The following is a 144179-nucleotide window of genomic DNA, read 5'->3' on the forward strand; positions in this document are numbered from 1 at the left end:
GATTACAGCTATGTTACATTCAAAATATTTAAAAACCAACACGACACCAGAGATGAGCTAAGAGAGAAAACTACAGCCTTTCTGAGTAAGGCATCAGTTTCTCAAGGCCCTTTCTGTGGCAGCAATGGCTTAGCTGCTGATTGTAGAAGGGCCTGGTGAATTCTGAGAATGCCGGCAGCTGTGGCAGAGAAATAGCAGGTTTGCTGTTACTCTGCTACTTTGAAGTAGAAAATGTTTCCATGAGGACCGTGCCGTGGAGGTGTGTTGCGTACACACCTGGGCGCTGTCGTGAGCTTACAGTAGCTGAAGGAGAAAAGGATGGGACAGGCATACAGGGGCATTTCCTCTAGAACACTTTACCCGTCCACTTCTCTGCCTTCAGTGATGCCACTCATCTTTTCGAGTTCAAAACTCAAATGTCACTTAAAAGGATAAGTTACTCCCTACACGAATGTCATACCTGTTTTCATCCCTCCCATCAGGAACACTAAACGCCTCTGCGCAGCAATTGATTCTGCCTGTATCTTGAACAAGACTATGGCCTTGAACGCAGGGATTTCACCATTTTACTCACCAGTGTATTTAGGGGGCACAGTAAACATCTTTAGATAAACAAATGGAGAGATTGCTTTGACTTTAAGGTTTTTCATGCCACATAAGGCAAAACCGAGGACAGTTTGTCTACTGTAAGGGGAAGAAACACTGCAACTAGAAAAAAAAAGTAATTGCAAAAATACTCAGCACTTATTGAATTTTTACTGTGTAGTTGCCACTGTCCTCAGTATTTCAAATACTGTTTGTCCCACCAGAGCATGAGCATCATTAAAAATATTTAACTCGCAGGGTGGTGGTGGCGCATGCATTTAATCCCAGCACTTGGGAGGCAGAGGCAGGTGGATCGCTGTGAGTTCAAGCCCAGCCTGGTCTACAAAGTAAGTCCAGGACAGTCAAGGCTACACAGAGAAACCCTGTTTCAAAAAATTTTTTTAAAAATTAACTCATGTTAACTGTACATATGAGGTTCAGTGTGCATTTTCCATACATGCACATCGTGTGTACTGACCTAACCCATTGCCCCTGTCCACTCCACACACTCTACCCTTCCCAATCTCTTCCAGTCAATATTCTACTTGTAATTCAGTTTTTCTAGCTCCTGTATAAAAGAACATGTATGCTTGCCTTCCGGCACTTGATCAGAAGCTCTCGACTCGTATGTCCTTTCCTCGTGTTTAATCAATCTAGTTAACATACATCGCCTTCCTTTGGAGTGATGAGATGGTCAGCGTTTCATCCTCCTGTTCAAAATCTGATTATGTATGTATAAGAACAAAGATAATTCATTACAAGAGATAAGAAAAACTACCGAAGATATTTTCTGGTTGTCTATTCTAAGAACAGATGGTGTGCTTCTGAGAAATATCAAGATATATGAAAGAAAACATTTAGGCAACTGATGTTCACGTGGGTGCTGATTTCTGGCTGCAGAACATGCCTGTTGCTTCCTGACATCTGCGATATTCTTCTCCAAATACAGGGGGGAGGGAGGGTGTGTGCCAGAAAAATACATCTGACAAAGCTACATGGATTGGGTGGTTTGCACGTCGGTGAGTTATTCTAGCTGGCCTTATAAGGAATCAACTAACCAGGAGCTCAAAAGCACGGCTTCAGATACGGTTGAATAACAGGCACAGTTGCTGGAACCCAGCAGACCTGAGTTCAGTATTTGGAGCATGCAACTTACACACTGGGCAATTTACTTATTTACATAATTGTTTTATTCTTGTCCTGCAGCCTTCAGCAGTCGAGGCATTTCTATGTGATTTAACTGATAAAGAAATTTTAAGCTTCTGTGATGCTCAGGCAAATTGTTAACAGAATCTAGGATTATATAAAAGACAAGGCTTCAGGCAGGCTCAGGAGAGAATGTTTAGCCTCTGGCCATGCCTGTAAGTGATTGTGTTGATTGGGTTAGTTGAAGGGCAGGAAGACCCACACTCAGGACCATTTTGGGAGCTGGGACACTAGATCTTACACAAAGGGGAAGACAGCTGAGCATCACCTTTCACCGTTCTCTGCTTCTTGACTAAACACTCACGGGCACTCCAAATAGTGATCAACTAAATTTCCAAAATGTACCAAAGCTCAGCTTTGTCTGACAAAGCAGAACAAGACAACTTTCCCAGCTGGAAATTTAAATGGGGAGAAATGGGCCTGTCCAAGAGCAAGTTCCAAATGGAAAGAGTAGATAGGTTTGGCACTGTTAGGCTGGGCTTCGATAGCATAATGGCAATCCCACTTTAGAACACTCACCGTTGGAAGAGGACTCAGAGGAAGACAGAATGAGGCTCGCACTTGCTGAGACACAGGCTGTGGGACCAGTCACTGGCTCTTTCTTCTGTTTCTGTGAAGCTTCAATCCTCAGTCCGCCACTCTAATAGAAGCTCAGAGCAGACATGGTTGCAGCAAGTCAAGGGCCACAGAGAGGCAAGACAATGAGGAATGAAGATCACCCTTCCTAGTCAGAAAAGACTTGAGGTCCTTTCAGATGTCAGCTTTCAGAGAAAGTACAGGGCCTCAGAGATTGCCAACAACCATCCCAGGCTCACATGGACAGTCGCCGGAGTACTGGAAACATCATCGTAAGAAGGCAACAGGACTCCAAGTCTGCTAGAAAAATAGGGTCTGAGATTAGGCCGCCTGAAGTTTCACGTCTGTTTCCAGCTTACCTCTTCATTATCAGGTAGGACACTGAGAAAATTCAAGTAGCTGAGATAAGGCCTCGATTGAAATCTCTTCTTGATTTCAAATTGCCTTTATTTGGGCCCCGAAGCAGCCCAAAGCTTCCCCTGCCCTATCTGGAGCTGCAATGGGCCTCCCAATAGGGTCTGGTTCAGAATCATGGGCCCTTTATTTAGCTGTTTTGAATTGACTTTATGACATGAAATGCTATGTACCTATTTGTGGGTCTGTCTAGTGACCTATCACTAGACAGAGGTCGAATACGTTCCCTTCCAGAGAAGACAGTCTATCGGCTCTCAGAAAAGGGCAGCGACTCTCAAAAGACCATTTGGCAAAAAGGTGTCACCAACCTGGTTCTGTGTTGATAAGACACTTCAAAGCTGCCTCTGAATCAGCAAGGATCCCAGTTCCTCAGACAGGCTCTCAGGAAAGTTATTGTAAACAGAAGCGATACCCTGGGACTGTCCTTACATTTCTCAACCCAGGGTTTTAAAAACCAGGGGTCCAGGTTGGGGAAGCCTTTCATCTTTTCTTTCATCCTCTTGGCCTTTTCCCCTTGTCTCTCTTGTTAGGATTCTGCCCCAGTTTGCCTCATTTTTCAAAATTTTTTATTAATTTATTCTTGTTACATCTCAATGGTTATCCCATCCCTTGTATCCTCCCATTCTTCCCTCCCTCCCATTTTCCCCTTATTCCCCTCCCCTATGACTGTGCCTGAGGGGGATTTCCTCCCCCTGTGTATGCTCATAGGGTATCAAGTCTCTTCTTGGTAACCTGCTATCCTTCCTCTGAGTGCCACCAGGTCTCCCCCTCCAGGGGACATGGTCAAAGATGAGGCACCAGAGTACGTGATAAAGTCATACCCCACTCTCCACTCAACTGTGGAGAATGTTCTGATCATTGGCTAGATCTGGGTAGGGGTTTACAGTTTACTGCCTGTATTGTCCTTGGCTGGTGCCTTAGTTTGAGCGGGACCCCTGAGCGCAAATCTGCCTATCATAATGTTCTACTTGTAGGTTTCTAGGACCCTCTGTATCCTTCTACTTTGCTATTCTCCCATGCTTCTCTCATCTAGAGTTCCAATAGGATGTCCTCCCCTCTGTCCCAGTTTCCTGGTAAGTGAAGGCTTTCATGGGACATGCCCCTTGGGCTAGTATGCAGATATAAGTGAGTATATACCATTTGAGTCTTTCTGCTTCTGGGTTAACTCACTCATTATGATCATTTCTAGCTCAATCCATTTGTCCACAAATTTCAGGAATTCCTTGTTTTTAATAGCTGAGTAGTATTCCATACTATATATGTACCACAGTTTCTTTATCCATTCTTCTACTGATGGACACGTAGGCTGTTTCCATGTTCTGGCTACTATGAATTAGGCTGCTATGAACATGGTTGAGCAAATTTTCTTGTTGTGTGCTGGAGCATCTTCTGGGTATATTCCAAGGAGTGGAATAGCTGGGTCATGAGGAAGCCCTATTCCCATTTTTCTGAGATAGCACCAGATAGATTTCCAAAGTGGCTGTACTAGTTTGCATTCCCACCAGCAATGAAGGAGTGTTCCTCTCTCCCCACATCCTCGCCAGCATGTGGTGTCACTTGAATTTTTGATCTTAGCCATTCTGATGGGTGTAATATGGAATCTCTTGCCTCATTTTTTTAACTATAGGAAAACGGAGGAATGTTTTATGGAGTTGAGCAGGCTCTCTGTAGGTCCACAGCCATCCATACCAAGCAATTGTCAGTTGGTCATGAGTGACTAAGAAAAAATTAAACATGAAACATGAACAAGGGTCCAACACAGCACGAAAAGATCCTGTTACTTGTATCATTTGTTTTTCAAATGAACTATGTTGGTTAAAGTAGCATGGATGAACTTTCACATCCTGAAACACTGGTATGGCACCACCTTGCATTTCTTTGTCCTCTACTGGGCTCAACCTAGCCAGCTTGTAAACTCATCAGCTTAGCCCAAGACCTATGGGGAGCAAGGCCGTGTGCTCACCTACGCTCTAGGCTAGTGTTGTAGCATCAGCTATACCTGGCTGCTGAAGAAGCCCTGGGCTGGACAAACAATCTCAACCCCCAGGAGAGATCTGTATACAGAATAGCCCAAGGAAACAATTGCCCAAACTTGGGAGATGCTTTCTTACCTCTCCCTCATGCACTCCTTTTACCCTACTAATGAACTATAGTCCTCAGGCTTTGAAGTCTTTCAGAGGCTTAAATGCATTGAATTTGTCTTGCTGTCAACTTTTCCCAGGAACTTTAGCTCCACTAAAATCTTGCCACATTTGCTTCTAAGTGACCTAAACATGTCCCATAATCTGCTCTGACTTTTCCCCCATCTCCTCCTGAATGTTTTAGTACATTATGTATTTTATTTACACTGTCATACAAATCAATTAAACCACCCAGAGTACCTCCTCCACACAAAGACCCTGTCCAACCATGAAGCCCAGCAAAGCCACTAAAATTCTATCCCAGTTGCAACAGGGCCTGTGGAACCAATCTCTTCCGCTACTCGTCTACGGGTAACATCCTAACTGGTTGGGTAAACTAAGAATAGAATGCCGCTTCCATGACTTCCAGTTCCCTCAGTGATGCCTGTCCTTTCTCATCCTCTAATCCTTGCAACTCACGTGGAACTCAGCCAGTGACAGCCAAGTGTCCGTCATGGCCTGTAGGAGCCAGCCCATCAGAGCTTTCTTGATAGAGACTGATTATGAAACCTTTGTCTCAGGAAGGATAGGAAGTTATGTGACTCAGTCTCTCTGCTTCCATTGGCACTCTGGCTGATCCATCTGCCCCATGTCACACAGCCTCACAAGATAGGCTATGAGAGACTCTCTCATTTATTGGTTAAAAGTCTCCCCAGTTTGAGCAGTTCAGAAGCAGAATAGTCCCAGTTGCCATGTTGTACTTTAGTGGAGCATTAATAAGGGCCCCGTGCTCATGCTGAGTCATAGACATTTTTTCTACTCCGTATCAAGGTTCAGACTCGAGGTGTGTCTTCTTTTGGCTGGGCTTTGCTCTCTCCCTCGTCACTGTTCCACTTTGTGTCTGGGTTCTAAGTCTTTCGGATGTCAGGAGAAGGGCCCTCAGCACAGATCTAACACACTCATTTTCCCCTGAGGCCTTCCAGCTTTAAGAAATATCCAACCAGCCAGGCGTGGTGGCACATGCTTTTAATCCCAGCACTCAGGGAGGCAGAGACAGGTGGATCACTGTGAGTTCGAAGGCAGCCTGGTCTACAAAGCGAGCCCAGGACAGCCAGGGCTACAGAGAAACTCTGTCTCAAAACAACAACAACAACAAAAAGTCAAACCAACATCTTTATCCATTCTTCCTTTTCCTGTTTCTCCTGACAAGTCAGAAGTAATACAGAGCATAGCAGGAACATTAGCACGTCTTTTTACGATTGTAATTGCTCATCTACATGCTAAGTTATTTCCAGGCACGTAGCTGAGCCTCAGTTGCATATCCTATTGCCCACACAAATGTCACCCATCTCCTGCCATTTCCTGCCATCTCCTGCTCCTGATTCTCCCATAAGTCCTGCTGTCATGGACTGCAGTGTATCCCCTTGACCTTCAGCCATTTGGGATGACATCCTCACCCATTAAAAGGCATGCTACATTCCTCTCTAGCTACCTCCCACCACCATAAATGACTCAGCTTCAGTTGTGAACACTATCACCCACAGAAGCTAGTTATAGCAAGGGGCACAAGACAAAGCACATGGGATAAGGTAGCCACACCAGGTTGTCCCTGTGGACACTCTACCCTCAAACTTCAGCTTCGGCTCCAGTCTCAAGCCCTCGGCTCCAGTTGCTTGTCTTGTCATCTATTGCAGGAGCCATTTACCTGATCTTATCCCAACCTTTTTTCTGTTGTGTTCCTATTCGGGTGTCAAATCCTATGTGACTTATTCTGGAGAGGTGTGAATAATAGATGTCTAGTCACAGGTCACTGAGAACAGATCAAAGAAGCTATTCGACCCAAGTCTAATTGAAGGCGGTGTATCATCAAAAAAAGTCCTCCCTGGAATGAACAACTTCATGAAAGGTACATCCCTGGCGTTGTCTGAAAACCCTGTAGGCAGCTCCACCAAAGAGTCTCTTTTCCACAATTGCTTATCAGTTATATAACTAACCTCCAGGAATAATTCTGTGCATTGGGAACTTTTTGTAAGTCCTGTAACTTTCTTGTGAGTTTTGTGAGTTTCCCAAGGCTAATGAGCCCTTCTTCCTGCTGCAAGAAGAAATAACTATGAGGAAATATCCATTAGTATAATTACTTTCTTAAAGCCTGTGTTTTCAGACTATCTGGTTTTTCCTTTCTATGAACCCAATTCATAGGATGCCTTACATGTGGCATAAGTATGGGAATTGCTGGATGCCTGAATGAACGGCTTCTATAGTTGACCGTTGCAATCTTGGTTTTTAGTTACATAGAATGTTCGTTTAAGTTCATTAGCAGTCTAGCTTATTGATAGCTTTTTGATTCCTATATTATGTGTAATGATGACTGTTTCAGCAGTTCCGAGTATATAATTCTGAATGGGTCTTTACAAAAAGCATGGAATGCGATTCTAACACAGAATTTTTTTTAACACAGAATCTGTTTTTCTACTGTTAAAATGGCAGCATAATATCTCCACTGAGTTGTGAGGTATTACTGGGAAGCAACTAAAATGGAGTTCGTATGACGCTGGGACACAGTCCAGAGACTTGCAAGTAATGGTGTCCCAAAGACCAGTCCTTATTGCTGCTGCTGTTTCATAGTATTGGTGTTAAACCCAGGGCCTTGCGCATGCTACCTCATGTTTGACCACAGAGCTGCATCCTAGCCTTTTGTATTCTTTTATTGTTATTTATTTCAATAGTAAGTTACCCAAGCTAGGCTAGAACTTGGAATGCTCCTGCCAGCCTCCCAAGTAGCTAAGAGTACTAACCTGCATCACCCAGCCTGAGTGGACTGTGCAAACAATTTCTTGGTTCCAGGAGCCCATCTCACTCAGCTAACATCTTTGAGCTGGGGTTATGAGTGTTTCACTTTTAGATATTTCTGTGGCCTTTCCGGGACACATCTGCTAAGCCTTATCTTACTCACTTGAGGTGACACTTTACTAGCTACTTGGAAAGGAGTCTTCCCATTCCGAGTAAGGCTCCCCTGGAAAACTTAGGGGCAATAGGTCTGTACACAAACCCTTCATATGCCACACTGCATCAGTCAACCTCAGTACTTCTAGCACTTAGTCAAGAAAGAACTTTCTGATTTCTGAAACTCTTCTTTTAAACTGTTTCACTAAGAGCAGTAGTAAGGTCAGTTAGGTAAAAACAAAATTTAAATAAAACAAGGAAAGGAACTGTTAATTACCTCAGGGAAATGTGTGGACTCCTCTTCACTGCGTGCTCAGTGGCTATGTGTTCCAGCTGCTCCTTAGTGAATATCTGCTTGCACATTATGCAAACTGCTCTGTAAAGCTGCTGGTTCAGAGACAGGGGAAAGCTGCGAGACTGCAACAGATTCGTCAAGTGAGGAGAGTCTGGGAAGTCTTCACCCTCCCAGTTCCTCTAGCAACCTTTGAGGAAAGTTATCAATAAATGTAACGGCCCAGTTCTGTTAAACCCCAGCCCACCTCTATAATATGTGCTCAAAACACAGAGCCTACTGCTACTGCCCTTGGTTGCCCCCTAGAGGCAGAAGGTTAAGTCCCTGTTGCTAAAAACACCATGAATTTCTAAAATCGGGCTCAAAGACCCCTGAACTAGGATTGACCTAGCTCCCACCTCCTTGAAGACTAGCTTTCATGGTACTGGAACGTGCCATAAAAGCTTCCAAAGGAGGGAAATCTCCAACAGTCTGACTCAGCAATGACATCTATAAACCACATAAGTGACCAACATGACATGATAATCCTAAGAGTGCAGTAGTGGCATACATATCCGGGCAGCAAGCAACAAGTCTCTGGTTGGACTTTAGGTGCGCTCAACAAGAGGAGCACTATGCCTAGGACTGGAAACCTAGCTAACTACTCAGGCTTAGTGAAGTCATGGTTGTTGGAGGAGACCAACAGCTACAACTTTACTGAAGCATTCTAAACCTTCACAACAATCTAAGCATTTGTCCTTGTACCAACAAATAAGTGAAGTCTTCACCCTTCATAAAGCAAACCTCTATTTGCAACAGATGGAGATCACCACTATAGAAACATAGCCAGTGAATGTGCAGAATTGCCCTGCTCAATGCCCGTAGATACATCTACAAAACACTCCTTTACCTAAGGCTCGTGAAACACTGGAGAAGAGGGGCAGAAACACTGTAGGAGCCAGAAGATCAGGAACTTTGCTGTGAGGTACGCCTCCTAATATGTCAGAGGCTACACTCACTAACATGACTGCCCAAACAATAGCAACAATAAACATGCCAACATGAATGGGGAAAACCCCAGGAGGCCTCATCCATACACAAATAAATTCACTGAAAGCAGGAGAAAAATACTCCCCCAGGAAAGAGCCCACCAACTGATTCTCCAATATCTAGTGGTCATCCCTGAAAACATAGATACAAGTAACATTATATGGACTCCAGAACTTTCAGGTATGCATATAAATGTGTGTGTGTGTGTGTGTGTGTGTGTGTGTGTGTGTGTGTGTGTGTATGCAATAAGAACTAATGAAAAAAGAGATCATGAATTTGAAAGGAAGCAAGGAGAGGTATATGGGAGGGTCTAGAGGGAAGAAAGGAAAGGGGGAAATATAATTGTATTATAATCTCAAAAATAAAATAATAAAAGAAAATGGGTCTGGAGAGATGGCTTGGTCATGAAAAGCACAAACTGCTCTTCCAAAGGATCTGAGTTCAAGTCCCAGCACCCAAGCAGCAGCTCACAACTGTCTGCAACTCCAGTCACAGGGGGATTTAATCTGGTCTCCATCTGGCCTCCATGGGCATAGCATACATATGGTACACAATGCATGCAGGCAAAACCCTCATACATTAAAGAAAAAAAAAGTAATGTAGCCCACAAGTCTTATACAGGTTGACTCAGTATTGAGACAGGTAACTAAATTGTTCCTAACGTTGCTAACAGGTTCTTAAAAGGAGATAGGCTTGTCAAGATGATGCCAGGGGGAAAAAAAAAACCTTAGAGAAGCTTTGTGTTCGTTTAAGTGAGAGTGTACTTGTAAAGGCAGCTTGGATTAAACTCCTGGGAGAGAGGGTGAATTTTTTTTTCTTTTCTTTCTTTTTTTTAAAGAAAAGCATTCTATTTTTGCACACACACAAACACACACACACAGTCAATGTTTTCCTTCTGCCTTTGGCCTAACGTCTACAAATTAATCTCTTTTGAGGAGACTCATTTCCTTTCGATCTCCCTGGACCCTACCTATTCTCCTATTAGCTGTGAAGTAAGGCAGGCACCTTTAGGGGTGGGCCTCTGTGTTAACATGCCTTCACAGCATCTTTTCCTTCATTTCCCGCTAGAACTTCTTGGTGTAAGCTAAACACACCCCTGGGGCATTTTTGCCCATGACTTTAATCTTAGACATATATGCTCCAAGGCTTTGAGCCAAACACATCAAAAGTGTGTCTACTGTCTTTTCCTTTTAAATTGTGACCTTAACCTGAGTGTGTCCAGGAGTGTATGCTTTAACTGAGCAGGATCAGGAATGGATGAGCCTCCAACGAATACATGAATAGATAAAGGCCAACTAGATAAAGCTTCTTCTTTTGCCTTAGAAACAACTCTCCTCTCTCTCTCTCTCTCTCTCTCTCTCTCTCTCTCTCTGTCTCTCTGTCTGTCTCTCTCCTGTCTCTGTCTCTGTTTCTGTCTCTCTCTCTCTGTCTGTCTGTCTGTGTGTGTGTGTCTCTCTCTCTCTCTCTCTCCCCTTCTCTCCCTGTGCCTGCACAGGAAATAAGTCTTTCATGTCTTGATTGTGCTTGTCTCACATCTCCAAAGTGCATCTCACTTTGGTTGGCTACACATCCAGCCCCAGACTTGCCCTCTGCAAACTTCTCCCATAGGAACTTCTAAATGTATTCTTCCATTTCAGTTCCTTCTTTCTCTAAAGCAGCTTTTTGCAAGCCACTTATTTCATCTTTCATTTTTCAGTGTCTGCTGTTAGTAAACTGATATGCATCTCTGAACTCAGAGCGCAGACTCCAGGAGGACGAGGAGATCACTTGCAGTCCTGTCAGACCAGGCCAGAGATGTTTGCAGGAGACACTGGCAGGATGCTACACACGCACTGACACAAGTCCTGAGAGGTAGAAAACCATCCCAGAAGAGACGCCCAGAGTGACCTCCTCTCACAGCTATCTAGCTCTCTGTCTAGTTCATTGATCCAGTGCAGGCTCTGGCTTTCTCTGCCTACACTTTCCTCTCTTTTTGAAAACACATCCACCTGCCACATAATCCTTTAAGTTCTGCAGAAATGATTTAAAAAAAAAACTTTTCTTTCCTGCAAGGGCAAAAAGAACTGAGCCAGAAAAAGTCTGTTACAGGCATAATAGGATTCCTGATGTAATTTTATTTTCCATACCTCTGTATTATGTCTGTGGTGTTGCTGTGTATGAATTGGTTCCAGGTCACTGGCTGGCAGACATGTACTCCAGTTCTGGAACAGTATCTCACTTGCAGACTGCACTGTCTGTTGAGCAGCCGCATTGTTTGCATCAGAGCAGATGAATAAGTAATACAGAAGGAACAGCGCCAGGGAGCTGGCGTTCCTCATGCAAGCAGGAGCATTACACTCACCGAAGTGGTGGCTGCGGACAGGAAACTCCATGTGTCTAAAACCACTAGCATTCTTTTCTAAATTAGAAAGCAGGTCTTCTTACTTAAACTGATTCTGTACACCCATGTTCACAGTACCATTTTGCACAAACATCCATAGGTAGATGTAGCCTATATCCCTTAGTTATGAATGGATGAACAAATTTGGGTTATATGTTAACAATGGAATATTAGTCAGGAAGGGAATCCTAACACATGTTAGAGCACAGATGAACCTGGAAGACTCTTTACCAAGTAAAACAAGCCAACCACAAAACTATAAATACAGTATGATTTCATTTATGTATAATACCTAAAGTAATTACATTCAGAGAAACAAAATATGGAATAGTGATATACAGTGTGGTCCAGGGACCACAAGGAGAAAGGAATGGGGAGTTAGTGTTGAAAAGATCAAAAAGCATTAGAGAAAGTGGTGACTTTGGCTGCCTGGTTTGGATCATTTGATGCTATAGAGAGCTGCACATTTAAGATGGGTAAGGTGGTTTATGTTACTTATATTTTATGGCAATTAAAGGTATATGAAGGTACTGATAAAAATCACAATAACTTTTCCTTCCTCTTCAAAAGATGACTTGACAATTGAATCCTAACCATTTCTTCCCTTGGCTAAATCTAGCCTAGATGTTACACTGTCCGGGCATATTAAGACAGGCCACTGGTCTCAATATGAGGAATCTTCCTCCTTAGGAAGACAGAGGCAATATGTCTCAACAGTTAAGATCACACACAGCCTTACAGATGTTCAAGTGACAGCACTCACAGCGGGAGGTTCATGACTGCCAATGTCTCCAGCTCCAGGTGACTGGCAACCTTGTCTGGCCTCCATGGGCACTATGCTCATGTGTACAGACCTAAACACAGACACATATACATATACACATGGCTAAAATAAATATTTTAAAATAGTCTTTGAAAAGAAAAGCAGTAAGAGCACCCTATCCCTGGAGGCCTGTGGTGGCCACCTGAGGAAGACAGGTGAGATCTCCAGGCATCAGGCCCCTGCTTGCCCCAACACAATAGGCAAGCATAGCAGTGGTGAGGTATGCCCAGGCCCCTGCACCCTCCACCTACTAGACTTCACCCCATACTTATTCCTAGAAACCAGTGGGTCCTGGGAACCACCAGCACCTCGGTCTCTGGAGGCCCCTGGAGGCCACCGGGGCAAGACAGGCCTACAGCTACCAAGGACTACCAGGTAAGACCCAGTGGACCACGTTACCAGCCTGCCCTATCTCCCAGCAAATCTAGCAGAGGAGAGACCCACCCTGTCCCCAGAAAACCCCATTCCCAGTCCAGTGCCTCATCTTCGGAGGCCTTTTTCCAGCCACTGGGAAAAGACAAAGGCCCCCAGGGACCATCAAGCTGCAGGGCAAACACAGCAGAGGTGAACTATGCCTGGTCCTCTGCACACTCCGACAACTGGACCTCACATCTACGTGCATTCCTGGAAGGGGGCAGCTCCCAGGAACCACTAGCCAATACCAGAGACAACTAGATGGCTAAAGGCCAATGCAAGAACACAAATAATAAGATCCTGGGCAATATGTCAACACCAGAACTACAGCAAGCCCAGGATAGCTCAACACAGCTGAGGAACAAGAAAATTACCTTAAAACCAGTCTCATAAGGATGATAGGGGCCTTTAAAGAAGAAATAAATAAATCCTTAAAGAAATATAGGGAAACAAAATTAAACAGGTGAAGGAAATGAATAAAACTGTCCAAGACCTGAAAAAGGTAGTAGAAGCAATAAAGAAAGCACAATCTGGAGATGGAGAACCTAGGGAAGAGAACGGGAATAACAAGTGCAAGCATCTCCAACAGAATCCAAGAGCTGGAGGAGAGAATCTCAGGAAGTGAAGATACATCAGTAAAAGAAAATGTTAAAGCTAAAAAAAAACAAAAAGCAAAACAAAATTCCTGACACAAAACATCTAGGAAATCTGGAATACTGTGAAAAGACCTAACTTCCAAATAATAGGAATAGAAGAAGGTGAAGAGACTCAGCTCCACAGACCAGAAAGTATTTTCAACAAAAATCATAGAAGAAAAAATTCCCAACCTAAAGGAAGAGATGCTTAGAAAAACACAAGAAGCATACACAACACCAATTAGACTGGACCAAAAAAGAAATCCTCCTACCACATAATAATCAAAATACTAAATCTACAGAACAAAAAAGAATATTAAAAGCTGAAAAGGGGAAGAGCCAAGTAACATATAAAGGCAGACCTATCAGAATTACACCTGACTTCTCACCAGAAAGTCTAAAAGCCAGAAGGGCCTGGACAGATGTCTTGCAAACCCTAAGAGACCACATATGTCAGCCTAGACTACTATGCCCAGCAAAACTCTCAATTTCCATATATAGTGAAAACAAGATATTCTAAGACAAAAGCAAATTTAACAATATCTATTTATAATTCCAGCCCTACAGAAAATATAAGAAGTAAAAACCCACCCCAGTGAGGGTAACTACATCCAAGAAAACAGAGAAAGTAAATAATTCCACACCAGAAAAAGAAAAAGATGGGAAGCACATGCGCGTGCGCACACATGCACACACACACACACACACACACACACACACACACAACCACCAACATCAAAATAACAGGAATTAACAATCTTTGATCATTAATTTCTCTAAACATCAAATGGTCTCAATTCATCATTGAAAAGACATATGCTAACAGAATGGTTGCAAAAACAGGGTTCATCATCCTGTTGTATACAAGAAACACACCTCAGCAACAAATATAAACACTACCTCAGAGTAAAGGGCTGGAAAAATATTTTCCAAGCAAAGAGACACAAGAAACAAACTGAAGTAGCTATTCTAGTATCTAATAAAATAGACTTTCAACCAAAATTAATTGAAAGAGATGGGAAACTTTATACTCATAAAAATAAAAATCCACCAAGATGACATCTCAATTCTGAACACATATCTCCAAATGCAAGGGCACTTGCATTCATAAAAGAAATTTAAGCATAAGTCACACATCAAATCCTACACATTAGTAGTAAGAGACTTCAACACACTTCTCTCACCAATGGACAGATCATTGAGACAGAAACTAAACAGAGAAATAATGAAACTAACCAACATTATGAGTCAATTGGACCTAACAGATATCTACAGAACATTCCATCCTAACATAAAAGAATATACCTTCTTCTCATCAACTCACAGAACCTTCTCCAAAATTGACCACATACTTGGCCACAAAGCAAATTTCAACAGATAAAAGAAAATTGAAATAACACCTTGTATTCTATTAGACCACGAGAGATTAAAGCTGAACTTCTATAACAACAGAAACAATAGAATGCCTACAAACTCATGGAAACTGAACAACTCTCTACTCACTGACCACTGGGTCAGGGAGTAATTTAAAAAAGAAATTAAAGACTTTCTAGATTCAGTGAAAATGGAGGCACAACATACCCAAACTTATGGGACACAATGAAAGCACTAAGTACTAAGGCACTAAGTGCCTTCATAAAGAGATCTCATACAAACAATTTAAATCACATCTGAAAGTTCTATAACAAAAGAAGTAAACACACCCAAAAGGAATAGATGGCAGGAAATCATCCAACTCAGGACTGAAATCAGTAAAGTTGAAGCAAAGAGAGAAATACAAAGAATTAATGAAAACAAGAGCTGGTTCTTTGAGAAAACCAACAAGAAGACAAACCCTTAGCCAACTAACTAAATAGCAGAAGGAAAGTATCCAAAGTAACAAAATTAGAAACAAAAAGGAAGACATAATAACAGATACCAAGGAAATCTAAATAATCATTGGGTCTTACCTCAAAAGCCTGTATGCCACAATGTGGAAAATCTAAATAAAATTCATTATTTTCTTGATAGATAGCACTTACCAACATTAAATCAAGATCAGGTAAACATTTAAATAGACCTATAACTCCTGATGAAATATAAGCTGTCATTAAAAGTCAGCCAACCAAAAACAGGCCCAGGGTCAGAAGGTTTCAGTGCAGAATTCCACCAGACTTTCAAAGAAGCGTTAGTACCACTACTCCTCAAACTATTCCATAAAATAGAAACAGAAGGAACATTACCAAAGTCATTCTATGAGGCCACAGTTACCCTGATAACTAAACCACACAGACCCAACAAAGAAATAGAATTTCAGACCAATTTTCCTTATAAACATTGCAAACTGAATCCAGGAACGATCAAATATATCATCCCTGATCAAGTAGGCTTCATCCCAGGCATGCAGGGATGGTTCAACATAGGAAAATCCATCAATATAATCCACCATATAAGCAAACTGAAAGAAAAAAAAACACATGATAATGTCATTGGGTGCTGAAAAGGCTTTTGAGAAGCTCCAACACCAACAAGGTGCATACATAAACACAATAAAGGCAACATACAGCAAGCCCATGCCAACATCAAATTAAATGGAGAGAAACTTAAATCAACTTTATATAATCAGGGACAAGATAAGGCTGTCCACTCTCTCCATATCTCTCCAATATACTGCTTGAAGTCCCAGCTAGAGCAATACGACAACTAAAGGAAACCAAGGGGGTAGATAGGAATTGGAATTTAAAAAGAAGAAGTCAAAGTATGGCTACTCAAAAATTATATGATAGTATATGTAAGTGACCCAAAAATTCCACCAGGGAACTCCTATAACTGATAAACATTTTCAACAAAGTGGCTGGATACAAAATTAACTTTAAAAAATCAGTAACCCTCCTGTGTACAAGTGACAAACAGGCTGAGAAAGAAATTAGGGAAACAACACCCTTCATATCTACATGCTATCAGGCCACCACAGATGAAAGCTGGATGTACAACAAAAGAAAGATTACAAATTCATGTAAACTGAACAGTACTCTACTTAATGAAAAATGTGTCGAGACAGAAATGAAGAAAGAAATTAAAGACTTTCTGGGATTCAATAAAAACAAATATACAGCTGGAGAGATGGCTCAGAGGTTAAGAGCACCATCTGTTCTTCCAGAGGTCCTGAGTTCAATTCCCAGGAACCACATGGTGGCTCACAACCATCTACAATGAGATCTGGTGCCATCTTCTGGTGTGCAGGCACTCATGCAGGCAGAATACAGTATATATAATCAATTAATCAATCTTTAACAAAATTTATAAACAGACTTCAAACAAGTTGAAAAGTTGATACAGGATGACTCCAAAAAAAAACAAACAAACAAACAAACAAATATACAACATACCAAATTTATGGAACACAATGAAAGTGGTGCTAAGAGGAAAGTGCATAGTCTTAAGTGACTACATTTTTTTAATGGAGAGATCTCATACTGGCAACTTATAAGCACACCTGAAATCTCTACAACAAAAAGAAGAAAGCATACCCAAGAAGAATAAACAGCAAGAAATAATCAAACTCGGGGCTGAAATTAATAAAATAAGAACAAACAGAATTATACAAAGAACCAATGAAACAAAGAACTGGTTCTTTGGGGAAATCAACAAGATAGATAAACCTTAGCCAAACTAACCAAAAAGCAAAGATCTCATAATTAACTGAATCAGTAAAAAAGAGGGGCCATAACAAAAGACACCCAGGAAATCCAAAGAATCATTGAGTCATACTTTAAAAACCTATACTCCACCAAATTGGAAAATCTAAAAGAAATGTATAATTTTTCAATGCATATCATTTACCAAAGTTAAATCAAGATTGGAAAAACAATTTATTTTTTTTTTTATTAATTTATTCTTGTTACATCTCAATGTTTATCCCATCCCTTGTATCCTCCCATTCCTCCCCCCCCCATTTTCCCATTATTCCCCTCCCCTATGACTGTTCCTGAGGAGGATTACGTCCCCCTATATATTCTCATAGGGTATCAAGTCTCTTCTTGGCTACTTGCTGTCCTTCCTCTGAGTGCCACCAGGTCTCCCCCTCCAGGGGACATGGTCAAATGTGAGGCACCAGAGTATGTGAGAAAGTCGTATCACACTCTCCACTCAACTGTGGAGAATATTCTGACCATTGGCTAGATCTGGGAAGGGGTTTAAAGTTTACCTCCTGTATTGTCCTTGGCTGGTGCCTTAGTTTGAGCGGGACCCCTGGGCCCAAATCTGCCTATCATATTGTTCTACTTGTAGATTTCTAGGACCCTCTGGATCCTTTTATTTTGCTGTTCTCCCATGCGTCTCTCATTTAGAGTCCCAATAGGATGCCTTCCCCTCTGTCCCAGTTTCCTGGTAAGTGAAGGCTTTCGTGGGACATGCCCCTTGGGCTAGTATGCAGATATAAGTGAGTATATACCATTTGATTCTTTCTGCTTCTGGGTTAACTCACTCATTATGATCATTTCTAGCTCAATCCATTTATCCACAAATTTCGGGAATTCCTTGTTTTTAATAGCTGAGTAGTATTCCATAGTGTATATGTACCACAGTTTCTTTATCCACTCTTCTACTGAGGGACACTTAGGCTGTTTCCATGTTCTGGCTATTATGAATAAGGCTGCTATGAACATGGTTGAGCAAATTTTCTTGTTGTGTGCTGGAGCATCTTCTGGGTATATTCCAAGGAGTGGAATAGCTGGGTCTTGAGGAAGCCCTATTCCCATTTTTCTGAGATAGCACCAGATAGATTTCCAAAGTGGCTGTACTAGTTTGCATTCCCACCAGCAATGAAGGAGTGTTCCTCTCTCCCCACATCCTCGCCAGCATGTGGTGTCGCTTGAATTTTTGATCTTAGCCATTCTGATGGGTGTAAGATGGAATCTCAGAGTTGTTTTGATTTGCATTTCCCTGATGACTAAGGAGGTTGAGCATTTCTTTAAGTGTTTCTCAGCCATTTGATACTCCTCTGTTGAGAATTCTCTGTTTAGTTCCAAGCCCCATTTCTCAATTGGGTTATTCGGTTTGGTGGTGTTTAATTTCTTGAGTTCTTTATATATTTTGGATATTAGACCTTTGTCAGATGTAGGGTTGGTGAAGATTTTTTCCCAGTCTGTAGGCTGTCGCTTTGTTCTCTTGACAGTGTCTCCTGCCTTACAGAAGCTTCTCAGCCTCATGAGGTCCCATTTATTAATGGTTGACATTAAGGCCTGGGCCGTTGGTGTTCTGTTCAGGAAGTTGTCTCCTGTGCCAATATGTTCCAGGCTCTTTCCCACTTTTTCTTCTAAGTGAGTTAGTGTCTCTGGTTTTATGTTGAGGTCTTTAATCCACTTGGATTTGAGTTTTGTGCAAGGTGACAAATATGGGTCCAGTTTCATTTTTTTACACATAGACCTCCAGTTAGACCAGCACCATTTGTTGAAGATGCTATCCTTTTTCCATTGAATGGATTTGGCTTCTTTGTCAAAAATCAAGTGACCATATGTGTGTGGATTCATATCTGGGTCTTCGATTCGATTCCACTGATCAACCAGCCTGTTGCTGTGCCAGTACCATGCTGTTTTAAGTACTATTGCTTTATAGTACAGTTTGAGATCAGGTATGGAGATTCCTCCGGAGCATCTTTTATTGTACAAGATTGTTTTAGCTATTCTGGGTTTTTTGGGAAAAACAATTTAAATAGACATATAAGCCCTAAGGAAATAGAAGCTGTCATTAAAAGTCTCCCAATCAAAAAAAAAAAAAAAAAAAAGCACAGGGCCAAATGGTTTTAGCACAGAATTCTATCAGACTTTCAAAGAGCTAACATCAATGCTCCTCAAATTATTCCACAAAAAAAGAAACAGAAGAAACACTGCACAGTTCATTTTTCAAAGCCACAGACACTCTGATACCCAACCCACACAAAGAGTCAACAAAGAAAATTACAGAGCAACTTCCTTTATGAACATAGATGCAAAAATACTCAATAAAATACTTGCAAACCAAACTAAGAACACATCAAAAAGATTATCCACTATGAATGTGGTGGTTTTAATGAAAATGCCCATAGGCTCATAGGGAGTAGCGCTATTCCAAGGTGTGTTCTTGTTGCAGTGTGTGTGGCTTTGTTGGAGGAAGTCTGTCACTGGGGATGGGCTTTGAGGTTTCAGATGTTCAAGCCAAGCCCAGCCTCATTCTCTTCCTGCTGCCTACCAGACCTCTCAGCTACCTCTCCAGCATCATGTCTGCCTACTTGCTGCCATGGTTCCCACTATGATGATAATAGACTGCCTCTGACCTGGAATCCAACACAAATTGAATGCTTTCCTTTATAAGAATTGCTGTTGTCATGATGTCTATTCACAGCAGTAGACATCCTTAACTAAGACAATAACCAAGGGGGCTGCATCCCAGAGATGCAGGGATGGATCAACATAAAATATTAGCTAATGTAATCCACTGTATAAAAAACTGGGAAAAAACACATCATCATCTCATTGGATGCTAAAAATACCTTTGACAAAATTCAACACCTGTCATGATAAGTCTTGGAGAGATTAGGGACACAAGGAATAAACCTAAACATACTGAAGGCAATTTATACCAAGCCTATAGTCAATATCAAATTAAATGGAGAGAAATTCGAAGCAATTACCCTAAAATCAGGAACAAGACACGGCTGACTACTCTCTCCATATCTATTTAATACAGTACTTACAGTTATAGCTAGAGCAATGGGACAACCAAAGGAAATCAAAAGGTTACAAATTGGAAAGAAAGAAGTCAAAGTACTGATATTTTCAGATTATATAGTAATTCATATAAGCAACCACAAAAATTCTACTGGAGAACTCCTACAGCTAATAAACAGTTTCAGCAAAGTGGCTGGATACAAGATTAACTTAAAAAAAAAAGATAAGAAAAGAAAAATCAGTAGGTCTACTGCATAATATGACAAACAGACGTGGAAATAAATCAGAAAAACAACACCCTTCACAATAGCCACAAATAATATAAAATATCTGGGGGTAACTCTAACAAAGCAAATGAAAAACTTATATAGCAAAAACTTCAAGCCTCTGAAGAAAGAAATTCAAGAAGATATAAGAAGTTGGAAAGATCTCCTATGCTCATGGATCAGTAGTATTAACATAGTAAAAATGACCACCTTACCAAAAGCAATCTACAAATTCAATGCAATCCCCATCAAAAGTCCAACATAATTCTTTACAGACATTGAAAGAGCAATTTTCAACTTCATATAGGAAAAAAAAAAGGACAAAAGCCAAAAACAAAACCAGGATAGATAAAAACAATTCTGAACAACAAATGAACTGCTGGATGTGCCACCCTGCCTGATATCATGTTGTGCTACAGAGTTATAGTAATAAAAACCACATGGTATTGGCATAAAAACAGACACACTGATCAATAGAATTGAGCCAGACACGGATATAAATCCACACACCCATGGACAGCTGATATTTTTCTATAGAAGACAAAATTATATAATAGGAAAAAGACAGTATCTTCAACAAATGGTGCTGGTCTAACTGGATGACTACATGTAGCCGAATACAAAGAGATCCATATTTATCACCCTGCACAAAAATCAAGTCTAAATGGATCAAAGACCTCAGCATAAAACAAGATACACCGAATCTGATAAAACAGAAAGTGAGGAAGAGCCTCTAACTCATTGGCACAGGAGACGACTTCTTGAACAGAACACCAATACCACAGGCTCTAAGATCAGCAATTAATAAATGGGACTTCATCACATTGACAAGCTTCTGCAAGGCAAAAGACAGCATCAGTAGGACAAAACAGCAATCTACAGAATGGGAAAAGATTTTCACCAACTCCATAACCAATAGAGGGCTAATATCCAAAAATACATAAAGAACTCAAGAAACTAGACAGCAAAACAAATAATCCAATTTTAAAATTGGATACAGATCTAAAGAGAATCTTAATAGAGGAATCTCAAATGGCTGAGATGCACTTAAAGAAATCTTCAACATCTTATCCAATAGGGAAATGCAAATTAAAACTAGTTTGAGATCTCATCTTACACCTGTCATAATAGCTAAGATTAATAATACAAGTGACAGCACATGTTTGCCCAGATGTAGATCCACTGTGGAAATCAATACAGTGGTTTCTTAGAATACCAGGAATCACCTACTTCTTGGGCATATACACAAAGGACATTCTATCCTATCACAAAGACACTTGCTCAGCTATGTTTACTGTGGCTTTATTCATAGTAGACAGAAATTGGAAACAACTTAAATGTCCTTCAGCTAAAAATAAAAGGAAAAAGGAAATGTGGTACATTTACACAACGGAGTATTACTCTGCTGTTCAAAAGAGAGAATATTAACTTTTCAGACAAATGGATGGAACTAGAAAAAAATCATCCTGAGAAGATAACCAAGAAATAAAAACATGGTATGTCCATATAAATGGATATGTACTGTTAAATAAATTGTAATCATGCCACCACCCACAGACCCAGAGAGGCTAAATGATGAGGAGGGCTCTAACAGGAAACATGGGTCTCCCCAGGAAGGGGAAAGCGAATAGATTTTGAGTGGACTGGGGGCAGGTAAGGAGTGGAACATGAGGGATCAGGTGGAGGGGTGGAGGGGTGGAGGAAGAGAGTACAGTACAGACATAGATGGCTGAATTAGAGGGATTTGTGGGCGGGGGGAGTGGGCGGGGGGGAACATGATGTAGAAACCTAGTGTAGTGGCAACTTCCTGGAGTCTATAAGGGTGACCCTAGTGAGGTCACCTAGTAAAGCAGGATATGAAGCCTGAACCAGCCATCTATGAGCAGCCAAGGTTTCCGGTGATGGAACTGAAATACCAAGCCAGCCACAAAATCTTTGATCCACAATCTGCCATATCTACAAAATGTAATGGGGCAACGGGGACACAGAACTTGTGAGAGTATCCAACCATGACTGGTCTAATTTGAGGTCCAAGCCAAAGCAGGGAGCCTATGCCAGACACTACCTGGATGACCAGAACTGGAGGCAGAAAAAAAAAATCAATGAAACGATTCCTAATGATATTCTGCTATACTCACGGATCAATGCCTGGCCTACTTGTCATTAGAGACAAAGGGAGAGCCCAAATTAGAGCTCTCTATTGGGAACCTCCCCTTCGTGCTCTAGCAATCCCACACAAGAGGAGGAGGAAAAAATTATAGGATGTAAAGAGAGCATAGCCCAAAGAATCCACTAAGAAAGGGTTATGGGTACTCAGAGAGGCAGAAATGACAATCATGGAGCCTGCATAGCTCTGTGCTAGGTCCTCTAAATATTTGTTATGGCTGTTAAGTTGGTGTTTTGTGGGACTCAGAACGTGGAAGTAGGGGTGTCTCTGACTCTTTTGCCTTTCCTTGGGACCCTTTTCTGCCTACTGGGTCAGGTGACCCAGCCTTGAGCCAGGGTTTGTATCTTGCTTTGCCATGTTTGGTTGATGTCCCTGGGAGGTCTACTCTTTTATGAAAGGAAGTGGAGGAGAAGTGGATCTGCAGCAGGAGAACTGGGAAGGGTGCAAGGGAGAAACTATGGTCAGGATGTATCATGAGAGAGAAGAATAAATTAAAAAAGGAAGCAAAGCAAAAAGAAAAACAAACAAACTTGATTTTTAGATAGAAGTACCAAAAGTGCAATTGCGTGAAAAATAGCCTCTTTAACAACTAATTCTAGGAACACTGGATATCCATACTCAGGCGAGAGAATATCATGAGCTTTTGACGTCTCAAAGCCCACCCTCAGTGACACATCTCCTCCAACAAGGCCACGCCTCCTAATTCTTCTCAAATAGTTCCACCACCTGGGGACCAAGTATCCAAACATATGGTCCTACGGGGACCATTCTCACTCAAACCACTTCAAGTGGAAATGAGAAAGGATAATAAATCTCAAGAACAAAAACAATATTGCACTTTTTTTGTTATATGTTGAATCTATATAGATAAGAGATAGAGAGATAGAAGACAATAAGGCAATAGAGGAAAGAGAGGGTAGGGGAAGTTTGTAGGGGTACAAAAGATGTATGTATGTATGTATGTATGCATGCATGTGTGTATGAAAATGTAATTGAGCCCATTATTTGTGTACTAAGGGAAAATTAAATAAATAAAATTAACAAAAAATTACAATTGGAATGACCCAAATTATATAACAATCTATGAGCTTACAAAGTTCCAATGAACAAAAATTAAATGGAACTTCAAGTCAAATCTTGAAGAAATGAGAGCCTGCTTCCCAGATTAACTGCACTGTGCATTTGTGACAAAAGCATAACACTCTTCACTTCAACCAAAGACAAGACATGAACTGACAGTCCTTGCACAGGAACAGAGTGACAAGGCACAATCAGGGTCGTGCCTGAATATGTGCTTTCCTTTAGATTTAGACAGGAAAGGCTCTAACCAGGTAGGTTTTCAGATTGCATTGACAGGAAGGATGGAGATTTTTATTGCAGCTGTGTATTTGCTGATGGTACAAAGTGAGGTATACAAAGTACTGCATCATCATATTTCCTCCACAATGATAGAGAAGATAATTTATTTTTAGCTGTCTACTGCAGTTCTTTTTTTTTTTTTTCACCCTTCCTCTCAATAACGTACCTACATATTAGATTTCAGAAATCTCAGGCACACAAAGTTTATTAGCTTCACATAGGTTTGCAGGCTGCTTCATGCTTTTTTCTCTGTAGAAATAAGCACATTTCTAAAATTATCAAATAATGAATCTGAAGGTCCATGCTTAGAAAGTGACTGGGGAGCAAGAGACCACTGTGTGCAGCCGGTGTGATGCACCATTGTGAAGATTCAGTATCTAGACTGCTTAGTCTCCTTTCTCTTTGGTGACTGCAGCTTAAACAATTCCAATCATGACAAATCTATGGAAGACCTGCCCACCTTTGCTCTTACGTGGTCTTTCTTGGAAACTTGTATCCATATATATATATATATTTCCCTACTGTGCCAACAGGCTGCAAGATGACAGTATTTTCTTCTCATCATCTGCCATCTTCTTTAGGTTCTTCTCACCCTGGCTGAGAAGAGAACAGAATTAGACATACTTTTCGAGATGTGCTCACAAATTAACCATGGATGAAGCTAGTTGCCCTCTGATCCAATCACCTCTTATCCGTGCCACCATTTGGGGATCAAACTTTCAACACATGGACTTTTGGGGGGACACCTCAATTGCAAACAATAGCATTCCTTCCTTGATCCTTATATATCATTTGTAATGTCTGCTATATAAGTTATCTTATATTTTTGGTTGTGAGCCTAGCCTTTAATGGCTGAGCCATCTCTCCAGTCCTATATACGCTATCTTAATGCCTTATCTGTTAATTCTTTTATCTCGTCTCTTGTTTTTAAGATAGGCTCTATTAGTGGAATTCTTGCCTGCTATAGGGTACACTTTGTGCTTGCTTTTCTTTGGACATTGGGCATGGCAAATTATATACTTTGTGTGACTATATATACTGTGGTGTGGATATATGTAACGTATTTATAATTTGTTTATAATTTATTGTTACAATTTATTTATATATAATTTCTTCTCAGTACATCCCAGTTGTTATCCCCTGGCTCTTACCTTCCAGTTCCCACCCTCCTTCTGTGGTGTGGCTTTTATATGATTCTTTAAAAAGAACTGAGATTCAGGTGTATTGGCACACACCTTTAATGCCAGCACTCTGGGAGGCAGAGGCAGGTAGATCTCTGTGAATTCCAGGCCAGCCTGGTCTACAAAGTGAGTCCAAGGCAGGAAAGGTTACACAAAGAAACCCTGTCTCAGAGAGAGAGAGAGAAAGACAGAGGGGGTGAGACATTTTTATAATTAAATCATTTCAAGTAAGAAAAACTAGCCAAAACACTAAGAATGTAACATTTATATAATTCATGATTATGTCATGGTTCTTCTTGCTGTAAGTAGTTTATTATATATGTGTGTGGTAATATGAATGTATGTGTAAAAAGAATTAATAAAAAAAATAAAACCAAAAGAATTTTAAACCACTGTCAGGAAAAGAAAAAAGTTGCTTTTTTATTGTACAGAATAATAGAGCTTAGTTGAGCAGAACAAAATTCTTTAAATGTAAGTTTAAAAAACAAGTCAAGCTACATGCTTTAGAGCTCCCAGTCGCCATGTTTCCTATACCTGATCGAAAACCACTTTTAGTCCATCATCAATATAGACCTCTTTTCTAAAACAATGCTTTGTCTGTTGCCAATCTTCTTCTCAAACCAAGGGATGATACCGCTGCCCCAAATATTTTGTTTTTAGGCCTCTGTCACTGGACTTGTTCACTGAGCCTTGCTCAAACAATAAAGGGCAGTAAATGTCTCATGCTTTACTCTAAATAAATATAACATACATATGTCATTATTGCATACAGTTATCTATTCATCCAAATATTTATTTCACATGTGATATGTACCAGATATATTCTAAGCTAATTATTGAGCACATATCATGAACAAAACAGAAAGAACAGCATTCACGGTTCTTATATTTTTAGTAGGGAGAATAGATAATAAAAAATTAATTATTGTGAGCATTGCAATGGAAATAACTGAAGTAAGTAAAAGAGAAAGTAAATCCTTTATGCCAAGGTGCAGAGACAAAAAGGAAATAAGGAAGAACATTTTGGAAAATGTACCAACAATACCTATGAAGTACGAGAAACACAAGAGCATTTAAAATCAATAGAAAACCCATGTGACCGCATTTTGATGGTGACTGATAGAAAGGACCAAGAGTTAAGACATATAGACAGAAACCAAACCATAGAGACTTTGTGATGAATTCATTTGCGGGGAAAATTGAGCCCTCTTGAACTTCTAAGGAAGTGGAGCTGGGAAAGATCAAAGCATAATGAGAAAGAATTGCTATTTATGAGGGTCAATGAACACAGCGTAGCGTTTGTCTGTGTGTGGCTAGAGTGTTTGGGAAATGTGCAATTCCAGCATGACTAAAGGGCAGACAGAGCGAATGGCCAGCATATGATCATAACTTAAACAGAAACATAATAACACAGACACCTGCCTGAAGAAGTCATCTGTTAACTAGACAAAGGAGTTCTCTAAAGCTTATAAACCTCTCCAGCCATCACTCCACCTACTAAAGGCCAGGGAAGGAAAAGAATAAAGGAAGAGGCATTATTGGGTTGAACCCGCGATTATCTTCCCCGCCAGTGGTTCTCTCGTTTATTTAATCACTTTAATGCAGTTATGTGTACATCTGTTTTGTATTCTGGGCTTCAATTCTTGAGAAATTCAAAAATATTAAAAAAACTACATTGGAAAGCAGTTTTAAATATGTGCACCAGCAGTTATGCACATCATATGTGTGTATGACATGTGGAAACAGAGTAAGCAGAGCACTTGATTACCTTAGCAGGAGTACCTACATAGAGGAAATGGGTGCATAAACGAAACTGGACTCGTAGCATTTTTCATTATCGTACTATGGCAGATAGCATTTGCTTTCTTTTTCCCATTTGCATTTGTTTCTTTGTTTTTGCTTTTACTCCAGGCTCACTAGCAAACTGCTGTGTAAAGTTGCTTTTCCATGAGAGAATATATTGAAATTTAAAATTATTTTTGATCCCCAGAGCAATTACTATGAATACATTATCAGTGTGCTATCTAGATTGGTGCCCAGTCAGTTGGTTAGTCTGTACCAGGTATGTATGAAATGTTGGCAAAAAAAAACCTTCTTCAATTTTATGCTGATGATATATGAAATTACATTAATTTAAAACTAAGGACCTGTTCCCAGAATGTGCCATATAGATCTCATTGAGATTTCCTTACAGTAACTAGCCAATCTCTGCCTTTAATTCTGTGGCTTATGCCTTTCCTAAACTATACCTAAAGAAACCAGAAAATCTCACTCACCTAAAGAAACCAGCCACAATAAGAACCCACTTGCCAGCAGTACAACACAATAGAAAAATGGCTCCATATTATTTCATAGAAAAAAAAGTGCTATATCTTAAAGAGAGAAGTTAGTATTATATAAGACTTACAAGGTTCATTTCTTAATAGAGTATAGAATATTAAGGTTTAAATATCAAAGTTCATCATGTACAACACCCTGGGTTTTGAGTGATGAGAGAGGCATGGCTGATCCTGTGACTTGTCCAAATAGTTAGGACTCATACACTAAATTTATTCCCATTGTGATAAGTACCTATTTTATAATAATGATTTTTTCAAACTCTTAATCTTTTGGAAACAATCTTTTGAAAACTCCATAGTCTCGTTTTATATAATGACATAAACACTAACGTTTTATTTCCTAATAAATAAGAAGATATATTTAGTCTCCTATGGAATTTGTTATGTATCTTATGAGTAGCAGGTAGGCAACTCCAGATCAAAAATTTTGATAACAAAAGTCATTATGTCCATATACGTAATATTTTAACATTATTCCAACCACTAGCAGTGAAATCCAAGTTCATATATTGACCTATAGAACTCGACTCCTGAGTGGTCATGCTGTTCCTGCCACACTTTGTTCCCTCCATTCCTCACATGTATCAAATGTTTCCTCCATTGGATCCTCTGTTCTGGTTATTTCTTTAGCTTTTTCTCTGAGATAAATTGAGTGATTAATGGCTTGTCTCCCGTGAGACCTTCCAGAACTCTCCTATTGGAAATGACTACACCAGTCCCCTGGCTCTTTCAACACTGTTGCCCCTGATTCAGATAATTTGTTATAGGATGTATCACCAATATAGGGCACAATTCACATATGTTTGTTGGTTACTATGTCTCCCTCCAGAATATAAGGTTCATGAAGGCAGGAATACTGGTGAATCTTTTTCATTATTATGTCCTTAACATTTCAAATAGTATCTAATCCCAAGAAAATTTGTTAAATGAATAGGCTGATGCAGTTCAAAGTTTGAAACTGTATCTACAGATAATCAAAGGTCACATATAAAGGAGTGTTAAACACTCTCCCTGATGTACTGGGTCTTCCAATGGGTCCCACTTAAAAAAGTGATATACAAAACAACAAATGTATTTCTAATTCCTGACAGTCTCTTTTGGTGCTGCCCATCAATAAAGTTCAAAAACTACTATTTGATAATGAAAAGATGATCAACTATTCTGATTTTATAACAATGTATAATTTGAATTTAAAATGGTCCTCAAAACATTCTAGACTGTCCTGACAATTCTACTTTCCATTTCTCTTAGTTAAAAGTATCAAATGTTATTTGATATAGTATTCTAAAATACTATCACAAAATATGAATTTAAGAATCTATTACGTGGGCCAGGTGTGGGGGTGCACGCCTTTAATCCCAGCACTTGGGAGGCAGAGATAGACGGATCACTGTGAGTTCAAGGCCAGACTGGTCTACAAAATGACCAGGTCTACAAAGGATAACCAAGGCTGCACAGAGAAACCCTGTCTCAAAAAAAAAAAAAAATTATGTTATCCTGTGGCCATATGGTGGAGGAGAAGGTCCCTCTTCTGTCAGAGGTGTAGGGGAGGGGAATAGGGCAGAAGAGGGAGGAAGGGTAGGAATGGAAAGATAGAAGTGAGGGGATAGCATTCAGGATGTAATCTGAATAATTATAATAAAATAAATTTAAAAATAAAAATGAATCTAACATGTGTATTTATGTTTATGCACAGTCACAAACAAGTTTATTTTAAAAATGCACAGTAACCCAACCTAACCCATATCAGTAATGAGCACATCTTTCAACTTTTCCCAACAATTATGGTGGAGTTATTTTGAGGTATTTTCATTTTATTTTCTAATCCTTTGCATAAACAAATAAAAGGCCTAAGACTTTAGTCCAGCACTGTGCTTCCCCAAGAGCGCCATATACATCCTACAAGGATTATGTTATAATCCTCTCCTACATGACCAAACACTGTGCCTCCCCAGGAATGAGACATAGATTATCTATAAGTTGTGATATAAATATGCTAATATTCTGACCCCTTGCCCTGGAGCTATGCACATTCTAGAGCTCGTCAGAATTACTCAGCCTAGATTAAAACCAAAATCAGTGGATATTACTCTAGGGGAAAAAAAACCAAAGTCTCAGAAACTCTAAGTGATGAACAATAGAATATGGATTTATTTGCATTAAAATAATATCCTCAAAGCTTTTACCAGTCCCTAAAAGATAGAGACAATGTTGAAGACAGTTGTCCTGAAATAAGTCATAGGTCCCCATCCCCAAATACATATTTAGTTGTGTGCTCTTTTGGGCATGAGCACAGTTTCATACTATGGTAATCTCATAGCACCCTCAAGTGGAATAAACTGACAAAATTTCTTTTCTTGTAAAGAAGTGTTGCTCTGGCAATAGGAAAAAGAGTTGAGAACCCTTTCAAACAAGGACTACTGGAATGAACCTGTACCAACCTTTAACAGATGGCATGTAGTTGAGATTACTCCACTAGCGATGGAAAGAAGTGTTTGAGGCTAATAATAAACAAAGGAATAGGGTAATTATTCTCCACTCTCCCTTAAGTCACTCCAGGGTGGCTTTGAGTTGAGTGCTGAATAGTCCACAGCTATGAACAGTCCTCCCAACTGTTGGACCCGATGTTGGGAGAAATACAAGCTGAGACTAAGACTTCTGGTGGTCACTCCATACCGAGCACGGTACTTCCCCCAAGGGTGTCCTATATATCATACAAGGATTATGTTTTAAAGGCTACAGAGAATCCTTCATACGGCCAAGCACTGCACATCTCCAAGAGTGCCATACGCCGTGCCTCCCCACGAGTGTTACATATATCACCTGCAAGTTATGATATGAATATGCTAATATTTGACATTAGCATATGATGAAACAGGGAAGCAGAATAAGATGCACATATGTATCTGTATGTATGTATATATTCATATATACTATATAAAATGAAGAACTGCCTCACATGATACACAAAATGACAGATTAAAAGGATTGAGAAACCTGTATCATATCTGCAAGCTCTCGACCCAGGAAAGCTAGTCTGGGCCCACAGGCCTGACCTGAGAACGAGCAGTTGACTATTTTAAGTCTACTCTGAGGAGAAGGTGAAATTAGATGCCCCAGTTCAAGCACTGGAGCGAGGGGAAAGCTCCTCTGCCTTGTTTCTTTTTCAAGCTCTTGGTGGGTTGGATGGCACTATCATAGGAGCATACAGGACAGTTTCACAGCCCTAAAATAAAAAAGTTCTGGTCTATCTATTCCTCCTTCCCTCCCCAGAAGTCTTGATAGTCAAAGAATTTTTTTTACTGTCTCTGTAGTTTTTTCTTCTCAATATTATCGTTAGTTGGGACAATTCAGTATGCAGCTTTGCAAGTGTGATTCTTTCCTTCATTAATATGTGGTTAGGTTTCCTCTGGCTATTTTCATGGGTTGGTGACTAATTTCTCCTTAACACTGAACAGTACATATCCTGTTGTCTGAGGATACCATAGTTTATCCATCCAGCCATGGAAAAGCATCTTAGTTTCTAATTTTTGACTCATGTGATTCAAAGTGCTAAATATTCATGTGAGGGGTCTTATGTGTACATTTTCAGCAATCAAGGTAAGCAGAATGAATGTAAGCACTGGGTAACACTGTTTTGGTTTTTGTGAAAGCACTACACTTCCCTCAAGTGGCTGCACCATTTAGCACTCAAACCAACAAGTGAAGAATTCTGTTGCTTCATATAATCACCATTGGTCTTGCCAATGTTCTGGGATCTGGTCTAAGAAGCTTGCACTGCTATCTAATTGTTTTAATTTGCATTACCATGATGCAATGTAATACATGTCTTCATATGTACATTTGCCATCTGTATATCTTCTTGGTGGTAGACACACCAAAGGTCTGTTAATGTTTGGTTAACTTAAAATATCATTTTAATGGTTTTCTTATCATTGTTTCAAAAGTTCTTTGTATATGCTTTTTGTAAATACTTTCTGCAGGATTGTGCATTAATCTTTTTATCCTCTTAATGGAATCTTTTGTAGGTTAGAAATTTTTAATTTTTTCAATTTTTTAGATTTTTTTTTATGTGTACGAATGTTTGTGTGTATATACGTGCCCTGGATGTGTGTCTGGTGACCTTAGAAGTGAGGAAGGGCATTGGATCCCCTAGAACTGGAGTTACAGATGACTGTGAGCCACCATGTGAGTGCTGAGAACAGCACTGGGTTCTCTGCGAGAGCAGTACATGCTCTTAACTGCTGAGGCATCTCTCCAGCCCCAGAGAAGTTTAATTTCAATAAGGTCTAGCTTGTCAGTCGTGCCTTTGTGTGGTGTTTTCTCTTGTGTTCTCTTCTTGGACTTCCACAGTATTGTGAACCGTGACCCAGTTTAATTTATTTGGAAATGGTATCTCTCTCTATAGAAACTATTTTTAAGGCATGCACATGTTGTTGAAAAGATCATCTTTATCCATGGATTATCTCCACTATTGCCGAAGATGAGTAGATGTTATTTATATAGTATTTCTGAGCTTGTTAGTCAGTGACATTGAAATGTCTATTGTTAACTGACTCTTTTAAAGATTTATTTATTTATTTATTACATATACAGTCTTCTGTCTGCAGTATGTATGCCAGAAGAGGGCATTAGATCACATTATACATGGTGGGTGCTGGGAATTAAACTCAGGGCCTCTGGAAGAGCAGTCAGTGCTCTTAACCCCTGAGCCATCTCTCCAGCCCTAGAACACTGTCTTGATTATTATATTTTTATAGTAAATATGAAGTTCTCCAAGTGTCCTCCTCACTTGAAAATATACTTTTTATTAGTTTCTCCAACACAAACAAAATACTGGTTTGGAACTAAAGAATTCGTTTTCTTTGTTTTGAGGTAAGTCTTTCTGTGTAGTCCAGGCTAGGCGGAAGCCAGCATTCCTGCTGCCTTAACTTCAAGTTCTGGGATCTTAGGTATACACCAACCACCATGTCTGGCTTGAAACTAAGAGTTGATTAGTACAATTAGCAGGCTCTGTCTTTTCTTCTGCCATTTGAAAAATGAAGAAAGTAGTATGGAAAGATTAATAAATGCTTGAGTCAAAATATTAACTTTAGAATTGCACTAAGTGTGTACGTAGTTGCAAGCATTTTACTATTCTATGCAATTCAGAGAGCTAGCTGAAACCAAGTTCTTTCAGAACATGAAGAAAAAAAAAAACATGTTATATATCAGTTTGACTGTATTAAGGGATGCCCAAGTCATTGACTAAATATTATTTCTGGGCATGTCTATGAGAATATTTTCAGGTAAAAATGCTGACTCAGTAAAGGACTCAGTAAAGGAGACTAGCTTCCCTAGTCTCCTGTAGGTTGGTGTCGGTATCATAAGACAATTGGATATTTATTATTCAGCATTAAGAAATTAGTCACCAATGTTGAAGATAATTTATATTTGGGGGGTGCTTTCTTAATCACCCACTCTACCTCCCAAATAAATGAGGCAGAGACTTATAAGATTTATTAATAAGCTTTAAGCATCACAACTCAGCAGATATTTATTTATACTAATCGTGTTTGCTAATTTTGGTATTTCCCAGCCATGTGGCCTGATTTACTTGTCATGCTGGTCCTGTCTAGGCTGTTTCTGCTCCTCCAGGCAATTTCCTCTTCCTATCTCTTCTTCCTTCTTCTCTCTCCTCCTTCTCTTCCCACCCTCAACCTCGTTGTCCCTACCTAAGAACCCAAGACCTGAACATAAGTTTCTCCTCCTACTCTCTCACCCAACCATAGGCTGTCCAGTTTTTTTTCTAAGCAATCAGAGATAACTGGGGACACAGTTTGCATAACATTGATCAATGTACATGGCAATGCCCCCCTCGGGACTGCAACCAGATCTAGGGGCCCAAAATTCATCATTTGTATACACAGAGCAGCAGACCAACCCCCAACATACGAACCCATGAAAAGAAACAGAGAAAATTTAAGCATACATTAGAAAGTGAAAGAAACGATTCGCAAAAGCTACATACTAAATTATCCCAATTAATGATAACCTCAAAAAGGAAAAACATAAAGATAGTAAAAAGTTCTTTGGTTGTCAGGACTTCAGGGTAGAGAGGGAGGAATCGAAAGTCCAGGCAATCAAACTGTTCCGGTGACTCGTATGATGTGTAAAATATGTATTTGTCTATATTATAGCATGTGAATTCTTTGGTAAACCATGTAGTATCTGTGATATTTATTCTATGTCAGTATAGGTTCATTAATTGCAACCAATTTCCCATTCTGTTGGAGAGTTTTGATAATGAGGAAGTCGATGAGTATGAAACACTAGGGAGAGGTCTGTATCTTCTGCTCACATTTGCTATGAACCTAAAATTGCTCTAAGATGAAAATCTACTCTTTTATTTTTGATTGTTTTAATGAAAAACATCTTGCAAGCTATGTTGGTAAGTATTTGCTTGAAAAATATTTTAACTCATCTCTAAGCAGTTGAATACATGTTTTCTTCCTCTTTGGCCTCAGTGTGTCTCTGGTGCTCCCTGTGTCTTATCTGTATGGAGTCTGACAGCACTGGCCATCTGCTGCCATGAGCCAGGGCTATAGTTTGCTTCCTGTTTCTCACAGATAGTGTCCACTCTGTTTTTGTTTTCACCTCCCCAGATCCTGTCTGTCTTTTGTTTTCCCTTCTCCAGTGTCTAATGTTACCTACTAAGTACATGGGCAGAGTAGGGATATTATTAGCAAATATGTCACCAATGTTAGTAAACATGCCACCAGGTTCCTAAGTGGTGTTCCCTGTGACCTCACATCTCTGAGAGCTTCTCCTCTGGTGATCTTCCAGGTGATGGCATTCATTAGCTCTATGTTCAGACGACAACTGTGTAGGCATAAGGTTACTGTGTGGTTTAAATTCTGATTTCTGTCTCAAAGTTGTGCAAACACTGTTCCCCAGATGTTCCCTGGTATGCCAATAGAGCAGCTTACAGCCAGTCGCAGAGCAGGGGAGAGAATAGAGCTGGGCTTCCAGCCAGGCGGGGCGGGGGGGGGGGGGGGGGATTAGAAGAAGAAGTAAGGGGTTGAGCTGGGGATTGAGCCATGGGTAAGAGGTCCAAGAAAGGTCAGGAGGAAGGAGCCCAGGAAAGCTATAAAGTGCAAGTATAGCTGGGATGTTTACTGGGAATAAGACAAAAATAACATATAGGGTTACGAATAGACTTTTAACCTGCTCAAGATTGTGTTGGAAAGCATATTTTTAAACAAATATAAAGTCTCACCTATTTGTGCGATAGCTGGGATAAGAAATAAGCTAAGAGAACCAAACATCGTTTCATAAAAATAACACAGCTGATTACAAACGTCCTATTACTAAGGCCATCATGAGAAACTAACAGTGTTGCTATAGATAAACAGGAACAGTGATACATAAACAAAGGAATGATAGTGCACATGTCAGCCTGTCTGGTCAGCTAAAACTCATTAACATTCTTGTTACAGAGTCAGCATCACTTCTCTAAGGCTGAGAGTGTAACTCCGCTGGCAGGGTGCTTGCTAGCATGCTCAAAGTCTTAATTTTGATACTCAGCACCGCATGAACTGTGCATGGTGGCTCACGCCTGAAATCCCTACACCCAGGAGCTGGAAGCAGGAGGATTTAAGTTCAGAGAGTCACTCAGCTCATGACTAGACTGGGCTACATGAGACTGATTCAAGAAACCAAAACAAATATGTAAACAAGTAACGTCTACTTTTGGCGGGGGAACATAAAAAAGAATCTGAAAATAAAAACCAGAGAGAGCTAGAGTATTATTTGGTGTCTGTCTTCCCTAACACATGCCTTCCTTCACCTCAGATGGGAATGAGGCCTTGTTGACAGTTTGCAGTGGGATCAAGAACCAGAATGTGTGTGTGTGTGTGTGTGTGTGTGTGTGTGTGTGTGTGTTATGTTGTTATGAAGTAAAAAAACTACTTTTACATCCTTCAGAAATGGTAACACAGAAGCTGTACATGTTATTTTGGGATACTTTGGAGATAAAGAAAACTATATTAAAATACATTTCTGTTACTGCTCCATGTGGCTACCTTACTTTACCTTAATTTCTATATTCTTTGCTAAATAATGAATGTAATCTTTTTCTGTTTCCCCCTCCTTCCCTCTTTCCCTCTCTTTGTTTGCACAGAGGATGGCGAGGGTCTCTTCTGGCTAACCTATAGCCCTTATGAAGTCATGTGCTTATCTATTTTGTATGTCTGTTAATAAAAATACCCCTCCCTGTTTAATATCATGTTGTGGTCTCCAGAACACATCTTATCTTTTCAAACTTAAGCTTTTTAATTATATTGTCCAGTGTTTAGACTGCACTTACTTATCTCCTTCTCTTCTAAGTACCCCGGCAGCTCTTTTACACTCTGTATCAGAAGAGGGATCTTCATAGACACCTGAGTTAGTGGCCTACATTAACTTACCATAGTGTTACAGCTTTGTGTCTGCCTTCCTGTCTATTCCACTAAGTCGCCCCAAACCAGAAATATTTTCATCTTTAGAATCTACAGTGTTAAAGGGTGTGTGTGTGTGTGTGTGTGTGTGTGTGTGTGTGTGTGTGTGTGTGTTTACTTAGAAGTGAAACTTGAAATCACAATAAAGGTAGACTTAGAAACAAGACATTGAAAATCTACTTGGGTTGCTCTGCATTCTCAATTTGCTTCACCACTTTCGTCCCATACAACCGCCTCCCACCCTGCCTCACCTCCATAGTTCATTAAATTACTCATATTTCTTAAAAGCTTCTGGGAGTTGCTTTTTGGTTTTGGTTTTAGCGATAGGGTTTCTTCTCTGTGTAGTCTTGGCTGGCCTGGACTCGATTTGCAGACCAGGCTGGCCTCGCAGGATGCTGGGATTACAGGCTTGTGCCACCACACCCGGTTCTTGGGAACAGTTTTAAGTTTTATAAAATTGTAGGCTGGGTTGTAGCTCAGTGGTAGAGCCCTTGGCTGTCACGCTGAAAATCCAAGCACTAGCCCTCTACTCCTTCTTTACTCCTTACATTGAGTGCTCTGCCCTTTTCAAAATGAGGTATTTGTCACAAAAGAAAAGGCATTCAAAACGCCTGTAACTTCCTGCCTACCAAGAAGAGACTTGATACCCTATGAGCATATACAGGGGGAGGAAGTCCCCCTCAGTCACAGTCATAGGGGAGGGGAGTAAGGGAGGGAGGGAGGAATGGGAGGATACAAGGGATGGGATAACCATTGAGATGTAATATGAATAAATTGGTAAAATATTTTTAATTAAATTTTTTTTTTAAAAAACCCGCCTGTAACTACAAAAGGCCTGGTCCGCTACGGTGGGTGTGGTTCTCGGGTAAAGAACAAACTTGTCTTTGGTTTCTGGTGTTACACTCAGTGTAAGGCCGACACTAAAGCAGAGGCAACCAACCCTAGCCAGACTTTGAAGAGCCTGAAATTCTTCCCTCGCACTGCACACAACAGGCTTTCCCCACAGACACCACCAGTTACCACAGAACTCCTACAAAGCCCCAACCGGAACAGGGCACGCGTGGCGCCCTTTAAAGCTATCCTGGCTTATGACGACGACGTTAGGCCCCCTGTCTTTCTTCAGCCCATCTGGCACCTTTCCTAGGACAGCCACTTAGAGACAGTTGTGGCACAGAGGAGAGGCATGGACGTCCCAGACCATCCTGAGGGAACTTCCTCCGCGGCCTCTCGGGCACTCGGAGGCGCAGGGTGCATAGATACCCCAGACCCGAGCTCGGGCAGTTCCGACCTAGGAGCCACTTCCCCACGTATACATTAAACGCAAGCGTCCAGACAAACCACACCTCAAGCCCTACTCCACCCTCAGCTCCAGACACGCCGCTTCGCGTTTCCTGCGGCTTTCCGTAGTCCCGCTGGGTCTCGCGAGACCCGGGGCAGCCCGCCGCTGCGAGAACGCTTCCGGGAGGTTACCGTGTCGGGAGCGCTGGCTCGGGGAGCCGGACCCTGGCGGGCTCGCCATGGACCGCGACTTGCTGCGGCAGTCGCTGGGCTGCCACGGCCCGGCGCTGCTGGCGCTGCTGCGGAGCGAGCAGCAGGACAACCCACACTTCCGGAGCCTGCTGGGCACGGCAGCCGAGCCAGCCCGCGGCGCGGCGCCGCCACAGGGAACCGGCAGGTATGGGGGGGCTGTCCCCTGGGCCCGGCCCGGGCACAGGGCGGAGCGGAGAGCGGGAACCCCGCGGGGTGTGTGTGGCCCGGCACTGGGTCCCGGCTTGCTCCTTCTCAACCGCTGGCAAAGCTTTCCCACCTTCCCCGCTCCCGTGTCCCAGTAGGCGACTAAGGGAGAAGGAGATTCAAACTTCTTCCGGAGCTCAGTGGGTCAAGTCACTTGGCCATCAAGCTTCGTGGCCTGAGCTCGGTTTCCGGGACTCGCCTGGTAGGAGAGGATTCCCCTGCGTGGTCCCCCATGAGCCTCAGTTGCACACAGACGCCACTAAATAAATACATATTGAAAAGCCAACATAATGAGACTTAAATAAAACTTTCTCCAGAGACACTGCCTGGGTGAAACCTGGGGGAGGTTGGGTGCTGAAAAGCCACTTTGCACGAGTTTGGATGTACAGGAGGTTTGCTCGTGCGACATTTTCACAGTCACTCGTTTTCTCCTTTTTAAGGAAAGAGAAGAGAGTTGACAACATTGAAATACAAAAATTCATCTCTAAAAAGGCGGATCTGCTCTTTGCCCTGTCTTGGAAATCAGATGCGTCTGCGCCCTCTGAAGTGCATGACGACAATGACAGTAAGTTTAGCCTGGAAAGCTTTTCGGGATTGATTGATTGGTTATTAGCAGTATATTATTAAGGAGTGAAGCATCAAACTTGTTCTGTTGGTTTTAATTTTTCCTCAGATCATTATGCGGTCATGCCACCTTTGGAGCAATTTATGGAGATCCCTAGCCTGGACCGGAGAGAGCTGTTTTTCCGAGACATTGAACGTGGTGACATAGTGATTGGACGGATTAGCTCTATTCGAGAATTTGGTTTTTTTATGGTATTGATCTGTTTAGGAAGTGGCATCATGAGAGACATATCTCACTTAGAAATCACAGTAAGTGACTCCATAGTTATCCCATGCACAATTATGTGCTCACCCAGTTCTGCTTAAATGTGCTGTTGGTATACCTTTGGGGATTAAATATAAGCTGAAGAAAGAAAGTATATAGTTGCTGCTCTTACTAAAAGTGTTAGAGAGCTGGGTATTGGTCGTGCATGCCTTTAGCCGTAGGAGGCAGAGGTGGGCAGATCTCCTGAGGTATGCCAGCCTTACCTCTGTAATGGAACCTTGTCTCGAAAGAACAAGTACTAGACTGTTACATTTCCCTCGTTTTTGTTTTTTTAGGGTTTGGGGGACTCTGGTTGCAGGTCAGTTTCCTTTTTACATCCTAGAGATCTGTTGGTTGATGTGATAATATTCATTGGTATTCGGAATATATATCTTCTAGTTAAATATATGCTTCATAATTGGGCATTGTGTGTTTGCATATGAGTAATTTAGTAAAAATTTCCTATCATATGTTAATAATAAACTATAACATTTTTCCACTGTGATAAGATACTTTGCCTCAATTTGGGATATTTTACTTTTAAAACAGTTGATATTTCCTATCTGTCTCAGCTTATGAAAAGGAAGAATTACAAAACAGGGGAATTTATATTTCATTTAGCAAATGCACATACCTTTATTTTCTCATCTTTGATTCTTAAAATAGAAAACAAGCTTTATTGTGTTTGAACTGAAAACACTAAATTTAAGTAACCGTTATGTCTGTTAGCAGTTGTTTAAAGTCATCAAAAAGAATGAAACTGTGCCATCTGTGGCAAAATGGATGGGAGTAAAAGACCCCATCTTTAATGAAAGTAGCCAAACACAGAAAGGCAATTACCACATGTTCACATTATGTATAAAAGCCAAAAAATTGATTCTAAAAAAGAGAGTAGAGTAGTGGTAACCAAGTCAGGAGGCGGTAGGAGACTAGAAGGAAGGTAGACAACTGACATCAGAATCCAGTTAGAATGAAAGTGTTCTGCAGCATAGTAGTGTGACTGAAGTTTATACCAGAAAAGAATTGGAAACTCCAAATGCAAAGAAAAGTTGTATTTCTGTTACTAACTGCCAATAGAGTAATTGCACATTGTATGTGTATATTGAATTACCACTCTGTAAATGTTGTATAATTGTAACCTATAAATATGTATTTTTATGGGTTGATTAAAAAGTTTTAGACTTTATACTTGTTAATGTTCATATGAAATATTACCCATGAGTAACTAAGGTAAAAAGGGGTACCGTTCTTGCCAAAAAGTGAAATGTGTGCTGTTCTCAAATACTTTTCATTGCAGGCTCTTTGTCCCTTAAGAGATGTGCCTTCTCACAGTAACCATGGAGACCCTTTGTCATACTACCAAACTGGTGACATAATTCGAGGTGATCAGTTTCAACATACTAATTAAAAATTTCAAATTAATGTTGAAAGTACAGTTTAATGCAAGTGGTGTTTGCAGAGCTTATTTTTGTTTTCACTTTTATTGTGTTTGATTCTTTTTTCTTCTTTAAAGCTGGAATCAAGGATATTGACAGATACCATGAAAAGCTTGCAGTCTCTCTATATAGCTCATCTCTTCCACCACACCTGTCTGGCATCAAACTAGGTGTGATTACTTCTGAAGAGCTTCCTTTGTACTACAGGTATTTATCTTTTATTTACTTCTAACAAAATAGAACTATAATTTTTATATTGTAAAATGGATATTCATTTTTATAACCTTTACATCACTTTAGGCTTGATAGGAGGAACTATATCATAATAGTGCAAGACTTTAGTGCACAAAAATGGTATTAGTATTTAAACCTCCTAAAGTAATGTCTTCAGTAGAAATGGGGTATGCTGATTATTGTACTTGTGTGTTTGTGTTTCTGATTGTTTTTGTTTGTTTGTTTGTTTGCTTGTTTTTACAAAGGAGGAGTGTTGAACTAAACAGTAATTCTTTGGAGTCCTATGAAAATATCATGCAGAGTTCTCTGGGATTTGTTAATCCAGGAGTAGTTGAATTCCTTCTAGAGAAACTAGGAATAGATGAATCTCATCCACCATCTTTAATGAGAGGCCTACAAAGGTAAAAGTAGCTCTGCATTTTCACAGATGGTGAGGGGAGTGGATTGGCTCAGAAGATGTGTAGCTGAAGGACATGACTGACCATAGCAACAGGAATGTGCTGAAGGTTGAATGCAGTGAGCAGTCATAGCTCCTGCTCTGAACTCTAAGCAGTGGTAGGGCTACACCATATGGCCAAGTAGAGAAGGGTACAGAAAATGTGTATATGCTTAAGAAAAATACTATTAAGAGTAATACATCTCACTGTTGTAGGACCGTGCTACATAAATGCAGTACAGATTGCCTGCTTAAAATTCACCATTTCAGCTGTATCTACCAAAGACAGAATGAAGTATATTTTTTAAGTATTTACATTTTTTACTCTCATTTTCTTTCATAGCAAAAATTTCTCTGAAGATGACTTTGCTTCGGCATTAAGAAAGAAGCAATCAGCATCTTGGGCTTTAAAATGGTATGGAGCTTGTTCTAACAATGGCAGTTATCTAGTATGAAAGTTTTGGTGAGGCACTTATTTCCTTATCATCATTAAGACCAGAATGTGTTTACAAATGAACAAAAACTTCTTTGACGGTATTTGTATAGGTATTATGTTGTTCTTACAATGGAATCTTAGCAAACAAGCTTTGTTCAGAATTGTTTTCTGCAAAGAATTAGCATCTTGATATCTGAGTTTCATAAATGTTTGCTATGACAACCTATAAGGGCAGGATGCTTTTTAAGGATATTGAGAGTAATTCAAAAACTAAATATTGGTCCAGCTTAAAGGACTTTTAATAATCACCCATACTAACATTTAGATACTTTGTAAAATGTTTGTGATGTTTTACAAATGTGTTTCAGTGTGAAGATTGGGGTCGATTATTTTAAGGTTGGACGACATGTGGATGCTATGAACGAGTACAATAAAGCTCTAGAAATAGACAAACAAAATGTAGAAGCTCTGGTAGCTCGTGGAGCATTGTAAGTGAGTTGTGGATTTTAAGGAAATGTTTTTAAGAATGCAAAAACTGTGTAAGTAGGTCACAAGATTAAATTTCTCTACTTTTGTAATGTCTCTAGATATGCAACAAAGGGAAGTCTGAACAAAGCAATAGAAGATTTTGAGCTAGCATTAGAAAACTGCCCAACTCACAGGAATGCAAGAAAATATCTCTGCCAAACACTTGTGGAAAGGGGAGGGCAGTAAGTATGGGATTTCATTTGATAGTAAAAGCCTGATGTGCAGCCAGTTCTTGGAACACCCTGAGCTTTTTGTAAAGAAATAGCTTCCTAACATGTAATTTCAGAGCACTCTTTGTTTCAGTTTGGGTGGCAGGGTTTTTAAAATACAGTCCTCCCCCCCCCCCCCCCCCCCCGTGTGTGTGTGTGTGTGTGTGTGTGTGTGTGTGTGTGTATGTGTGAACTCAGATTAAATGGTGGAATTGAAAGTAATTAGCAGTGTTGCTGCTCTAGTTGGCAGCATGAATTTAGGAGAGTGGAGCCTAAAAATGAGGCAGACTATAGTCTCCTGCAGTAGCCAGCTTTATTCAGAGCATCAGACATCCATACTCTAAGGGCATTCTGAGAGCTAAGCAGTGTCATGTGAGTTTAGGCTATCTATATACAATCACAAGGGCAATCCGCACTTGGAAACATTTTTGAATAATAAAAGCAAGCAGCAATATAATTTGAAGCAAGCTCACCCCTATTTACTACACCTGGGAGGGGCATGAAAGCACATTCCAAGAATAAATCCATATTATGTAGGAACAGAGATTACAAGATTCTTGAGTTTTCTCACAGCCTCTCAGAAATCTCCTCACACATCTTCATTCATGGACCGTGTTCTGACAGGCAGTGATCGCCTTTAATAATTTAAAGCCACTTGTGCTAGTAACATTGTGCTGTTTCTCTTTTCTTTTTCCAATACTGGGAATGGAACCCAGGGTATTTCAAACATGCTAGGCAGGCTTCTCTACCAATCAGCTACATCCCTAGCCCCCTCTGCTTTTACTGAAGAAAGCGTGGTCTCTTCTGTGTCATGCATCTGCCTGGCCAGGCTTGCTTAGATGAGCATTCCACCTAAGCATTTGTGGGATGGGAATTCCCATAAATTCCAAATTAATGAGATTTTAGTTAGTGACTGGCAAGTCTTTGTCATTGTCACCAAGTGAGTGACTAGCACCACTGCAGTGAGGCTGTCTCGCTCCTGGTGTATGGGCATCTTTTAGCTGCATGAACGGCAACATTAACCAGTTATCCAGACCACAAGCATGAGTCAGGATGCTGCTTGTCCCTCAGCTCCCCACATCTCTTGTCTGACACAAGGATTCTCGTTTGCTTTGCAGTACTCATTGTTCTCCTTCTGTTAACCAGAAAGCAGTACTTGGTGAAGTCCTTTCCCTGCCCTGTAGCCAAGCCTCCTCTTTCTGTGTAGCCCTGGCTGGCCTAGAACTTGCCGTTTCCACCAGAGTAGCCTCAGACTCGCAGTAACTTTCCCCTCCTTTGCCTCCCAAATGCTGGATAGTGGGTATATGCCACCATACCCACCTGAACATTCTCATTTTTATTTTTCACAGCTCATACTTTTGATTATATGATAATTAATGATTGTGGGCTATAATGATATCTACAACTATGTGTGTGCTTTAGTATTTCCAAAGAATTTTAATGGATTTCCAGGGAAATTTTTTCTTTAGAAAAAAAAAACTTCATAAGCTATTTGAAAAAGCAATTTTATATAATTGCATGCTAAGGGGCAAAATCATGCAAAATTTTTATATAGCAGTATGTCTTCCTATATTTCTAAGGAAAAATAACCTCTATTGTTTAGGTGCTAGTAATGATTGTCATTTAAGCTGTCTCTCACTTGGTAAGCACATGAGTAGGTGATTAGAAAATAATTTTCTAAACATTACTTTCCTCTAACAAGTTCTGTCATAAGCTTCTGATGACTTTTGTATTTGGATAAATCTGTTTTTACAAAAGACTCTTCCTAATTTAGGCTAGAAGAAGAAGAAAAGTTTTTAAATGCTGAAAGTTACTATAAGAAAGCTCTGGCTTTGGATGAGACTTTTAAAGATGCAGAGGATGCCTTGCAGAAACTTCATAAATATATGCAGGTGATTCTTTATTTCCTCTCTGAAATGTAATGGTATTTAAAATTGATACTAAATGTCATTTTCTTTTAGGAAAAGCAAGGTTACTTAGGTGAAATATTATGAAAGGGAATAGCTTTTCCTAATTAGGTCTGCATTGCATTATAGTACCACTGCTTTTTTGTTTGTACTCAAAAGTAAAAATAGCTCTATAAGAAAATGCCCACACCTAAATTCAGTGTATGATTTTGATTGTTCGACTTTGTAGAGAGCTTACCTGGTGGTTATAAAATTATGAGAATTGCTGGTGTAATTGAACTAATTATGCAAACCTTTGTAGACTTTTTTTTTTACTTGTCCTTTCCTGTAATACTGATGATGATGTTTTCTCATGCATTTTCTTCTGAATTGGACCATTGCTGCTGTGTCTGTGACATCTGGTGCTGCTCATCCCCATCCACAAACTGGAAAATGATTTCTTATGTAATCATGCATCCAACTGGGCTGTGCTATTTTTAAAATGGTTTGTATTTGTACATGGTGATTTTCCCCTCAATTCACCTCTGTGGAATGTCCGTATTTGAATTTTATTTGTAAAATTTGTGTCCTGTTTATGTTTTTCAATTTAAATCTTTTTTTTTTTTTTTTTTTTTTTTTTTTTTTTTTTATTTACTTGCATTCTGGGTCATTGATGCTACTGCAATGGCTTCCCTGTTTTTCTTGGGACACCAACTGCAATATGGTCCTCAATACCGTTCTGGCCGTTCAAATGATTAATGCCAACGTGTGTTGTTAATTTTTTTATTTGAAAAACTATAACTTGTTTAATAACTGGCCGTATGGTGATTTGGTTATACTACATTGGGTTTGTGGTTGGGGGTGGTTTTTAAATACTGCCTTTTGCATTTTCTGCTACATTTATTTTTAACGTGTGGTTTTTTCCGATATCTGGGTTCTAAAAGAAATCTTTGGAATTAAGAGAAAAACAAGCTGAAAAGGAAGAAAAGCAGAAAACAAAGAAAATAGAAACAAGTGCAGAAAAGTTGCGTAAGCTCTTAAAAGAGGAGAAAAGGTAAACTGTAATATTCAGTATTTTTTTAAACTTAAAAGCAACTACTGAGTTGAACTCAAAGTGCCATATGGAGGTAAAGTAAGTAAAAAAAAAAAAGTATTCTAAGTGGTAATTTTTAGCAAGCATGTGTTCCGCATGTTAAGAAGTTAAGCAAAGTAGATTTTAAGGCTAAAATTATTTTTAAAAATTATTAAAATATAGAATAAGTTACTTTGTTTCTCAGAGATAGGCTTTTAGAAGAAGAGTTGTGGTTCCTAGATACTAGTGGCTTTGTTCTATAGCTATTGTAAGTTGTGGCAAAGCACTAACATATAGTGTTTAGAGGACATAGGCATCCTCCTGTGCACACAGCAGTCCGTTCCTACCTTCACTAAAGAACTGCTTGGCCTCAAGATGTTAATAATGCTGAAGGGGGCATGGTGAAACTAGAGACAAGCCAAGTACCAACCTCAGGCTGCTGCTGACATGTTCGGGCAGCTGTAAGCAGTGCTACAAAAGTCACTGTGTCTTTCAGAAGCCCTGGATTTGCTTAAAATGACACCTGTGTCTGTAGGCATTCTCAGGTCATGGGCCATGGTAAAGTTTGATGCAGTGTCTGAGATTGTTAATATGTTTTGAGTGACAGCTTATCTTCAGGTGACACAAAATAGGGTCAAATCTTGAGGAATATCTGATGTTTTTGTACTTAATATGTCTGATGAGCCAACTACTTTTTTTTTTAAGGCTAAAGAAGAAAAGAAGAAAATCATCATCTTCCTCTTCAAGTGTTTCTTCTGCTGATGAGTCCATTTCTTCCTCATCTTCTTCCTCCTCTAGTCATAAACGGCATAAGAAAAGTAAGAGAAATCGCTCAGAGTCTTCTCGCAGTTCAAAGAGGCAGTGGTCTAGGACATCCTCAGGTCACACAGATCAGAATAGGAAAGATGATTGCTACCCAGTTCCAACGAACACTTCAGCATCTTTCCTTAATCAAAAACAAGAAGTGGAGAAACTGCTGGAAAAGCAGGATAAGTTACAGTGTCCAAACACACAGGTAAAAGAGAGAGAGAGATGTCTTCTCACATCTTCAGTTGAAGTACCAGATGATTTGGGAGGTAGGCCAGATTTTTACAATAGCTATAAAACCCAGGCAGGTAGTAGCAAAACGGAAAAGCCATGTAAATCAGAAAGACAATTCTCCAGTAGGAAAAATTCCTCGGATTCATTCTCTAGAAATCCAGAGGACAAGATGAAAGCATCTAGTTACCGGAGATTTGAAAAGGACACGGAGGGAAGAAAAGAGCACTCTAGGAGGTGGGAGCCAAGTTCTGTGAAGTACTCAGCTTCACCAGCAAGTTCGGACTACTCTTGGAAGTCACTTGAAAAACACAAAAAATACACTTACTCTGGATCACGTGATGTTAGTAGGCACGAGCAAAGATGCCAGTTAAATACAAATGAGGGAGAACGTGCACACGAAAAGGAGGACAGCTATGGGGAGGGCAGCAAAACTGAGGCTCCAGAAGTGACACTAAATAGCAAAGAGCAACCAGAAAGCAGAGTTAAGAAAAATTTACCTCAAAATTTACTCAATATATTTAATCAGATAGCTGAATTTGAGAAAGAAAAGGGAAATAAACCAAAAAAATGATCTGCTAAGGAAATTGTCACTAAATTTTCAGAAGTTTGGGGATGCTTTTGTCCTAAAACAGTTCTGAAGCTAGAAGTACTTACAGCCGATTACAAGACGCTCAGTTTTGTTTCCGTTATCAGCCCCTTTGTCAGTCAGGGTTGCAGGTATGTGTGGCTATAGCTCTTAGCCCTGGCAAGGCAAACTTTCATCGACAGATATTTTCTAAGCACTTTGTTTCTTCTTTGTTTGTGGTGTGAGAATCCTGGACCTATCATATCTCACTGTTAGAGAAAAATTTGTTTGCATTGAACAGTTGGGTTGTTATCAAAAAATATTTTGTTTTTTGTTAAAAGCCCTTAGGGTTTTTTTTTGGGGGGGGGGGGATAAGGGGGTAGTATATGGTTTGAATGTTCCTTAGGTACTATTTTAAATCATTAGGTTTTGGTATTAAAATTTTTAAACCATTTCATTTTTAAGTGATAAGTTATGACTTGAGTTACTTCTAAAGCTTGATGTAAATGCTTTGTGAACATTATTTCTTACCAGCTTAACAAAATACCTTAAGAATAAGACCATGAAAGCTGCTTGGTTAATCAGAGCCCGCTTTGTTATTTCTCCTTCATTATTTTTACTTAATGGTTATAGTCATAAGAAAATTTTTAACTTTAAATATTAACAAAACCCTTCAAGAATTTTAGACAAGACTAGATGAGAATAGAATATCACTATTAATAAAAATAGCACCAGAGAAGCACCCTATAAATCTGGTTTTCCTCTGTCTTAATATTGCAAGTTCTTGGGCGGTCAGTAGGCATGTTCCTAAGTATCAGAGGGTTGGCTTGTAGTTTTACTTTTCTCCTCATCTATCACTTTCCTCCTTTACTGATGCCCTTCTCTGAGTCCTAGTGAATAACCCAGAATAAATCCTAGGCCTCTGAGGTGGCACAGTAGGTAAAAGTACCATCCATTGATGACCTGAGTTTTAATCCCAAGCCTCATAGTGTATTGAGAGAACTGGCCCCCAAAGCTTGTCCTCTGACAGCCACACACACAAGCACAGTACCCTGTGTGTACCTACATGCCAATACCTGAAGAAGAAAGCATCTTAGACTTCGAAAGAACCTCTCTGATTTACTAAGAATTAAATAGTAGACTCTTAGAGATATTAGTAGGAATCATAACTGTCGCACTTATGATGTTCTTAAATTAGGATTTTAGAAAGTGTAAAAGACAATTTTTAATCTCTCATTGGTCGTTAGATGGGATCCACCACAGACATGCATGAAGGAGTGGCAGAAACAGAAAAGACTCATTGCATGGTTGGTTCTATCATAAATACTAAAAGCTTTAATGCTGATATGTACTATTTGTACCAAATTTATACTGATGGAAAACTACTACAGAATTTGAAATTTACTTTACAGTATAATAGAGAAAAGAAGCCTTGATTAAGAACAATAAATAATGACAGCAGAAATTGCATAATCACTTCAACATTAGTTTTTTGTACCAAGAAACTCTTTTATTTTTATTTACTTATTTATTTATTTATTGCGGGGGCCAGGACATTGAGCATGTGTGCCATATACATAGAGGTTGGAGTGAAGCAAGTACTTCTGTTCACTGAGCCATTTTGCTAACCCAGTACCAAGACATTCTTAAGAGTGCTCTTTGTATTAATCATTCCAGTCTTATTCCCACATAGCTGGGGGCCGGGGAGTGAAGCCCCCTCTACACACCCCTTTATCTTTTTCCCTAGTACTCTTAATAATTTTGCACATATCATTTTATGTAATCCTTAGGGTAGTGCCTTGTGGGGTAGACTACCAGAATTTGGAGATGACACCCTTCCTAGGACATGCTAACTTAGGCAGACGGCACTGGTCCAAGCATCTCATTCCTTGGGACATTGAAGGACTAAATTGATGCTGCATGAGTATGTCCGCAGTTTGTGCCTGCGCTGCTTAGCTTTGTCTTGGTTCACATGCGAAGAGCTGTGACTTTGGGGTGATAAGATAGCTCCAGATCTGCAAACAGAGGTTGGTCCTTTGTCTTACCATTTAGATTATTGCATGCAGTTAGTATAGTGGTTAAATGTACACTTGGATGCTGGCCATTCCAGACTAGGGACTAGTAGTGACTCCATAGGTATAAGCTACCTATTTTATAGATCAGTTACCATGTTTCAAGGCCAATGTGTTTTGCTTATGTATTACTTTAAAATGCCTGTGATAGTTAATCATCTCTGTATTACAAAAAGAAATGCATAGAAAAGTAATCTCCCTAGTAAGAAACAAAATTGCCTTTGTAGAATACAAAGTTTAATGTTTTAAGTTGCAAGTAACTTACAAACATGACAAACAAACTTAGATGACTTAGAATCAAAACATTGTTAAACAAATATTACTAATCAGCTTTAGATCTTAAACATGTCATGCATTTAGGCAATGTTTCAACCAAAAAGTGCCCATTTTTTAAGACATTTTAATTATTAGAATTGATTATATCTTCTTATTTCTAAATTAAAAATGATCATCAATAGTAACATTTACTACCACTACTGCGTTTTCAGAAGTAACTGAGTAGTGGTTCTAAGACAATCACTCTTGTAATGAATACTTTTCCAAGGTTTAAAGGAGATGCTGATTTGTATTGGAAATGGAGCTTTATGGTATTATTTCTCACTCTAGTCCAAAAAAAATCAAAGTGCTGGAAATAAAGTATTAGCTGAAAAACAATATTAAATACAGTATGCAATACCTACTTCCAGTGTAAATTTAACATGTTCAGTTCTTTCAAGGTCAGAGTAGAAGCAATCTCAGCAGCATAAGTTACAGTTTATGTATGCATATATAGAAATAAAGTATGTGTTTTTTTTTTCTAAATGTTTTCTTGAGGGAGTGGTAATGATGCTATTTTTTGGTTACAAATTATGACCAAATCAAACAAACAACAGCCTGTAGCAGGTCCAACCTGCCTTTAAAAAAAAAAAAATTCTGAGAATCGGGTTGTTTGCTTTTTTGTTTTTTACTTTAATTTTGTAATCTAGAATAACTGAAAGTTTCCTTATGGAGATATAAAATAAATCTTTAGAAGTGTATTTGTGAAGAATCATGTAAGTGTGTTACTTCATAAAACATCTAACGCTATAGAGATCAATGCTTTATCACTTGCGGCCTGCCGAAGGTTCTGCAATTTTCCTTCTCTATAAACTGCCTTTGTTCTTTTCTCGGACAGCTTTTATAGCCACTGTGCAGAACTTTGTCTGGCCTGTACTTTTGGTACTATTTTAGTAGGCCTGTATCTTTAATCAATGGAACCCCAGAAAAAGAGGGAGACTTAACTGCTAATGAGATTTTCATTTGTGTTCACATTTGTACAAGATATTTAAAAACATGCTTTATTTGTTGGGCTTCCTTCCTTTACGACTGCTGGAACTACTGCCATTGCTCGATGGCCTGGAACTGCTGCTCCCTGAGGGAGATTCCGGGAAGCTGAGCTGCACCACTCTAGCCGTAGGTGTAGGTGGAGAGGTGCGGGAGCGTGGGCCCTCAAGTGGCCTAGAACAAGAAAGGATTTACTATAAACTTAATGCAAAATGTAATTTAAATATACCTTTTTACTGGCAAAAATATTTTTTAATTCTATAAGTAATTAAAGAACTAGAAAAGCCATTAGTTTTAATAAAATTTAAAAGTATAACCAAATCTTTCGAAAGAAGAAATAAGCATAATTTAAGTAAATAGTACAGTTTTTTTCTGTGAGAAAAATATTTTCAGTTGTAATCAGTTTCTTAGAATTAGAAGCAATAGTTTGTAAGATGGCACCAAAAGGAGGAGTGGGTGCTTAAAAAGTGATCAGAATGATAGGCTCAAGTAGTTTAAGCTGAAGTGAAAAATAGGGTGTTTTGGCAAGGAAAATGATGAGGCCATCTGGAAAATAGCCATCTGGCTCTCAAATAATATGTTTTATAAAAAGTACAGAAAATTTAATACATAATAAATACATTGAGTAGTTTAATACATTTATGTAGAAGGTTTTGGGTTTTTTTGTTTTGTTTGTTTGTTTGTTTGTTTGTTTGCTTTTTGGTTTTTCAAGACAAGGTTTCTCTTGTAGTCTTGTCTGTCCTGGACGCAATCTGTAGACCAGGCTGTCCTCGAAGTCAGAGATCCACCTGACTCTGCCTCCTGGGATTAAAGGTGTACACCACCATGCCCAGCTAAACTTAAAACTCTGTCTGTTTCTCTCTCTCTCTCTTCTCTTCTCTTTTTTCCTTCATGAGACAGTTACACAGGCTAGTAAAAAGCTGTCAACTACAGGACATTAGAAATACTGAAATTGGCATCTTTGTCCTTAATAAACCTGTCCACAAAGACTTAGTGTCCATGACTTACCCTACAACATTGTAAAGTTGGGTCCATAGACATTCACAGAAGTAGCTATAATTACAAAATTAATTGTTTGTGCATCTTACTTGCCTTTTTACAGTTCAAAAAAATTTAAATTTCCCCAGAGTTGGAGTTTGCCCAAAATGTCAACTCTATCACCCCAATTTTCACACAACCTTGTTCCCTAAAAGAGCTTATTAGTCATAGTAACTGTGCTATAATAGGATTGTTGGCAGCTGCAGGAATCCTGGTACAGGGAGGTTGCTAAGGTGAGCAGTAGCTGTGAGAGTTGAGAACCCGCTTCCCCTTACCTGACTGATGCAACTGAAGACTGTGAAGAAGCTCTAGAGCTCAGGCCTTTACCTGTAGGTAGTTCTAAGCCACTCTGAAAGAATATTTTAATCATTAGTCCTACACATTTTAAAAGAAAAGTAATAAAATGCACAGACAATATGTTGTATTCTATTACCTGCTCAAAATATGTTTTAAGAATGATGTGGATTTCATCATTTTCCATGACATTAACTAACATTTGGTCAATGTCCTTGTGAAACTGTTTAATCTCACGGAGTTTAATGTCTTGTTCTTCTAGTGTTTCATCGTTTGTTCCTTTCAAAATGCGAATTTCTCTTCTGAGTCTTCCACACTGTTAAGAAATAGCAGTCAAATATTACATAAGCCTGTTTCCTACAAAGTGAAGGGGGAGTCCATTTGGTACTCGAGAGGTGTGAATTCTAGGGTCAGCTTTAAGAGGCAGTCAGGACCTGCTTAGTTATTCGTTCTATTTTTGGCTTCTGCTCCTCAATCTCCTTATGAAGTTGAAGTGAATAGGTTTGTTTCTCTGATAATTTCTCTTTGGCATTATTTGCTAAGTGTTCTATAACTTCAAAAGTATTTTCCATGCTCTGTAGAAAATAAAAAGTATCAACATATGGTCAGAATAAAAAATTGACTTAACTGCTCACCATTTTCCAGCTCTTCCCTCAATTTGAATTATTCTGTTTTCTTATGTACTGTATTTATACGTGGATAAGAAGTATAATGGTCCTGTGAATTATTTTTGAATATAATTCTACTGGGAACTATTTAAAGCACTTGGGAAAAAATAGGAACGATTGCTTGAAATTACCCAATTCTCAAAGATTCACAATTTGTGTCATCCATCAGTTTAGCTAGGGCCTACTTAACAAAGCACAGTCTTCTGTCCTGAGTTGTTTGCTTTCACTAGAGTGTCTGTTTACACTTTGTGTTTACAGTCTAAATGCGACCTTGGAGAGTCAGTGGGGGTCACTAAGTAATGGCTAGTGGATAATTCATAATTGTCTAGTTGTGGTTGAGAACTAATGAAGTTATTGCCTCCCAACAATAGAATTTTAACTGATTTCCTTTATATTTCCTTCACTTGCTTTTCTTCTTTAAATGAGGTTTAAGTTTCTCAAGGCCTACTTCCCTAAAGATGCTCTTTATATAAGATTAAGTACTAATAATGGTAGTTGACCTTTATTTAGGGCTTATTACTAAAAGACTTATAGAATTCACCTGAATGTCTTCTTGAAGTTCTCTGATTTGCCTTTGTTTGTATCTGTATTTCTCATCTGCAGCCCTTTTTTGTTCTTCTAGTTGAATTTTTAATCCATACTCATCACCTACGAAAGAATTTTAATTTCCAGTGTAATATGCAGAAAGCTACCTTAAAGTAGCTACCTAAATACACCTCTAACTTTCTTGTTATGAAAGGTTACATGGCTTAGATCCATATAAAAACACAGTATAGGCATGCAGTAGCCATTTCTTATTTAGTCAGCTATAGTAGCAATACATTTTTTCCAGATTCAATTCCCTAAAGGGGGGGTGGCGGGGGACCAGCTAATAATGTAAATAACATCTGGTACTGGTTCAAACAAGCAGGAAGGAGCATAATTGGGTAGTTTTTGTTTTTAGGCCCAATCATGACACACTTGTATTCTCCATGAATCATAATGTCCCTCCCCTATATATATATTTAACTGTAGTCTTCACCACATTTGTTGTAGTGGCTGCTACATACTTGACGGGGTCACTTTTTTGAAAGATTGCTTATAATTGTTGTTGCAGCTGTTCAGTACTTGCAAGGTGTTTTGCAGAGCATAGATTTCTTTTTCAGCTTTGTTGATCTTAGCATCCAAGCTGTCACCTTCCCTTTGAAGTTCTTCTTTTTCTTGAGCAGCCTATAAAGTACAGAACAGAGCTTTGAAGCAGAAAATAGTTAATTCACAGCAATCTCTGCTTATCTTGGGACCTGCACATGCTTGCCAGGCATTTACTTCCTACACTCAGTTTCATACATAAGACTAAATGCTTAGGCTTTAAAATACAGCATATATATAGGATAAAAAAATCATGGTGGAAATAGAGCCAACCTAAAACACACCAGGAGGAAGGGGGATGGGGAGCTAAGCAACTACCAGATCTCTGGAATGACTCAAAAAAGTGACTTTTAGCTCTGGTGACCCTAAAGGTCTTGAAACTATAAATAAGAATGTTTCATCTGAGAGAGATTTGGGGACCTGATTTTTATTTGATTCAAACTAAGGGTAAAAAGTGACCAGAGTATATCCAGGAAAATCATGTTGGTGTATTTTCTAACATATTTTATCACAATTTAAAAGATAACTTTGGGACCAGAAAGATGGCTCAACTGTTAAGATCACTTGCTGCTTTTTCAGAGGACCCAAGTCTGGTTCCCCATACCCACATCAGAGAGATCACAACCACCTGTAACTCCAGTTCCAAGAGATCTGACTTCTCTGGTCTCACATGTACAGAAAAAAAATTTTATTTTAAAGCCACCTGTACAAATGATGATAGTACTTGTAATAAGTGTAGCTAAAAACATAAAGTCCTGTAAATTGCTTAAATATCAAAACTTTTTACATGATGGGCTTACCAAAGTAACTTTCTGTGATGGCCTTCTCAGAGTTCTCTACAATTCCAAAGAACTCTAAGGCTGGCAGAATAGCAAGAAATTAAAGTCTACTTGCTATAAAGCCTCCTTTTTTTAGTCAAGTCTTATTCAACCAGCTTTAAGCATATTTAAACCAAGTCAATGAGAAAGCTGTTTTCATTCTTAACATTTTATTGGCATTTTTATTATGTTTCAAAACGTGATTACACATTTAAAATAAATAGTACTTTATTGGTGGCAAAATACTTGACATAAAGAAGTAAACCTGCATTTTGCTCAGTATCAGAGGCTTTTATCTCTTCACTTGTTCCTGTTTCTGGGCTGTAGTAAAGCAGGGCAGAGTATATGTGGTTAAACCCTAGCTGCTTGCTTCCTGGTAGCCAGAAAGCAGAGAAGAGGCAAGATAACCCTTCCTAAGGAATGCCTCCAACTTCCTCTTACCTAGGCTCCACCACCTCTAGAATGCCAACAGTTAAATATTGGTGAATTAATCCACTGATGAGATTAGTATCCTTGGGAGCCAGTTATTTCCCAAAAGCCTATCAACTTGCAGCAACATTTATATTATAAACCCACAAAGAAATGATACATAATATGTGATTACCCCTAATTTAAATGTATACATGTAATTGAGGGAATAACAGATGTGATCTGAATAAATTATTTTTAAAAATAAAAAATAATTAGAAATTTGAGTCCTTTAAAAATAAAAATAAATGTATACATGTTTGGAAACATAAAGTTAACCTAGAAATACATGTAATTTGTACATGTGAAGTATAGCCAAAACAATAAAAGTCAGATCTATTGCTGTTTCAGTTAAATAGGGAATGAGTGAGACAGATTGTAACAGTGGAATACTTTAATAAATGCCACTTACCTAAACTCAGTTCATTCTTAAATTAGTTTAATTTGTTCATCTATATAAATTTCTGACTTAATTCTGAGTGTGCCTTTACATTCTAAAGTGATTGTTCCCTCTGTTGGTAAATCAGAGAGAGAGAGAGAATGTGTGTGTGTGTGTGTGTGTGTGTGTGTGTGTGTGTGTGGTAGTGGTAGTTGTTGTAGTAGTAGTTTATTTTGGGTTGGGAAAGTTCGTATTTTGAAACAGTTGCAACTTTTTAATGTCTCACAAATTTGATCAGAACAAGACTGTTGGCTTATAAACACAGTGTCTTGGGAATGAGGTGTGAAGGATGCTAGCTCTTTGGTATGTTTTTCCAGTTTTGCTCTTAAGCAGAAGCAGACATTAAATTTGAAACATGGAAAACAACCTGGTGTGTTCCACACATAGGCCAAAGGCTACTGCAGGACCAACACTAGGAGCTACCGTGGCCATGAAAGAGATGTACTGAGGTCCTAACACCTAGGAACATGGTGTGACCTCATCCAGAAGTCTGGTCTCTGCAGATGTCAAGATGAGGTCACTATAGTTGACCTCAATCCAACAGATGTGACATCCCTATAAAAACAGGACATTACTTTTCTCCACTTCCAGCCATGGGTAATTTCTGTTAAAAGCTAGATTAAGTTTAGTTACCAAGGAATACTTTGCATATTTGACATGGGAGGTATGAATATATATTTATGTGAATATATATTGACTGAATATATATTTCACAGTCATAGATGTATGTCAGGTAAATGTTACCTTTACTACATAATAGGCCTGTGTTTTCTCCTCTTCTCCTTCAGGAGGCAGCATAACAACAGTGATAATTTCATACCTGTTCTTAAGCTTATCAATTTTACTTAGCCGCTCATGAAATTCAGCACTAATATGAAAAGAAAGAAATGAAAATTAGTAGGTGTTCTTATTGAAGACTTTTTAGACTTGTTTTATTACTATCCTGAAGCAGGTTAGAGTGCTCTTTTGTTTTAATAATTCTGAGTGAAGATCTCAAGAGTTTACCCTACTTGAACAAGTGACTTGTCATACTTCCATGGATGCTAGCTGGAGACATGAGAAACTCTTGTAACAGAGATGACACAAAAAGAAATATGAGCTTCCCATCTGCATGGCTTGTTCCCATATCTCATGAGAGCAAGAAGGGGCTCCAGTAGATACTACAGTCGTTAAGGAACCCCCAAGTATTTTTAAGTGGGAAACAAGAAAACACACCAAACTTTTCCTCGGGGGTGGGGGTGGGGAATGACCTCTTATTGCTATCCAAACAGCAGAAGCAGTAGGTAGTGTCTCTCTCTACAAGGCATTAAAAGAATTCATAGAGTGCCCCAGTACTTGGTGCACCAGTAGTTACTTTATCCTTTTGTTTCAGTAAAGGTTTATGAGCTATTTTCATGAGTTTTAGTAATACTAGTAATGGTCACGTCTGCATGGCGGGACAAAGATTGACCCACTTGCTGTAACCTCATGAAAGTAAACCACTAACTTCTAGAAAAAAAGCTGGTGGTAAAAAACATTTAGGTCAAAAGTTGCCTTTTTAGAATTCTTAACTATTATCAGGACATACTCAGTCTCATATGATTAAAACTTTCTCATCAGCTAAAAATGGCAGACTAACCCAAAGTTCATCCTTGTACCTTTCTAAACAAGAAAAGCCAGGTGTGGCAAACACCTTCAATCCTGATTCTAGCGAAGCAGATGCAGGACTCTGAGGCCAAGGCTAGCCTGACATAGATATCAATACCAAGTCTCACAAACAAACTAGTAATAAACATATTTATTTTCTCACAAGGAAATTGAGAAAGACAGGAAACAAATGCCTTGGCAACAAGAAAAAAAAAAAACTTTACATAGTTCATAAAAAAATGGAAGGCAATGCAGGCATGGTGGCTCATGCCTATAATGCCAGCACTTGGGAGGCAGAGGCAGACCAATCGATGTGAGTTCCAGGCCAGCCTGGTCTACAAAGTGAGTCCAGGACAGCCAAGGCTACACAGAGAAACCCTGCCTTGGGGGGGAGGGGAGGCAAGGTTAGACAAAAAAAATACATATACTCACAGAACATTACTGCAGCAGCAAGAGCTGCTTTCTGCAAAGAAGAAAATATAATTTATAAAAGCTGAATCAAGCTGGGTGGTAGTGGCGGTGCATTCCTTTAGTCCCAGCACTCAGGCAGCAAAGGCACGAGGATCTCTGAGTTCAAAGCCAGCCTGGTCTACGGAGCAAGTGCCAGAACTACACAGAGAAACCCTTTCCCTTGTCTTCAAAAACAACCCTGAACCAAATAGAAGTATGAAACACATTTTGAAACAATAAGTTGAATCAGTGGTTGAGCATTCCCCATCAAGAAAATTCAAAGCCCCCAGTGAAGTCTTTGAAAAGTCTAGGAAGAAAACCAAAATTGCTCTTTTGCAAATTTAACCAGAGTAGAGAAATCTAAGAAACATACACCATTTTATGAAGGCATACACAACTGCAAGATCTGATGATAGAAGCAAAAGGAATCAAGGATCATTTGCACACAAGTTAAAAATGCATAAAATACTATCAAGCAAAATCCAGAGTATACAAGCAGTAAGTTGACTTACAAAGTTGACTGAAAAACTGGTTGGTGTAATTATGTTAAATCAGAGGAAATGTGATGTCAATAAACAGGAAAAGTATATAATAAAGGTTAAAATAAAAGAGTTCAAGTCCGGGCACAATATTCTAACATGGTGACAGGCATCTTAGAACAGGATTGAGGCATGTAGCTCAGCTTGTCTAGCACGTAGGAAGCCCTTGTTTCAATCCCCAGCACTGCAAAAAGTAAATATTAAGTTAGATTGCAAAAGCCCTTATATTTATAAAATAAGGAAACCTCTTTGAGATCAGGCAAATATAAAGGTATCTAATTACTGTCATTCAGTATTAAAGGTCTTAGAACAGTAAAGGAAAAAGCCTTATAGGTTTTTAAAAAAAAAAAAAAGCAAAAGTATTAAAAAATGGTAGGAGAGGAGCACCCAGAAAATTAGAGTAGATATGCCTACTGTTAAAACTACTACCTTAGTATGTGCAATGCTTAACACATAGGAACTGAGTATGATGTCCCTATATGCCCATAACCAGTCAAAGATGGCATGCTTTAAATGGAATTAGCATTAACAAAAAAATAACACATGGCCAAGAATAATCTCATAAATGATATTAAAACATCTGCAAGAAAGCTGCTTCGGCAATGGATAAAGAAACTGGTACATTTACACAAGGTACATTACAAACAAGGAAAGCATGCATTTTGCAGGCAAATGGATGGAACTAGAGAAGATTGTCCTGAGTTAACCCAGACCCAGAAAGACACACATGGAATGTACTCACTTATAAGTGGAATTTAGCCATATAATACAGGATAACCAGACCCAAAGAAGATAAGTAATAAGGAGGACTCAAGGGAGTTCTCACTCAGAAGTGGAAATAGAATAGTGGAAGTGGGTAAGAGGGAGCATGGAGAAAAACGAGAGTTCGAATTAGACCTTGGGTGAGTCGGGGCAGGTGAACAGGGTTGCAGAGAGAAAAGAAACCGTGTGCACGGGATTCTTTTGTGACAAGCTGGACACCTACAACAGGCTAGGCTCCAGGGATAATATGGAGGTGACTCTAGCTGAGACTGCTAGTAGCAGGGGTCATGAAGACTGAAGAGGATGCCCTCTGACTTGACCAGATGCCTAGTGGAAACAGGAAGACACCAACCCACCCACAGAAACTTTGAGGACTTGCCCTGCCTGCAAGATGTGCAGGGACAGGGATGGAGCAGAGATTGAGGAAATGTCCAGCTGGGCCAACCTGAGACCACCCATGGGAGACAGCCAATCCTTGGCACTCCTGAAGATACTCTGCTGTGCTTATGGCTGGGATCCTAGCATGGGTGCCCTCTGGGTGGTTCTACCCAGCAGCTGATGGAAGCGTATTTGGAGACCCACAGCCAAACATGGGGTGGAGCAGTGATGGAGCCTGGGGAGAAAGATGGAGAACTCAGGGAACAGGAGCTCCACAGGAGGATCCACAGAACCAACCAACCAGGGCCCAAGGGGGCCTGTGGAGTCGGGCTCCAGCCAGGGACCATGCATGGACTGGTCTTGGGCCCCCTGCACAAGTGTGGCCAATGGGCAGCTTGATCATCATGTGGGTACCCTGATGCAGGAAGTGGGGATTGGCTCTGAAAGACTCTGCTGCATGCTTTTTTGTCACTTTCCTCTGGTGGGACTGCCTCCCTAGGGTATAGGGGAGGGGATGCCCTCAGTCCTGATGCAAGTTGATATGCTGGGAGGCGGGGTGTTCCCCTTCTCTGGGGAGTTGGGGAGGAAAGGGAGCGGGATATGACCAGGATGTAAAGGGAATAATTTTTTTTTATGTAAAAGTTGGTTGTTTTGGTTTAAGAAATCATAAGCAAAATACCAGTTTCAACAGCTAAGATTTGGCAAAGTTCTTGTCTTCCAAGCATAAGAACCTAAGTTTGCCTCCAGAATCTATATAAAAATGTCAGGTATAGTCACAGGAACCTGTACTCCCAGCACTGTGAGGATGGTTACTGGAGGATCCCTGGGCTCACTGGCCAGCCAGACCAGCCTAACTGATGAACCCTGGGCCAGTGAAAGACCCTGTCACATGGGAGGACATTCTTGAAGAAGACACCTGAGAGTGTCCTCTGGCCTCCACTTGCAGGCATGTGCATGCACTTGCATATACATATATATGAATACACATGCATTTAAAAAGTAAGTCCAAGTATATTATTGATCTTTATAGGGATATGTCTTAAGGGTGCAGGATAAGTCGAAAGGAAGCAATGGATTTCTGGCTCAGAGCTTGTCAGAAGAGGCAAAGATAGCCATGAGGGAGGTGTCAGGGAACAGGTAGCTCTCCTGGTGTTGTTTTTGTAAAGTTCTTTAGCAGAGACAAAACATGATAATTACCTCACAGTTTGTCGCTGCTGGTCAACAAATCTGATCTGTGAGGCAAGCATGGATTTGTGCACCTTAATTTCTTCACCTCTTTCTTCCATGGCTGTGTACAGCTGCTGTTTCCTTTTCTCCAGGGAAAAGACTTCTTCTGCCTTGCTGTGAAGCATTTCTCGAGTGCGTTTAACTTGGAGCTTTAAGAGATTGTCCTCGATCATCAAATCCTACCAAGAAAGCAAAACATTTATGTATTGAAATAACTATTTCTATGCCAGTTTTTTCTTTATTGTGATAAAAATCAAACTTGAAAACACACATTTTCCAATTAGACCACTGATTGACAACAGCCAGAAAAAGAGGGTGGAGCTGTAACTGCTCTAAATCACTTTCAATAATTCAAATTTAAGTTCAAGCTTTACTAGGATACAGTTTCCCTACAATCAAATTGTCCTACCAACAAACATCTTCATACTCCAAAGTAACAATCACAAAATATTGTGGGCATACATCTGTACTTTAAAACCATTTTGTTATGTGTAAAGTATTGCATAGAAGTCAGCAAATCGATTGACTTTCCAATGAAATAACCTAGAGCAAACAGCCTGGCGTGTAAAGCAAGCTGCTTCCCAAGCACAGCTTTCAGGTGGCGAGAGATGAGATCTCTGCACCTCACATGCACAGAAAGAAACTCCTCGTGAGTAAAAAAAAAACCTAATGCAGAGGACAAAATCAATGCAACCAGTAGAAAGAGCAAGGCATTGTCTGATTTTAACACAAGCCTCTAAGCATAAACAGTTTAGAGTAAAAGCCCTTAAGACTTCATGTTAAATGGTTCATGTAAAAAACACTCAAGGAAAGTTTAAAGGCAAATGAAGAAATTTTGGCAATATAAACAAGTTCTATAATAAAATAATTTATAAATCAATTAAAATTAAAAAGCAAAAATATAACTCCCTTAATGGAAAAAAATGAATCAAGAATATAAACTGGCTATTCAAAAAAGAAAAATTATGGAACATAATATAATGTTTTAGATAAATGTTTTAAACTTTAAAGAACTGTTTCCAAGTAAAAAGCACAAACTAAAACAATGAGATTCCATATTTGTCCACCCAGTTGGAAACCTAATCCAGCCACAGTGATGGTAAAATAAGTAGAGTGTTATGTGTGGCTGGTGGACTATCTAGAGAACAATTTAGCTTAAATATAGTTCAAGTCCCTAAAATACTCATTTTTAGCTCAATTACATGGATAGGAATCACTCCAAGGAACTAACTGTGGACCACAGGACTTACATGTATTGTCAGGACATCAGAAACAAACAGCCCCGCCCCCAAGACACTTAAGAAGATTATGATGAGCTCATTAACTGCCCCTGTAGGAAGTGCTGAAGAATTACTTTTTAAAGAAGAGTTGATGTTTTGGAGACATGTGTAACATATCAAACATTTGAAAATAACAACATATAATAAATTTCTTTTTAAAAATAGGAAATAATATACATTAAACACTTAATCTTGGATACGGTGGTTACGGTGGCTGATTTTGCCCTTAAGTACTTCCTTGGTCTACATTTTCCTGTGATCCCCATGGAAGCAGGTAGCTTATCAACTATGTGTACAGACTCAGCACACCTGTTTTATAGCTCTTGCTTTGTTCAGTTCCTTCTCGGATCTATCAACGAAAAGGTGCAGTTCACTTATTTTATTCACGAGAGACTGTTTCTCATCATTGTTTTTGCTGTTTGACTTCTTAGTGAAGTAGAGGTCATTCTGTAAAAAGAAGGGGAAGTATATATGAAATGAGTTGCAGACAGCAATTTTGACCTCTCCTCAGATCATTTTAAATATTCACATACATTCACACAGATACCTTGTAATTTTTATCATTGATGGTTTGGGGTTAGCCTCACAGCAACCCCAAGTACCAAGTATCATGTGTGGTTCCAGTTCGGCCCAGTGTTTAAGGTGCTCACCACTTAGGAGGGGAAAGGACCCTGCTAATAGCTCATTAAAATGCACCAAGTCCCAGGTGGTAAAAAAACAAAACAAAAAAAGCAAAACCACTGCGGGCGGGGCTGGAGAGCACAGGACTCTTGGCTGACAGAATGCTCTGGGCTCAGATGGCCTTAATTCCACATTAGTCATCTGACTTGGGTAGGCAACTAACTTGTCAGTTTTCTCGTCTCTAAAATGGAAATAGGAGCATCTCCTGTTGCAGGATGGTTCTTACTGTGACAGCGTTCACAGGCACAGCTGCTCTATGTGATCACATGTCAGAAAAGAAAATGTTTGATAAGACTGAACTCCACCAGACACATGGGCAGGTCTTACATGCCAGGTATCGGTTTCTCATTTTAGGAGATAATATCCACCTGCCTGCTTACGGCTGCCCTTTCCCCATTTGGTTCCTGAGTCAAACTTTCTAGTTCTAAGATAATACTCGTATTATCCTCCACTTCTCCCGCTCCCTCTCTTCTCTGCATTTCTTGTCATTTATAGTTCTCTGAAATATCAAGACCTAAGATTTCAGCCAAATCATAAGAGGAGGAAACCTTTAGCAATAACATGGTGATTTCATAACTATATCTAGGACAAAACAATGAAGTTGATTGCGGCAGCTAGCTAACTCAGAGGGGAAAGGTGTTTGCTATCTAAAGATGCAAGCTGTGAACTAAGTTTGGTTCCCAGAGCCTGCATGAAAGTGGACAGAGAGAACTGGCTCTACAAGGTTGTCCTCTGACCTCCACGTACACACAGTGGCACACACATCATAAATAAAATAGCAAGGTAAACTACACAAAAGTGTTAACATCGTTTCAACCTGAAGTTGGTTTCTCTTCTAGAAGGTAGGAGCTGGAGTTGGGTGAGACCCCATTCACACACAGAAGCCCTCGGCCTGACCACTGCTGAGAAGAGTCCAAATCAGCTGGTTAGCCACCTTTAACTTGGAAATCACTTACATGTCTGTGAGTTTGTGTGTCGAACAGAGCTGGAATACGCATGTGCACCAGCCAGCTTCATGGTGGTTAAGAACACGTAGACCCCACACAGTGCAGCTAAAAAGCCCTCTGTGATCTTCACCCATATCATCGTGTTCTACTCTAAATGTCAAACAGCACCGCGTGTAGAGTACCCAGAATGCATTGCTTCTGCTTTTTTCTTGTTAGCTAATGAGAAAACTAGCGCCTAGGAATGTTAAAATAGCAGTAGCCATGTTACCTTGACATTTAACCATGTGCCTGACCTCAAAGCCAGTGCTATTTTCAAGAAAACCAAGGTACCACCTGAAAACTATATCATCATGCTACAAAAACTGTGTCATCAAGCTACAAACCATGAATCTAAAGCGGTCATATTAAATAAAAATGTCTTGCTCTCAAGTTACCAAAAAGAGACTCGATACTCTAAGAGCATATATAGGGAGAGGAGGTCTCCGTCAATCACAGACATAGGGGAGGGGAGAAAAGGGAAAGCAGGAGGGAGGGAGGAATAGGAGGATACAAGGGAAGGGCTAACAATTGAGATGTAATATGAATAAATTAATAAAAAATTTAAAAAAAAAATGTCTTGCTCTCAAAATAATTTGAGGCAATTCTACTTATGACCACTAGGGGCCACTCATCGCCAGCCTTTCCAACTAGCTCAAGTGCTGATCAAGTGAGTTTCCATACTCCTGCCCTGCCTTTTGCCTTCCCCATCCTTGGCCCTATCTCACAATGCAAACTTTAACAGATGTTTACCTTACAACAAACATAATAAAATCCCTAAAAGTGAATTTTTCTCCCTTCTAACTCTTGTTTAACTGTGTAGTTGTGTAGGCACAAATTAGCCATTTAAAAACAACTTCTTGATAGCACTTCAAAGATAAAGACTAATTCAGTTACTTACTGTGGCAAAAAGCAGACTTTGCCAATATTCTAAACAGTGCACTCTCTACGAATTCTCTGAAGTCAAATGGATCAGAGTTCAAACCTTACCTTCTCCGTGCACTCACTGGGCAACCCTAAACAAGGGCCATAGCCTACAATCAGGGTAATCAGCTTGCTTTACATTTGTAAGCACTAAGCAAAACATGGTAGAGACATGGGATGCAACAGTTTCACAGTGTAACCGGCCAAGTGACAAACATGACATTCTGACAGCATAAAAATATAAACATTTGTTATGATAGGCATGGGCGGGAAATAACTCCGACCACAACCGCAGTGTGTCACACACTCATCAGGACATGGAGACTACATAAGAAAGATGAGTTACATGGAGCTTCTTGATCTGTGCTTCCAACAAGGAAAGGGTGGATTTTTTCTCATCCAGTGTCTTCTTCAGTTCAAGAATTTTTGCTTCAAGGGCTTGCTTCTCCTCTGAGTTAATTTCTCCCTTTAACCGTGACATTCTGCGTTCTACTTGCTGAATGTAAAAATCCTGTTAATGGGTTTTTAAAAGAAGTTAGTGAGTATATGTGAACAACCAGCAGCCCTCTGTGTAAATGACCTGTGCTCTTAAGTTTGGTATGGGCCCCTTAGTTACTAGTCAACTTGGCCCTTCAGCAAATTAGGGTAAAAATCCTTCCTATTTGGGGAGCAATAGCACTGCTCAAGAATCAGGGTGCATGGTGGCACACACCTTTAATCCCAGCGCTTGGGAAGCAGAGGCAGGCAGATCGCTGTGAGTTCGAGGCCAGCCTGGTCTATAAAGCGAGTCTAGGACTGCCAAGGCTACACAGAGAAACCCTGCCTCAAAAAAAAAAAAAAAAAAAAAAAAAAAAGAGTCAGGGTACAGGACAGCAACACAAACTTCATCAGAAAACAACCACCATGCCATCAGGGAGCTTAGAAAAAATCACAAGATCTGAGTCACTGAGGATTCTTTTTTTTTTTTTTTTTTTTTTTTTTTTTTGGTTTTTCGAGACAGGGTTTCTCTGTGTAGCCTTGGCCATCCTGGACTCACTTTGTAGACCAGGCTGGCCTTGAACTCACAGCGATCCGCCTGCCTCTGCCTCCCGAGTGCTGGGATTAAAGGCGTGCGCCACCACGTCCGGCTCTCACTGAGGATTCTTAAGGGACATTTTTCAAAGGATACAATAACCATGGAAAGCTCAATAGTTAATGAATTATTTTAATTATGTTTTAACATCTCTGATATTGTGAAAGTAAGAATTTTTTCCAATTAAAAAATTAAGGAGTATGGGGAGGTACTGGGAAACAAATAAGAACATGAGGGGGTATGCAGGCTAAACTGAAGGAAATGCCTTCAAATGCATTATGAAGATAAGGTGGGTGGGAGATGCTTATGTCTGTAGCCTGCGCTGGCCATCCTCTGTAGCCTGCACTGGCCATCCTCTGTAGCCTGCGCTGGCCATCCTCTGTAGCCTGCACTGGCCATCTTTTTTTATTCGATCCCAGGTCCCACTGCTCCACATTCCTTTAAAGCACAGTCTCTCCTTCCTTGCGGGAATGTCTATCCCCTTGCCTTTTTACTTTAGATTGAAAAAAAAAAAAAAAAGTAGCTTTTAAGACTCTTTGGTAGGCACGGTGGCCAGCTGCCACATGCATATGCGCCTAGGATATCTTAGAACTCTTCACTTTGTAGGGCGCTGGGGGAAGTGACCACCACAGGCATTAAAGTCCTTACAGAAGATGTTCACAGAGGAGCGGGTACCTGACTGTACATTATCTCCTGCTGCTTCAGGGTCTCAAAGTCCAGTTTGTGTAACCGCTGGTTAAGATGCTTCAGGGAGGAGCGGGTTCCTTCGATTTCTGCTACCAGGGATTTTTCTTTCGTTGTCTCCCTCTGTAATTCCTGAACTTTCTTAAATAGCACGTCTTTCACTATGTTCAGTTGTGACTCCACTTCCTGATGAGAAATTGGAAGAATTATAGGAGTTATTTAATTATAATAGCTTAAGGTTTGTATTTACAGGAACATTAACATTTAGGAGCTCAAAAGCAAACTTGAGGCCCTCCTGACAACATTTAGCCCTTGAAAATAGAAAGTCTCAGTCATTCCCCAAATCTCTGATCTTGGGTGCTGGGAGATAAGGATGGTAGTTTTCGATTACTGTGTCATGTGACCTTTTATCCTAACTCCATCCAAAATTGCCCTGACCTCAGAACTAGACACCCTGTGAGTTCAGAAGTCATCAAACAGTCATGAGGGTGTAAAGAAAGAAATTATACCATCCAATATGAAGCTTCTTAGGGCCAAATATAGCCATCAGCTCTTCAGTAGATAGAGACAAAGGGCAAATACTCCTGTGATGTAAGCTCTCCCACAGTGGGCAATTTCAAACCACTGCTATAGTGACACTACCATAGAGATGGCATACAGAAGCCATCTGCAAGCAACATACAGATGACATATATAAGAGATGTCATTTTAACCTCGAGTACACAGCTAATCAGAGTATAATTTGCAAATGATGAACACTATGTGTTACTAATGATTTCAATATAATGCGTTTAATTATAAGTCTCCATAGAGATTAGGTTTTAATAGTTGCTATATTTGGCAGTAAACTTTAAAAAATTTATGACACTTCAACTGCTGGCTCTTGAGAACCAGTAGGTACCAGTGCTCCCCAGCAAAGCTCTGGCCCGGCCCTTTACCAAGGGCTTACACTGCTTGCTCTCCCTTCTGTGTTGGCCTCTAGGAAAGAGAAGGAAGTCTCTTGATGTTCCTCGAGGACACATCTTGACCTGAGTGTTTCATGAGCAACACGTTCTAAATTTCCCCTTGACCTACCAACCCCTGACCAACTGCAAATTACCACTTCTAAATACTGGCATATTTTTCACTCATAAGCACATTCCCCCTTCATAGCCAGTGAATCTCAGTGTGAAACTTAACAAGACCAGGACTAATGTGTCCAACTCTTCAGAAATCAAGAAATAGCCAATAACTGATATGGTACTTCTCATGTAATTGTTACTTCTCACTGAACTCAGGACCTTTGCAAAGATTCCTCAGCCGACTTTGACAGCCTGGACTAAGTTGTGACAAAGTCCATTGAGCTTTTCCCAAAACAAGCACACACCGAGATGAACACGCCCCTCTAACATATCATTGGTACATCTGCACCAATATTCTTCTTTTCAAGTTCATCTATTTTTCTTTGTTAAATATGAGTAAAAGAAAAGGTCTTTTGCAGCTGTTCACCATATGTACCATGGCCAATTCCTCTTTAGACCCTTGTGGAGGCCTAGGCATCTACCTAGATTCATATGCCTTCAACTTAAGAACTTCATTTAGCATTGCTCAGCTAGCAATAAATTCAGATGTATCTTCAAATGATATTTGTTTCTTTATCTATGTATTTATTTATTTCAGTTGTCCCTGACAGTATCATACATTTATATAATGAACTGAAGCCATTTCACACCAATTTCCCCTCCTTTATTCCCCTTCCTCTCCAACTGGCACCTTTCTTTCCTTTATGATTTATACGTTTATTTACTTGCTTGCTTGCTTGCTTGCGATGAGGTCTCACTATGTAGTTCGAGCAGATACCTCTGTAGACCAGGCTGGCCTGGAATTCGCCTGCCTCTACCTCTCAAGTGCTGGAACTAAAGATGTGTGCCACTACACCCAGCCTTCTCTGACTTCTTTTGGTGTGTGGTCCACTGAATAATTTAATTAGAATCACTTGCCTGAGCATGGGTGGAAAGTTGTTCAGTGGCACATGGGCAGCTTATCTGTGGCTACATGCCTGAAGAGAGTGATAGCTCCTGCACTGAGCATTAATTGCCACTAGTCTTTCTGGGAGGGGTAGGCCTCATGGGCCCTCCCTTTATTCAGGAAGAAATGCTATGGGCACAATTCTGTGCAAGTCTTGTACAGATAACTGTAACTGCAGTGAGCTCAGTTCACCTGATTGGTTTTAAATGTCCCTTTAATCATGTTGTGTGATCAAAAGCTCTATCTAATGTACTTGCAGTCTTTCAGCTATCCATCATAGAAAACTGTGTTCTTAAGGAAAGGTGAAACAAAAAGGCAGTATTTAGACTCAAATACCACTCAGGTCAAATGGCTTTGTGACATGGGAATTCAGAACACACTGAGGAAGCAGACACAATCAAGCATAAGCAGTCATATATGGGCCTCGTCAGGTGCACAGAGATTGCCCCATCACCATTATCCTTTCTCCTCCTCTGCCTTCAAAATACAGAAAAATCAGCAAGCTGACATCTTCAAGATTCCAAAGACAAAATGGCAAAGCAACCTCCTCCAGTTTCTTAAAAGTTGGATTTACTGTCACCAGCACACTAGAGGCTAGTGGAAGAAGAAGCCAGCATAATTAGTGAGATGGGACATTTCAGAGGCCACTTGCCAAAAATGCTCCCAGATTGTAAGAGGGCAAGGGCTATAGTTAGGCTTAGGCTTGGGGCTGGGATTGTGGTTAAGAGTTAGAGTTAGAAAAAAAAAAAGAGTTAGATTTAGGACTAAGGTTAGGGCTAGGGTCAGGGTCAGACTTAGGTCCAGGCTTAAGGCTAGGGTTAGGGTTAGAGTTACAGTTAGGGCTAAGATTAGGACTAGAGTTAAGGTTAGGGTTCAAGATGAAATACGGACAATGGGCCAACTATGAAGATGGAAGGATTTTATCACAAATACAACAAAATGATCACAAAGCAGAATAAGCTGTAGAGCGTGGACGCTTGTACTTCAGCACATGGACCACAGGTAGGAGAATGTGGGCGCAATAGTAACTAGAAGGGAGTGGGCTACAGGGCATAGTGTGGGGCCACCTTAGAAGCAGAGTCCTTTAAGGCTCCACTGTCCTCTAATCCCAGGCACTAATTACTTTGCTCAGTTGAAAACTGCTATGCTTCTGTAAAAATTCAAAACAAATGCTACCTTCACGCTCTTCTCCTCCTCCTTCAGCATGTCTTCCATGTTGGTAGCTTTCTCTTCAATAGATATGGCCTTCGCAGTTATCATCTTTAATTTATCCTTTACCACCTCGTTGTAACTTTTACATTTTTGTAATCTAAATAGGGTTTATGAGGAAATATAGGAAACATGTTTCAAAGAGTATTTGATGGAAAAAAAATAGTTGCTTCTTTTGCTGCAAAGATTTTCATTACCATCATGTATCTGGTAGGCTATAAAACTACTGCTCTGACCCTCTCTGACACAAAAACAAAACAAAACAAAGAAAATCTGAGAGATAGGCATGGTGGCACATACCTGTAATCTCACCACTCAGGAGGCAAAGGCAGAAGAGCTCTGTGAGTTTGAAGCCAGCCTTGTCTACAGAGCGAGTCCAGGACAGCAAAGGCTACACAGAGAAACCCTGCTTCAAAAAACCAAAATGGGGGGGGGGGGAAGGGCAGGGGGTAAATCTGAAGCTTAATAATGGAGCAAATGGTCTGGGGCAGAGCTCAGTGGGATGGGGTGGAGCTCAGTGGGATGGGGTGGAGCTCACTGGTCTGGAGTGGAGCTCAGTGGGATGGAGTGGAGCTCAGAGGGATGGGGTGGAGCTCAGTGGGATTGAGTGGACCTCAGTGGCATGGGGTGGAGCTCAGAGGGATGGGGTGGAGCTCAGAGGGATGGGGTGGAGCTCAGAGGGATAGACTGGAGCTCAGAGGGATAAGATGGAGCTCAGTGGGTTGAGGTAGAGTTCAGTGGTCTGGGGTAGATAGAGTTCAGTAGTCCGGTGCAGAGCTCAGTGGTCTGGGGTAGAGCTCAGTGGGATGGGGTAGAGCTCAGTGGTCTGGCATGGAGCTCAGTAGTCTGGGGTGGAGCTCAGTGGGATGGGGTAGAGCTCAGTGGGATGGGGTGGAGCTCAGTGGGATGGAGTGAAGCTCAGGAGACTGGGGTGCCACATTTTACCTACCACATTCAAGGCCCTAGGCTTTGTATTTACAAAAATAATTTAGCCACTAATAATTTTCTAAATCCATAAATATATTTAATTTTATATTTATATTGTATTTTCTTACTTTGTTGCTTCATCATGAATGTCCTTCTTTACTTTGGAAATGTTTTTCCTCACAGCTTCTAAGTCACTGGAAGTTCTATTGAGAGTGGCTTTTAAAGTATCCAGCTGTTTATCAGTAGACAGAAAAAAATTACATGTTCACATTCAATAAATTAATTTCATATCTCAGAAACTGTGTTCTTCCAACTTTAAGTTCTAACCTAATAGTGCCCATAAAAATAGCAACACTGTATAACTCGCACATCTGTGGAGCTTCTTGATTCCCACATCAAATTTTAAATGACTTTTTGTTTCATAACATGGGAAAATGATAAATGTAGCCATATACAAGTTGAAAGTACATGTAAGAAACATCCAGTCACTAGACCTGTTCAGGAGCAACGTGTCACATGACTCTTGATCAGTGGGTCTCAACCTTCCTAACGCTGCAACCCTTTAATACAGTTCTTCGTGTTGTGGTGAGCTCCAATCGCAAAATTATTTTTATTGCTACTTCATAACTGTAATTTTGCAACTGCTATGAATCATAATATAAATATCTGATATATAGGATATCTGATATGTGACCTCTGTGAAAAGGCTATGCAACATCCCCGAAGGGGTCGTGACCCACAGGTTGAGAACCACTGATCTGGATGAAGTACCATGAATAGATGACCCATCAGGACATCCTGACAAAGGCAGATGGATATGGAAAACCTCAAGGTTCAAGCCGCCCTCTCTCCTCCTCACTGCACCCATTCCCCAGCGACACACACCTCACGCCTCCTCCATTGACACACACCTCACATTTAACCTCCACTGACACACACCACACAGCCATCCCACAGTGACACACACCACACACCCATCCCACAGTGACAAACACCACACACCCATCCCACAGTGACACACACCACACAGCCATCCCACAGTGACACACACCACACACCCATCCCACAGTGACACACACCACACAGCCATCCCACAGTGACACACACCACACACCCATCCCACAGTGACACACACCACACAGCCATCCTACAGAGACACACACCACACACCCATCCCACAGTGACACACACCACACACCCATCCCACAGTGACACACACCACACAGCCATCCCACAGTGACACACACCACACACCCATCCCACAGTGACACACACCACACAGCCATCCCACAGTGACACACACCACACAGCCATCCCACAGTGACACACACCACACACCCATCCCACAGTGACACACACCACACACCCATCCCACAGTGACACACACCACACACCCATCCTACAGTGACACACACCACACACCCATCCCACAGTGACACACACCACACACCCATCCCACAGTGACACACACCACACACCCATCCCACAGTGACACACACCACACACCCATCCCACAGTGACACACACCACACAGCCATCCTACAGTGACACACACCACACACCCATCCCACAGTGACACACACCACACAGCCATCCCACAGTGACACACACCACACACCCATCCCACAGTGACACACACCACACACCCATCCCACAGTGACACACACCACACAGCCATCCCACAGTGACACACACCACACACCCATCCCACAGTGACACACACCACACACCTATCCCACAGTGACACACACCACACACCCATCCCACAGTGACACACACCACACACCCATCCCACAGTGACACACACCACACAGCCATCCCACAGTGACACACACCACACACCTATCCCACAGTGACACACACCACACACCCATCCCACAGTAACACACACCTCATACCCATTGTCCAGTGAAACACACCTCACACCTATCCTACCATGACACACTTCAAACCCATCCTACAGTGACACACTTTATACACACCATACAGTCACATTTCACACCATCCTCCACACATTTGACTGCTAATCTAAATTGCTTCAAACAGAACATCTAAGATACGCTCAGGAGAGGCAGTACTGGGCCATGTATAACACTAGTGCAATAACTAGTTTTCTGAGGAACTGACACCCATAGTGATAATGTAAGCTCCCCCTCTCATGAGCAATGAAGAATTTCTCTACCACAGAAAAAGGTAAAAACAACCCTAAAGTGCATTAAAAAAACCACAAAATAAGTAAATAAACAACCTAGAGCAATCTTGAGCAAGAAAACTGAAGCTCGGGTAAGCACACTTCCTACTTTCCAGCTCCAGCAATCAGAACGGTATGATACTGGCCCCAGACAGACACAGGGACCAACAGAACAGAGTGGAGGGCAGAATCAAAGCTGCATGCGTGTATACATCAGCTGATGTCCTACAAATCCCCACCAGTGAAAAACAGCCCCCTCCAGAAATGGCTCTGGGGAAACTGGAGACCCACATGCAAGGTAATAACACATATTACTTGGTGTAAGTAATAATTAATAAGTAATGACACATGATTTCTCCTGCATGCAGAATCACCCAGCGTGCACTGAGGCTTTGGGGTGAGATTTGCTACTTTGGAATAGCTAAGAAAAAGACAGAGTAACTCTGTGACCAAATCCAGGGCACACAAGCAAAGAGAAGGAGAAAGACTCAGAAGTCACACTCCTCTGCACAGCTCAGGACACCGACCCAGTGCACAGGCAACTGCAGAATACTTCCAAACCACAGAGGTGATAGAGGGTTCATCTCCAAAAGCACAAGCAACCCATGCTGTCCAATGGCAGTAAAAAAAAAAAAAAAAAGTAACAATTTTAAAGGACAATGGCCCTAAACAGGCATTTTCTAAAGAAAGCATCAATAGGAAACAGGTATATAGAGACAATCGGTACCACTGGGTCTCAGGGAACACAGGTCAGCATCACCACATCAAGTCAGGGAGAGGCTGTAAGTTGCATTTGTCATACACAAAGGCAGTGTCAGTCACCACAAAAAACAAAACAAAACAAAACAAAAGAGTGTGGGAGTTTGCCCATACAAGGTAGTTGGGAAACCTGGCCCCAAGGGCATGAGAGTGGGAGAGCTGGCCTTTCTCCCTCACTGGCTCCTCACTCGGGAAAGCAGAGCCCTATACCTCACCTGGGCAACACAGTGGAGCCAGCCAGAGGGCATGAGAGCAGGAGAGATGACCCTGCCTCCTGCCCATGACAGCAGCAGGTGGCCTAGCTGGAGCAGTGCTGGAGCACTCACCCAGCAGACAAGAGAAAGCCAGCAAGCTGATCAGCTCAGCTGCCACCCAGGCAGCTGCCATACAGGGATCTGAGTTGGCCCATCCTAAAACCTGTATCACCTGCAAATGGCTGTGATGTAAAGGGGCCGGTCCTGCTGATCCAAAGCTGCAGGATCTCCATGACACAGGGCAACAACAGGATAACCAGAGGAGCCGTGCCAAGGATCCAATATTGATGGTGTCACAGAAGCCAGAGACCTCTAACCAGACCAATAACTCATTGCAATAAATATTTGCAAGTAAAGATGGTTAGACAGAGACACATACTGTGACATACTACAGCTTCCACGATGAGATGTTTTCTATGCTTTTGAGTTTTTTTGTTTGTTTGTTTGTTTTGTTTTGTTTTAGGGGGAAGGTTGCAAGGGTGAGGAGTAGATATGAGGGATGAGGAGCTGAGCGGGGATGGGCTACAGAATATGAAACTCACAAAGAATCAATAAAAAGTTTTAAAAACAGTACGAGAGTTCCTCAGTATACTAAAAACAGAACGATCATATGTTACAGTAAACCTGCTCCTATGTACATGTGCAAACTAGGTTGAAGAAATATCTAGACCCAACATTCCTTGCATGAAACTCCTAACAGTCAGGACAGGCAAGCATCCTAGGTGTTCCTACACAGATGAATGGTTAAAGAAAGTGCAATGCTAGCACGTGAGGGTAGACAGAGAATATTATTCAGCCCTTAAAAAGAAAGAAGCCCTGCCATTTGCAACAACAGAGACAAACCCTGAATGTCTGACAAATAAATTCAGACACAGAGAGACAAATACCATGCTAAAAATGAAAGCAGCTGCAGTATCCATGAACTGATGAGTGAATGATGAAGCACAGCCGCACAATGGAATATTATTCTACACGGAGGGAAGACATACATAAGCAGCACACTGCATGATTCCACGCTATCAGAGATACAGGTTGGGCCAATCTAGAGTGACAGGAAGCGGCTTGGCAGCCTCAGGCATCAGGCTGAGAGCAGCGATAATGAAGAGTAAGCAATGGGCGAGAGGTCAAGGGGTAACAGAGACTCTACAGTTAGTTAGCAGGGACTATTCTCACAACTACACAAATGTCCTAAAGCCACTCGGTGAGTTACGAACTGAGAATGGCTGCGTCTTTATACTTGTCTGCCATGGTTAAAGCTCTACAGCTCTCAGCAGTGGCTTCTAATATAAGCAGAAATTACTTTCTTCAGACTCTTACACAATTATCTCTCCAGACAGAAAAAACTATCAGAGATGAAAGCACAACATACTGTATAGTAAAATGGTTTGTGGCATTCTGCTTGTTGCCTAAGTGATGGTAGCTTTAGACAGCAGGGCCCCAGAGCCAGAGCATTATGAAGGCTCTCTCGTTGCTGAGGACAAGGTCATTAAGTGGCACTCTGCAATCGTCCAGCTGTTAGGAAGCCTGTGAAAGAAGCGGAGCACGGGAATCTTGCTCTCTCGGTGTCCTATGCCAGACTGAGATGTTGTCCTTTAACAAAGTGGAGGACAACTTCAGAATCTCTGGCAGAAGCTGCCACTGGAAAGACATCCCCAGCTATCCCTCAGAACACAGCAGCGAGATGATGCCTCATCTGTGCCCAGAGTCGCCATCACGGTCACGGTCCTTGCATGGATCATTAGGAGCATCTGGCCTCACAGCTTCACAGATGCTAGATCTGGAAGGAGCACCGCAGTGCCGAGCACAGACCCCGGCATAGGCCTGAGGTTTAAGGCATTCCCTGTGGCCTCGCCATTCAAGGGCTTGAGCAAAGCAACCTAAAGTCTCATTATATGGACATAAGTGGACATAAGTGGTAGTGAATGCTTCTATTCCCGTTACACGGGAGGCAAAAACAGGTGAACAGAGCTATGAATTCCTGGCCACCTTGGCCTAGATAGCAAATTTCAGGCCAGTGGAGCCTGCATAGTGCATATTCATTCAAATAAAAAGAAAAGAAGAAAAAAATGAAAAGAAAGAAAAATACACACACACACACACACACACACACACACACACACACACACACACACACACACAAACTAAGGAAAAGCACCAGAAGGCTGCTCCCCAATCAAATAGGCCTTTGTCATTGACTGAGCAGTCTGCTGTGAACACAGAGCAGTGTTTAGGTGACACACCTCATCCTTTAGTTGACTTCTGCTGGCTTCGTGCCGCTGGTATTCCATCCTGCACTTTAAGACTTTACGCTCGGCAACAGCAATTCTTCTCTCATATTCTACATTGTTCCCAACCTCACTCTCCAGAAACTTGATCTTGTCCCTCACCACACCTTCTTTTTCCCTTGTTTCCTGCTTTATGCGCGCTAATGCCTAAGGAGTGAAACAAATGCATGCATTTAAGTATTTATTTAATAAGTACCAACTAAAATAAAAGGGAACTTAGTTTTCAATTTTTTATATTTAATACTTAATTTTTATTTTTAAAAATGTGTTTAAAAATATTTTTTTGCTGTTGTGGGGAGTGCTTTGTTGTTGTTTTTGTTTGGAGACAGGGTCTCACTGTGGCCCTGGATGGCCTGGAACCTGAAAACCAGCCTCACCTTAACCTCACAAACATCTGCATGCCAGATGTCTGTGCCTCTCAGAGTTCTGGGGTTAAAGTGTGTGCCGCCACACCTAGCTAAAGAAGAAGTATTGTCAATGTTTACACCTGAGCATCTGTAAATTCATATCACTGGATGCCATTATATTTTCTTTCATTCTCCGGAAGAGCTGAAGAGTGAGGAAGTGGTTAGGCCTTTATACAGAGAGAGAATACCCCCCAAAACAGAAACAAACAAAACACGCAGTACTGAATAGTTTTCACACAGAATCTTAGGCCTCCATGAAATTTTCTACATACTATATAGACGCCCATTTTTCATCTTTTAAAAATACCACTTAGCCAGATATGGTGGCACATACCTATAACCCCAGCACTCAGGAGGCTGAGTGGAATTCAACTCTGAGGCAGCCTTAAGCTCATGGTTCAAGGTCAGCCTAAGCTACATAAAGAGACCCTGTATCAACAAAACAACATAAAACAAAATGTATTTTTGTCATTGGTTTCACTGAAAATGTCCTCACTTCGGCTGTGTGATGGTCTTGAAATTATAATAAAAATAATCCTCTGACTTCTATATCTTATGTGAAAGTAGAAAAAGGAGATCAGAACCCCCGTCCATCAGGAGCTGCTGGTTATATTACCCACAGGCAGCACTGCCTCCACCCTGAGAACTAGCTTTCAGGGGACCAAAAGGTGCCACGTAAGCTTCCACAGGAGGGAAGCAACCAACAGTCCATCTATGAGGCAGACCTATGAGCAACATCCATGACCAGCATGGCACAGTAACCCTAACACCTTGGTGATAACCAACAATTCTCTCATTGGTCGTAAGGCCAACAAGAGGAAAATCATTCCTGGTATTAGAAACCTAGCCAACCACCCAGAGCTAGTGAAGCCGCAGATGTGGGAGGAGAGCATGCAACAACTTCATTAAACCAGCACAATCTACATTCCAAATGTTTGTCCTTCCATGCTAGGTCAGTGTCGTCTTCACCCTTCAGCAAGGAAACTTCCCTTTGTGACAGACGAGACCATCACAGAAAAGCACAACCAATCAAACTGCAGAATGTGGCGCCAAGTCCATTCCCACACCTAAGGTTACAGGAATGGTGAGAAAGAGAAGGTGGAAACTTGTAAAAAGCCAGGGGATCTGGGCATTTCCTGTAAGGCTGTGTCTCCCAGTAACATCAAAAGCTATGACTGGAAAGTCTCACCAACATGCTACCTAAACATGAGCTGAACAAGGATGACAATAACAGACGTTCTAAAGTGGGTGAGGCCAAGACTATGAGGCACAGCCCTATGCAAAGAACCACAGGCAACTAAGGAATGCTGAGCCTGAGAGAGTGCCTCAGGGAAAAACATACTAACTGGTTATCTGATGCCAAATGGTTGGTCCTAAAAATAGAATATGTAGACTGAGCAAGCTATAATTAAGGATAATATATATTTTAATATATTATATTACATGAATATACATATTAATATAACAACAATTAATGAAAAAAGAGGCCACATTATATTACATGTATATTCATGTAGCAATAATTAATGAAAAGAAGGCCATGAATTTGAAAAGAGGGCCAGGAAGGGTATATGGAAGGATAAGCCAAAAGAAAGAATAAATAATGCAATTCTACTATAATCTTGAAAATAAAGGAAATGATTAAAAAACAAATGTGGGTAGAGACGGTTAAGTGTTTATTGCGGCTGAAACACAGAGTGGAAAGACTGCGTTGAGGAAAGAACAAAGCAAAAAGGGTTGAAATGTGAACAAAAGAAAAGGCAGGAAAGCAGGCTAGCAAAGTAAGGCTTAGGGTTAGCCTGAGAAGAAATTCAAATGCCAGGCTTAAGAGGGTCTGCTTTCAGCCAGTGAGGAACAGAAGACTGAAGAGCTGGACAGCAGCTCAGATGAGGGTTCACCAGTGACTCGAGGCAACAGAATTGATGAATTAAAAGGAAAATCTGTCCTCAATCATATTTAAATTTCTCAAATGAGATCCTATCAAATAACTAATTTTTTAGGTAGCGTTCTTACCTGGTCTCCTTAACAATTACCACTTTCTTAAGATGTAGCATTCTATGTCACTATTTTGCTGGTACAAAAAGACCTCTGAGTCTCCCAAGCTTAAATATTTCAAGTGTTTACTTGAAAACCTTCATCACACTGGCTTCTCTGCCATTGGGCAGATAATTTAATACCAACAGCAGCATTCATGTTTCTTAACAGTGCTACTCATGACTAAGTGGTACCCGGCAATTAACATATGTATTGTTTGGTAGCAAGACACAAACTGGGGAAAGACAGAAGGACCAGACAGAAGCTTACACTGTAGTCTTGGGCTATATGCAGATGCTGACATCTTGGACCAGCTTGATTCACATACAGAAACAGGACTTGAGGTCTCAAAGTCATAGGAAGCCAAGAAATAGACACATATCAGCCTCCCGCACGAAGAATGAACGTGACGTGGTTTTTAACTGCAGCCATTCTGTAGCGACAACATTTGCTTTCCATAGATCTTCAGAGGAGATGCTGCCTCCACCCTTCAAGGGCTGTTGCCATTAAAACCATCACGGTTCTCTGTCATTCTAAACAAAACCTCCTCAGAGTCCAAACTCAAGATCAGTCCTCCTGATCTTCCAATTGTGTCCACCAATATCCCCTTCCTTAATGGTTGCCCAAAACTTGCTCCTAAATCTGCTGAAAGAAGTGATCTGGGCCTGAATCCCTATACCACACAACCCCTGCCCCCTTTGAGCTTTGAATCATCATTGGTGCCATGGCTTCAAAAACAGATCACGCGGGCACTCAAGCCTTCTCCTCCGTACCTACTTTTTGCCTGCATTATCTACCACAGCCATTTTCCACACCTCTAGCTCTTGGTGCCAAAGAGCAACATGGGAAACCCAAGTTACAACAGACAACCATAGGCCAGAATACGGGAAGGAAGTCTCAGTCCTCAAGGGTAATACTACCATAAACAAATAACCTTCATAGAGCCCCATTACTAAATGCTTGACTTAGCCCAGAGGAACATTTGCCAGAACCATTAAATCTTGCTGAAAAGTGTCTTTCAAGCAGCAGTATGATATACATTTTATTGTGTTGTGGTGGCAGTGGTTCGTTGGTTAGTTATGTTTTGTTTTGTTTTGTTTTGAGTCATAGTCTCTGTATGTAGCCCTGGCTGTCCTGGGACTTGCTCTGTACACCAGGCTGGCATCAAACTCACGGAGATATGCCTGCCTCTGCCTCTCGAGTGCTGAGATTAAAAGCATGCACTACCCCATCTGGCTATAATATACATTTTAAATGGATGTGGTAAACAGGAAGCAACAGCACTCAGCATTGCAGGCTCCAAGCTAGCTCACCAAGGCGCAGTCATCTATCTCCTGATCCCGCCTCTGCATCTGCTCAATGGTGTTTTCCCACTGCTGGATGAGCTCCTGGCGTTCTAAGTGAATCCTCCGGAAGTCCTGCGCCGCCTTATCCAACTCTAACTGCCGAACAGAGAGAAGATGACATGTCCATTACTCTAAAGGTCTTTGCAAATATATCACCTTGGAAGTGAAGAAGTAAAAGTCTGCGGAGACCAACCTGTGCGCTGAGCGTTTCTGTTAGCTCGCTGTCCAGAAGCTTCTTTTTCTCGTTGCACTCCAAGGTCAGCCTTTCTAGCTGCAGGGTCAGTGCCTGTAATGTGGTTACATGGAAAATAGTTATAATTATCATGATATTTCTGTTTTAAATTTGGCATATGCATACCTAGCACTATGATTCATTACATCTTATGTAAACACTCTATCTAAATAATATAAAATAATACGTATTTTCCTTATTGTCCAACCCCAAAGGGTTAATCTATTGTTGGCACATACCCCCATGAAAATGCACTAATTTCTAAGATGGCTTTAAACACAATTAGGAGAAAAATATAACTATAACCTGCCATTTGAAAAATATTTAAAATAATGCATTTAGTACTTAATCTGCTAAAGAACAGCATGTTTGTGACATTAACTTCATTATTATTAGCAGATACTAATCCAAGTGGATTTTACACAATATTACAATAACTTATCAACTGCAATATTAGCGCAAATCAGTAGAACTTATATAAAATATTCAAATAAATATCAAACAATATATCCAAAATAATTAATAGTTCTAGTATGACTAGACTTTCTCCCCTAAAATGTTTTTGAAAAGTTCTTGGAAATCATAACCCGGGTTCCCAGTGGGTCATATGACTTCCAAGGATCTGCAAAGCAGAGGCAGCAACGTGGTATAGGGCTCAACTATGGTCAGTTTTCTAGAGAAATGACACTTGAATTCCATAGGTTGTCAGAAGAGACCCTGGCCCCAAATCCTTCAAGGGCATTTGCCTTTAAAATCGGTAACAACAACTTCATGTTTTAAAAGTTGACTCAGAAAAAAAAAACAAACCAACAAAAAACACAGGTCTAGCCATTTATACCGTCTCACCCTGATTTTGTTATCATCTTGCTGTGCGTACTTCTGAAGGGTGAGAGCGTCACTGTCTTTGTGAGCGGACTCTTCTAACCAGGCCTCCAGTGCTTGCTGGTCCCAGTTCATCTGGCATTTTAAGCCATCCAGCTTTTGAGTAGCTTTAAATATGAGATTCTAATTTCCAAGGAAAGGGGGAGAACAGGTGATGACAAAACATTATTTATTATGCAAATAAAACATAGCATTATAGTCATACCCAATACGTAGCATTATCCTCCATCTCTGCCTTCCGCACATTCATGGCCCACTATGTTCAATCCCATCACCACCATGCTTGGATTTTAAGTCTTCAGTTGTAGAACAGATAGGATCAGATAAAGTCAAGAACAGTTGGTTAAGTCAACGTTCTTGTGAAAAAGCTGTAGGGTCATTCTCTCAAAGAGAACTCATGAGATGCCCCACCAAAGCCATGCCAAATATGTGGGAGTGTGTGGATCAGTTAAAATAGCATGCTTGACATGCTTGCTAAAACCCATGACCAGTGCCCTCAGGCCACTTCCAGTCATATAGGCCACCCTACGGGGTCTCTCATACAGAGATATGGAAATGTTCCTAACCGAAATAAATAACAGCAGAGGGGATACATTCTTCCTGTAAATGTTGTCACTTAATGACTCTATTATCACAAAAGAAAACAGAGAGTGCATAAGTAAAATCAGTAAATGTCATTTATACTGCATATACAAACATTACAAAAATCTGTGTGTGAATACACATGCACTTTATTGAACAATGCCTTCTGGGGAAGGGCCCAGCCCACTGTGGGTTGTGTTCCTGGGAGGTATAAGGAAAGTAGCTGGGTGTGAGCCTGAGAGCAAGCCAAGAGGCGTGTTCCTCCATAGCGCCTGCCTCTGCTCTTGCTTGACTTCATGCCTGACTTCTCTCAGGGATCAAGAGAGATCAGCACAAGTGACGCAAACAAACGCTCCTCCCAAGTTGCTTGCGGTCAGCGTTTTATCGCAGCAGCAGGGAAGCTAACCAAGATAGGTCCCAACACTGACGGATGAGAAGGAAATGTAAAACTGAAAGGGATATGTCGGCTAACGACATCATCTGCCACGATTCCTATACCAAGCGGGATCCAGGGCACCTTCCATGGGGGAAGCACCAAGAAGCAGATAAAGAATATTAGCAGATTTTGTGTTGGGTGGGTCAGAGCCCAGGGGGCGCTGCTCAAACTATTGCACTAACCAAGGATAATACAAGTAGTAAACACCAAACCCCTACTCTGATCTAACCAATGGACAGGACATTCTCCACAGTTATGTGGAGAGCGGGGTGACTCTGACATGAACTCCGGTGCTCCATATTTGACCACCTCCCCTTGGTGGGGAGGCCTGATGGCACACAGAGGAAGGATAGCAGGTACCAAGATGAGACTTGATAGCCTATAACCATATAGTGGGGGAGTAGGTCCTCCTCTGTCTTAGACCTAGGGGAGGGGAATAGAGTGAAAGCACGAGGGAGGGAGAAACAGGAGGATACAAGTGATGGGATAACAACTGAGTTGCAACCTGAATAAATTAATTAAATAAGAAAACAAGATCATTAGCAGACATGTAGTATTCGATCATTTCATTCATACCACAGATCTGGGCCTTTTCATTGTTAAAAAGCAAACAAACAAGCAAACAACAACAAAGCAGGTAGGCCGTCCCTGGAGAGGGCAGGTGCAGGACCACAGCAAGCCACACCCACTTCCTTATCGTTCCTGCGCTCCTGGATGGTCTCCATTTCCTTCTCCAGCTGTTGGATCTCGTCCTTGACCCGTCCCAGCTCTCTTTCAGCAATGGCCTTAAAATGCTCTTCACTTTCGATTTCATGCTGCCTTGCTTTGTAAAGAGACTGAAGAATAACACACAGGACAGAAGCGCGTTTACACTTCTAGATTATAAAACAGAACACACCACCACAACAAACAGCCCCAACCCAACTGCTCAGACTAAGTACTGTTAACTCCACCAGTGAAATCTCCCCAACCTTAGCCTGTGGCTAAATCCAGATACTAATCCAGAACATACAATATAGGCAGAATTCAACATTAATGGAAAAAGGCAATTTGAGCAAATGGTTTTGCCCAATAAATTAATCAGCTCCTCTGCAGCTGTCGCTCACTACCCATGAGGACGTTAGCATGTGCTTCCCCGATGGCTTCTGACAGGAGCTCAGATATTGTGTGGCAGAAACTGAAGAAAGGAAACTGATAAGGCCAGAGATAGAAGCTATAACTGGTTATAAACAATCGAGAAAAGGATGTTTACATTGAATTAATCAAATACTCGACTTAACAGAGACAAGTTTGACATAATTTTTTACGTATGGAGGGTGGGCATCTCTTAGGATGTATGGGTACAGACGCATGTCTTGGTATTTAGCTCTGTTTGTTCTGAGGCTACTTTCTGGCTAGAGAGCCCTGCTATGTGCTCTCACTGTTCTCTTTACTGAATTAAAGGTGCCAGCCCTGGGGGACGTTTACTGACTTTGGTCCCCACACTCCAGCTTTCATGGTAATGATGTTCTCATAGAGACTCTGTCACTCCAGTCCTAAGTCAGTAGCTTAGTGAGGAGTGGAGGAGAACCAATCTATCATTTACTCATCAAGTCTTAAGGAATCCTAAGCATTATTTAGAAATTTAATTAAATGCCAAACTTTTAATGAGGTTTATAATAAAAATCAATAAGGTTAGTAATCATTTTTCTTGAATATAAATTATTTATAAAAACATGGCTTTGCCCATCTTAATTTAAATATTTCTCCAAGGTACACATTGATTTTTTTTATTTTTGAGGTGGAAATTGGAATGTTGCCAGAGCTGATGGGTACTGGGGTCTGGGCTCCTGTGGAGTCTACACAGTCACCATTTTAACTGAAGTGTATTTGGACTAATATTGCTTTTTAAGGTTTATTTTTATATTTTTATTCATGTGTCTGTGCACATGAGTGCATGCCACATGTGTGAAGCTAGCTGCTCACGGACACAGAAGAGGCTGTTGCCTGGAGAGCTGGAGTTACAAGTGTTTTCAAACCTTTCAACATAGGTTCTGGAAACTGAACTCGGGGCCTCTGGGAGATCAGCAAACATTCTCAGCAGCTGAGCCATCTCTCTAGCCACAGCGATAGTATGTCTAGAATGAGTTTTGCCTTCCCCTGTTATCTGAAAACTATTCTAAGCATAAGAACGTCGGTATTCCTGCACTCCCGGCATATTCAGCTAATCAAGTTTATTCCTTCTCAAGCCTCTGAGGGAGCTGAAGACCTGGCAGCATAGTTGTACAATGAAGCTTGTTTAGTTGTTTAAGATGATTTTAGGTCTAAATAGGTGTTCTAAGGAGCCGGGCATGGTGGCACACGCCTTTAATCCTAGCACTTGGGAGGCAGAGGCAGGAGGATCGCTGTGAGTTCGAGGCCAGCCTGGTTTACAAAGTGAGTCTAGGACAACCAAGACTACACAGAGAAACCCTGTCTCGAAGAAAAAAAAAATAGGTGTTCTAAGTTGATAATGACAATAAGTGATGGAGACTGATTTCCATTCAGAAATTTAGACTCACCAAGATAAGAAAGATGTCTTCTTCCAGGCTGTCAAATACAAATAGCCAAAACACTAAGAATGTAACATCTATATAATTCCTGATTTTGTCATGGTTCTTCTTGCTATAGGTAATCTATTGTATACATGTATAATAATATAAATGTATATGTAAAAAATAAAAAAAATTAAACAAAAACAAACAAAGAACATCAGTATTACCATTACTGTTTCAATTCCTAGAACCAAGTGTGATGACACATTGTTTTTAATATCAGCACCTGGGAGTCGGGTGTGGGAAGATCACAAGTTTGAGACCAGCTATATAGCAAGATGGTATCTCAAAAAAGTAAAATTTCACTTCTTGACCTATACTAAAATACCATGAAACCCCAGGGATTGTAGAAGTGAGTCCAAAGCCCATGCCAAACAACTAAACTGTACACAGACGCTCTGACAGGCACACAGCAGGTTTCTTTGTCTACAGTGGTCACTCTGCGTTGTCCCCAGCACACTCTTCTTGTGCGAGACTGCCAGTTAACACTTTGAGAGTTTGATGGCAATTTCTCCTTAAATGAATCTTTGCTGACAATTGATAAGAGTAGTTACATTTCTCACAACATTCTGTCTACTTCAGGTTCAAAGCTATGTTCAACATCATTTGATTACTAAGGGGCTTCCTGTTATATATCTAACATAAAATCACAAGATCAAATGTGACACGTCCTACCCAAGGACTACACACAACGCTATCAACATGCATCAGTATTTCTGTACCTGTGTAAATGAAAACTCCTGATTAACATTCTTAAGGTGAGAAGTCATAGAATTAATTCGATCTTCATAGTCACGAAGCTGATCTTGCAAGTTTGATTTTTCCTTCTGTAGTTTTGATAACTGTAAGTAATAAATGCCATGATTAAAAAGCAAACTAAATATTCATTTACTTTGTATCATAGTCAGCTTGAGATACCATAACAAAAATACCAGAGACTTGATGCCTTACACGATAGAAATATATATGTCACAATTCTGAAAGCGAAGAATTGCAAGATTTCTTGTAAGGTTCTTCTTCCTACTTTGCAAAAATATGACAGGGAGATTATCTCTCTCCTTTTTCTTCTTATAAGAGCACTAATATAATTTATGAGAGCTCCACCTTTGGGGTAGTTTGAGTGAGAGTGGCCCTCATAGACTCATATATTTCAATGCTTGGTCCCTAGTTAGTAGAACTGTTAGGAAGGATTAGGAGGTGTGGCCATGGAGGAGGTGTACCCTTAGAGGAAGTGTGGCCTTGGAGGAGGTGTGGCCTTGGAGGAGGTGTGTTGCTGGGGGTGGGCTTGAGGTTTTCAAAGACTCCTGTTATATCTAGTGTGCTCTCTGCCTCCTGCTTACATTTTGAAATTGAGCTTCTGATATTTGAGATTCAACTTTCCTGTTCCCATTGACTGTGTCCCTTATAAAAACTCTAACCCTCTAAGCCTGATTAAATGCTTTCCTTAATAACTTTCCTTGATCATGGTGTTTGTCACAGCAACAGAAAAGAAACTAATATAAACACACGCCCAGAGAACCTATCTCCCAAACACCATCACACTGGGAATTAAGACATCAAATCAAAAGTTTTGGAAGAACACAAACACCCAGTACATGCTGTCTTCCACAGGGACTTCTTTAAAATCTATTGACCTTTTAAATACAGATAATGTTGCCAACTAAAGATCATGTTGAGGAAATTAGTTCTATAGGTCATGTGGCAGAACCTCCTTTCAGTCTGCAGTATCAACAGGATCGCTTGCTGGGGTGCACTTGTCACACAGCAAGGTGGACTTCTCTATAGGGCAAAAGAGAAGTTCTATTCCACAGCTCATCTGTGGGATGTCTTACTATCTTAGGTTTCTTTCGCCATGATAAACACCATGGCCAAAAGCAACTGAAGAGAAAATGGTTTGTTTCATCTTACGCTTCCAGATAACAATAAGTCACTGGTGAAACTGGAGCAGGAACTCAAGCAGGCAAAGTAACTTGGAGTCAGGAACTGAAGCAGGGGCCAGGAAATAATGCTGCTCACTGCCTTGCTCTTCATAGGTTGTTTAGTCTGCTTCAGGACAAACTACCCAAGGACGACACTACCCACAGTAGGTGTGGCCCTCCTGCATCACCGTTGATTAAGAAAGTGCCCCACAGCCTTGACTACAGGACAAGCTTATGGAGATATTTTCTCAATTGAAGTTCCCTTGTCTCAGATGATTGTAGCTTGTGGGGGAGAGAGAGAGACAGAGAGAGAGAGAGAGAGAGAGAGAGAGAGAGAGAGAGAGAGAGAGAGAGAGAGAGAGAGAAAGGGGGCGGGGGAAGTAGATGTTTGTTCTGCAAGCATACACATAAAAAGCCAGGCATGGTGACATGCTCTCGAAACCCTAGCACTGAGAAAACAGAGATGGGAGGATTTCTTAGACTCACCGGTTTATCATCTTAGCCTAATCTGGGAGCCCCAGGTCCCAATCAGAGACCCTGCCTCAAAAAGTAAGGTAGAAGGAGCCTGAGGAATGACACCTAAGGTTGAGCTCTGGACTCTGCACACATGTACAGTGTTCAGTCACATCCACCTGAACACATCCCAAACAAATACCGACAAGAAGAAAGAAGACTGATGCAAAGGAAGGGAGGTGTAAACTACAGAGCAAGAACCACAGGTTCAAATACTGACTACAGAGCCAGCGGGATCGCTCTCCCAAATGCTTCTTATATGCTGAGGTAGTTAACGTTTAGGTAAAGCCTTACAGAATACTCTTGCATGCTTGGAGCTTATATCTTAAAATATTTTGCTGGTAGGAATAAGACACTGTACTGAGGCCAAACGAAATACACTTCTGAGGAGTTTCCAAGACAGGGTCACAGGAAGTTAGAGTACAGTACACCAAGCCTCAAGGTTGTCTGAGAGTTCAGGAAGTAGTGTGTCCTCACAGTACTGAGCTACAGTCCCCTCAGCTGGGCCACCTCCCTTCCATTGAAACACAGAAGAAAGTTTTAGGACTTTTACCAAGTGAAGGAAAAAAAATACCAATTTACTTATTTTTTTCTTACACTTTATCAAAGCTACAGATTAGCATTATTAGACCTTAGTGCTGCTATGTTTGTCTCAGAGATTTTTTAAACTTCTGTTTATACAAGCTGATGCGTTAGCTTTTGTTCTTAGCTTTAATGCCCTCTTTTGTTTAATTTGACTAACCAGAAATAGGTTTAGAGGAAGATGCCGCAGTATATAAGATAAGGATGACTTGAAACTTTTTTTTAATTGTCTTAGTAAATGCTGTTCACTTACTATCAGGGACTATGGCTTATAGAAATTCCGTTTTATCTGTTGTAAATTCTGTTGGTCTACTGTCAGGGAATATGAGCTTTAAGATTTCTATTTGTATTGTGTTGTGTTGTAGGGGCTATTACCGGTTGTAAAAAAAAAAACAGTGCCATATAACAACTTTGTGATTATGGTTCCAAAGCATTAAGTACACTCACACTTGTTCCACCACCACCTTTCAAGTTTCCATATTGAACTGGTGAGCTCTTTAAGCACAAACTCCCCACAGCTCCCACCACGTGGTCCCAGGAAACCACCATTCTGCTTCCTGTGCCTGTACATCTGACTATTCTACGTCACATGTACAAAGATGGCGCCATGGCCTCTGCCCAGCTGGGTGTCATTCATTTCAAGAGCATAAAGCCTTCTTGGCTAACCATTCACTTTCAGCACCATTTCTTGGTTTGGTCTATTACATGACTCTTAACATTTTTATGGACATCCTCCTAAGACATGTATTTTATTGTGTTGTTCACGTTCTCTGGGTCTTTTTCTTTGTCTAATGCACTTGCCTAATTCTGAGGAGGACGTTAGGGAAGGCTCCCACTAGCAGCATTTTGCAGTGGTGCTTGCACTAGAACTGGTCGCGCTTGATGAGTTAGCTGCTGTAATATTTGTTGCAGTGGGTTTATATCTTTCACATGAGTCACCAGAGGTGCCTTAATCAGTGCACAAGACCTTCAGAGTGACCCTTCTGCCTCTCCAGTGAAAACGTAATGATTATCGCTTCATAAGCCCTGCCAGGGTTCCCAAATGTTATTGCTTCTTTCTTAACTATAAAGGAAAACACAGCAGATACTTGTTGAGAACATACAGTAACAGGTGAGATGCCAAGATGAACAAACAAGATCTCAAAGGAGACCCAGTTAGAACTTAAAAACTAGGAACTAAATACACACATGAACATATAGAGAGAGAGAAGCTGAGCACATGCTTAACCCCTGCAAGACCACGACGCCATGAAGAGCAAGAAGCAAAGAACCTGAATATACAGTTGACCATTGTAGTTGCCAAAAACAAAGCAAACAACAGGAAGATAAAACTACAAATGCTTCCAGAGATGCTGCCTAATAGTGATGTGTAACAGAATAGAAACCAGTGCACTAGTATATTACTCACAAGTACCACTAGAGAATAAGACAGCAATACATTCCAAATTCTAGGGGGAAATATTTTCAAACAATTACCAAATGTGAAGGTAAACACAGTCACTCTGTGATCAGAGGCCTCAGAGTGTTTCATCACACCCTGCTTGGGAATGTGAGCCATGGTCTCTTTAAAAATCTGAGCAAATGGGGAGACCTGGTGGCACTCAGAGGAAGGATAACAGGCTACCAAGAAGAGACTTGATACTCTATGAGCATATAAAGGGGGAGGAAGTCCCCCTAAGTCACAGTCATAGGGGAGGGGAGTAAGGGGAAAATGGGAGGGAGGGAGGAATGGGAGGATACAAGGGATGGGATAACCATTGATGTGTGATATGAATAAATTAATAAAAAATATCTGAACAAAATAATGCAAAGGAGGAAATCTGTGTTTGAGCTGCGTTCTTGAGAAGCGTCAGTTCCTGGTTTCTCAGCCCTGTCATGTTTGGGAATGTGGAATGGCCTGAAGTCACTAGCCTCAGAGCAGCTGGGAATGAGAGCAGAAAGATCTGGGAGCCCTGGTAACCTGTAGAGGCCATGCACCAGGAACCTGCCTCCACCGATTAGGCCCCACCTCCTAGGCACCCATCAAATGGCAAGTCATTGGTAGGCTTATCTACTGATGAAGTTACTCCTCGTGGTCCAACACATGAGCCTTTTAAAGGGATACTTGCTATTCAAACCACAGCACAGAGACACAAGACAGAATCACATCAAAATGGGGAAATAATCATCCAGAGGAAGTGGTCCCGGAACCAGAACCTCAACCTGGCAGAGGAATCAGGAATTCCCAAGCCAACAGTGCACAAGGCCTGTGGAGAATTTAATCCATACTACAAAGCTCAGGACTCCAGAAGATGGTCAGCACAAGGAGGAGCTGGCGGAGGGTCTTAAGCCTCTGCTTTGGGTTTCTAAGCAAGGATACAGACAGCTGAAAGCATAGCACTATGGGACCTTCCTGAAATAACTAGAATAGACCTCAACCAGCAAGACAAATTCAAGAAACATAAAGTACGCGAGACCATCCACACAAAGGACCACTGTCAATTTTTAATATAAATCAAAATGACACTGGACTGGATAAACATACAACAAACACAGATAATATAAAACTAATAAAAACATGTTTTATTCTATTTGAATATCTTAAACTTACAAAGTTGTTTTGATAATGCCAGGCTTTTGCTTTTTGTTCGTTTGGTGGTGGTCTGGTTTGCTTTAAGATAGGGTTTCACTATGTAGTTGGCTTTGAACTCACAGAAGTCCACCTGCCTCTGCCTTCCCAGTCCTTAGATTAAACATGTGTGGCACCATGCCCAGCTAATGTCAGTATTAATTCAGTATTTAGTCTTTGATTTTCTTTCCACTACTGTATAGGTTTTTGTTTTGTTTTGTTTTCTAAGCAGCTAATATAGGTAATATAAAGCCATGTGAGACAATATGTGGCCATACCGGAAAGCAACACTTGGCGCACGATGTCTTTGGAGCTGTGTAATAACACTGAAAGGAGAGATTGTCTTTACCTCGACAAAGACACACATCAGGCTGGCTGGCAGGTTGGAAGCCTACAGCTGGCAGCTGTGACCCAACCATCATCAGTGTGATCTTTTACCTGGCCTAGTGTTGACAGTCTTCAAGGGGAAATGCCCAGTCAGGCCTCATCAGACCGGGAATCAGAGCAGAGCACTCTCAAGTTTCCATTCTTCTCAGCAGATCCGCTCAAGGGGGTTTCCTTATTCATAGGGCAGAGAAAGTTCTCTTCCACTTTGTCAATTTGCACACACCCTCAGTTCTTGGACCCTCTTCCCCACGCCCTAACACCAATGCCTGGGACTTTTGGGCTGACTGATAAAGAGGTTTTTTGTTGTTGTTTGTTTGTTTGTTTTGTTTTGTTTTTAACATGAGGCTTAAACTATTTGATTCTAGTTGATGTAAATTTATCTTAACAATGTGAAATATTTCACTATCCTGTGACATCTTGACCCTCACTTTGAAACTCTACTTTGCAGACTTCACTGAAATGTCCCCCCCCCCCCCCCCCCCCCCCTTCGAAAGCAACTCAAGCAACTTTAAACACCACAGAATCACTAATGCCCAAGAGAAATGTGTGCGCACATGCATAAATGGCTGTTGCTAGGCAAACACCAACAAGGCATTTGCAACCCTTAATTGAATGGGGGAAGCCTGCTGGCCAGCACCTGACAAAGCTCGAAGAGTGGGATTCTGTTTTTATGACTCTGAATAGAAACTGTTGCTTCGATAAAACTTTCAAGTGTGTAGCAACTGCTAGGAGCTGCTGGAGAAGTGGGAAGGATGGGCGTCAGACCTAAGGGATGAGGTCAGGGCACAAGAGGCGCAGATGAGATAGGCTACATGACACCCAGTAGCAGGACTTGTCGGTCTTCCCTCGCCCTCCCCTGATTCCCACTGGATACCCACCTGGCCCTTATCCTCTTCTCACAGTCCTTACCTAGTCTTCACCTGGCCATCCAACCTCCCACTGATCCTCATCTGGCTGTCCGTCCATCCCTTGACTCCCACCCGGTTCTCCTCACCTGGTCCTCCAGTATCTTGTTTTCCTGATTGGCCACGGGGATGGCGAACCCATCTTCCCAGTGCAGCTCTGACAGGAACTCGCTGCTCATGGCGCACTGGCTCGAAAGGAGCACAGCCAAGCCGCACAAACCGTTCCCTGGAGCTCGCAGCCAGAGTCGCCCGAGCTTGTATTCCGCGGCCCTAGCAACGGCCAGGCGCCCTTAGTTACCAAACAGGAAATACGCAGGCTGAAAGGCGGGACTTCCTTTGCATACTCAATCGTTCTTTTTGAAGCCAGAGAGAACTTGCTTGCCTGGCACTAGGCAGTCAGCCTTCCTTGTAAGAATAGGGTCATTCACAGGACTTCTGTATATATCAGGGAGCTTGGGTGCTCCAGAGGACCACAAATTTCGGGAGAATGGAAGACAGGGTTTCCGGGGTGCCAGGATGGTTTACTACAGGGTACCAAGATGGAAGACCACAAGATTGCGGGAGACTGTAGAACGCAAAAGAAACTTCGAATTTATTCTTGAGCCATTTATTAGGGGGGAGGGGGCTGATGGGCTGGGAACACAGATCCAGGCTTTCCCAAATGGCGTGTTCTAGGATGGAAACTGTTTCGTGACATTTTCGTAATTGCAAAAGAAAGGGAAGCCATAAATCAAAATATTTCCCAATGCTTTGATGAGAACATCAGCAGGGACTGTGTAGCACAGTGGGAAGTCTGTGCTGTAGGGTTCAGATACTATCTGATGGCATTCTAGCTTTTGGGTTAGCGGGAGCTAGCGGTTTGCTAATTTAATACACTCCAAACAGTATCACCTGGTAAAACGGGCAGTGGATGGCTATTAAGGTGACTAAAGATAGCCCAAGATAAGGTGGCTCTGGGTTTCCAACGCTACACCATCGAAGTTCTGATCAAGTCAGTCAATTTTAACATAGGTATGGAGGGCTGGAGAGGTGGCTCAGAGGCTTAAGAGCACTGTCTGCTCTTCCAAAGGTTATGAGTTCAATTCCCAACAACCACATGGTGGCTCACAACCATCTATAATGAGATCTGGTGCCTGCTTCTGGCAAGCAGTGGTACATGCAAGCAGAACACTGTATACATAATAAATAAGTAAATAAATAAATCTTAAAAACGCATACACACACATAGGCATGGAACCGCAGCCACAACAGAACACCTGCATTGGAAGTACACAACAGCCCTACAGCCCACACAAAAGACAGGCTGGCAAAGAAAACACAACAATTGCTTTCCCAGTGTCATTTGCTGAGTTTTGTGTGTACCACACGCTGCTGTGAGAGTAAACCTAAAAGGATGGTATGCACTGGCGTTTGAAAAATTAATGTCACTTCTTAAATTCTTTGTGCCATCTGAAGGCAAGCACCTCCTCCAGGCTCTGAAGTCCAACAGAGCCATCACTGCAGGGGCCCTGTCAACCACTGGTCATGTTACCTGAATTTTCTTTTTTCCTGTTCTAAGTGAGGACACGTTTCAGGAGCTTTCATCTTTGATCCTTGAAGCATCAGGTTTCACAGCAGAGCTCAAAGAGGCCTTTAAATACAATCCCATCTGGTACTTTCTATCTAAAACACTGGGAGGCCGTTTGGTTCTTTTCTTCTTTAGAAAGGACAGCTAACTTTTTTTTCTTTTTTTCTTTCTTCTTCTTCTTCTTCTTTCTTCTTTTTCTTTTTTTTTTTTTTTTTTTTTTTTTTTTTTTTTTTTTTTTTATCCATAGGAAACCCTACAGGGGTCTATTTGTGTAGGTGGTGTATACACAAATATTCATTGTATTTAAAGACCGGTGACAGTTATCTATAACAGACAGTGCAGCCCATCAGTGTAACACCTTACTGACTGTGCAGATCTTTCCTCACGCTGGATGCTCCCAGGACCTACAAGTATTTCTCTGAGTCTTTGCTGCAGTGGGAATCCCTTTGTCAGAGCTTGAGCCACTGTGCATTGTCTTGGCCCTTTGATGCCATTCCTGTTGTCAACCAATTTCTGACAGTTCTGTGTTGGAATCTGAAGACAAAAGTTAACAAAACATCTTGTTCATTTTACCTGCTCTACAAGGAAAGACCAGAAAAACAGACAACTTACCAGACATCAAGCTATTTATAAATATTTAGTGTTTAGTTTTATGCTATCCATGTTGTACATTTTATATGTGTATGTGTGCATATATGTGTTTCTGTGTGTGTGTGTGTGTGTGTGTGTGTGCGTGTGTGTGTGTGTGTGTGTGTGTATAATTTTGCATTTTGTGTCTTCCACAGATAAATGATATAGGGAAAAGGATACTGGAATGTTGGCTTTTGAAAAGTTTTCAGAGCAGGGACATACCCCAGGCTTCTTATACTTTAGATAATCCTCTACTACTGAGCTGCATCCCCACCAGAAAATTCTCTTTGATGATAGAGAGCAAGAGAATAAATTGCAAATTAGCTCATGCTACTATTACTTTGCTAAACTTAGTTTTATGTTTTCTTCCTTTTATTAAATTTCGTTATAATTCCATACAATGTGTTTTCATCCTATTCACTCACGACTCCGCTTCTTACTGTTATCATACAGGATGGGACCTTGCCAAGGCCTGAACCACAGTGATCCTATCTCAGCCTCCAAGCAGTGGGATTACAGGTGTGCACAGCCATGCCTGGCCAGCGGTGTGACTCTCAGCCCTTAATGAACATGTTTGAATTGTGCTTATTTATTCTGGGTAGACTGTATGCTTTGCTAGTGGGCATGACTCAAGGGGCAGTACTCCAGAAGCCTCCAGGGTGCACAGACCAGCACTGAGGATCTGTTTGACCTCACAGCCAATTGGGGGAACTGTTTCCCAGATGCCCTGTATTCAAGTTCATCTTCCCCAACCTCTTTAAATCCTTAGGAATTTTTCAAAAATTTATTTATTTATTTATTTATTTAGTATATAGTATTCTGCCTGTATGTATGCCTGAATGCCGGAAGAGGGCCGACTATGCTTTTAACCTCTGAGCCGTCTCTCTGGCCCCTAAATCCTCACTTTTTAAGATGGGAATCTTTGAGATATAGCAGCTGGGGACTTGAACTTGGCACTGTCCAGGGTATCAACCACATCTTTATTCTGCATCTTGGTAAGGGTGGACATGGTAACCTGGCCAATCTGAACCCTATACCTTATACCTAGGGCTTCACAAAACACCCTGTACATGCAGACTACAAACTGGGTGCTTCATGCTTTCAGAAACATGACCATCCCTTGGAAAGATCTAAGATCCCTAAGGGCAACTCATAAAGCAACAGATTGCATGCACCATCAAGAATGTTGCTGCCAGAGCCACAGTACACCAGGCCTCAGGAAGAAGCTTGGTTATAAGGCCTCACAAGCTGGGAAGCCTAGTTAGTTGGTTTCAGATTGAACAGGTGAGTTCACTTATGAGTGAGAATCATCACCTTAAAATGTATTTTTCTCATTGATTCAGCCCATTACTAAGTTTGCCAGCTTTATCTTCAGAATATATTCATTACATTGATCAGCCGCTGTAGTTTCTCAGCTGTTCTAGCATCAAAAGTGCCTTGTTTCACCATTCACTTATTTAAAGTCTCTCCTTTTATGTAAACACCATGTTGACCTTGGTCACTGTTAGCCAGTTTTCCATAATGGTAACAAGGTACCTGAAATAATAGACTTAAGAAGAGGGAAGGTTTATTTTGGCTCATAGGAAGAAATTTCAGGCCACATTTGATTAGTCTTGTCACTCTGGGACCTCTGGGAGGCAGTACATCATTGGGATTGCCTGTTGGAAGCAGCTTTTCCCCTCGCTGCAGCCAGGGAGTGAAGGAAAAAGGAATAAGAGTCGCCTGGACCCAGCGAGTAAGGCGAGCATAGGGAATGGCTTAGGAACCTGACTCCACTTGGCTTGGGCACTGTGCACCTCTGTCCTAACAAGTCACTGGGAAACCTACGACCCCCGTTTGTATGTTCACACACTCTTCCCTGAACAATGCACCTGGCCACGTGTCAGACCCAGGATGTCCATCTGCTATGAGCTGTGTAAACTCTCCTTAATGGCCACCAAACTTAAATGGTTTCCCTACAGACAGATTCCGAACCCATCTCGGGGAGGAGGGCTGGTCTGGCATAACTGGTTTGGAGTACATGTACAGCAAGGCAAACTGTGTCCTCTAAGTGAGCTTTTAGGGGGAATCGCCTATTTACCACCTCTGCCTGTGCATAATTGGACCTGCCAATGACTACAGTCACACACCATGGGAAGAATGTGACCACTGAGCAAGGGCTTACGTCTTCCAAGCCTGCCAGGCAAAACACACCAAAAACAGTAATCAGGCTCTGAGTACCCTCATTCATGTGGCCAAGTCAGTCTTGATGATTTATCTAACCTGAACTGTCACCTTGCTTTGAATGAAGTCATTTTGCTCAAACTTTGTGCCTTTATATCAACCCTTTGAATAAGAAGCCAAAACCCTGGACACAGCTGGCCCAGACCCATTCACTGGTAACAAGTTTAGCAACCCAGCCAGAGATGATAAAACACATTCTTTCCTGTCTTACTATGCATTTCCTCACTGTTTTAATTTTTTTTTCATTTCAATGTCTGTGGTGACAGTTGGCTCAACTATCCAGTTTTGTCAAAGAGCTGTCAGCCCATTTAAGTGTGCCATGCCAGTTCATAGAAATTGTTCATACCTTTATGTATTGTTTTGTGCCCTAAGAAGGAACTGTATAACAAGAATCTATGGCCCTCTCATTTATCCCCCCCCCCAAAAAAAAACTATGTTCTATAATTGACATATTCTGGCAAGAATTTTGGTGTCTTTAAGAACAGAGTTATGTTATGTGAACATGTTTTAGCTTTACTCCCAGGCATGGAATGTGCAGCTGCTTCAGATTGTCCACAGCAGCTGAATATCTGCCTCGTGTGTGCTTTGGCAGGGGCGTGATTCTTCCAGCTGAACGGAGCTTAATTCTGGGGACTCTAGAGAGGGTAATAAATTCCAGAGCCCAGAGAGAGATGGGAATGCTCTGAAGAAGAAGGCGTGGCTGTTCCTCCGATGGGTTCCTGCTCCTGCCGTTACTGTGGTTGGTTTGTCAAGTGGTCGAGAGAGAAGAGACAAGAAGTTGGAGATAGCCTGGCCAGACAGAGATTGGACTTGTCGCAAGGAACTCAATTCCCCTAATCATCAGGAAGTCATTTAAAGAAGAACTCAAAGGCCCTTTCCCTTGGAACCTTCTTCCTTTCCTCCCTAGTGTTGGGGTGTTGGGAGGGATTGGGCTTGAGAAGAGTGGTAGATATAAGAAATCAATTAAAAAAAATAATGCCAACAACATAGGCCTACTTTTGAGATGCATGTATGTGTGTAATGTGTGTGTCTATGAGTACCAGTGGATACAGTATGTGGAATACACGTGGAAGCCAGAGAACAACTTTCAGAGGTCAGGTCTCTCTCTTCACTGTGGGATCCAGGGATCAAACTTAGGTCATAAAGTTTGCAGAGCAAGAGCCTTTACCCTGTGCTGTCTTGCCAATGTGGAAACGGTTTTAAATATTTGTTGTTTGTTTGTTGAGTCAAGGTCTCTATTATGTGCTCCAGCTGTCCTAGAATTCGTTATGTATACCAGGCTAGTCTCGAGTTTTTAGAGATAGACCTGCCTCTGCTGGAATCAGAGGCGTGTGTTACCACACTGTTGGGTGTGTGTGTGTGTGTGTGTGTGTGTGTGTGTGTGTGTGTGTGTGTGTCTTACAGTGATCAAAGGCAACTTTCCGAAGTTGATTCTTTCCTCCCACAAGGTGAGTCCTAGGTCCTCAGGCTTAGCAAGAGGCCCTCTTAACCACTGAGACATCTTGGCCAGCCAATAACTTGTCTGCTGAAGCAAGAGTGGCTTCCACAGGCTCATGTGTTTGAACACTTAGTTACCAGAAAGTGGAACTCTGATAGGATTAGAGGGACTGGGTGTGGCCTCTTGGAGGAAGTGTGTCATTGGGAGTGGCCTTTGAAGTTTTCAAAAGCCCACACACAGCCCTGAGTCTCAGTCGTTCCTCCATTCAGCTTGTAATCAGGATATAGCCCTCAGCGATTGTCCCAGCACCATGTGTGCCAACATGTTCCCCACCATGGTGATAATGGTTGAACCTCTGAAACTGTAAGCCAGCTCCCAAATAATGCTTCCTTTTATAAAAGAGTTGCCTTGGCCATGGTGTCTCTTCACAGCACTAGAACACTGAGACACTGTCTTTAAATGCAGGAGTCCCAAGGACTTTCACTGAAATTGCATCGGAAATAGAGGCTAATTTAAGAGCTGACACCTTTTTTAGTTAATTACTTAATTTATTTATTCACTTTGCACTCCAATCATAGCCCCCTCCCCTCCTCCTGATTCCACCCTCCTTCCCTCCCTCTTCCCCATATCCCCCTCCCCTACCCCTCAGAAAAGGGGAGCTCCCCTCCCACCTACCCATCCCAGCAAGTGAAGTCGCATCAGAACTGAGCAAATTCTCTACCATGGTGACCTGGCAAGGGACATTTTCATTACGCTATCTCACCATACAGAAATGTACATTTCTCCATTTGCTCAGATCTCCTTTTATATGATTATTAATATAGTTGCACTGGAGTAAACCGAGAGAATTTATCCCCAGCAGAATTAGAAAGCCACTCCGAGATTGTCTGAGTATAAGACAATAAGACAGTAAGTACAGAATTACACACTGGCTGGTGTGTGCCCAGTGCCCCGAGACAGTGCAGCCTGTTGCCGAATGGAAGATGAAGTAGATGCCAGTGGGAGGATGTCACAAGGCCAATGACTGCTGTGCTCCATGTGGCTAGTGGCTCTTGTCCAGTGACTCGCACTCTGTGAAAATGTGTCCTTCGCAGGCTTTGCCAATGCTTTCCTGGGCACGTTAATGTGGGTTCCAGGTTCTTATTGTGGTGTTCCGACCTCATGTGGAGAAAATCTACAGTATTTCTGCTGGCAGCGTTAGACTTGTCCCAGTGTTCCAGTCACTGTTTCTGGTACCTGCTGACATCTTAATGCTTGTTGAATTAATGCATAGGTTGTCCTATATATGCATTTTGCTGATAAAAACTGGCTATACTCTTCATATGGCATGAATGGAGATTTACAGGTGTCTTTTTTTTTCTGCTCATACAAAGAACAGAGAGCCAGCCTTAATTGTTCTGTGCAACACACACACACACACACACACACACACACACACACACACACACACACACACCTTATACATTTATAATTTTAGGACTGTATAATGTTATAAGTTATTGTTGGTCTTATTTAGAGAGAAAACGGGTTGGACTCAGGGATGTCTCTCTTTCCCTTTATCTTCCATTCTTAGGTTTGGAGATAGGAGTTGAAAAGAAATAAGAGGGAATATAGAAATAGATAAGGAAGATAGAACAAAAAGTAGATTAGTGAAGATGCTCCTCAGCTTAATGCCTCAGTTGTCACTCACAAGGTTATTTTTAATTCACTGACATAGAATTGTGTATATAGATGCAAAATAAGTTTAATTTTTGATACATTACTATAGAATTCAAATTTAAGATTATTCTTCACACACATTATATGCACTTCTACTCTAATATGTGGTTTGTACCCATATAACTCAATTATACTACAAGGTTTACTTTCAATACTTTAAAAGTGCTATTGAAGGCTGTTTAGGATAAATAAGTTAGTTATACAGTTAATTGTTAGTCCATCAAATCATGGTCACATCAATTACTAGTCTATTTTTATCACAAGAATATACATCTTAGGTGCAACCAATAGATATGACTCTATAGAAAGATAAGGTAAAATAGTTAGAGAAGGTCTTCAAAAACCTCAGAGATATATAGAATATGGCATTTTAAAGTGTTTTTATCATGTTAAAGATTCATTGACAATGAGACAGGTTAACTCCTGGCAAAACCCAGCCTACCTCAAAGACGATGATGAGCATCAAAGAACCTCCTCATGGAGATGGCTTCAAATGTGGCGAACAAGCCACTGGGGAAAATATCCGTGTTTCTACCGCAGACAGAATTCTGCCTAAAAATGGACAAGCTTGGATGCAGGCAGAGTCAATGGCCAAACTCTACCAAGACAGAGTAAGCAAGTCCTCAATAGTTCCTGCCTCACAAACATGTCTGTCAGATATACTGGACCAGAAGGCTGAAGAAGATACTCCAACATTATAGAGAATTTTGGGTGACTCTTCAGGCAGCAAACTGTCTCTGTCATCTTCTTATTTGAGAAACCGCTAATCTGCACTCCCGGTATACTTAGGTAATTAATTTTATTTCTTCTCAAGTCTGTGATGGGGTTGATAGTTTAGTTTTACAATGAAGGCTAGTTGTTAAGGGGTTAAGATGTTTTTAGGTCTAGATAGATTTTTAAGGAGATAATGATGAAATATTATTGATATTGATTTACATTCAGAATTTTAGATGCACCAAGAAAAGAAAGATGTTTTCTTCAAGGCTGCCAAATACAAATAGCCAAAACACTAAGAATGTAACATTTATATAATTCTTGACTGTGTCATGGTTTTTCTTGCTATAGGTAGTTTAGTGTGTGTGTGTGTGTGTGTGTGTGTGTGTGTGTGTGTGTGTAATAATATGAACGTATATGTTAAAAAAAAGAATTAATTAAAAAATAAAATAAAAAGAATCTTAAATCACTGCCAGGAAAAGAAAAAAGTTGCTTTTTTAATTGTACAGAATAGCTGAGCTTAGTTGAGCAGAATAAAATTCTTTACATATAAGTTTAAAAAACAAATCAAGCTACATACATACCTAGCCAATACACACATAAACACACATATCCTCTGTACTAAAAAAAATATTGGCTACACTTCTATTTAAAGAAAACATTTTTGGTGCAGAAGAACAATAAAAAATACTTCTTGATGCCTGTTTTGGTTTTGGTTTTGGTTTTGGTTTTTTCAGTACAGAGGCTCAAACCCAGGGCCTTGCACACAGGGATAAGTGCTCCATCACCAAGTACATCCAGGTGCCAATTACAGACTTTCAAATATCTCTTTCTAAAATACACAGTCACAAGATTTCTTTTTCTCATGCCAGCCACTGCAGTGCAGAAGTACTATGTAACTAAGTGCAATCCATGCAGGTTTTTATGTAATGAAGACATTAAGCAAGAGTGAGCTGTGTATCACAGTGGTGTGTGTAAATGTGTATGTGTGTATGAATGTACATATGTATACATGTATGGATACGTATAAGTGTGTGTATTGGATATGTATGTGTATGTGTGTATTGGACATTATGTACATATGTATGTATGTGTGTGTCTTGTCAGTATATGTGCACACATACATGTATATTTGTATGTGCATGAATCTATATATGCTTGTGTATGTGTGTATGATTCTATGTGTTTGTATGTGTTTATGTGTACATGGACGTGTGTCCATATATGTACATGTGTGCATATGCGTATACATACATATGCATGTATCTCTATTTTGTGCATATGTGCATTTGTATGTATGTGTGTGTGTCTTTGTATATACTATATGTTTGTGCCGTCATCTGTGTAGGTGTGTGATTGTAGACAACAACTAATAATTCTCTCTGACTGCTTCCTAGAACCAGGAACAGAAGGGCTGTTTATATCAGAGTATTCCCAACATCGGTACACCCACGTGGGAAGCCCGGAGTAAGCCAATCCTCTGTGAACCTGTGCTGCTTGGCACTTCGCTGCTGGCAGAAACCTCCATCCTGCTGGTCTCCCTCATTTGCTGGGATCCAGCAGATGGTGCTACATGTCTGTCTATGTAAAACACCACAGATGCTTTTCTCCTTTCCTCTTTTGGTTTTTTCACCGCAGACCTCATGAAGGTCTGCTGATGCAATGAAGGCCACCAGTCCCAACATCTGGGCCAAACACCTGGATGCAGCAGTGGAGGGAAAACTGAAACATCCTTCCTACAAATAACTGTAGCCTAGCAGCCTGCTGCCGTCACCTCTCTGATGCCGTGTTACAAATACCCAAGTGCAGGAAGCACAGTCCAGCCCTCTTGCTTCTCCAAGCACCACAGCTGGCATTGCCGTGAAGCAGCCATAGTCACGTAGCAATTAATAACAAAATCTAAGCCGAAGGTTGCAACTTGTAAATCAATCTTTCACAGAAATGACATACATTTTAACTTTAGGACTATGTAAAAATTTATAAACATGAATCAGTGATTAGACTAACAGTGTGTGTGTGTGTGTGTGTGTGTGTGTGTGTGTGTGTGTGTGTGTTCATTATGAATCCTCAAAGACCGGATGCTTTAGAAAATAAGGATGGTGTGCAGGAAGCACGGATAACCCCTATCACCTAGCAACCCATAATTGATTAATTAATGTTACTTGTTGACTCTAAACAGGACTAGAGAACATATAATTTAAACCAGAAGTTATCCATTTCGCCCTCTGTTATCTGGGGGAATGTAGAATGACATTATACATACATACATACATACATACATACATACATACATATATATATATATATATACAAGTCAAGATGTCTTGAACGTGTCATCATATTGTAAATCAAGGATGAGGTGGCACTTACTGCTTATGAGAAGCATGCTGTATCCTCTTTTGATTTGCTTCTCTGAGATGTGATGTCATAAAAAGAGGTCTTGGAAATGTCTTTTGTTCCTTTTCATGCTATCAAAAGAGAAATGTAAACAGTAGCTAGTAATGAGTGCCAGGCACGAGGTGGGTGTCCACAGCCTGCTCCCGGGAGGCGTAATGGAATGAGTTCATTCCATCGACTACAGTCCTTCAGGGACTGGGTTTTAGTACAGACACACTCACTTGGGAGCAGCTTCTCAGGTGACCATGTGTCATCTGTCCCCTGCTTTACCCATCTCTTTATTTAAGTTTCCTACCAGCTAGTGAACAAGCTGAGACAGGCTTGGACAGGTGAGGGGCTGGGTGTGACAAAGACAGAGAGAGACAAAGAAAGAATATTACCTGACCTGTGTTAGACTCAGCCCACCCACCCCCTCTCTAGCTCTCTCTATATATCGCGATCTCTCTATCTCTGACACAGGGTCTCACTGTGTAGCTCTGGTGATGGCAGGTACACACCGCCAGACCTACCTATCCTTACTCTTTGAGATTCTTCAATATTGCTGTGATGAAACAGAGAAAAGCAAGTTGGGAAGGAAGAGGCTTATTTGGCTTTTACTTCCACATCACTGTCCATCAAAGGAAGTCAGAACAGGAGACATGAGCTGATGCAGAGGCCGCAGAGGAGTGCTGCTTGCTGGTTTGCTCCCCATGGCTTGCTCAGCCTGCTTTCTTACAGAACTTAGACCCATCTGCCAGAGGTAGCCCCACCCACAATGGTCTGGGTCCTCCCACATCAACTGCTAGTTGAGAAAATACCCTGCTGGCTTGCTCCAGCCCAATCTTATTAAAACGCTTTCTCACTTTGAGATTCCCTCTTCTCCAGCGACTCTAGCTTATGTCAAGTTGACATAAAACTAGCCAGCACACTTCTCGAGAAGCTTGCCCCTGGCCAGTCTCAAGCCTTCCACAGACGACCTCTGAGGGACCCCATCTCTCAGCCCTGATGGCTTCTTTAACTCTCACATCTGAATACACCATCGGTTCCCCATGGCCTTTCAGCTTGGTTTAACCCTCACGAACTGGTTGCCATCTGCTCCCGGCCTCATCTTTTGTTCTGTTGTACCGGAGGTTCTAGGCCAGCTTAATTTGTTTCCTTCCCTTCAAGCTCCCTTTCGCGTTAGCCTCGGTGCATGAGTTCACCCAGCTCAGCTTCTGTCCTGAGCACATTTCACCAGCATCAGGACTCAGTGAACCTCTACTCTCTGGGGTCCTCTGTCCCATCACTAACAGCTGTGAGCAGGGAGGCACTAGCTTACCTAGCTGTGGCCTCCCAGTGCTAAGAATCCTGTAGCCATCTGTGCATTCCTAGTGTCAACAGTCATAGATTACTGACAGTATTTCAGGTACTTTGTCTGTTGTCAGTGACACACATCTGTGAACAGAACAGGACAGAATCTGCCTTCACAGCCCAGATTCTTTTTCACCCAGGTACCAGAGCTGTGTATGGAGATTGTGACTGCCCCGAGACCCTGGAGCCGGAAGCGTAACCATAAGTTTAACCTCCACAGCCCACCCCAGCTGCAGAGGCACACTTTCTCAGAAGAACCGTTCCTGTTAATACATTGCAGCATTGGCAATATGAGCCTGTGAAACACTGCTGTCTCTCGGGCCTCACCTCAGTCTTCCTGGATGAGATGTTTTGCAGCTGGGATCCAGAAATCTGTGTTTTGACCCATTCCCTAAGGTGCTTGGGGACAGACCCAGCCCAGCCCAGATCACTGTGTTAGAGAAAGTGGGGGAGCCCCAGGTTCTCCTGGGCTAGTGGGAAACAAGCTACTGTTCCTGCAGAGGGATTCAGGCTGCTTCCAGCACTTTTGCTATGCACACACTTGCACCCATGGTATTGCACGGCTTTCAGTGCCACTAGGGAGGGGCTTTGTCTTGATGCGCGATGGCATCAAAGGCCAAGGAGCAACCTAGGAAGAAAGGCTCTTGCCTGAAACCTGGGTTCCTAGTAAAAGTGCCTGCAGTGGAAAGGGGGCTCAGAGGGGTAACAAAATAGTCCAATCCTGCTAGGCACAGGGTGGCATTTACCCAAGAGAGGCATATGAAAGGTTGAAAGGTGCCAGATTTCCACCCCCCCTTTTTTTCTTACAGGTAGGAAAATTGAGTCATTTTAAAGTGGGGGGAAATGGAAAACAAGGCAGACACTAATGATTTGAGCTCAGGGAAGGAAAAGGAGGAAGAGGTGTTATTCTGTGGGTGTTCAGAAGTAGGATAAGCCAAGAGGATGGCCTTTACCCTGCTCCCCTGATCCCATGGAAAGTCCCCAGTGTCCAGCCCCAAGTCTTCCAGCACATTTCTCGGACCCTCCCAAGGACTACTTTGCAGGCGAGTTTTTGCCGCATGGTTTAGATGATCGCGTGTCCTCTGGTCACCATAGTTACCTAACACCAACAACAGACACATGCTAGTGTCCATGTGCCTCACCAGTGATATGCCCAGACTTTAGCACTGAGACAGAAAGGATGGGGACAGGAAGTGACTGTGACCAGCACGCTGGGGACAGTAAGTGACTGTGACCGGCACCCTGGGGTGCCTGGCATTTAGGACAGGAAACACTGGCATTGGGTGCTTTGCTCTCAGCAAGCAGTTCTCTTCAGCCTAATACAACCTTTCATTCCATTCTTTGTTTTTTTCTGAATTTTCCTTACGACGAGCATATTTTTATTTTTTACTTAAAATAAAAATGTACACCTATCTATTTATTGGAGGTGGAGGGGCACCTCGTAGCACAGGTGTCACAGGACTATGACTTTGCCTGAGTCGTTCTCTCCTTTCACCTTGTGGCCTCTGGGGATCCAACTTAGGTTGTGGGTCAGCAGGTAATGCTGGCCACCTCACCAGCCTGGATTATTTTAATAATTAAAAGAAAAGTAGTTTTTAATAATAGTAACTAAATATCCTTGTAGGTGATGGAGATGGTGAAAACTGCAAACAGGAAACCTCTACCGAGCTAATATATGAAGAAATGAGAGGTCAGCACTCCAGGGGATGTGGCTTGTCACAGTACCATCACGCCATCAGTATAAACACACAGACGCAGAACTGACAGGAGGCTGCAGAAGACACCCGATATGCTGCTATGTGCAAAGCACCTTGACAGTGGCTGGGCATTAAGACACTCAGCAGAGAGCTGGCTTTTCTTCCAAGTATAGCCCGCCACATAACACATGGGCACATACTCAAAGCACTTACTATCAATTGCCAGTCTGCTTCAGCCTATGCCTGGCTCTATTTAAGTTGGCAGGGGCACATCAGGGGCTACTGCATGGTTCCTTCCCCTGGGTGAGTAATGGTGGCTTCTTGCTTGGGGGAACCACATATGAAGGAAGCTGCTCCTCTCCTGGTCCAGTCTGTGACTCTGCTGTACCCCACCACAGGCCAAGCATCTTATGTGGTTCACGGATTTTCTTCTCCAACACTGACTTTGATTTCCTCTCATGTTCAGACCATTGTTTCACTCCCAAGTCCTTTGTAAACGGGTTTCTCAACTCTCAGTGAGAATTCTGAATATAGCAACTGGTCTATCCTTTCAGTGATGTGTCTAGGAAGACTAGGAGGAAGGAGGAGGGAAGGAGGGAGGGAGGGGGAGGGAAGGAGGGGGAGAGGAATAAAGGAAGAGACTGAAGGAGAGAGAAATGGGGAAGGAAAAAGGGAAGAGAGAGGGAGAGAGAGACAGAGATGGAGAGACAGAGAGAGATGGAGAGAGAGAACGCAACAGTTTTCTTATATGAACAAGAAAATTGGCTGTTTTCCTATTAGCATATAAGGAACCTAAGACTGTCCCTTGTTGTCAAGGCAACAGCTATTTCTTGGGTAGCTGCAATAGAAAAGAAGCCAGAATGATCTTCATAAGATCAATGCTTTTTAATCATCAAATCATAGAAGGAACAGAACCCTGAGAGTTGCCCAGCCTCTTCCTACCTCTGGTGAAGAAGACTCACTAAGATAATTTGAACCACCCCCTAAAAGGTCCTGTTTTAAACACATCTGAAGGGCTTGAGTGGGTTCCTTTGTGATCATCTGTGGTGTCGAACAATGCACAATACAAATAGTATTTTCCAGAGATTCTTCAGTGTTTCACATGGCAGCTGGGAGTTCTCTTCCCACCATTCCATTCTCAGCTAATCACCATCATCACCATCACCATCATCACCATCACCATCATCATCATCACCATCACCATCATCACCATCATCATCATCATCATCATCACCATCATCATCTTTCCTTTGGCTTAAGTTTCTCAAGATAACTAAAGCCAGCCCCTCTTGCTCTTGCAATCACTGGCACTGTAGGTCTTCATGGCGAGTTCTGTACAACTCAAGGCCGTCTCCGAGGAAGAACTCAATCCTGAACTCCTCAGAGAAGTCCAGTGGTGTGAGAAACCCAGCTCTCAAGTACTTAAGCATCTGGAGAACGCTGTCCATGAAACTGTATGCCTGGTCATGTCATTTGTTCTTTGGTTTTTTCACATGATTGCACCACATCTTGTTGCCTGAGTTGGCGAGCAGTTATCTCTCCTGCACCTGGCAGCAACCAACTGACGTTGCCTTCAAGTACCCGCTGTCTCCCTCTTCCCTTGGGCTGCTTTGTGTTCTTACTCTTTCTTCCAGACACACTCTTCTCCCGTCTGGGATTCTGATAACAAGCCTCCCAGGCTTTGTTGGTCCTGACGTGCACATCACTGTTAGCACACGCTAGACGTTCCTTCCTAAAGTGTCCACACTGACTGACCAAACCCAACAATTGCATAACTTAGAGCCAGGTGCTTCCATTCACTCACTGCGTTGCCTGTGTCATTTGGCCTTAGTGCATCAAGGCTGCAGGCCTCGCCTTCTGAGCCTCCTTTTCTTTAAGATGAAAGGAGTCCAAACAGAGACCAGCAACCTGTATTGATCCTCCACCATGTCACCCAGCTCTATTTCTGTCATCTCATCTCGGCTTCAAGACTGTTCTATGGGGTATTTATTATCACCCTGTTTTCCAGGAACTAAAACAGGACTTTAGCATTTTTAAATTATGTTACCAAGTGTCTTAGTTACTTTCCTATTGCTGTGATAAAACCCCATGTCCAAGGCAAGTGACAGAATGAAGTGTTGACTTGGGATTTATGGTTCTAGAGGGACAAGGCTATCAGCATTACCACGGGAAAGTGTGGCAGCAGCAGAGAGCTCACCCGCAGACAGGAAGCAGAGAAGAACAGGAAAGTGTGCATGGCCTTTGAAACCTTAAAGTCCACCTTCACTGATACACTTTCTCCAGAAACACCACATCTCCTAATCCTCCCCAGTGTTACCAACTAGAGGACCAAGCTTTCAGGTGGTGTCTGAGAATATGGGACACACTTTATTCAAACCACCACACCAAGAAAACATAGCCATGGTGGGGGCGTGGTTTGGGCTTCCAGGCTCTAACCATAGCTCTAACTTGCCACTTAGGCAAGAAAATGGGTGCTGGCGTCTTTAAAAGGTAACTGTTGGGGCTGGCAAGATGGCTCAGAGGCTAAGAGCATCGACTGTACTTCCAGAGGGCTCGAGTTTGATTGCTAGCACCCTTTAGAGCATCAGTCCCTGGGGATCAGATGCCCTCTTCTGGTCTCTTCAAGCATTACACACATGTGGTACACAAACACATACAGGAAAAACACCCACACACATATAATTAAATACATAAATAAATCTAAAATTAAAAATAATTAAAGGCTCTTTCCCGCAAAATTTATTATTTTCACTTATAAACATCTACATTGTATTTGCTATATACCAGATAGCATTCTGAGTTCCTCTGAAATATTTAAAGACAAAGTCTGTGGCACAACTCTGAGGTAGGTAGTAATGTCTCCATTTTATAGAAAGGCAAATCATGTTGAGAGCCAAGTAGCGCCCACATCTCACAGTATATATGGTATGGAGCTCAGCTGTGGCTGCAGACTCTAGTCCTTACTGCTAGACTGTCCCATTTTAGGAAGTAAGTCCTGGGAAATGTATGCTGCCAAGTTCCCATCTCTCTTCATAGAGTGAAAATTGTGGAAAACACTCCCAGTGGGTGGCAGACTGGAAAACCCACAAGGCTCCCTATGAATGAGCAATACTTCCTTGTGAAGGAGTGATCAATAACATTTTAGGTTATATTGATATCATATATTCATTAAAATGCATTGCATATTTATTTTTAAATATTTATGCATAAGCATATAAACAAACCAGAAGAAGAAGAATATAGGAACAAAAAGTAAGCACTGGTCTCTGGTGGGGAGACAGTGATTCTTTTAGGTATATTTATAATTTTCCTTTTTTTATTTTTAGATTCTTTTAAATTTGTGTGTGTAGGAATGTTTGCCCGTATGAATATTGGTGCACTACCTCTCTGTCTAGTGCTCATGGAGGTCTGAAGAGGGTGTCAGACCCCCTACCAGAGTTATAGATTGTGAGCTACCATGGGAATGCAGAAAACCCACCCCCAGGTCCTCCACAGGAGCAGCCAACACCTTTAGCGGCTGAGTGTTCTCGCTAGCTCTGGTTTCCCATTTTAAGTAGTGGAAGTACACTTCTAAACAGCAGTTCTTAGTTAAGAAGCATTCGGTTGTGGATGCAGCTCAGAGGTAGAGTGTTGCCTAGTCTGGGGAGGCTCTGGGTTCCATCCGCAGCACTGTATACAGTTTTACGTGAGCACTTGCATCTGTCTGGATCTCTGTTCTTCCTCACAGATGATGCTCACACACTACAGCGTCTATAAGAGCATATCATGCTTGGACCAACTCTTAATGAAATATAGCCTTCCCCATCTGTCTTTTACTAACAGGTAGAGTGCATAACGAGCTGCTTTGATTTGCTTCACTACAGATGACGTGTGATCCAGGCTTCATCCCAGAGGACTTACTCTACAGCCGTTTGCCAAAGCTACTCCATAAAATCTGTGTGTGATAATGCACAATTAGCACATACACACATATATTTGCATGAGCCTCTTTTTTAATAAACGACATTAAAAGAGTGGTAGTTGTCTCCTTCGAAGCCTATTTCTTTGAGCTCCAATGAATGCCCATCTTAAAAAACTATTACTGTCTCGTGCCAATAGAGTCATTATACCCGAATCTAACCCTGCTTTTCACCTGCCTCTGCTGACATAAGGCAAACAGAGCTTTATGTAGGTCCCCAGGATCCCCTCCCCACACCTGCCACATTAGGTTAGCATCACCGCCTTTTCCTGGAAGCCTCCCACAGGCATGCTAGAGGTAGTTCGAGCCTCAGTGCTCCAAGTAAAGCACTCCTTACACAATGGGGGAGGGGACCAGGAGCATTCAGGGAGCATCAGAAAACAGTAAGACCAGCTCCTAAGTCCTGCCTTCCTTTCAGGGGCACATTAGGAACCACTTAAGTGAGACACAGTGGCATTTTATCCCATCTTATCTGGAGCCGTGGGGTGCACCCTTCATGGTGAAGGTCTTGGCCTGTTGCCAAAGGACAGTGGGCTCGCACGTTTGCCGAGTGCTGTCTCCTTGTCTCTGGTAACTGTTCTAGCTCCAACCCGCCCCAGATGCTAAACACTCTGACCCATGTGTTTTGTGAAGAACCAATCAATTCTGAGGCCAGTTTAAAAACCCAAGTATGAGAGAGTTTCCCATGTCTACAGGACTGGTTTTGTCTTCTCTTAGGGGAATCTGTAAATCTTGGCTGCCTCATATCCCAGCAGGAAGGTGGTAACCTCACATGGAGGCCACAGGAAATGGAACTGAAGTCAGATTTTCTCCATAAGCTTCACCAGTGAATCTGATACCTAGACTGTCATTCAGAAATGACATTCCTTCCTAGGGTTCCACCAAGGGACAAATGTGATGGAAAAATATCTCAGCTCAGGAGTCACTCTGAAAAATCGACACACACACACACACACACACACACACACACACACACACACACACACTAAAATCCCAAGTTCTCTTTCACAGTTGACAATAGTCAGGCACCAAAATGTAAGGCACTGTCCTTCTTTGTTAGAACACCCATAGTAGGCACCTTTTATTAAAGTTCATACGGAAATGACATCATACTTAGTTATACAGCCACACAGGGTCCTATACATCGAGTTTAGGAGTGTGTGATCCCGAAAAACTACTTACAGTATCCAAACCTCAGTGGCATCATATACAGAATGCATTCTCAAGTTTGCACAACTTTTTTTAAGAATTAAAAGTAAGTGAATCTAGCTGGGAGTTAGCTCAGTCAGTGAAGTGTTTGCCTTGCAAGCATGAGAACTTGAGTTCAACCCCCCAGAAACCATGTAGAATGCCAAGCATGGTAGCATGCTCTTACAGTCTCAATGCCAGGGAGTGGAAGCAAAACCCTAGGGCCCTGGACAGCTCACTCATCAGGGAGCCCAAACCCTAGGCATAGACTCCGCCTAAAAAAAGATAAGGTGCCTGGCTCCTGAGGAACAACACCGGAGGTTGAACTGTAGCTTCTGTAGTGACATGGACACACAGCTGAACAAACATGGACCTGCACACATTACCCTTCACAAACACACTAAAGTCAAAGGTGAGTGAGTGGCTTAGCCCAATGGGCAGCTCAAGTCTTCCTCCTTCCCTCCCTATCTCTGTCCATTTGGTTTTGGGGGGGGGGATTGTTTTGTTTTGTTTTGTTTGTTTTGCAGACAAGTGGATTTTGCATGTCACTGGAGCACAAGCCCCAGAGAAGACAGCAATTGCTACAATAAAAAATATTCATGAAGATGTTGCCCACTCACTTCTTGGCCCATCACGCTAAAATTACCCCTCAATTTAAAGGCTTAGGAAATTAATGACTACCATGTGAGGGTGTTAGAAGTATTTGTTGTTGGGTAATATTGCACTAAACTCCATACAGATCTGATATTAAAGGATGCAAACGGCTTAATATTCCATTTTAAGGCACTTGAATTTTTTGAGTTTGTGTGCTAAAAACAAAACAACAACAACAAAAAACAGAAAAAAAGCCAACCACCACCAATCTGGGACCAGGATGTAATTAAGACCCATGATTTCTAATTCCCCGGCTTTGACTCTAACCCCTGAAAACACTTCAGTTCATTGGCACTTTGGTCTCTGGAATTAGATCCTGTTATCAATGACTTCCACATGGAAAGATCATTCCAAAATGTGTAATTAACCAAGAAAATGCAAATAAACCAATTTGTACCTGCTATTTAGAGGTAAGATAGACATGGCTTGAGTTCATTATTTCAAAATATGAGTCTTTTCCACTTCAAATGCTCATGTTATCTAGGGTCTGTTTTTTTTTTTTTTTTTTTTTTTTCAGAAAAAACATGTTCAGTGAAGTGTTTTAGGTCATTTATGAATCAATTATCAGTGCAGGATGGAGAACAAGATACAGGAATACAATGGAAGAAATATCTTCTTTTAGTGACCTTTGGCAACTCAATTCAGTAAACATTTTTCAAAACTCTTACATTTACAAGGCCCTCTGCAGAGAGGAGCAGGAGCCAAGTTCCTCACCCAGCGGAGCTAGATGTGTGGTCCCACTTGGCTGGTGATACTGAATCAAAGACCCTCGCAAATGGGTTAACCCTTGTGTATACCTTCTAAAATGCAGACAGCAAGCGCATAATCAGAGGTCTATGAGGGCACAGCCCTGAAAGGCCTCTTACGGGAAGAAATCTTTAAGCTGGACCTGGAATCTGCTTTGAAGTAACAGGCACAATTCTGAGCAATTTAATGGGAGTGAAACAAAATAATCCCATCTGCTTCATTGTTAGGACAGGGTCTGGAGTGCCCAGGCTCTCCTGCATGCTCTCTCGTCTTCTCCCATTGCTGACTTTCTTGTCATTTAGCCTTACCATCTCCTGCCATATGTGGGATTTCCATGTGTGTCGGAGAACATGGCCACAAACAGCTTTCAGCTTCCAACTTAGTGACACAAAAGGAAAGAGCCTCTCATCTACTTTCCACCAAGGAGGTGCTCCAGTTGGATCATCCCAAGTTCTTGCTCATTTGCAGATAATTCACTGTGGCCACGTGCACAAAGGCATATCAGGATAAGTTGGGGCACCTACTGGGATGAACAATTCAGTTTCAACATCCTCAAAGGAAGAAGGGTTCCAGGTAGAAGAAAAAAATAACCTCCATCACAGACTATGAAGATGTGACAATGAGTCAGCCACCTCCACAGTAACATGGCGGCCATGATCAAGATACAGTGTATGAAATTCTCAACTAATAAAAATATTATTCAAAAAGAGGGCAGGGTGTGCTAGGGAGATATTTGATAAAGGCCACACTGCAACAGGTCTGCTATAAGGAAATTTACCTGGGGGGAGGGAAAAGGGAGTGAATTGGGGCTTGTAGAAGAGGTAGAGGATAATTGAACATGTGGACAGGCAGACAGATGGAGACAGACAGAGCCATGAGGGCAGAGAAGGATGGGAGAGACAGACAGACAGACAGACAGACAGACACAGAGACACAGAGAGTAATAGAAAGAAAAGTAAGTAAGTGCATGGTCACCTGGCAGGTGATGATGTCATAGGTTGCAAGGTCCCTAGAGGCGGGCTGGAGCTGCCTATATGATAACAGTATGAACAGAGAGCTGGTGGGGTCAGTTATTTGAGCATGTTTTAGTCTTTAAAGAAGTTCTAACCTGTTCTTTGTATGAGGTGAATGTTTTTAAGGTTTTGGTAATGAAATATTGTCTATACTCATGTGATGGTTTAAATGAGAAAAGTCCCCCATGGGATCATGGATCTGAACACTTGGTCCCCAGCTGGTGATGCTGTTCAGGGGAGGTTATAGAATCTTAAGAGCTATAGTCTTGACAGAGGAACTATGTCATTGAGGGATGGGCTTTGAAGATGCATAGCCCCTCCCTCCCTCCCTTCCTCCCTCCCCCCCGCTCCTGTGTATAGATGGAATTGTGATCATCCAGCCTTCTACCCCTTCCTCCACATCACGTCTGTCGCCATAATGAACTCTGTCTGTTTTGAACAGTGAGCCAAAACGAATTCTTTCTTCCAAAAATTGCTTTTGGTTATGTATTTTATCATGGCACCAGAAAACTAAGTGATACAATGTAACAATATAGCACACCTGGCATGACAGCTCTGATAACTCTTTGGAGGAGAGGCTGGACAGAAACGTCAGTCAGGGATCTAGAGAAGCCATGTAGTAGGCTTGTGGTCTTCGAAAGCATTCATCTCCTAGAGAGAACATGTCTGCTTGTGGGGCTTCAGGAACGCCAGTCAGAACCCTGAAGAGTCACAAGGCTATCCATGTTTCTTTTGCTTTCATTCATTTGAACTGTACATTTTGGCTCAACAACTGAAAATATCCTGGCTAATATAAGAGGCACCTGCCATTTGTTGAGCACTTAGTATGTAGGTGCCCTTCATGCTTATTATCATGCATTTAAATCTACATAGCAGCCTAGGGAAGAAAGTAGATAAGATTTCATATTTTGTAAAGGAAGTAGACATGAATAAAAGATGTGAATGAAAACAGAAAAATTAACTGTTAAGTTTGGGAATGATATTCGACAAGTTTTGCTCTTTCTACTAACCCCTCTTTGTGCCATGTTGCTCCAATATAGTTAGAAAGAATTACTGCAGTTGAAAACTCCAGACAGAGTATTCATATATGTAAAATAAATAGATCTTTAAAAAAAAAAAGAAAGAAAGAAAGAAAAATAGTAAAACGGCTTGAGCTAAAGCAAGAATAGTGAGGCGAGGGCAGGATTCAATAAACATCCAAGAAAAAGAAGTAATGGCTCCAGACACAGCATTCTACCCCAAGTTGTTCAAAATGTTGAGACAACAATAAGAAATCTAAGAAGATTCTGCAATCAGGTTAACTTCAATAAATAAATGCTGGCTGGAAAGGAGCATCATGTTTCTCCTTAAGTGCTCGTTGAAGCTCCAAGTGGAGCAGGCTCTCTAGTGCACTGTTGAGAACACCACACTTTGGATCCATAGACGGTCACAGTAAACACACAGGCTTCGAGAGCTTGTGTGTCATTGATGTTTACAGCCCCTTAGGGGAGAAGACTGTCCGCAGACAGCACATACCATGAGACATAAGGCAGCACAAGATGAGTAGTCTCTGTCCTGATATATTAGCACCCAAAGAGTAATCTCGGGGCTGCAGAGATGACCCAGGAGTTAAGAGAACTTTCTGTTCAGCCTCCAGCACCCACATGGTGCCTCACCATCACTTTAACTCCAGTTCCAGGGGATCTAATACTCTTTTCCGGCCTCTGTGCACATCTGCATACACAGCACACATACATACACTCAAGACACACACACACACACACACACACACACACACACAAACATAAATAAATTTTTAAAAAGAATAACCTTTGCTCATTTGAATCCCTCGTCTTGGAGTGCTGTTCCTCTCTGTCTATCTTACGCTGTACATCCATTTGAATGACCCTCAAGCACAGGATCTCTGTAGGGCTTTGTTGGGTTTTTCACTCATTTACTATCTTGCTTAAGTATAATACATTCTGTATTAATTAATTAATACACAAAGCACAGCCCTCCATTTGTTATCCTGTAGTAGAACAGGACCCTTTAGTCTTTGTTGTCTAGCCTCTGGGTCTTTCTATAATACTATCATTAGAGGTCTTATAAAATATTTTATTCCTTGGGCTGGAGAGATGGCTCAGTGGTTAAGAGCACTACCTGCTCTTCCAAAGGACCCGGGTTCGGTTCCCAACACCCACATAGCAGCTCACAACTGTCTGTAACTCCAAGATCTGACTTCCTCACACCAATGCACATAAATTAAAGTTAAATAAAATGTTTAAAGAAAAAAAAAAAACTCTTTAAAAAAAAAATTTTATTCCACAGCACTCAGGACCCTGGAGTGCAAACATCACACTTCATACAGACCTGATCCGATTGCTACTCTTTACTGTAATAATCTTGGGCCTGGGCAGCTTACCTATGAGCTATGGCTTTCTTTTGTGTAATAAGCTGTGGGTGGGGCAAATATCTCCCTCACAGGGCATTTTAAGAATAAACTGGATGATCATAAAACTGAAATGCTAGCCTAAGACAGCTCCTGGATGCCTGCAGGTCTATTTCAGCCAGGCATGTGACTGAAAGCCTGTGCCTCTGTTCTCTAACAAAGAACACAAGGTCTGGAGGTCACTTAGGAAACGTATCCTGACCTAACACCAGCGCACGAGTCATCGGAAGATGGACATTTGATTGTGGTCTTGTTTGCTCTCCACTGAACACATCTCAAGATTAGAGACCCTGGTTAAGTCTCCTTCAACCTCACCCTGTGGGCTACGGTGGGCTGTAAGGCCAGGTGCATGGAGACACCAAGCACTCATTTATCTCTTCCCAAAGTGCTTACTGCCCTAAACACCTCACACACACACATCCCAAAGCGCCTACTGCCCCAAACATCTCACATACACACACCCCTCCCAAAACGTCTACTGCCCTAAATATCCCCCCCCCCTCACACACACACACACACACACACACACACACACACACACACACACCAATAAGATGATTTTCAGGATGAAAATACATTTTAGAAAAATGTAGACTATTAAAAATATTGATATAAGCTACACGGTCAATTTAGTATTTGTTTATTCCGAGACTTAAAGATATAAATAGTTCTTCATTCAGTGAGTGTACTAATTAATGATTTATCCTAAGGAAGAAAACCAGAATCTAATGGGGCATAAAAGCGGATACAGCTCTGCATATTTACTATGGTGAAAAAGTAGACACAGGTTAAATACTCTTCAGTAGGGCAATGGCTCCACAGACTGTAGCGCAGTGGGCAGCAGTCAGCACCATGGTGTTTATACATTCTGTATCGAGACGCAGGTGAGCGGGCCACACGGCTCAGCGAACAGCAGCAAAGGCTGAGTCTGAGTTCCACGCCTGGAGGATGCACATGGCCAAGGGAGCCAACTCCCACAGACTGCTTCTGGAATCTGAAGGACTTTTCCTGAGAAGACATAACACACCTGTCTATTCACCCCAGAAAGGGACTCATGGCAAACCAAAGCCCGACTCACGAACCAGTCGGTTTTTTATTGGGGTTCCGAATCCAAGTACAGGTGAGGAGTTGCTCATAGGGACCGGGATGACTGCAAACTAACAGCCTCATCACCAAACCTCACCCCAGCCCAGATGACGATTCAGGAAAGCCGCAACCCTGAGTGCTCCACGCACCTTGCAGGCAGCTCCTCAGTCCCGGACTCTCCTTTGTTCTCTGTCTCTGCTGGAACCCTCCTCCGCAATTCCTTATTTACTCCTTCTGCAAAGCTGGAGAGGAGCCTCTGAGAGCTTCCAGGTTCAGCTTGCAAAATTTACGCACATGCCTTTGATCCCAGCACTCGGGAGGCAGAGGCAGGTGGATCTCTGAGAGTTCAAGGTCTACAAAGAGAGTCTAGGAAAGCCAGAGCTGTTACACAGAGAAACTCTGTCTCAGAAAAAAAAAAAAAAAAATCCTCTGACCCCTTTGTCTACCTCCTGAGGCTGGGAGCCTCCCTTTCTCTCCTGGAAGTGATGCTCTATTTGGACAAAACTGCTCTTCAACATCCTCTGATCCCCACATTTAAAATGACTTTCCTGCCCCCAGAAAAATTAATTCAAAAAGAAAACCACCCTCAAAAGGACAGGAAATAAAAAAAAAAAAAAAAAAAAAAAAAGGACAGGAAATCAGCACATTTACTCACACAATTCGCAGGTAATGTTATGGAATGAATGAGTACATTTAAAAAATAGAAATAAAACACAAATATTCCATCTACCCAACTCCACCTAGTTCATGTCCTGAGTATAAGTAATAAGAATTTGGACAGTTAAAAACACCTGTATATTAAAGTAGAAAGATTAGCTAGTTTCAGGAAAGATGAGAGTTCTTTCTTCTTTGGTAAATTATGCACATTTGCTAAGTTACAATGTTTTATTTATAATTTAAATTTATTTAGATGCACATACTTCAATAGAGATTGAAAGACCTTTCCTTTGAACTTGTTTTTTTTTTTTTTTTTTAATCCACATTTGCCAGTATCCCTGTGATTAAATCATCTCAAGTCTCACAGAAGGCATTCTTCCTCCTGATTATGGGATAACAGGGGATACCCTAAGCCCCACAAACAGGAAATAGGTAAGTAGCCTCCCAATGCCCCAACCTTGCATGCCACTTGGATTTGTCTGTTCTTGAGCCACATTGTCAAGGGCCACTGAGAACCAAGTGTGGCTCCCTGAATCTGAAATTTCCGGCATTATCTAGAGTCCTCCTAGCTGTTCCTCCTCCTCTGTGCCCTGGGTAACCTTGCAGCCTGAACTCGGCCCTGTGCCTTCAGCCCTCAAATCCTTTTGAGTTCAGGGGGAACTCCTGATGTACATCTTACCATCTGCTTAGTATTTCAGCCTCAAGCCCCTCCTCCCTGTTCATGGGATGCCCTGGCAAGCTGCAGCAGTTGCTCCAGAAACCCCTAGAACTCCCTGTACTCCTACCTCTGGCACTTTCACCTGAGACTCTCGTCCCTCTGCTGCTAGCAGTAGGCTTCTCTACCTCCAGAACCCATCACAGGCTCTCGTGGTACAATCTGGTATCAGAAGGTGTGCTACAAGGATGACACAGAACCACACGACCATATCCTGAGTGGTTTTTCCTCACTATGTTTACTTACTCTTGTTGGTGTTTTCATTTGGCTGGTTTTAGTGCTGTATCTTACTGAGTTCTATAAATCCCACGCTTAGCCTCATCTACAGCATGGGCTTTGCCTTATGGTTGGGTGGCACATGAATAAGAATGGTTCAAGTGTTGATACAGAGGGTTTGGGAGGGAGCTTAGTGGTAGAGTACAGCCTCATTCAAGTGAGGCCCTGAGTCCCATCTCCAGTGCAATGGCAGAGGGGAGAGGGGAGGTTTACCCAGCAGTCCTTAGTTTAGCACAGGTGGCGGTCAGCCACCCTTGCCCCAAGGGCACTGATGGAAGACAGCTACTCTGTCACTGTCCGCACTGCAGAGGAGCGCATGCTATTCTATAAAGTGCTGTCTAACCTGGAGATCAAGGCTTAGTCTAGAAGCAGAATAAACCAACGATATTAAAACCGTTTCTAGGAGTCTTTGAAAAGCACCACTCATTGTGAAGTGCATTTACTTAGCAGAGTTTGCAATCTCCTGGATTCCCTTCCCTCCCCCCCCCCATGGCTTCCTTACTGCTGTTAGTTGTCTTTTAATCAGGGAAGGTCACTGCAGTCCCCATAGGTACAATACAGGAGCCTGCTGTGTGCATTCTGGAAGGAAGATGCGCAGGACCAGAGAACTCTGTTATCTAAGGACTATTGTCCCTTGAATTTTGTAGGGATGCCTGGGAGGGAAGGGGCACATACTAAACTATGAGAAAACATCCCAGCTGAACATTTGTGAAGCCTCAATTGCCAAATCTGTACAAGCTTGGAGCCAAAGTAAGACACGCCAGAAAGTGCTGGCTTGTGAATGTAGACCCTGGGTTCAAGGTCAGGAGACAAAGTTCAGCCCTCCTCTGCTCGCTCCATTTCCAGGATCCTGCTTTCCTGCATCTTAAAACGAGAAGGCTGGGCTAATGTCAGGCACCTAACCTTGTATTTTAATCATGTCAAACTCCATGCTAATCATTTTTGTATCAGAGACATTTAAGCTATGTCAAAGATTACCTAACATGAATGGGGCTGTGGGGGGGGGGGGGAAACCACATTTTAATTTCACACCATCTAGACGGACATTTAGACACCTAGTACCTATCTGATCCTCACCTGTGAAGATAAAAATAGTTCAGTGTCCTCCTCTCTATGCTCTTCCTCAATACCTAGTGCCATTTCTTCGTTTCCTTTCCCATAAGTGAGAGAGATTAAAAGAAGAAGAAGAAGAAGAAGAAGAAGACACCACGGTATGAGGACCTCTGCGGCTGTCTAACAAAAAGCTGCTCCTACGACTGCAGCATGCCGTAGGCACACACACACATCTGGCTTACTTGAGCTCACAATGGAGCCTTATGAATCGTGCTAAAAAGCACTGTTTGTACAAATGCAAATACTGTCCCATCTGCTCAGGATTTTTCCCCCTTCGGTAGCTTTTGTTCCAGCATGGTAAAAGCCTGCGTCTTTACCCTGAAGTGCTCCTGCTGATGGGGGTGGGGGGTGAACGGACTAACATCCATTATCAAACAAATACAGGGGCTTTTCAGCAAGTCATCGTGGGCAATGTTGCCTTTTTCTCTGGCATCGAGTTGAAAGTGGTTTGTGCTCATGCAAATAAGACAAACAGGTGGGTAAGAAAGAAAGAAAAAAGCATGTATGTGTTCCTCACACTGCAGTTGGCTTTGTATTCCACACACTGCAGTTGGCCTATAAATCTTCTACTTGGAACAGGGAGGGTGGCAGCCAGGCTGCATGGCAGCCTTTTTAGATTTCCTTATTATGGTCTAAGTCCTGATAAGTTGAACGGAAAATTTTACTTCTCCCTCACGCTTTCTTAAATATCTGACTGGTGGTGTGGGAGCAAGGCTGTAATCCAGGCCGAGCTGCAAAGAAACTTAGCCTGCAGGCTTCTGGAGAAAGTGGGTTTCAAGGGCTTCAGGACTTCCTGGTGGGGACCTGAAAGGGAAAGTGTCTCTCCTGGGGCTCCACCTTCAGATGCTAGGAGCTTCCCTTCACCCAAAGCTGGCCTCTTCCCGACAGCGCCAGCAGCTGCATGACAGCTCCAGCCGCAGGAGAAATAGACAGTCATATACATGCTAACAAGATGCTGGCGGCCGAGACCCCCAGAGAACGGCTCCGGTCCAGCCAGAGTGGAGTGCTTGACAGAGGCTGGGCCCTGGCCCCCCGTTTTTACATACTTTTTTTTTTTTTTTTAGCTTGACAACAAAACAGAGAAGTTTTCAAGAGAACTTGATTCTTCCTAAAATTTTGGGAGAACAAAGTAAGTGAAGAGTAGAACCCGAACACTTCTTTTATACAAAAATATAAACATGTTATAGAGTATTTCTGACCATTTTTTTAATGCCTGATGAATTTGTCGTTAGCTGAATTTTAAATATTCTGACAGAACACGGCTATTAAAGGTGTGCATCTTCTGGTTCTCTTTCTCTCTCTCTCTCTCTCTCTCTCTCTCTCTCTCTCTCTCTCTCTCTCTCTCTCTCTCTCTGTGTGTGTGTGTGTGTGTGTGTGTGTGCATGTTTTTATTTTTATTTTTTAAATTTGTTTATACTTCTGTTTGCAGTTAGTGTTGGTTTGTGGGTCGTGTCAGGAGTCAATGAAACAGACATAAATGCCCCTAATTCAGGGATGAAGCTGCTACAGGTGGTGAAGGGATTCACACGGCTGGCACACAATTGATTATTTGGGGCAGGAAAGAGCACCCTAGAACAGACAGTTTCCTTTTTTGCCCACACCAGGAATGCCGGCAAACGGTTGTTGCTCTCAGCTTATTTTCCTAGACTGGTGCCTCTCCCAGGCCAAGTACTAAAGTGAGCACCGGTGCACATGGGCACCTCACACCACAGTTGTGAACCCTCTGAAGGCATTAAACATCGCTGTCCAAACAGTTCAGTGACTAAAAATGTTATCTAAAATGAATTAATTATTTAGAAGCAAAAGCCACTAAAGTGCTGCCATTATCTTGGCAGAGTGTAGAAAATTATATTTACAATCCTGCCGTCTATTTTAGAACAGCTGGCTGAGAAATGTAAAGAGATAAAAAATAATATCTCTCCTAATAAGGCTACTTTTTTATCAAAGGTGATTTCCTTTTATGTTAAGGCAAGATAACTTTTCACTCCTCCTGACTTCAAAGAGAAATGTATTATTCCAAATATGTTTTAAACTGTTAACATGAAATCCCTTATACATGAAACTATTAATATAAGGCTGGTCGGGAGAGAGAAAAAAATGTCTAATTCTACTCATAATAATGTCTGGCTTTAATTAGACCCAGAAGAGTAAAGGATTTAAATTCAAATCTGGCCAACATTAATTACAGAGTTCTTAATATTGTAGCATGTCTTTTACGAAGTGTCTAGGATCTGCCCTGTGCTAAGTACAAAGAGGAAATTAGCTTTGGAGACAAAGGGCCGGTTATCCTGGGTGCTGTCAGTACCGATATGTGCTATATCATACTGGAGTGCTCTTCCGAGATTCAGAGGCAAGCCAGAACTCCTATCACCTGCACCCCATCAGTTCCACAGCTGGCCCAGAGGAAGAAGTCTCCTTCCGCTATGTCTCTTGGGTTCCTTCCTCAGTCTTAGTCAAGCCTCAGCTGCTGTTAGCACTACCAGCGCCGGAGTATTCCCGCACGTACATCCGGGACAGCAGAAGGAGGATCAATGAGGAACTACGTGGCGGGTGCTCCCCAGAACTGTTCTAAGACTCTTGGGTGGGGGGGGGCTTCTTGCTTCAGTCAGTGAAGATGCCTTTCTTCATCAATAACCAAGTAGTCAGCAATCTCATACATCAGAAGTTTGTTTTGGTTTTTGTTTTTGGTTTTTTTGGTTTTTTGAGACAGGGTGTCCTGGACTTGCTTTGTAGGCCAGGCTGGCCTCGAACTCACAGCGATCCACCTGCCTCTGCCTCCTGAGTGCTAGGAGTAAAGGCGTGTGCCACCACGCCCAGCGTTAAACGTTCTTGCTAGCATGATATTCATCAGACATAACGGGTCTCGTTGTAACATTTCATGTGTGACATAAGGTGTTTTGATCATATTCAGCCCCGTTACTGTTTATTGTCCGGCCCCACTAGTCCCCACCTCTACTTTGCTGTCTTTTTTAGGGAGTGGGTTTCGCTAGGCTTGCCTACATGAGGCTTTACGTAAGCATTCATGTTCATTCATTGATGTGAACCGTGCTGAACAGTGATGCGCTGAGCACAGCGAGCACTGAACAAGGTCCTGTCCTACCTCAGTCCTGCCGCTTGTCCGCGGGGCCCAGCCCTGGGCAGTCTTGATGTAGCTAGGACTTCTCTCCTGAGAACTGACTGGATTTCCTGCTCCCTTTGCCTCTTGCTGTTGTTCTTAAGGCTTACTAAGTTAAGGTCTGGAGAGAATGCCTTGGAAATTTAAAAATACTGAACAGACAGGGTTGGTTGTTGGACTGCCATTAATACATTCTCATAACTCCTCAGGGAAGGTCCTAAAATAACTTCAAAATGGTAAACAAAACTATTGTAAAACATACTTTCAATGTCAGGTCAACACTGTCAGTTCCAATTTTTGTAAAGATTCAAATAATTTTAAAAATATTGTGCTTATAAGTTAAATACATTTTATTCATTTAATATTTCATTAATTCACTTCTTGGTTTATTTTCGCCAAAAATTGAAGGAGCTGCTCTGGCTGCTAAAAATAAATATCAGCAAGTCAGAGTTACTTGGTTTGAGAAAGACAAAACTAGGGAGATGTTGCAATAAGTCACTCGCATTACCTGAGACTCCTTCCTCGATTACCAGGGTGCCCTCACACTTTGCCAACCCCTGTATTCTGAGGAAAATAATTGAAAAGCCGGAGGCGGGAGGCAGGGAGCATGCTCCAGTTGTCCTGACAGGAGTACAGACTCAACAGTGAGCCTGCAGCCTGAGGAGTTTGAAGGAATCCATTGGTGTGAAATCAACATTGCACGGAACATTGCCAGGTGAGAAGCCAGGACTCTGACCTCCTAACCACCCCAAGAGCCAGGTTGAGAAGGGTAAGAAATGGAGACGTTTGTTAATCTTGTTAATCGTAACACCCCGGCAGCAGTGAAATCCATACAGCCGGCTCTTAGGGGAGAGCCCATATCCGCCAGCAAAAACACCTGAGGTCTAGGGTGGCACAGCGTTCCTAATTTGTCTCAAGGCCAGTGCTGATCAGAAGCAGCAAACTATGCGGAGAGGAGGACGAGGACGAGGACGAGGAGGACCTGGGGCATTTTCCACAAGCAGACCTCGGTATATTAAAAACAAATACAGTATGAACCAAAAGACAGCGTGAAGCAAGCATTAGAAGGGCAGGCGGCTTGGTGTGGCTTCAGGGGGGCCTTGTGGGTTTCGCATACTGCAGGGGCGCCCTCTACTGAAGACTCAGGGAACGTTTGAACAGTTTAATGGCCAGAACTCACATGAGATTTTTTAAAAACAAATAAAGCATAACAACCACGTCTATGATAGTACCACAGCTCCTTACTTTGGTTGACTGCTTAATTTTTTTTAACCCCCCCCAACACACACACACACACACACACACACACACACACACACACACACACACACACACACACACACACAGGATTGAACTTAGAAATTCAGAGTTCGGCTTTCTTGCCTGGGAATCAAGGTCCCCAGGTGAGCTATACTTGGCCTCAGTTTCTAGCCAGCTTCTCTGCTCTATCGACATGGAAGACGATCTGGGTGGTCAATTGCTCCTGCCTGGTGGAGGATGATCTGGGTAATCAATTGCTCCTGCCTGGTGGAGGATGATCTGGGTAATCAATTGCTCCTGCCTGGTAACCTATAAGCTCTACCTCAGAACAAGCAGGAAGGTCCTGGGTTTCACTGACCTCCTCCGGAGTTTCCAGTTTATCTTGTGTTGTGACTGCGATCATAAAATAAATCCATCCTCTGTGTAGGGTCCCAGGATCAGCGCCGGCATTTGTGCTGTTTGTCAGCTGGAATTTGATACCTTATCCCTTGATGTCTATTTTGAGGGGAAAACTTACGATGTGTTTAGGATTAAAAGCTCCTGATTGTTGTCTGGCCAGTAGATTCCAAGATCATGAGGATACAAAATAATTCACACACATTCTTTTTCTATCATAAAAAAAAAAAAAAAAGAACAAATGTTGTATTAGGGAACGTGGCTGAGTTGGCAAAATGCCTGCCATGCAATCACGAAAACTTGAATTTAGGCCCCTACTATCCACATAATAAAAAAAGCTGGCTGTGGCTGCCCATAGTTGTAACCCCAGCTCTGGAAGGTAGGGGTGCAGAGACAGGAACCTAAATGGCCAGCTAGGCCAGCCCAAATCATGATCGAAGAATGACGCCCGACGTGAACCTCTGGTTTCACACGCATACACACAAGCAAGTACACACACCACACACAGTTATCCAGCTAAAAGTAAATATGTAGGAATAAAATAAGCTCTCTATTCAGTATTTATTGACACTCAAAATCGGTCTATCTGTCATAAAAGGGTTGTCAGTATGGCGGAGGAGAACATAGCATCTCAGCCGTGCAGAGCAGCCTGATTCGTCAGCAGGCTGTCAGTGGACAGTGCTGGAGGGGGCAGCATATCATTCTATCTGCGTTAGCCTGACAGTGAGCCGCTAGGACCTGACAGTGATGCTCCCAGTCGCTTCAAAGTGTGCTAGAAAGGGGCTGGAGAGATGGCTCAGAGGTCCTGAGTTCAATTCCCAGCGACCACATGGTGGCTCACAACCACCTATAATGAGATCTTCCGGCGTGCAGGTGTACATGCAGGCAGAACACTGTATACATAATGAATAAATACATCTTTTTTAAAAAGTGCTGGGAAGGGTGATGCTGAGGATGAGGATTTTAGCTGGGTGGGGTGCGGCAGGCCCTACTCAGCACTCCAGAGGCTGTGATTACACAGAGAGATTCTGCTTCAAAACACAAAAGAAAAAGAGGGAGGGAAGGGGAGGAAGGAAAGGAAAAAAATCCTTAAGTGACCTCAATTTAGTGACTTTTTCTCGGATAAATATTTTGGCATTGGAGGTTTTACTGAGCAGACATTTCTTAGGAAATAAGTGTCCTGGTGAAGATTGGTAGGGAAACAGGGTTTTCTGCAACAAATAAAAAAATAAGTCTTTTTAGTTGTTAAAAATGATAATGGAATTTTATATCTCTGGTTCCTTTCTATCTTACAAATCTTTTTTTTTTTTTTTTAAGATTATTTATTTAAGGTATGAGTGTTTTACCTGCATGTACACCTGCACCCCAGAAGAGGGCATCATCACATTATAGATGGTTGTGAACCACTATATGGTTGCTGGGAATTGAACTCAGGACCTCTGGAAGAGCAGGTGGTGCTCTTAACTACTGAGCCATCTCTCCAGCCCCTTACAAATGTTTTAATGCGTATCATAATACATGCTATACATATAATGTATATTTAATATAATTTTATATAAGTCAACAAACTCTTGACAATAGAGGTTCCCTGCATTGGACCTGGAACACTTGGGCCCACGACCCATTCTGCTCAGGTACTTGGTCTGAGCATTGTAAAACTAATACTGATGCTAAGCTGATCAGACATGAGATGCCTCACCAGGATGAGTGCTGGTGCAAACAGAATCAGCAGAGGCAGCAGCACCCAGCAGAGGAGGCAGGGCAATGGCCACATTGTTGTCACTGTCCATGTTTCTTCTCATCCAGAGTTAGCTTTGGTCCTAAGCTGGGCTGCTACCAGTAACCAGAGCACCAGGCTTCCTCGACCCTGTTTAAAGGAAAGGATATGTAGGGGTGTGTGTGTGTGTGTGTGTGTGTGTGTGTACACAAGCGTGTGCCTATGTGTGTCTCTCTGTGTGTGCCTGCACATTGACATGTATGTATGCGCTGTCTGTGCCTGTGTGTATACCTGTTCCTCTATATGTATGTCTATATGCATGCACATATGTGTACATGAGCACACTTTGGTGTATCTACATGTGTGTGCTCGTATGTATGTGTGTATGTGCATATACACCCTTGATGTATGTCTGTGTGTATCTGTGTCTTACTGTTTCTGTATGTATATGCATGCCTGTGTGGATATTCGTGTGAGTATGTGTGCCTGTGTGTATCTGTGTATGTGCCTGTGACTGTGTGTGCTTGTGTGTTTCTGCATGTGCCTGTTTGTGTGAGTGTGTCTCTGTGTGGTCACTTGTGTGTATGCGTGACTGTGGATGTGCCTGTATGAGCCTGTGTCTGCCAATGTACATCTGTGCCTGTGTGAGTGTGACTGTGTGTGTGCCTCTGTGTGTGTGAGACTATGTATGTGCCTATGTATATGTACCTTTGTGTGTGTGTGTGTGTGTGTGAGCGAGAGAGAGAGAGAGAGAGAGAGAGAGAGAGAGAGAGAGAGAGAGAGAGAGAGAGATTGAGATTGTGTATGTGTCTATGATTGTGTGGCCTATGTCAGAGAAAAAGAAAAAACTCAATTACTCTCAAGATGCTTCTTTCTTGTAAGGTTTGACCACAACTTCCTTCAGGTTGGCCCCAGATGGCTTAGGAAGCACCTAACCGGCTTGTCAGGTGAGAGCATTGTAATCCACCACTAAGGAGGTGGGAGGGACTGATGCTGGCAGGAGCCACAGTGCTCACCAGACACTATTCCCCCGTTTCACAAATTGCTTCAATTGTACTCACTCTAACAGAGTAACTCACTCAGTGTCACAGCCAGCGAGTCACTGACATGAAAGGAAACGCTGCCACCATTGATCATGACTGTCAACGTAATGGCAAGGTGACTCACGTTGCCACCACAGAGAGCACAGTCTGTGCTGCCTGTGCTACACATGTGGCAGTCGTCAAAAAGACAGTCAGGAAGTGTCTTAAATCAAGGATGCCAATCCAAGTTAAAAAAAAACAACTACACTATGTGGAAAGGTAAAGCCAGCCCCCTACCAATCCCAAACTCAAAACAGACTTCATATGGCTTGTGTAAAACTTTAAATATAAAAATCTATGAAAAGCTACAATGGATTTTAGGTTGTGATGTCTCTGCTCGTCTCTGGTGAAATACTTGGAGATGATTTGTACAAGTGCTGAGATGTACAGCATTAAACATAGTGGGGAGGCATTAGTCCTCACTGTCCAAACTTAAAACTACCTGCTGCAGTTTGGGTGGGAGGGCTTCTCCGAGGCGCAGGGTATTGGAACACTTGCTTCCTGCTGGCATATGGTTTGGAAACGTCTAGGAGGTGGCTCCTCCCTGGAGGAAGTAGGGGCTCCAGGTTGGATGGTCTCTGCCCACTTGTTCACCTTCTTTCTGACTGCAGATACAGTGTGACCGGCCACCACACACCCTTGCCTCCTTCCTCGCTTTCCTCACCACGATGGGTGGGTGGGAGCCTCTGTAACTGTGAGCTCAACTCTTCCGGTAAAGTATTTCTTGTCACAGCAACAAGAGAAGTGATTGTGAGGCTAGGTAAGTTTGAAGGGCATCATAATACTAACAGACCACTAATAAGGACAAATCCATTGGGGTTTATATTTAATATGCCAACTGTTCTCATAAGTCAAGAAAAAAGAATAGGAAAAGATGACTTGCCGAAGAACACAATCCCAACGGACAGAGCACAAAACCCCAAACCTAAAGCAACAGCAAAGTTCTAATAAAAAACAGATGTCTTTCAATTTCAAAATCTAGTCAGAGCAAATAAAATGCCTTTTTAAAATTTTTTTTACAATATTCAATTCTGATGACCATTCAGGCAAAACTGGTACTCATGCACTTTAGGTAGAAATTAAAATTATTAAATTGAGAAAAAAAAAAGCTTCAAAATTTCATGAGCACAGACTTAAGGCTAGTTCACTTTGCTTATAGGAGTATAAAGTGATATAACTCTTTCAAAGTTGGGTTTCAGGTCCCAATACTTGGAAAAGATTTATATTCAGGCTGGGGTTGTAACTGGGTGGTAAATAACTTAACCACCATGTTCAAGAGCCTGGGGTCAACCCCCAGCAGTGAGAAGATGCTCACACGCAGTTTTAGCAGTTATCTATTATAGGAAGAAAACAAGATGGCTTTGAGAAACAATCCCTCCTCTGTAACGCTGAGGTACCACTCACACGCATTCCAGCACACCACAAAACATGAAGGATGAAAACAGTAGAGCAAAAGCAAAGTTTCACGCACGCACATTCAACTGAAGGGGCGTTACCTCGTGTGAATTGTATGTCATATAACACATCAGATAAAAGTGGCAGGCATTTTGTAAGCTGGGCCTAGAAGATGACTCCTGAAGTGGAAGAAAAGGAAAACTGAAATCCAGGACAGAGATGGACAGGGATCTGCACGGCTTCTCCATCGCTCTCTGCTTCCTCAAGGGCCCCTTTCCTCCAGCTTCATACATGCATCACAAGTGCTCAACTGTAATTTTTCCTTGTTCATTTCTCTGTCAAGATGCTTATAGATGCTCTTCCTAGTTGTGGGCAAGGCTGACAACAGAGCACAGGGGGGAGGATCCCATCATCGGCTGAGGGGCATCCTTGGTTTATCCAGAATTAGGTTAAAAGGCTGCTTGAGTAGCCTACTGTTTTCCTTGCACAGTGTGAACTTATCTTCTTAAAAAACCGTCTAGGTACAATGAAAATGTATTGAATGGCTTGGAAGCACTCTCAGTGTTTTCCTGGATGAGCCTGGGTGGAAGTTGCTTTCACCATGAGTTTTGGATTTCCTCGCCATGACATGGAGAAGGTAGGGCATCATCATTGATGGTGTTTGTTCAGCCCTTGACGGCATACCTGGAACATCCTAGCAAATATGCGAGCCTGACTGGGAATCAATAATTGACAGGAAGTCACCTTAGGTGATTGGGAGCCATAGACTTCAAACCCCCTGGAAACAGGAACTTTTTGCATGCTGTTGAGCAATGACTAGCCTTCCCCTGTGGCTGGGGAGCCCTAAACTCTTCCAGACAGGCAGCCCTCATGCTCTGTCTCACCAGAGAGTTAAATACCCCATCCCACACTCTGATAAAACTTAAGTTGTTCTGATAACGGTAAGATGTACTCTACGTATCTTAATTTGTAGGTTTTTAATGCTGAAACCCAAGGCTGTTCAGATATAACAGGAGTGCTGGAAATGAGGTACAAAATGCTGGAATTCAAATTAACCAATAAATATATTTTAATATATATCAGCAGGACTCTAGAGGATTCCATTAATGTTGAAAAATAGAAAGGATTTAGGTTAATTTGGTGAGAAGGCAGGTCAGAACGTTTACAACAGTGGTATAGAATTGTATAGAGATGCAAAATTTTTCAAGAGAGCAGAATTTTTTCAAAAACGCTGACTCTAGCTGTCACAGCCCTGCCTTGGCTAAATCCAGTGGAGAGATAGGAGGACTTTCTAATTTGCTTTCCCTCTATTTTAATAATAGCTGTGCATAAGTAATTTATGAAAGGCCAACCAGGCAGTGGGCAACAGAAAATTAAACTCATTTTATCTGAAAGCAGGTGGATTTCTATATATCATTAGCATGCATAGAATTCTCACAATGTTATTTCTCATACTGATGGAATGTAACCAAATAATATATGAGTTTTTTGCTTATGCACGAGTGAAATTTTTAGATAAAAGTGCCAGCCCCAATGGCAATTTTCTGCAAAACGAAAACTAATTCTGCGAAGCTTCTTATTACTGGAAAGACTCATTTGGCTTGCATTAGAGACTGACATAAGTGACTTTAGGATTTTACTAACAGATTAGATGAGCTGTGCCACACACTGTAATGTCATTAGAGAATTGTAACAGCCCAGCAATGCTTAGGGCACTCAGTAAGGGGACCGACGCAAGGAAATTGTTTTCCTTTATGACATAAGCTTTTGAAAATGTTTCCCTGATTAGCATACTTTATTTTTATGAGTAGTTTTGTGGCATTTAAAACAACTTTTATTTTATACTTTCCCCCCCCCCCCAAATTGCATGCAAATTACATTTTCTCATTCAGCGAGGTTTGCTAAGTGCATTATCTGTGCCTCTACTCCATGACATCAGCCAGGTGGAGGGGGAAGCTGTATGAAGAAAACAGCTTACACAACACACAAGTCAGAACTCTCCTAAGTCACAGCACAGGCTAATCCTCATGGCGCTCGGGAATCGCTCCCATGAAACACAGTCATAAGGTCGGTTCGTTTAAAGTGCCAAGTGTACTACGGAGACGCCCATTGCTCTGCCCAGCTGCTGTCCTGATGTTCATTTAAGTCTATGAAACACTACGGTTCTAAGTCTACGAAACACTACTGTTCTTTTTACTACTCTGACGAGTCTCCCCTTGCCAAAAATTCTGTGTCAAGCAAGCATTTCCTGCTAAGGGAGGTGACCATCAGAGCAGAGGTGAAACATTTGTCACCTGTGAAGCAGCTAAATAAGCCTGGACTGTGGGGGGCAGGGGGGATCGGGCATGGGGGGCAGGGGGTGTTCATGCTTGGGTTTCAGGTTTTTCTTTTCTGGGTTATCATTTCTGGATACAAGGTTTCACTTCCTCCTGGACATGGGATCAGGTGTTTTTTCTCTTTCTTTGTATATCTTTTGGTTTTGTTTTTGTTTTTTTGAGACAGGGTTTCTCTGTGTAGCCTTCCTTGGCTATCCTGGACTGGCTTTGTAGACCAGGCTGGCCTCGAACTCACAGAGATCCGCCTGCCTCTGCCTCCCAAGTGCTGGGATTAAAGGCGTGCGCCACCACTGCCCAGCCGTCTCTTTTTAAAGATCCCATGACACATCATTATCACAGAAGGAAATTAATGAGAGAATGAGTACATACAATTACGTGTAACATGTGCCCATTTCTACAAACTTAGAAAAGGTGTGTTTGTTATCTTTAAGAAAACATCACAGCACAAAAGAGAAAAACTTTGAAGTTATGTGTATAGTAAAACCTCCAGTGGCTGTTAATGTCCATCTTATTACCTGTGAAGTTTACAGTCATATATCCACGTCATCATCTATGACGTTAGAGTCATGTCTACCTCATCATCTATGACATGAGAGTCATGTCTACCTCATCATCTATGACGTTAGAGTCATGTCTACCTCATCATCTATGACGTGAGAGTCATGTCTACCTCATCATCTATGACGTGAGAGTCATGTCTACCTCATCATCTATGACGTGAGAGTCATGTCTACCTCATCATCTATGACGTTAGAGTCATGTCTACCTCATCATCTATGACGTGAGAGTCATGTCTACCTCATCATCTATGACGTGAGAGTCATGTCTACCTCATCATCTATGACGTTAGAGTCATGTCTACCTCATCATCTATGACGTTAGAGTCATGTCTACCTCATCATCTATGACGTTAGAGTCATGTCTACCTCATCATCTATGACGTTAGAGTCATGTCTACCTCATCATCTATGACGTGAGAGTCATGTCTACCTCATCACCTGTGATGTTACAGTCATTAGAAATCCATTACATTAGAGCATGTCCCACATCCAAGAGTTGTTAGGCCATGTAGTTAACATGTCGAGAGGGGGAGGGGACAAAGAAAGAAAGAAAGAAAGAAAGAAAGAAAGAAAGAAAGAAAGAAAGAAAGAAAGAGAAAGAAAGAAAGAAAGAAAGAGCAGAATGCGAAGGTGAGGTTGGGTGAAGTGGTAAGGAGGTGTACTAGGAAGAGAGGGAAGACTATGATCAAAATACATTGCAAGAAGATTTCAAAGAACCAATTAACATTTTAAATGAAAATTCTATTACAGTAAAGAATATAATGAATGTTTTCTCATTACAAGAACTCCTAAGAGCACACAGCCTTAAGCAGTTTTTGTCTTAACCTTAATGATCTGTTATACATAGCCAGATAATTTGAGGTGTTTACGTTTTACAAGTCTTTGAAATTGTTTTTGCAGAAGTGTGTGTGTGTGTGTGTGTGTGTTTGAGAGACCGAGACAGATAGGTGGGCTCTCAGTGTATCCTCATGCAATATGATGTAGGGTCTGTAAAAGTGGGAGTGCCTGAGCCTTTGGAGGTCTTACTCGGCCTGATAACAGTGGGCCTGAATTTAAAGAGGCTGAAGCATGGAGCGGCTAATCAAGCAAAGCTGCTTACTGGAAAGTTCCCTGATCTCCTCTGTGAAGGTGGGAGAGAGGTAGCCTGGAGAAGGGGAATTGTTCCCCAGCAGAACTAATCTCCTAAGGAAGCAGCATAAGAGATCAGGGGGGTGTTTCCCAAGGTGCAGACAGTACCCTTTGACTCACTCACTGCGCCTAAGTCCCCAGTAACTTTTCAAATACTCTCCTTACCTAGCATTTTCCCAAGAATAATGGTATCATCTAAACTTAAGTCAGCTAGTGTATGTAGGCACATGGGTGTGGCTGCGGAGATAGAATTTCAACATAATTGGTTATATTATACTGGATAGTAAATGGGGGCAAGTAGGATGAGATTGGAGGGGAGCTGAAAGCCAAATACCAGAGATGTGAAAGATGGGCAGTCAGTACTCTACCCTACTGCACTTGGGTTTGCTTTCCCGCTCGGAGCTGAGCAGGACCACAGATGACACCAAACTATCTGTTTTGGAAATGTGAGTGGTGCCTGAGCAGGAACCATGGGAGATCCACAAGCCCCATGATAGACAACTGGTCCAGGGCGATGAAGGACCTGGGGATGAACAAGAACCAGGGAAGATGCAGAGTGGTCAGTGCCTACAAGGGGAGCAGGTGTAAAATGGCCCATTGTATTCTTCTGCACCCAAGCTGTTTGCAACGCATAGTTTACGAGCTTTACCCATGTGTCTCAGCTGGTAGCGTTCTCTAGGAGAAACCACCTGTGTTTAATGGCCCCTGCGAAATGTCCTGTCAACTTAGCAGTGCTGATGATCTCAGCCCAAACTCTGGGCAAATGCCTAGTAAGGCACTAAACAGTATGACACACCCTGCCCTGCCAGACGCTGGCAGACACAAGCTGATCGAATGTATCTATAACTTTTCCTGTCTCAGAAACCCCAGAGGAGCCTCTTTTCTGGGACTTAGAGGTCAGATTCACAGCAAGTCTTGAGCGGTAACCACACTCTTTATTAAATTATAAGTTAAGAATTGGCTTTGTGCTTACACGTTTAAGTGTCCTTTGTCCTTCATTGTCCTTCATCTTCTTGTGCTGACCCTTTTTTCTCCTTACATAAAATGGCAGATGCCCAGAGGCCCAAGATAGAATGCATATATTCCCCATCCATGCCACAGCCTTCAATTCCTCCATCGCTTTGCCAAGCTTTCACCATAAAATCCAAAGATCTCACACCCTGTAATACTCAATTTGATCTCAATGGAACTGAAGGAAGCATAGAAGTATTGTGCCATCATTTGTCTCTATCCCTGATTTGGGGAGGAGTCTAATTATTGACATTTAAAATTTGCTTAGGAATACTATGAAAATGGGTTACCGTGTAATTCAGGACGATTCGTCACGACCTCATTCGAAACAAACACGTTTTCCCTTTCAAAATGAGGCCGTGAGGAGAGGCAGCATTTCTCCCAAAGTGAGACGGTGGCAAGGGCTTCTCGTCGACTCATCGCCTGCAGATACAAACAACTTAAGCTGATCTCTCTTGTCTATAGAGTCAGGAGAAAACGTTCCACCAAAATAGGTAATGACATTTTTGTGTCCATAAATGTGCATGGATGTCCAATTATGTATTTGTTGTCATTTAAACATCACCACCATTATTGAAAAGAAGTGCCAGCACTAATTCTTGCTGTCACATTTTCCAAAAATGAAAATAAGGCTTTTAAGTAAAACGCTAAGGTTTTCACTGTGAATTACTCATTCTTTGCACGGCCTCGGCACAACACCCTCAGCGAACTAGCTAAACAAAAGCCTACCAGGGTTCTGGTTTCTAATCTGGTTAAGAAATACATTATAGGCTTTTTTTTTCTTATAACTTCACAGTTAATGGAAAAGTTTTTCCTTCCCCAAAACTCGGCGAAGAGTTCAAGAAAGCCTCTTTAACGGACACAGCCTCCATCTAATTGAAGTGCAGTGAGCAGACCTTGAAAACAGTGTTGTTAATCACACAGCTAAACAAACTACCTTTGATGGTGCCAGCCAACCAGCCAAAGCCATCCCCGGATGACCTGCGTGGAGTAGCAATCCATTAATAATAACCGCATCAATGATCTCGCGTGCCACCTCCTTTCATGCAGGCCCACTCCACTGCTAATCTCTCAAGGGAGCTATTAGCGACTCCAGTGTCCTTCAGAGAGGGCACTCGGCCTGTTCCAACACTTCTTTCCATTGTGGCGATTTTTTTTTTTTTTCCCTCTCTCTCTCCAATAGTAGAGCCTTTTAGAAATTAAAACACTCCTCCCGGTGACTCTAGCAGGTATGGAAGAGTAAAATAAATAAGAAATGGGAGGCAGAGTAAATGAATCGAGGGGAACAACACTTCACTCCCACATGTAACTCGCTCTGAATTCTGAAGCTATCAGAGCTCAGTGATGCACTGATTCTAACAGCTAACAGAGCTTCCTCTTCACCACCTGGTCCCTAAAAAGACTATGTTTGTATGTCTCTAAATGGTCCAACTAAAAACAAATAGTATGATAGCATTCTGCCCTCATCCTAACACAGAGAGAGAGAGAGAGAGAGAGAGAGAGAGAGAGAGAGAGAGAGAGAGAGAGAGAGAAGGGAGACATGGGAGCATCCGGTTTTTCTCTTGGCTCACAACAACATGAAGCACTCACCCTGGGGTCTGTATGCTACGTGTCTTCTTATATCCAATACCTTGCCTTGTGTGGACACTAAACAAACATTTTATAAATAAAGCCTCTGCCACAGGGGGCAACCCATAGACGAAGCAACCAGGGTACTGCTAGGTCTCCCCAGCCTGCGCAGAACAGCCTTGGCACCTATCAACACAGCAGCATGACTACCACCTCCCCAACCTGATTCCCTGCCCCATCTCCAGACGACTTCTGCTTACAGGACCTCAGCCCATGTTCCAGAGTATGGTTTAGGTCAACAGCTACAAGTAATTGTCAGTGAAAGTAAGAGTTTGGTAAACATCTCGCAGCTAAACTGTACAGATCACTGCACAAGCCAAACCTGCTAGCTAATGGGTTGAATCTTAAAAGAAAAAACAAACAAAAACAAACAAAAACAAAAGTAACTTCCTCAGGGGTACAGAATGTTTGAGCAGTTTCAAATTTCTTCACCAGGAGCACACCCAATATAACAAAACAATAATAATAATCAGTACCAACCACAATAATAATTGAAGAATACTAGAGATGTGTCAATAACTCATATCTGAGTCAGCAAATATATCCAGAACCTAAATTAGATTGGTTGGTCGTATGTGCATGTGATTGCGTGACAAGATGAAGATTGAAATGCTGGAAATTGTTGGCTTCCAGGACCTTATTTTGCCCTGTGACCTTTTCCAGTGGGTCAGACCCGTGCATCTGTTGGGGAAGAAAGGATGGCATGAAGAAGCATTGCATTCAAAGGAACCAGTGAGCTGGGGGAGATGGCTCCACTAGCGGGGAGAGCTTTTTGTTCAGGTTTTAGTTTGATTCCCTGGGATGTGGTAATGTACATCTGCAATCCCAGTGTTCCTTCCTGGAGCTGAGAGCTGGAAACAGGAGAATCACTCAAAAGATTGGAGGCCAGTTAGTCTCTACAAGAGCTAAACACACATGCACACACAAGCATGTACACATGCAGGTACTCGTGCAGCCAGGCAGGCAAGGACACACACACAGGTACGCACACATGCAGGTACGCATGCAGCCAGGCAGGCAAGGACACACACACAGGTACGCACACATGCAGGTACGCACGCAGCCAGGCAGGCATGGAGCAAGGACACACACACAGGTACGCACACATGCAGGTACGCATGCAGCCAGGCAGGCAAGGACACACACATAGACATGCACACACTCAGGTATGCATGCATCCAGGCAGGCAGGCATACACACACACACAGTACAAAATAAATCCTGACTGACACCACACCAGTCTAAACCTTCAGCAGAAAGCCAACCCTGACTTATATACATGTAAAGCTGCTCTTATGTCCTGAAGTTTGGAAAGCAAACGTCAGATGCTGTATAATTTTATCCATAAACATTCAGTTTGTATTTCCAATAATAAAAAGTAAGCAAAGAAATAAATAAAACCTGTTTTTCACTCTCTCCTCCATCCGTCTGTGCCTGTATGCCATGTCTCAGTTAGACTAGAGTCATTTTTTTAAAATGTTAGCACACCATTATCAGATTGTGCTGTCTAGTTTTTGTCAACTGACACAGCTAGGGGCATTTGGGAAGAAACCATCAACTGAGAACATGCCCACCAGGTTGCCCTGACAAGCCCATGGAGCATACTCTTATTTAGTAATTGATGTGGGAGGGCCCAGTGCATTGTGGGTGATGCCGCCCCTGGCCATTGGTCCTGAGTGCTCTAAGAAAGCAGACTGAGCAAGCTGTAGGGGCGAGCCAGGAAGCAGTGCTCCTCCATGGTCTCCACTTTAGTTCTTGCCTCAGAGCCTCATGATGTGTGTCTGGCTCCGCTGGGGCCAAGAGGACCATCCAGCACAGGCCAGCAGGCTTGTCGATGGAAAGCCATCTTCTCGCATGTCTGGAGGTTCAGCACCACAGTGGGTGTCTCGCCTGATTCCACTTCTGATCCGCCTGCTTTACAAATGCATCCTCGTGTAGGAAAGCCACGGAAGGAGCCATCGCCTGGTGGTGCCCTCTTCTTAAAAGACATGAATCTTGCCAGCCAGTCAACATTCAATACCCCCTCACACACATACACATAGACTCTCTCTCTAATAACTCTACCTGGTTAGGGCTAGGTGGGGAGCGGGGGACATAAGCATTCAAGTCAGTGTCCCTTGAAGCCTCAGGATTTAGGTGCAACCCTGAATTAACTAGAAGTTTCATGTTTGCGTTTCAGTAGCACTAGTTAGTCTGGTGGAAACAGTATATTTTCAGTCCCCTTTGTTGGCTTTGTAGTCTACACTTGGGAGTGTGAGCGGACCAGCATGCATGTCTGGGCAGCCTTTTAGAAGTTAGAAAATAATACTTAGTCACATCTCTCTCCTGGCAGTGGTGCTCTTTCTGGCTGCCCCCAAAGAAAGAAGGGGTACCCTTGATAAAGGTCCTTGCAAGCCCGTGCAAAGGGATTCCCAGCCTGCCCTCCCAGGACCATCCTGCGCAGTGCCACAAGACAATAGCAATGAGAAGCTCTCCCGACGACTTAAGACAGTTATTTCTGTTAAAGACCTTTACATAATGCCATTTTATAGATGAGGAAACCGAAGTCACATTCTAATAAGTGGAAAAGCCAAGAGACCGACCCCGAGTACAAAGCTCCCTACAGGTGCAGCTGTAAACATAGACTCGGAATCTCTTTCTTGGCAATTAAAATACTAGATTACACACACACACACACACACACACACACACACACACACACACACACACACACACAGCCCCCGAAAGCAACATCACCTTGAACTCTTGCCTCTTCATGTCCCGATTTAAACTTTAAAGTACAGGCGGAGGGAGAAAAAAAAATCCTTCAAAACTATACTGACACTTCACTATTTCTTAATGAAAATAAGCTTTGCCGTTAATTATTGAACAGCTCTTCCAAGCTACAAGTGTAGGATTTGACCTGTTTTTCTGACCACAGTTTCTATAACTCCAAGTCAGAATTCTAAAAGAAAATTATGAGGCAATGGTTTGATAACGTTGACAAAACCCCATACTCACTAGAGCCATTTTCCTGTTATTACTGTGAGAAAGCTTTGGAAGAGACAAGTCCACCAAGAAGTTGTTGTACACCACAAAAAACAAAGCCCATTGGTGACAACAGTGTGGCCATTCAAGGAACTATCCGATGAATGCTCCCCTCTCTGGGAAAATTAATTGGCCCAGAACTGAGTGCAACAGTTGAAAGAGGAAAATTGGGGAGCTACAGATGCAGCCCCATGGCTAGAATTTATCCAAAGCTGCAGCCAGTAAAGGATACAGGGGCTGCCTTTCCTCTTGGCAATTATTTATATATACATCTGGCCTCTCAGAAACACCATGGTTTTAACATAAAAGAATTGATGGGTGCATATATTTTGATTACTGTTTGATTGCTTTAGGTTTTAAACTCTTATTTCCTGAATCTCGGAAAACACAGAGTTGGGGTTTCTGGTTTTGGTTTTGGTTTGGTTTGGTTTGGTTTTCTGTTGCTGTTGGTTTGGTTTTCTGGGGTGTTTTGTTTTGTTTTGTTTTGTTTTGTTTTGTTTTTCAAGACAGGGTCTCTCTGTGTAGCTCTATCTGTCCTGGAACTCTGTAGACCAGGCTGGCCTCGAACTCACAGAGATCCGCTTGCCTCTGCCTCCCGAGTGCTGGGATTAAAGGCATGTCCCACCACCACCCAGGTTCAGAGTTGTTTAATTTAATCTCTCTCTTTTTTTTTTTTTTTTTTTTTTTTCTTTTCAAAGACATTTAGACAGTGCCTTGCAGACTTGGGGCAGCTGTTACTCGGGGATCTGGTCCTGGATCCTGGCTAGGGAATTCACATGGAGAGGTTTGATAGTTTCAGTACTATAGGTGCTCTACTTGCCCCAAACTAACCAATAATCCAGCAGGGAAGACTGCTAGCAAGGAAGAGCAAGTACTTTGGGCCTCAGACTTCATAGTTTTCTCTGTGTAGAAACCCCCATTTTTTCTGTTTGCTGATCTATACTTAAATTTGAAAGTGTAGTTTCTACTGACAGGAAAAAGAGAAAGAAAGAAAGAAAGAAAGAAAGAAAGAAAGAAAGAAAGAAAGAAAGAAAGAAAGAAAGAAAGAGAGGGGCACAGGGAGAGAGGGAGACGGGGAGAGACAGAGGGGGGAAGGAAGGAAGGAAGGAAGAAAGGAAGAAAAGAAAACTTGACTCATTCTTCATGTCTGAACCAGTCTTCTCATCTCATCAGTAGAAACCTGTGTGCCTCCTTAGAGAAGTTGAATTTCGCATTAAAATACTGGTCTCAAGTGTCAGGACTCCTCCAGTAGAGTCTGTGTGGCAAACGATACAACCCGAGGCGAGGCGCAGACCCCCACCCAGGGAGAACGATGACCCCCACCCAGGGAGAGCCTCCTGGAATGGGTCTGATGTTCCTGCCAGGAGTAATTGATTGCAGCCTTCTTGTTTTGGAACATTCTGCTTTTGTTTTTTACTTTCGTATCAGAACTTTTCAAATGTAACTGTGTTGCTAGGAGATGCCCTAACTTGAGATTGCAGCCAAGGGTCATTCAGACTAGTTTACAACCGAGTTCTGCTCCACTTGTTAATAAAAAAATATGGCTAAGGATTAATCATAGTTTATATTATGATTTACAAATAAAGTGTTTAAGAAAGCTCCAGATAGTGACGAGAAGAGCTAAGAAAAAATTGTCTTGACACACAGATGTTCGACATGAGAGAACATTGACCTTTGATAAAGAGGGCACATGCATATTGATACCAAGCTTATGACTTAAGAATGGTGACTTAACAATGATGACAACATTATTACTTTGCATCCTGTATTCTGAATCGCGTATGTCTGACTAACTTCCTTGAATGAAAAATAATGTAACCACAAAAACACTCCCCATTTAAAAAGAAAAATGTGTATAAAAACCTAGCTTGCTTGCCTGCAAAATACACTCAGACTTAAACTCACCCCTGGGTTAGTGTGTTTGTCACTTGCCTATCTTTGTCCACCGACCCTTCAAGAACCCCCGTTCCCAAGGACCTATACCCAACTGAGACGGTCCGTGGCACTCAACAACTAGCCAGACATAAGCTGCCCAAGGTCAGGCTGTGGCTAGGTGAACTCCCAATAAGATCTCCAGAAAGGAGGTGATCCTTGGGACTGCAAGCGAAGGCCAGAAAGTCCCTGTCCACAGTATCCTGGGCACCAGCTGTTGCCAGTTGCCATATTACGGCGTCATGCGCGGGAAACCCCACCCGCTCTGGGGTTTCTGAGTTATCACTGCTATGGGTCCTTCACATCCAGGGTCCTTCACATCCTAAAGGACTATAACCCTCACATCATCTGCCTGCCCCCGCTTCCAGCACAGGTTGTCTCTTTTAGAACACTTCTTTGTTCTGCTTCTAAATCCTTGCCTTTCATGTTTTGCTCTCTCGAGTGCTGGCTCAAGCAGAATTTTTAGTGTGGAATCTTCCTGACACTTCCTGTTTCCTGGATACCGCCGCCGCCACCTCCACGCACTGCTTGTGCAGCTGTGTAACTCGGTAAGCACTCTCCCGAAGGCTGGAATCGCCTACACTGTGTTCCTTCAGAACTTTCCATCTGTATGACCTCAGACGTCTGGACCCCAAGTTTTGCTCTGGTGTCCTCCACTCTGCGTTTCTCCCTCAGGCGTCCCCTCTACACACTGCTGATCCTGCCCCAAACCTTTGCCTGCTCACTCTCCCACAAATCGGCCAGTCTATAATTAACGTCGTGTACTTAGTTGCTTTCTTTTACGGAATCTAAAGCGTGGTTGTCTGGAAGCGTGCCCTTGCATCTCCTAGTGCGATCTGTAGAAGCAGATCCTCTCTCGGAGACTAAAAACACCCATCAACACAACAAGGCTCAGAGAATCTCACACCGAGGAAACATTATTCAGGCGTAATGGCACATGCATGCAACCAAGCTACATCCCGAGTTCAAGGCCGGTCTGTGTGTGTGTGTGTGTGTGTGTGTGTGTGTGTGTGTGTGTGTGTTACATAGTGAGACCCTATCACTCGCGCGTGCAAGAGAGAGAGATTGATTGATTGATTTTGCTTAACCCAGTATTTCCCTAAAGCAGTTAGTCTCGTAAGACCCACCACTTCCATGGGACACACCTTCCAAGGCACAACACAAGGGTTAGAACTTGGAAGTGGTAGAAGTGGTTAAAGATGAGTGATTTCTAACAGCAACCTTCAATTTGAAAGCCTGGGTGCTGACAGTGATGGCTCTCTTTTATGGAGCCCTGGGTCACAGCATGATGAAGGCGCCCTGCATGTGCTTGTTAACTGCCAAGGATGTGTTGTGTGTGTTCATCTGTTCCTTTCCAGTCAATCCGGAAAACATTGCTTACATGTGGGCTACATGTTCACCAATTTTGTTTTGGTTTGGTTTTGGCTTGTTGTTTTGCCTTTTGAGACAGGGTTTCTCTGTATAGCTTTGGCTGTCCTGGACTCATCTTGTAGACCAGGCTGGCCTCGAACTCACAGAGATCTGCCTACCTCTGCTTCCCTGGGTGCTGGGATTACAGGCATGTGCCACCACGCCTGGCTCTTCACCAATTTTGGAAATGAAGGACGTGGGGGCTGGAGAGATGACACATACTGCTCTTTCACAGGTCCCAAGGTCAAGTCCCAGCATGCATGCCAGGCAGCTCACCACCGCGTATTGATCCATTTCCAGTGGATTGGACACCTGTAGCCGTCAGGGGTCTTGCACTCATGTGCACATGCTCACATGCAGACACGCGATCAGAAATTAAAAATAAATATTGCAAAAATGAAGAATGTGAACCCAGAAGTCCCAAGTGTCTTGCCAAAAGGCAGTAAGTAATGACAGTGACTCATTCTGGTTCCGATAGCATTAGACCTTCTATGTAGTCACAGTGCCTGAACCTATAGGTCAGTGAATCTCAAAGCCTGGTCCTAAGATGCTTGGGAAAAATTCATATCCCTATTGAATGAGAGCTTGGGAGGGGGTGCACAGCAATACTTGCTTCTCATGGACAGTAGCCTCCGCCCTTTATGATATTAACAGCTCTAGAAATCTGTCCTTCCCATAGCATCCGCAAACATCCAGTGACTGGGTCTAGCAGTACGTGGTAATGTTGGCCATCTCACTCACCCACTCTGAATCCCTGTACAATGACTTCTTCCCACTCTGCCTTTCACGTGTTCCCTTACTGGCCAGCCTCCCCAGGCTAGACAACCCCACTGCACCATGAAGATGAGTCATACACTGGGTTTTGTTGGCTGTGGGTGGAACCCGTCACTTCTAAATGGTTAACTCAGTAAAATAATTTTGTCCCATTGACCACAATTTGGGAGCAAAAGATGTTGAAGGAATAGCAATGCTTGAGGTGGCCAAAGTGACTCAAAAGGCTTGTCGCTTTTGTGGGATAGGGATGATTCTGTAAAAAGATTTTTGTCTTTTCCAAACTTGATGCCTCTGCTGTGTTGCAGTTCCCCTGGGCACTAATTCTCTAGAGAAACCAGTTATCTGTTTTGTGAAGCCCTCTGCCACTGAGTACAGAAAAGTCAAATACCTTTCTTCTTGTAGTTGCACTGTCCAATAAGACCCTTTGGCCAAAACTAAAGGAAAAGGAGCCCATGAAAAAAGGAACCAAAGGGCTCCGTCTGCCTTTTGATCCCCTGCTTAGGTACAAACCACCTCAGCTGCTACTGACATCACAAAACACAACCAAAGACTCAGCTACTATAAGCATCCAAGGGGGAAAAATAATCAGTAAAGATAAAAGTAAGTTAGGAAGAAACTAGGATAATGAATAGACATCCCAATAGACATCGAGTTGGCATGTAACAGACTGATGCGATTTGCCCTGCTACCCAGGAAATTCCTGTGTTTGGGCAGAAACATCATTGCCCAGAAAAAAGGAACACAATTTCAGCCTCCCTTGCAGCTAGGCTAATGGCAGAGTTAAACGGCGGAGCAAGGTAGCGGCTTCAGGTACTTGTCTTTGTGCTCTGTCTTTCACATCTCTTCTTCGCTCCTGTTGGCTAGAATGTGAACACGGCAGCTAGAGCAAGGATTGCCACGTTCAGAAATGAGACAAACTCAGAGCACCAAAATGGACAGTGACCAGACAGCTGCCACATCAACCCTGAACTCACTTTGTTACAGAAAGAAACATTTAGTCTTGCTTATGGCTTAATGGTGGGGCTTGCTACCACGCATAGACAAACCTACAGCCTCTCTTCCCTGAGCCCCATATACAACAGACATCTGTCCTGGATTTGTTTTGTTATGAGTCAATGAAACAAAACTGATTCTGTATAATAACTCTTTTTGTATACAAGTTTTCTTTTTAATCCTACTTAAGCTATTGAGCATACAGCTATAGCCGTTTGAGTCTGCCGTTCTTCACCTGCATTCCTTGAGAGCCTAGGGAGGTGCCAGGGACCTCAGAAGAGACCTGTGTGCTTCTACGAGTCAGACAGCTGTTGCTGCAGACTGCAAAGTACACCAATTCCATTTTAGCGTCATGATCAGATCGCTGCTATTTGAAGTTTCTATTGGCTTCTTCCGTTTGTCTTGGTTAGGGTTTCTACTGCTGTGATATAGCACCATGCCCAAAGGCAGCTAGGGGAGGAAAGTGTTTATTTTGCTTCCACATAGCAGCCCATCTCTGAGAGAGGTTGGAGCAGAGCTCTAGTAGGCCAGGAACTAGAGGCAGGAAGTGAAGCAGACACCATGAAGGAATACTGCTTACTGGCTTGCTCCCAGTGGCTTCCTCGGCCTGCTTTCTTATACAATCCAGGACCACCTGGCCAGGTGTGGCACCACCCACAATGGGCTAGGCACTCCCAAATCATTCACCAATTAAGAAATTGTACTACACATTTGCCTAGAAGCCAGTCTTGAGGAGGCATTTTTTTTTTTTCAATTCAGAGACCCTCTTCCCACATTGCTTGACTCTGTGTCAAGTTGACATAAAACTAGCCAGCACACTCTTTCTTTGTAAATGACATTATTTTTCTAATAGAAGTTGTGTTAGCTTATCAAGACCGAAAACTTGTAAGACAAAAACTCTCTAACTACCTCCACCCTTTCCTTTGTTGCTTCTGGCCTCTTGCCACTCCCAGGAGCACACAGCAAAGGCCAGCAAGAGGCTGGGATCTAGAAAGTTCTAGGGAGGTGAAGAGAAGGAGGAGTTGCAATGGTTTGAAGAGGAGCTATTTTCAGAGACATTCTCAGGGGCACCTTCCTCTATGCTGTATTCTCCGGAACTTTCCTGGCTCTTTCTTCTTATGTAAATGTGAAAGTGCTCCGCCCCACTTCATGCTTTATTATTCCCAAATAGCAAATGCATTAGGGCCTTTGATTCATCTGTGGAAAATGCATTATGAAGCAAAGCTTAATGCTCTAAAATGGTTAGTTCATGGGGTTTTCATTTGAGGAATATCAGAGAAGCATTAATTCCTCGTCTTCAATTGGCACCAAAAAAAAAAAAAAAAAAAAAAAGCCCACAGGGTCTCCTCACAGAGAGTAGCCCCTCCCACCCTCTGCTCAGAAGTGTGCCAGAGACTTAAGAGGAATCAGAAGTCCTGGACAAACTCTCCTGTGCCCCTGGGCTTCCTGGGCAGCAGTCTGGAAGAATTGTCCTCCAGGAGAGAAGCCTTTCAGTGACACAAAACTCCTGTGTCTGGGGCTTTTCAATATGATGTTTGTTTTATAGAGACAGGGTATCAGGTAGCCCAGGCTTGCCCGGACCTCACTATATAGCCTAGGATGACCTTGAGCATGTTCCTCCTAAGGCTGCCGCTTCAGAGCTGAGATTACAGGTGTAAGCCACCATGGCTGGTTTACACGGTGCTGGGCATGGAACCCAGGGTTTTGCACATGGTAGGCAAGCATGTCACCAACTGAGCCATGTGCCCAGCCCTCAAGAGAACTAATTTAAGCCATAGTCAAGGTCAAAGCCTGGAAGCCCTTGGTGCTGGTGAGAATTCTGCCCCTACTTCTCGATCTGCACCAGTATTAACTAGGTATACAGTGAATAATATTCTTGTGAGAAATAACTCCTCAAGAGAGGAAGAGCTGGGAATACTGTCTGCAAATCAAAACAACAACAAATTGGTGGATGTCACAGCTTCTCCGACTGTCTTCTTTGTGAAACAAAATTAAAAGTCTCCTACAAGAATCCACCAATAAACAAATTAAGGGTAAAAATAAATGCAACTTTAAAAAATCATTTATAATAAGTATTGTGTGTTCTTCACACCCTTCTGCTGTGACTCTGCTCTGCTGCCAACTAGAAGGCTGTGGCTCTCCCACCGTGTGCAGCAGGCAGAGGCAGGAAGAGCACTAGTAGTAGTTCAAGCGCAGCCTAGTCTATGTAGCAAGGGTCAGGCCAGCCAGAGATGCAAGCAGAAGAAACATCTTGGGTAGGGCAGACACCCCAAGCAGCAGTTCTAAGTGTGTGCTTCTTGGAGGCCAGGAGGCCAGAGGAGATAACTGACTCCAACGCCATTGTACCTCCTTAAGGAGCACAGAGCATTCCTAAGACTGGATCTGACACCTTGACTTCCTGTGATTGGGCCAACTGGACTGACAGCTCATCCCCTTCTCATGGCTCGCTCAGCTCCGAGAGTCCTATCTCCGTGGTACCCTCCTTCCCGGGGCCCCTCCTGCAGCAGAGGAGTTGTAGCTCCCTCTTCTCTTTCCAAGTCTCAACCAAAATAAACTTTTTTTAAAATCTCACCCTCTCCTTGGCCGGTGATTTTCATCCTTAAGATTCACAAATCAGAGATGGCCTCTTCTCACTGCTAGGAGTCCCACAGAAAGCA

General features: G+C 42.0%; 2 protein-coding genes and 1 pseudogene across 3 annotated transcripts; 1 reads left to right on the plus strand and 2 right to left on the minus strand.

Annotated features, from left to right (window-relative positions):
- Positions 1 to 37359: 37359 nt before the first annotated feature.
- On the plus strand, positions 37360 to 46470 carry Ttc14 (tetratricopeptide repeat domain 14). Of its 2 annotated transcripts, XM_051157054.1 has the most exons (12): positions 37360 to 37567; positions 38067 to 38191; positions 38300 to 38499; positions 39792 to 39876; positions 40008 to 40137; positions 40410 to 40565; positions 40944 to 41015; positions 41405 to 41524; positions 41624 to 41746; positions 43548 to 43665; positions 44604 to 44713; positions 45437 to 46470. In XM_051157054.1, the coding sequence occupies exons 1-12, from the start codon at positions 37410 to 37412 to the stop codon at positions 46341 to 46343; spliced, it is 2304 nt and encodes a 767-aa protein (XP_051013011.1). In that variant the 5' UTR covers positions 37360 to 37409; the 3' UTR covers positions 46344 to 46470. The 2 variants fall into 2 exon arrangements, 1 of the variants encoding a protein (XP_051013011.1); XR_007831914.1 differs by lacking the exon at positions 45437 to 46470 and having other exon boundaries at positions 37363 to 37567; positions 43548 to 44164; positions 44604 to 44727.
- Positions 46471 to 49439: 2969 nt separating this feature from the next.
- On the minus strand, positions 49440 to 90480 carry Ccdc39 (coiled-coil domain containing 39). Its single transcript, XM_051157056.1, has 20 exons — positions 90298 to 90480; positions 84017 to 84136; positions 81411 to 81557; positions 79668 to 79826; positions 78783 to 78875; positions 78557 to 78685; positions 74758 to 74949; positions 69442 to 69545; positions 68354 to 68486; positions 65162 to 65356; positions 63761 to 63925; positions 61136 to 61273; positions 59517 to 59725; positions 55309 to 55432; positions 52761 to 52920; positions 52253 to 52359; positions 51478 to 51618; positions 51183 to 51359; positions 51025 to 51098; positions 49440 to 49885 (listed from the first exon to the last, which is right to left on the minus strand). The coding sequence occupies exons 1-20, from the start codon at positions 90385 to 90387 to the stop codon at positions 49726 to 49728; spliced, it is 2817 nt and encodes a 938-aa protein (XP_051013013.1). The 5' UTR covers positions 90388 to 90480; the 3' UTR covers positions 49440 to 49725.
- A 3047-nt stretch (positions 90481 to 93527) lies between these two features.
- On the minus strand, positions 93528 to 93652 carry LOC127199662 (uncharacterized; annotated as a pseudogene).
- Between the last annotated feature and the right edge of the window lie 50527 nt (positions 93653 to 144179).

The sequence above is a fragment of the Acomys russatus genome, chromosome 15 (genome assembly GCF_903995435.1).
Source record: "Acomys russatus chromosome 15, mAcoRus1.1, whole genome shotgun sequence".
Lineage (NCBI taxonomy): Eukaryota > Metazoa > Chordata > Mammalia > Rodentia > Muridae > Acomys > Acomys russatus.

What these genes read in the sequence shown, in the direction of transcription:
- Ccdc39 (XM_051157056.1), bottom strand. Translation starts at nt 90,387, where the DNA reads ATGAGCAGCGAGTTCCTGTCAGAGCTGCACTGGGAAGATGGGTTCGCC. An exon ending in AAGATGATAACAAAATCAGG is followed by an intron (nt 78,876 to 79,667) that starts GTGAGACGGTAT and finishes ACCACATTACAG; the next exon opens with GCACTGACCCTGCAGCTAGA. An exon ending in CAAAAAAGTGACCCCGTCAA is followed by an intron (nt 52,360 to 52,760) that starts GTATGTAGCAGC and finishes ATTCTTTCGTAG; the next exon opens with GTGATGAGTATGGATTAAAA.
- Ttc14 (XM_051157054.1), top strand. Translation starts at nt 37,410, where the DNA reads ATGGACCGCGACTTGCTGCGGCAGTCGCTGGGCTGCCACGGCCCGGCG. An exon ending in AGTGCATGACGACAATGACA is followed by an intron (nt 38,192 to 38,299) that starts GTAAGTTTAGCC and finishes ATTTTTCCTCAG; the next exon opens with ATCATTATGCGGTCATGCCA. An exon ending in AACTGGTGACATAATTCGAG is followed by an intron (nt 39,877 to 40,007) that starts GTGATCAGTTTC and finishes TCTTCTTTAAAG; the next exon opens with CTGGAATCAAGGATATTGAC.